Source organism: Pelophylax lessonae, assembly GCF_965119305.1.
Source record: "Pelophylax lessonae genome assembly, chromosome: 1".
Taxonomy (NCBI): domain Eukaryota; kingdom Metazoa; phylum Chordata; class Amphibia; order Anura; family Ranidae; genus Pelophylax; species Pelophylax lessonae.
The window spans coordinates 890,943,251-891,087,429 of NC_138768.1; the positions used below are offsets into that span (position 1 = coordinate 890,943,251).

The 144,179-nt window shown below is 45.9% G+C and overlaps 3 protein-coding genes across 3 annotated transcripts in view; 2 read left to right on the forward strand and 1 right to left on the reverse strand.

Moving 5' to 3' along the window:
* Positions 1 to 17,978: 17,978 nt before the first annotated feature.
* On the reverse strand, positions 17,979 to 87,931 carry LOC309566608 (E3 ubiquitin/ISG15 ligase TRIM25-like). Its single transcript, XM_082271817.1, has 2 exons — positions 86,436 to 87,931; positions 17,979 to 20,079 (listed from the first exon to the last, which is right to left on the reverse strand). Exons 1-2 carry the CDS (start codon positions 87,910 to 87,912, stop codon positions 18,329 to 18,331), a joined length of 3,228 nt encoding a protein of 1,075 aa, XP_082127943.1. The 5' UTR covers positions 87,913 to 87,931; the 3' UTR covers positions 17,979 to 18,328.
* On the forward strand, positions 21,878 to 23,114 carry LOC309566513 (endophilin-A1-like). Its single transcript, XM_082271687.1, has one exon. It carries the CDS (start codon positions 21,909 to 21,911, stop codon positions 22,968 to 22,970), a length of 1,062 nt encoding a protein of 353 aa, XP_082127813.1. The 5' UTR covers positions 21,878 to 21,908; the 3' UTR covers positions 22,971 to 23,114.
* A 54,502-nt stretch (positions 87,932 to 142,433) lies between the features above and the next one.
* The window catches only part of LOC309566618 (E3 ubiquitin/ISG15 ligase TRIM25-like), a 63,139-nt gene continuing 61,393 nt past the window's right edge, over positions 142,434 to 144,179 (forward strand). The window contains exons 1-2 of the mRNA XM_082271834.1: positions 142,434 to 143,481; positions 143,722 to 144,001. Coding sequence (XP_082127960.1) covers positions 142,450 to 143,481; positions 143,722 to 144,001 — 1,312 coding nt within the window. The 5' untranslated portion in view covers positions 142,434 to 142,449. The remainder of the gene's footprint in view (positions 143,482 to 143,721; positions 144,002 to 144,179) is intronic.

A 144,179-nucleotide genomic window follows, 5' to 3' on the forward strand; every position in this document is an offset into this window, starting at 1 on the left:
GATCAGATATTGCAGTCTGTCTCATTTATATATTGAAAAGAACACACAGGAATGTGATAGGAACTTTGCTTCCATATGGAGCTCACGTCAGACTAGACTGCAGAAAACATACAGGCCGGGGATGGGTACTCTATAACAAAGTAGTATACAGTATCTCACAAAAGTAAGTACTACCCTCACATTTTTGTGAATATTTTATTCTTTTCATGTGACAACACTGAAGAAATGACACTTTGCTACAATGTAAAGTAGTGAGTGTACAGCTTGTATAACAGTGTAAATGTACTGTCCCCTCAAAATAACTCAACACACAGCCATTAATGTCTAAACCGCTGGCAACAAAAGTCAGTACACCCCTAAGTGGAAATGTCCAAATTGGGCCCAAAGTGTCAATATTTTGTGTGGCCACCATTATTTTCCAGCACTGCCTTAACCCTCTTGGGCATGGAGTTCACCAGAGCTTCACAGGTTGCCACTGGAGTCCTCTTCCCCTCCCCCATGATGACATCACAGAGCTGGTGGATGTTAGAGACCTTGCGCTCCTCCGCCTTCTGTTTGAGGATCCCCACAGATGCTCAATAGGGTTTAGGTCTGGAGACGCTTGGCCAGTCCATCACCTTTACCCTCAGCTTCTTTAGCAAGGCAGTGGTTGTCTTGGAGGTGTTTGGGGTCGTTATGTTGGAATACTGCCCTGCGGCCCAGGGGACCATGCTCTGCTTCAGTATGTCACAGTACATGTTGGCATTCATGGTTCCCTCAATGATCTGTATCTCCCCAGTGCCGGCAGCACTCATGCAGCCCCAGACCATGACACTCCCACCACCATGCTTGACTGTAGGAAGACACACTTGTCTTTGTATTCCTCACCTGGTTGCCGCCACACACGCCTGACACCATCTGAACCAAATAAGTTTATCTTGGTCTCATCAGAGCACAGGAGACGGTTCCAGTAATCCATGTCCTTAGTCTTCTTGTCTTCAGCAAACTGTTTGCGGGCTTTCTTGTGCATCATCTTTAGAAGAGGCTTCCTTCTGGGACGACAGCCATGCAGACCAATTTGATGCAGTGTGCGGCGTATGGTCTGAGCACTGACATGTTGACCCCCCCCTTCCACCTTTGCAGCAATGCTGGCAGCACTCATACATCTATTTCCCAAAGACAACCTCTGGATATGACGCTGAGCACGTGCACTCAACTCCTTTGGTCGACCATGGCGAGGCCTGCTCTGAGTGGAACCTGTCCTGTTAAACCGCTGTATGGTTTTGGCCACTGTGCTGCAGCTCAGTTTCAGGGTCTTGGCAATCTTCTTATAGCCTAGGCCATCTTTATGTAGAGCAACAATTCTTTTTTTCACATCCTCAGAGAGTTCTTTGCCATGAGGTGCCATGTTGAACTTCCAGTGACCAGTATGAGAGAGTGAGAGTGATAACACCAAATATAACACACCTGCTCCCCATTCACACCTGAGACCTTGTAACACTAACGAGTCACATGACACCGGGGAGGGAAAATGGCTAATTGGGCCCAATTTGGACATTTCCACTTAGGGGTGTACTCACTTTTGTTGCCAGCGGTTTAGACATTAATGGCTGTGTGTTGAGTTATTTTGAGGGGACAGTAAATTTACACTGTTATACAAGCTGTACACTCACTACTTTACATTGTAGCAAAGTGTCATTTCTTCAGTGTTGTCACATGAAAAGATAGAATAAAATATTTACAAAGCGGTGAGGGGTATAATTACTTTTGTGAGATACTGTATGTATAACAAATTGTGTAAGGGACCGCAAAGAACATTAAGACAACAGATTGGTATTATGCTGCCATCTAGAACTCACATAAGGTAATGCAGAGAGTGTCAGGGACTGCAGAGGACACAGAGACAGAATATAGGAACTCCACTGCCATCTAGAGCTTAGATCAGGTATTGCAGTGTGTGTGTCAGGGACTGCAGAGAAAACAGAGGCATAGGATGGGTACTCTGCTGCCATCTTGAGCTTAGATCAGGTATTGCAGTGTGTGTCAGGGACTGCAGAGAGAACAGAGGCATAGGATGGGTACTCTGCTGCCATCTAGAGCTCAGATTATGTATTTCTGATTGTATTAGGGACTATAGAGAACACAAAGGCAAAGGCTGGGTACAATGCTGCCATCTAGAGCTCACATAGGTCATTGCAGAGTGTGTCATTCATCCCCCAATCGCGAGTCCACTTAGCGGAAAACGTGGACCCCCTAGGCTGTACAGATAGGGGCCACAAGGGCTTGGTATTGGTACTGCTGATAGAGACTGATATTGCAGATAGGGACCCCCTTTAATGGTGCACTTTCTTCTCGATAAGGGAAGACAGATAAGAAAGCCCAGGATAATGTAATTCGTTCCATAACACTTAATTGATAAATAACATCCAGATTTACACTCACAGTATGAGTAGAGAAGAAGGGCTCATCGTATAAAACCTCATAAACTTGTGGTTGTAAGTGCAGCAGTCCCAGCCTACCCCCCATGTAGTCCTGGCTATGAATAGTGGCGTGCGTTCCACCGCAACTTCCGCTTCACCTTCCAGAAGTGACGCATTACGTTGCTAATTGCACCGGAATTATGCCGGCGCCTTTCGCCCCCGCCCCGTGGGTGTTTTCAAAGACATAATAGACCGGTACTTTGGCACGCAATAAATACCAACTCTGGCGGTCGCATGACCCCATAGCCAGTTTCCTGTTGGGTGTCTCCTCGCTTGTCATACACCTTCACTTCCTGTTTCTTAAACGAATCTGGTTACCGCTCCGTACATAAATATAAGATAGAAAAAAAATATTTATAAACACATTATTCACATAACCATTAAAACAAATATATATGTGCAATATTCTCATACACAAATGGTGAAAAATGAAGCAGAGGATGCGATGATAGAATAATAATATTACTGCACATAGGCCAGGTCTGTATAACTTACTCTTACTTATATATGATGATAAAATGTTAAAACAATATAGAAAAATTATCAAAGTATATTAACCACTTAAGCCCCGAAGGATTTGGCTGCTCAAAGACCAGGCCCTATTTTGCGATTCGGCACTGCGTGACTTTAACGGACAATTGCGCGGTCGTGCGACGCTGTACCCAAATGAAATTGACGTCCTTTTTTTCCCCACAAACAGAGCTTTCTTTTGGTGGTATTTCATACCTGCCAACTGTCCCGTTTTTAAAGGGACAGTCCCGCCCAATAGGACCTAGTCCCAGCTATTTAGTCTGCCTGGGACTTGTCCCGGCCAGTGGGGGAGGCAGGTGCGGCCAGAGCCGGTACAAGGGGCTCAGTGTGGGAGGGGGCGTCAGGTTGTAAGCAGAAAAATCAGTCCAAAAATCTAGCTGTGACACTTTTATGCTCTGTTCCCTGCCCAAAAACAAAGAGGATGCACCCTTGCTGGCTGCAGCAGAAGATGCCCCCCCTTTCCAGGACAGAAACCTCGCTCTCTCCTAGAGCTCCTGTCAGTCTCCCCCCCCCTGGATCGGGGATGGTACAGTCCCAGTGACAGTACATGTGGGCAGAGCAGGAAGAGAATCTTACACTGCAGCATGGATTGGTTCCCACCCAGCACATAGCAGGGACCTCCTCCGAGGAGAGTGAGTGAAGAAAGCATGGATAACAGATTGAATCCTCTCCTAGCGGGGAGTCCCGACTTCTCTGCACCCCAAACTGTGATGTAACCTGCCCTGTACTTTTCACTGCAGGTTTATTGAAAGAGAAAGGAAAATTCTTGAATAGTTGAGGAATTAGTGGGACATTTCAGGTGCTCCATAGATGTATTCTACATAAACAATATATCTTATTAAAAAATCATTATTTTTTGTAAAATATAATCTGTATATAGAATACATCTATGGAGCACCGGAAATGTCCCAATAATTCCTAATCTGTCAGCCAGTGGGCTGAGCAAGAAAATAACTGCACATGGAGCAGCTTAAAGGCTAAATGAATGTTTCAGAAGATGTTAGACTTGTATTCAGTGTATAAAATCTTCTATAGGTCCCCCTCTCCTTCTCAGCATCCCCCCTTCCCAGTGTGATGGCAGGCAGAGGTTCTTCTCCCCGCACCCACTCTCAGTATATGATAACAGCATGGCGTTTCAGGGATTCACCCATAAAGCCGCATCATTCATTCAAAGGAATCTGTGAATGTAGAAATGACAGGGACAGTGAGTAGAATATAAACCCCAAACCTTTCCTCTTTACAGTGAAGAACAAATATCCCCGTTATTTCCTGTATACAATATATACCCAGGTCCTGCCCTGTATACAGTGAGTACAATATATACCCAGGTCCTGTCCTGTATACAGTGAGTACAATATATACCCAGGTCCTGTCCTGTATACAGTGAGTACAATATATACCCAGGTCCTGTGCTGTATACAGTGAGTACAATATACCCAGGTCCTGTCCTGTATACAGTGAGTACAATATATACCCAGGTCCTGTGCTGTATACAGTGAGTACAATATATACCCAGGTCCTGTCCTGTATACAGTGAGTACAATATATACCCAGGTCCTGTCCTGTATACAGTGAGTACAATATATACCCAGGTCCTGTCCTGTATACAGTGAGTACAATATATACCCAGGTCCTGTGCTGTATACAGTGAGTACAATATATACCCAGGTCCTGTCCTGTATACAGTGAGTACAATATATATCCAGGTCCTGTCCTGTATACAGTGAGTACAATATATACCCAGGTCCTGTCCTGTATACAGTGAGTACAATATATACCCAGGTCATGTCCTGTATACAGTGAGTACAATATATGCCCAGGTCCTGTCCTGTATACAGTGAGTACAATATATACCCAGGTCCTGTCCTGTATACAGTGAGTACAATATATACCCAGGTCCTGTCCTGTATACAGTGAGTACAATATATACCCAGGTCCTGTCCTGTATACAGTGAGTACAATATATACCCAGGTCCTGTGCTGTATACAGTGAGTACAATATATACCCAGGTCCTGTGCTGTATACAGTGAGTACAATATATACCCAGGTCCTGTCCTGTATACAGCGAGTACAATATATACCCAGGTCCTGTCCTGTATACAGTGAGTACAATATATACCCAGGTCCTGTATACAGTGAGTACAATATATACCCAGGTCCTGTGCTGTATACAGTGAGTACAATATATACCCAGGTCCTGTCCTGTATACAGTGAGTACAATATATATCCAGGTCCTGTGCTGTATACAGTGAGTACAATATATATCCAGGTCCTGTGCTGTATACAGTGAGTACAATATATACCCAGGTCCTGTCCTGTATACAGTGAGTACAATATATACCCAGGTCCTGTATACAGTGAGTACAATATATACCCAGGTCCTGTCCTGTATACAGTGAGTACAATATATACCCAGGTCCTGTGCTGTATACAGTGAGTACAATATATACCCAGGTCCTGTGCTGTATACAGTGAGTACAATATATACCCAGGTCCTGTGCTCTATACAGTGAGTACAATATATACCCAGGTCCTGTGCTGTATACAGTGAGTACAATATATACCCAGGGCCTGTCCTGTATACAGTGAGTACAATATATACCCAGGTCCTGTCCTGTATACAGTGAGTACAATATATACCCAGGTCCTGTCCTGTATACAGTGAGTACAATATATATCCAGGTCCTGTGCTGTATACAGTGAGTACAATATATACCCAGGTCCTGTCCTGTATACAGTGAGTACAATATATACCCAGGTCCTGTATACAGTGAGTACAATATATACCCAGGTCCTGTATACAGTGAGTACAATATATACCCAGGTCCTGTCCTGTATACAGTGAGTACAATATATACCCAGGTCCTGTGCTATATACAGTGAGTACAATATATACCCAGGTCCTGTGCTGTATACAGTGAGTACAATATATACCCGGGTCCTGTGCTGTATACAGTGAGTACAATATATACCCAGGTCCTGTCCTGTATACAGTGAGTACAATATATACCCAGGTCCTGTGCTGTATACAGTGAGTACAATATATACCCAGGTCCTGTCCTGTATACAGTGAGTACAATATATACCCAGGTCCTGTCCTGTACACAGTGAGTACAATATATACCCGGGTCCTGTCCTGTATACAGTGAGTACAATATATACCCGGGTCCTGTCCTGTATACAGTGAGTACAATATATACCCAGGTCCTGTCCTGTATACAGTGAGTACAATATATACCCAGGTCCTGTCCTGTATACAGTGAGTATCTCTATATGTACAGAATATATAAAGTGTACAGCATGAAGTGGGTGGCTCAGTATATACAGAACACTGGAGGTAGGTACTAGGTGTGACCATACAAAACATGGAATATGTAAATCTAAATAAAGTATTCGGTGTAAATAAGTACAATAAAACCTAATTATAGCAGATAATATAATCATACTTATTTACACCTTGCACTTTATTTATATTTCCATATTCCATGTTTTCTATGGTCACACCTGAGCACATTTCACACTTTAGAATTGCAGGGAATTGTGATGAGAATTTTATACTTTAGGCAGAAGTAGTGCAGCTGAATGGGAGAATTATTCCAACTCTGCTACTTTGGCCTTAAAGCGGAGTTCCACCCTGGGAATACATTTTTTAAAAAAATCCCCCGGGGACAGTCAGGGTTAGTACATTCCACAATGGATAGCCTCTGATCTGTCCCGGGTTGCACTTACCTGCAAGAAGAAATACTTACCTTGAAAATGTATTGTCCAGCGTTGCCATCTCAGGTGTGGGCAGCTTGAAGCCAGTGCAATCCTCTTCTGCGTCCTCTTCCTTCTTCTTCGGTCGCACGATGCACTGCACCGGCCCCGCCGTCACTTCCGGCGTGCGCGCATCATCCCTCCACAGCTTCTAGGCATGCCCAAAAGCTGTTTAGAAGGGAATGACGCGCGCGCCCCGGAACTGACGTCGGGGCCGGTGCAGGCGCAATGATTCCTGGGAGCGATGACGTTCAGCTCCCAGGAATCATTGCAAAGCCAGAAAGTGACGAATCGCCGTGGCCGCCAAGGGGAGGAAGAAGGAAGTAAGGTGAGTATATTTTCTCTACGAGGTAAGTAAAAAAAAAAAATTGTGATTATCCATTTGTTTTTCAGGTGACCCGGAGCAAGAAGATGGAGGTAAGTATAAATTTAGGGTGGAACTCCACTTTAAGTTTCAAATTCCCTTTTTAATTTCCTGTAATTCTCTCTTTATTGAGTAGACCCTATAATCTGATGATAAGTAGGCGGAGATTAATTATGCACAGTGGGCGGAGCTTCAGGAAAGTGGGTGTGGTAAGTAATTGATAGCTGTGCTGCAACTTGTCCCTGGAAATTTTTTTCAAATGCAGCAACTATTATGGCTGGAAGCCGGTGATGTTTGTAAATGGGGAGCAATGATAATGAGTGGAGAGACAATGACCTTCATCAACATTGCCTGGATGTTGGCTCTTAGATGGCGGCTTGTCTTCACCTTTAGAGGACTTCCTCCATCTTCAGGTCCTTACAGGGCTGTAGATATCGGCTCTCTTTTTCTCAATCTTCACTACTTACCTAATCCCTATACCTTAAAAGTAATGGGTGGTCTGACTGGGCAGCGTTCCCCATAGAAACAGAGCAAAGCAGCCGACTGAAATGAGAAGCAGCATGACACAGCGATCCCAGAGCAAGCATTGAGAAGGGGATAGGAAAAGCTCAGGTGAAAGGAAAAGCTCAGGTGAAAGGAAAAGCTCAGGTGAATGCCATAAAAAGGGGAAACATACCGGCAAACAATGACCACATAAACATCCAGCATGCATGAGTAGAGAGCTCCACCATGTGCTGCCCAAAAATCCCATAAAAACATTGAAAACGATCACATTTTCCCATTAGTGATGATATCAGTGCCTGAGAATGCTCAGATCGCCATCTTGGAAAAGGGCGAGACAGGAAACCGGCCAAAGGAGCCGCATCACTTCCTGCCTTTCATGCTCAGAGTATACTTGCACTGCTGCAGCCATCTTGGAAATGGGAAACGCCCACAAAAAAAGAGAAAAGAGGTGAAAAGCCAATGGAAAGCAAAGAGAAAACGCTGTGACTGATGTCAAACCTTGTTTAAATCTTTCTTTGTCAGGCCGGCTCCTCCAGAATGGGGCTCCAACCATAGAGCTCATGTAGAGGCTGCACAGGAAGGACTCCCACCCAGGAGAGGCTGAACCTGGCTGGGGTGACAACCGGTAAGGGATTCCTCGTGTCTCCGGTCCTGATCAGCTGAGGATAAAAAGGAGAATGCTGCGAGCCGGGTCTGCCTTTGATTTATAGTTACCCGGTCCTATCAGATTGTGGGGGCGGAGCCACAACACATTGTATGCTGCCATGATGCGCCAGGAAACATTACTATACAGAAATCTTATATATAAATCATATATCTGTAGCACCGCCCCCATGGGAGGTGCTTAGATTGGATTCCCCTGGGTTACCCATAGCAACAGACAATTGAACTTATAGCTTTAAGTCCTCGCCTCAGTCAATGAACAGTCCAGGGGATTTGGGTTTTTTGTATTTTATTTTGGAACTGGGATGGGGGAAGGGATGAGTGGGAAACTCCAACTAGAACTATGCCCAATATGAGGAGAACTATCTGTGTTTGCGCCAAGGCCGCTGCTTCACTTTCCACTGAGGTGAAGGTATTAAATGATGAACAGAACTTTAATCTTCTCTTCAGGGTCTATTTTGGCGCCCCCTTTCTGACCCACTGTGTGTGCTGGCGTTTGTCCCCTGACCTCCCTGGAGTGGTCCCCGTCCTGGGCAGACCCCTGGCAGACCCCTGGTACTCACAGAGACTGATTTCCACAGGAATCTCTGCCACTGCTCCACCGTCAGCTTCCACAGGACCTCACAGCATAGCCCCACACGCCTGATCCACGAGGCCGACCGCCTGTGACCGCTTCCTTTCTGACAGGAGAAGAGACAGCCGTCACCCTCCTCCTGGGACTCTGCTTCCCGCCAAAGACGCCCTGTCACATGGGCCCTTGGCTTTTATGTCCAATCCCAGGATGCATCACTGCAGTGCCCTCCCACTGGGACAGCCACAAAAGCCTGTGTGTCACTGGCTGGGTTTCCTCCACTGTCCAACAGGCTCCCCTATTGGATATAGTGGGGACACTCCCTCAGACCAAGTGAATCCCACCTGGACACATGTAACAAGCAGAACTAGAAATCCTGATCCCTGATAAGCAGAAGAACATGGAGATGCAACTCGGTGTACATTTTGTGATATGTATGCGTTCCTCGGACATGTGATCGAGGGCGAATACAAATGCGCAAAATGTAAGCACGTTGCTTCCCTGGAAGCTCAGGTCCTGAATCTAGGGAAGCAGCTGGCAACACTGAGACGAATGTCCATACCGGAGGAGAGCCAGGATCGTACCAGTCAGGTGCAGACAGGGGCCTGCACAGAGGTGGGCGGAGTATCGGAGGAGCAGGCATCAGAGCAGAGTAGAGGGGTGACAGTTAGGAGGGGTAGAAGGGGACAAGGCAAGGAGGCTTATCCTGGGCTGGAGCACCCCAATAAATTTGCCCCGTTGCGTGATGTTGGGGAAACCAGTCAGGGACCAGCATTGCTGGAGCAGAGCGACGCCCCTAGCTGCCAGGGGAAGAACTCCTCCAGTGAGGCCGGGAGAAAGGGAAAGGAAAGACAGGTGCTGGTGGTAGGGGACTCAATTATTAGAAGGACAGACAGTGTAATCTGTGACAAAGACTGTGTGTGCCGAACAGTCTGTTGTTTACCGGGCGCTCGGGTTCGGCACATCGCGGATCGGGTGGACATATTATTGGGTGGGGCTGGGGAAGACCCAGCTGTCATGGTACACGTGGGTACCAATGACATAGGCAGAGGAATACGGAGAGTCCTAAACGATTTCAGGGACTTAGGCGCTAAGTTGAGGACTAGGACCTCCAAGGTAGTATTTTCCGAAATACTACCTGTACCTCGAGCCACACCAGAGAGGCAGCGTGAGATTAGGGAAGTTAACGAGTGGCTGAGGAGCTGGTGTAGTAAGGAGGGTTTCGGGTTCCTGGAGAACTGGGCCAACTTCTCAGTCGGTCACCGGCTCTTTGGTAGGGACGGATTGCACCTAAATGGGGTGGGTGCAGCCGTACTGGGTGCGAGGATGGCCAAAGAGTTAGAGGGGCTTTTAAACTAGGGAATGGGGGGGAGGGTACAGATGTAGAATTAGCCAGTGGAAAACAAGTTTCAGAGGGCAGAAATGGGGGCATTAGCGGTAGGGTGTTTGGAGCTCCTATACCCAGGGTGGGTACGGGGAAAAATCAAGAGAGCAGCCTAAAAACATCAAATGAGGATAAATGTAACCGATCAAAATTACGAGGTTTGTATACCAATGCCAGAAGCCTGGCCAACAAGATGGGAGAGCTGGAGCTGCTGATGTTTGAGGAGGACTTAGATTTTGTGGGGATAACTGAGACTTGGTTTGACAGCTCTCATGACTGGATGGCGACCATTCAGGGGTATTCCCTTTATCGCAGAGATAGAGAAAGTAAAAAAGGGGGAGGGGTATGTTTGTATATTAAGAACAGTATACAGGTAAATATGAGGGATGATATTAATAATGGAGCTATGGACGAGGCAGAATCCCTATGGGTAGAGCTTCAAAGGGAAGGCACGGTGGGGAAGGTAATATTGGGCGTATGCTATAGGCCCCCCAACCAGAGGGAGGAGGGTGAGGCGGACCTCATGTCACAGATAGGATTGGCAGCAAGGATGGGAAATGTCATTATAATGGGGGACTTTAATTATCCAGATATAGACTGGGCAGAAGGAACCGCACACTCAGCCAAGGCTCGGCAGTTCCTAAATGTTTTGCAGGACAATTTCATGGGTCAGATGGTGAATGCACCGACAAGAAGCAATGCGGTACTTGACCTACTGATTACCAACAATACAGACCTGCTCACGGATATAGAAATACGGGACAACTTAGGGAACAGTGACCATAGGTCAATTGGTTTCAGTATTAATTACAGTAATAGGAAACACAAGGGTAATATAAGGACACTGAATTTCAAAAGAGCCAATTTCCCTAAACTGCGCTCGCTGCTAGAAAATATCAAATGGGATAGAACCCTGGGAACAAAGAACACGGAGGAAAAATGGGAGTGCTTCAAGAGCATACTTAACAAGGGGGCGGGCCAGTGCATTCCACAGGGAAATAAATTTAAAAGAGCAAAACTAAACCCTGGGTGGCTAAACTCCAACATAAAAATGCATATTAGTGCTAAAGAAAAGGCCTTCAAAAAATACAAGACTGAGGGGTCATTGGCAGCATTTAAGCATTACAAAGTGTGTAATAAGAAATGTAAAGACGAAATCAGGGCGGCTAAAATAGAACACGAGAGACATATATTGGAGGAGAGTAAAAAGAACCCCAAGAAGTTCTTTAAGTATATAAACAGTAGGAAAGCGAGGCCAGAGCACATTGGCCCCATAAAAGATGATAAAGGAAATATGGCCACAGAGGACAGAGAAAAGGCGGAAGTGTTAAATAATTTCTTTTCTTCAGTCTTCACAAAGGAATCGGGGGGCTACACGAACCCAGCTTGTAAGGCCGAACTAAATAATACACCTCAGGAAGTGCCGCCATGGCTAACAGAGGATAGACTTAGAGCCAAACTAGAGAAATTTAACATAAATAAATCCCCGGGACCGGATGGCTTGCACCCAAGGGTTCTTAATGAGCTCAGCCAGGTGATTGCCAGACCAATATTCTTGATCTTTAAGGATAGTTTACAGACGGGTATGGTGCCAGCTGATTGGAAAAAAGCCAACGTGGTACCAATATTTAAAAAGGGGCCGAGATATATCCCGGGTAACTATAGGCCGGTCAGCCTAACATCAGTAGTCTGCAAAATTTTGGAGGGGATGATAAGGGACCACATACAAGACTTTAGTAATGAAAACGGTATTATAAGTAGTAATCAGCATGGATTCATGAAAAATCGTTCGTGACAAACCAATCTGTTAACCTTCTACGATGAAGTGAGCTGCCACCTAGATAAAGGTAAGCCTGTGGATGTGGTGTATCTGGACTTTGCAAAGGCCTTTGACACAGTTCCCCACAAACGCTTACTGTACAAACTAAGGAAGGTAGGTATGGACCATAAGGTGAGTACCTGGATAGAGAACTGGCTCCAGGGGAGAATACAGAGGGTGGTGATTAATGGGGAGTACTCGGATTGGGCGGGTGTGGAAAGTGGGGTCCCCCAGGGTTCTGTCCTGGGACCAATCCTGTTTAATTTATTCATAAATGATCTAGAGGAGGGGATATCTAATACAATCTCAGTATTTGCAGATGATACTAAATTAGGCATGCCAATATCTTCTATGCAGGATGTCGAAATCTTGCAAGCAGACCTGAACAAAATAACGGGGTGGGCAACCACATGGCAGATGAGATTTAATGTAGAAAAATGTAAAGTAATGCACTTGGGGGCCAGAAACCAGAAAGCAAGCTACTCACTAGGGGGGGAACCTCTGGGTGAGTCTAGGATGGAAAGGGACCTGGGGGTACTGGTAGACAACAGGCTTGGCAGTGGCATGCAATGCCAAGCCGCCGCAAGCAAAGCCAACAGAATACTGGGATGTATAAAAAAGGGGATTCACTCCAGAAATAAAGAGATTATTCTTCCACTCTACAAGACTCTGGTCCGGCCACATCTGGAGTATGCTGTCCAGTTCTGGGCACCGGTCCTCAGGAAGGATGTGCTGGAACTGGAGAAAGTCCAGAGAAGGGCAACAAAAATAATTAGGGGAATGGAGGACATCAGCTATGAGGAAAGACTACAAGCACTGAACTTATTCTCTCTGGAGAAGAGACGATTGAGGGGGGATATGATATCAATGTACAAATACTGTACTGGCGACCCTAGCATAAGGAACAAACTATTCAGAGAAAGGAGATACAATAAGACACGTGGCCACTCACTAAAACTTGAGGAAAGGCGGTTTAACCTTAAAGTGCGTAAGGGGTTCTTCAGTGTAAGAGCGGTAAGGATGTGGAATTCTCTTCCACATGCAGTGGTATCAGCGGGGAGCATTGATAGTTTCAAAAAACTATTAGATGTACACCTTAAAGACCACAACATACAGGGGTATACAATGTACAACATACAGGGGTATACAATGTACAACATACAGGGGTATACAATGTACGGTTAAAAGCAAACACACACACACATCATAGGTTGAACTGGATGGACTTGTGTCTTTTTTCAACCTCACTAACTATGTAACTATGTAACAATTCAATGCTTTTACCCAGCACCTGACTAGGAGGGCGCTACAAATCCAAGTGTAACATGAACTATGGGGAATAATAAATAGACTTACAGACATTTGTGTATCTAGAGGAAAATGTGAAGATCTTCACTTGTCTGCATCAGAAGTAAAATGTCTTCTGTAACTGAGGGAAAATCTTTATGTTCTTCAATAAGAAAACTTTATTAACAAAAGACAAGACTTCCTGTTTCTTCCTGTGAGGAACTGAACTGCAATTGCAACAGGCAACCACCAGGTGTCCTCAGAATGAAAATCCTATAATAGAAAGCACACTTTTTTGTAAATTTGATCCTGAGCTATTCCTATCAGTGCTTTTAAAGAATGTTTTTGTAGGCAACCAAATGTCTACAAAAACATTCTTTAAAAGCACTGATAGGAATAGCTATATTCCAACAAATAGCAACCACCATCCCAAATGGCTAGCAGCGGTACCCAAAGGGCAATTGCTCAGGATCAAAAGAAATTGCAAGTCAGAGCAAGATTATTTAACACAATCAGAGGTATTAATACAAAGATTCCAAGATAAAGGGTATAATCCATCAACTTTGCAACATATCCAACAAAAAGTTTTGAAATTAGATAGAAAGGAACTTTTAAAACCAAGTAAAAAAACGAACAAACCTTACCAAATGTTTTTTTGTACAGAGTTCAGTAAACAGTATAAACAATTAGAAACATTTTTAAAACACACTGGCCCATTTTATTAAGAGATCCAACTTTTAATAAGATTTTACCCAAAAAACCACAGTTCATATACAGAAGACCCCCCATTTTAAAAGACAAACTGGCTAAAAATGTACCAGACCCTCCAAAAAAACTGAATACATTCCTTGATCTAAAAGGGTATTATAGGTGCGGCAATTGTGTTATATGCCGCACATGCAAAACAAATAATAAATCAAGAAAGGAAACAAAATTTCAATCCACAGCCACGGGACAACAATTTAAAATAGACAAGTTCATTACGTGTAGAACCACACATGTTACATACCTTTTAGAATGTGAGTGTGGTCTCCAGTACGTGGGACGCACGACAAGAGAACTCCGAATTAGGCTGAGAGAGCATGTTACAAATATTAAAAATGGGTTCAAAAAGCACAGTTTATCTAACCACTTCCGCATTTGCCATAACAAAGATCCAAGCAAGTTGAAATTCTGTGGGATAGATACCATTGTAAAACATTGGAGGGGCACGAACATGACAAGAGCTATCTCACAGAATGAGACTTGGTGGATACACAAACTAGGAAGTATGGTACCAAAGGGTTTGAACGTAGAAATTGACATTAATTGCCTCATCAATGATTTTTAATTTTAAATTTAATCCCATATGTTTTATCTATTTATAACTGCACATTTTTATTGATTTTATGTATAAAATATCCCTGTTGTAAGCATTATCTCAAAGTTTAATCACAAAACAATCAAATATATAAGGATAAGATTTGATAACAATTGGCATATGTATGGTCTCAGCATATGGCTATAAAATGGAAATAGTTCCCTAGTTAGACCAGCAGGGGTCTATAAAAACTTAGCATTCATTCATATTATTATCAATATCATTATTCAATATTATTGGCCTGATACAATTTATAAAATTTATAATCTATTAGATTCAATGGCAAATTGATACTGAAGATCTAGAGAGTGGTAATCTTAAGGTCTCATCTAAATTTATTATAACGATTCGTCGTGAGCAGTAACAAGTGTTTTCATTAACATAGATATTTTTCACAAACTCCACTAGGGGGCAACATTACACATCCAGAAGGTATAATATTAATTCTAATTTTATATGACTATTAATTTCAGCACGAAAATAAATTGAACATCCACAAGAGAAATCTCATTATTAATAGAAGGAATAAAGCAAACGATCACTATGATTATAATAGATGTAGCAAGTGCACCATAGTACTCAAAATACCGGAAGAAGTTCCCAGTGCAGCTTCATAACACTTGTGGCACCTCCAATAGCCAGCTACAGATGACGCTGTGTCCACAGCGAAACGCGTCTAGCCATTGGCCGAGAGGCAGCCACGTGACTTCCGGTCGGGGTAGCGAACGCTGAGGAGCAGCTCACCACCGCACCGAACATAGGAAATAGGATATAGGTGCATTATTGTTTTATGTTTGTGAGTATCCCTTTGTAATTTTTAATGGAATAAAATGCATTTTTAAACGGTCCTCACTATGTTGAGCATTTTATTTCCATGAGGACAATCGGGATTACTACACTCAGGAAAAGGATCGCTTCCAACCCACAGCATAACCAGCCCTACAGGAGCCATAGGAAGATCAGCTTATTTTGCTTCAACCCAACCACCTAGTGGTAAGTAGATACCCAAAGGGGGAGACCCCGAAGCAACAAGGATTAAGCATCCAGCTCCTGTGTTTTCACTAAAGGACTGATTTATGGACTGTTCATCTATGAGTTTTACATTGTAATATCTGCACAGTTATCATTGCTTATTTGCACAGAGCTCAGATCACATTAGCTCTTTATTATTCATTGATTAATTGAATTATTTCAGTTTTAATAACACTATATTTATTTCAGTATTTATATATTTATATTTATTAGCAGCGCTGCAATCACTGTCCCACATTCACAAAGCACTAGCACTTTTTCTTGCAGCAGGCAGCTAAATGTACACACTTTTAGGATATTTACACACTCCTTAAGCGCGAGGTCCACAGTCTTACCATATTTTACCACTGATTACTGTAGTGATGTCACTGGTCCCCCCAAAAGTGTCAAAGATGTCGGTTAGGGGGTCCGATCTGTCCGCCGCAATGTCGCAGTCCCGCAAAAAATCGCAGATGGCCGCCATTACTAATGAAAAAAAAAAACATTAAAAATGACATAAATCTTTCTCATAGTTTGTAGACGCGATAACTTTTGCGCAAACCAATCAAAATACGCTTATTGCGATTTTTTTTTAATCAAAAATATGTATCAGAAAACAAATGTTAAAAAAATTTTGATTTTTTAATTTTTTTTTTTTGAGAATGTCATAGAGCAGTATGTGAGAAATATTGTTTTTTTTCTTCAAAATTGTCGCTCTTTTTTCTGTTTATAGCGCAAAAAATAAAAAAATCGCACAGGTGATCAAATATCACCAAAAGAAATCTCTATTTGTGGGGGAAAGAGGACGTCAATGTTATTTGGGTACAGCGTCGCACGACCGCTCAATTGTCCGTTAAAATAACGCAGTGCCGAAATGCAAAATATGGCCTGGTCATTAAGGGGGAAAATCCTTCCGGTCCAGAATTGGTTAAATAAGGAATATCATCAAGGAGAGACGCCATCTTTCTTCTCATTACCATTACAAGGAATGTAAACATCTCTTGTAATAGAAATAAGCAGGACAGGACCTCTTTAATGTGAGATCTGGGGGGGTCACAAACACCTCACACCTCACATCTACACTAAAAAGCAAAAAAAAAACGTATGTATGACGTCGGTCCGGTCCGGTCCTCCAAGGCCATAGAGTGGAGGCGGGGCTATCTTGCCCTCACTCGACTTCCTGCCTGAGGGAAGAGAGGAGCGGATCATTTTCCCCACTACTGGTGGCTCTGGTAAGTGGCGAAAATTACCGGGAAGTGGTGGGAGGGGGAGGGGCACCTCTCCCGCCACCCAATAAAGCTGATCCTGCAGCAAATCCTCCGCTAGGACCACCCTTATGTTAAAGCGTACCGCCCACCGCTCAAAAAATACCGGGGTTATGGCTGCTCTCTGCTATCTGCTGCCATAACGCCGGTATTCAGCGTCAAAGTAGCGACTTAGAATGGCGGCGGACGGTCCGGAAGAGGTTAATAATTATTTCTCTTTATCAGATGAATAGGGAATAGAGGAAATGTAACAATCGCTCGGCTCCATAAGGATCATAGAGGTGCCGGGACTGAAGGGGTTAATGGTGATTGTAGTCATCTTCCAATCCCTCCCATCATTCTATCTATATCCAATCACTGATCAATATTCCCGTATACAGAGCCGAGGATTTCCACTTCCTGAGACTGTATACCCCCCGTCACCTGTCCACACTACCACACCCACACCACAATCCCCGCCCCCTCTACATCATAACCAATAGGAACAAGACTAGCACTGGCTGTATTCATAGTGACACTCATCACAGCCAATCACAGTGAGGGGGAGGAGCAATCACAGATCCATGGATTGGTCATGTAAAGGAACCTGTGAGGACAGAAATGTAGGAATTCTCATTGTGGATAATAAAGTGTGTGTCTAGACAAATTATATTGTTCTAGATATGGGGGAGTGAGGGAGGATTAGAACCCCTGTCAGGTTTTTACTGCTATCCGGGGCTCCATTAGAGAGATTTCCCCTCACTTCCTGTCCTGGTGACAACGTTTTATCAGACAGGAAATGAAGGAAAAACTACACCAGGGACACAGACAGAAATAAAGATCTGACAGGGGTTCTAATCCTTCCCTTACTCTACTAAAGAAAAGGATTTTTATTTATATCTGTGTTGCTGTTGGAGAGTTTCCCTCACTTCCTGTCTGGTGAAATGTTGTCACCAGGACAGGAAGTGAGGGGAAATCTCTAATGGAGCCCCAGATAGCAGAACAAAGTCTGTAAGTAATCCTCCCCCACACCATACTAAACAGAAAAAACAACATTTTCTTCTAGATAGACTGTGATGGTGGAGACCCCAGGGCCGTCATCCTGATCCTGGCTACACTATGTAGTGTGTCACTGACCCAGAACAAGCATGCAGCCAGTGAAGGCTGAAGAATCTGCCCTCCTGCATGCTTGTTCCTGGTCAGTGACACACTAGGTGGTGAAGTGAGGTTTAGGATGAAGATGACGGCCCCGGAACCTGCAGCTTTATACATAAATCAGTCATGTTTCCTGTCCACTGCTTCCTCCTATTGGATGAGTATTGCACCAATCACCAATCAGATAATCCCCCTTGTGATGTCTCTGGGCAGATCTCTCACTTCTCATTCCTCCCACATATCTTTATACAACCCCCTCCCCATACCCATACCCCAGCATGGAGGGGCTCAGTGAAGGTGGTGGTGAAGGTGTGGAGGAGTCGGATCGGGTCACACAGATCATAAAAGGAGATCCGCCCGGCCTCATAATCCAGATCTATCCTGACTCTCTTACTGGAGACACCGCCGGGTAATCGGATCTTCTTCCTGTCATGTATCACTGAGCACTGATTATCCCCCAACCTCTCCAAACCCCAGGACTTCTTATTATCTCCAATCACTGACTGATCTCCTCTCCTGTCTATACTGGGGTAACACATCCCGACCATCCAGTACTCTGCCCCCCCGACATCCACTTCCCAGTAATGTCTCCCTGAGGAGAATCTCTGACTGCTCATCACCTGAGGATAATAAAACCTCTCTGGTGTTTCTGGGTGATTCTGATGTGATGATGAGAAGGTCGCAGTTTTCCCGTCATCTGATATATGTAGATCATTACCAGCTGTCCTCACATCCAGTAATATGTCTGTAACCCCCAACACCCCCGATGTTTGCTGTACAGCCCCAATATTTGGTCCTCCAGCCTGGCGGTGTGAGTGTTGTATGGTGGGGGAGGGTAGGGGGCGTGGCCTGGATGGTTCAGCATCGATGTGACCTTTGCCCTTTGTAGTAGAATGTGGATAGACATGTGTGCCTGTACATTTCTCTACATTTACCCCAGACATGATATCAGATAAACCTGTGTGTAATGTGTGTGAGATCCCCCCCACATCCAGATCCCCTCCATCATGGAGGAGTTTATCATGTCTCTCTCTGTCCTCATCATCTCCATCCTCAGTATCACACAAGTCACCTGTGTCTGATTCCTGTAGGACAGTCAGTGGATCCGTCATGTTACACAGCTCCTCAATGTCCCCCATCTTCCTGGACAGCTCCTCCTTCTTTATTTCCAGATCCTGGACCAGATCATTGATTACCCCGGAGACCCGCTCTGCCTGCCCGGAGATATCACTCAGGACTCTCTTCTCCAGGTCTTCCAGACGTCTCCTGAGGTCTCTGAACAGGGCAGTGACTCTCTCTGTTTCATCATCTGCTTTTCCTTGTACTTTCCTCCTGCGTTCCTGCAGACTCTGCACTCTTTTCTCCATCTCCTCTCTCTCTGTCATCAGTTTCTGCAGAACATTCCTCAGTTTCTTCTTCTTCATCTCAGAGGCCTCATCCAGAGTCTCCACCTGGTGTCCCCGATGTTCTCCATCCAGCCTGCAGGACACACAGATACAGGAGGAGTCCTCAGTGCAGTAATACCTCAGTAGTTCCTTATGGACGGAGCATTTCCTGTTCTCCAGGGAAGTGGTGGGGTCACATAAGACGTGTTCTGGTGACTTGCTGTGGACTCTCAGGTGATTGTCACACAGAGAAGCTTCACACATCAGACAGGATTTCACAGCAGGTACAGGAGTGTGAATACAGTAAGTACAGAAGACTCCGGACTCCTCCTGATCTGGATGGGTGGACAGGAAATTCTCCACTATGTTACGCAGTGTTATGTTCCTGTGCAGTGCAGGCCGATCCTGGAACTCTTCTCTGCATTCAGGACAGGAATAACCTCCAGACCCCTCCTGTGTATCCAACACACAACCAATACAGTCCTGGCAGAAGTTGTGTCCACATCTCAGGGTTACAGGATCTGTATAAATGTTCAGACAGACGGAACATTCCAGCTCCTTCCTTAGATCAGCAGACGCCATCGCTGACAGCAGACGAGAGAAGTGAAAGTGAAAGTAACCAGTTCACACTAATACACAGGGCGAGGTGACCAGTTCTGTACACTCCTACACAGGGCGAGGTGACCAGTTCTGTACACTCCTACACAGGGTGAGGTGACCAGTTCTGTACACTCCTACACAGGGCGAGGTGACCAGTTCTGTACACTCCTACACAGGGCGAGGTGACCCATTCTGTACATTCCTACACAGGGCGAGGTGACCCGTTCTGTACACTCCTACACAGGGCGAGGTGACCCGTTCTGTACACTCCTACACAGGGCGAGGTGACCCGTTCTGTACATTCCTACACAGGGCGAGACTGAGACACGTAGTCATAGGAAATCTTATACAGAGGAACACAGATAATACATGGGAGGATTCCTGACAATAATCTCCCTATCTGGGGGAAAATAAAGAGCATTTAATAAGGTGAGGAAACTTTATGTCAGGAATATTTCTTCCTCCTTTGTAGTATTATTTGAACATTTAATAAACTGAGTTACCCAGAGGAAATGGATTTATCTGAAAGAATACAAGAAATCTGATGGGCTGAGTGTTGGTGCCAAAATGTGCAAATTCCCCGCCCAGCTTCTTCTACGATAGAATAACAACCCACCTGCTTGTAACCCTTTGCCTCTGCCATATTGTGCCCATCTCCTTGTCAGAGACCTTCCCACCACATTCCCGGTGTTCCATGAGAATTACCTACCCCGTGAGAAAAACCTACCCTCGTCACTTCCGGCCAGGAACAGCTGAGCAGCGCAGCAGTGCGCATGCTCATAGCTCCGGATACGTAATGGAGCAGCTGAGGAGCTGACTAGTGCACATGCGCACTACTATGAAATTGTCACGGTGTCCGTGAAAAAAACCTACCCACGCGGCGGTTACATTAAAACAACTGTGCTGCAATATGGGTCATCTCCGCTCTTGTCCCTGTCACTTCCCTGATCTGGGCTACTAAATATAAAAGCGGCTTTCGGCTCCGTGAATTGTTTTGTGCATACACCCGCCGCCGCTTTTATATTTAGTAGCCCAGATCAGGGAAGTGACAGGGATGGGAGTGGAGATGACTCATATTGCAGCCCAGCTGTTTTAATGTAACCGGCGCGTTACACACTGCCGTGATCATTTCATACCCACCGGAAGTGACGAGGGTAGGCATTTCTCACGGGGTAGGTTTTTCTCACGGAACACCGGCTGTTCTCCTTTATATACAAAAGAAAGGACCACCCAAAATTTATTTCTCTATTGTTCATTGACAGACGCAGCTCCATATCTTCTTAGACCATTGAGTAATGCTCCTCCAATCAGGAATAGTGATGAGCCAAACAACCCCCGGTTCGGTTCGCACCAGAACACAGCGAACGGAGGAAAGGTTCGTTAGAACATGTGAACTCCATTGAAGTCTATTGGACTCAAAGATGAAAAATCAAAAGTCCTCATTTTAAAGGCTTAAATGCAAGTTATTGCCCAAAAAAAGTGTATGGGGTCCGGGTCCTGACCTGGGTACGGGACATGCATCAATGCAAATTTTTTTTTTAAAAACAATCGTTTTTTACAGAAGCAGTGATTTTAATGAAGCTTAAAGTGAAACAATAAAAATGAAAAATTCCTTTAAATATCGTGCCTGGGGGGTCCCCTTAACCACTTATGGACCTGAAGGATTTGCCCCCTTAATGAACAGGCCATATTTTGCAAATCGGCACTGCGTTAATTTAATGGACAATTGTACGATCGTGCGACACTGTATCTAATTAAAATTGATGCCATTTTGGTACCGCGTCCAACACCATCTCTCTGCACACCAGCCAGCATGTCTGTAGCGGGGTTGAAGAAGCAGTTCCACAAAGCCACTCAGAAAGTGAATGAAAAGGTTGGAGGGGCCGAAGGCACCGAGCTTGATGAGGATTTTAAAGAAATGGAAAGAAAAGTTGATGTGACCAGTAGAGCAGTCCTTGAAATAATGACAAAGTCAATAGAATATCTCCAGCCTAATCCAGCTTCTCGGGCAAAACTCAGTATGATCAACACAATGTCAAAGATCCGTGGACAAGAGAAAGGGCCTGGATATCCTCAAGCTGAGGCCCTGTTAGCAGAAGCCATGTTCAAGTATGGCAGAGAAATTGGAGATGAATCAAACTTTGGCCCAGCTCTTGTCGACGTAGGAGAAGCTATGAGGGAGCTTTCTGATATCAAAGACTCCTTAGACATTGATGTTAAGCAGAATTTCATAGATCCACTGCAAAATCTGCATGACAAAGGTTTAAAGGAAATACAGCACCACTTAAAGAAGCTGGAGGGGAGGCGTCTGGACTTTGATTACAAGAAGAAACGACAAGGCAAGATTACAGATGATGAGATTCGTCAGGCTTTAGAGAAATTTGATGAGTCCAAAGACATTGCAGAATCCAGCATGTTTAACCTTTTGGAGATGGATATTGAACAAGTGAGCCAGCTTTCTGCTCTCATTCAAGCACAACTGGAATATCATAAGCAAGCAGTACAGATTTTACAGCAAGTCACTTCGAAACTGGAACAGAGAATCAGAGATGCTTCAAACCGACCAAGGAGAGAATATCAGCCTAAGCCTCGAATGAGTTTGGAACTTGCTTTGCCCGTTGACCTCACTCAACATAATGGAGGAATCTCCCTTGCTACTACTCCAAAACCATCTGGTGCTGCCATGGATCAGCCATGTTTTCGGGCCCTCTATGACTTTGACCCAGAAAACGAAGGAGAACTTGGCTTCAAAGCAGGTGACATCATTACTCTCACCAATCAAATTGATGAAAATTGGTATGAGGGGATGCTTCATGGCCAGTCGGGCTTCTTCCCCATTAACTATGTTGATATCCTTGTCCCACTACCCCACTAAGATGTCTGACATTAACCACAATTCAATTGTACCACTGCTTTTAAATGCTGCTTTCTCCAGATCATCGGTACAAGCGCAGTGGTTTAAACCCCATTACATTCCATGATCATTTCTATTTTTTCTTTATTCCTTTTTTTTTTTTTTTTTTGTTAATATGTGTCCCTTTTTCAGCTGTTGTATTTCTTTTTACCAGAGTCTTAGGGCTCTTTCACACGGGCGGTCCGATCAGATCCGCCTGTCAGTTTTTTAGGCGGATCTGATCGGATCCACCATGCAGCTCTATGGGGCAGCGGGTGTCAGCGGAGACACCTCCCCTGACACCCGCTGCCCTCCGTATCCGATCCTGTCCGTGAAATCCGGACGGATGGAAACCCTATTTTTCCATCCGTTCAGTAATCGGATCGGATCGGATCTGATGAGAGCGGACAAGCGGTCCGCTCTCTCCGATCCCCCATAGAGGGCAGCGGGGGCTGAGACACCTCCCTCTCCCCTCTGCAAGCGGAGACGGAGCTGTCATCCGCCCGGCTCAGCGGGGATCGCGGATCGATCCCCGCTGAGCAACACGGATCCGCCTACGGAGCGGACCGTGTGAAAGAGCCCTTAGAGTCCTTTATAATAAATGCAGGAATAACATGTACTTGTTGTGGCAACCTTCCTTCCACATGGATACAGTTCACAGTAGTCTTAACATGCCCAACTGTTATGGTGTTATTTTTTTTTATTATTTTTCTCTTACTGTGTGTTTCCAGAAATAAATGTTTACAATGAAAAAAGTGCTGGGACCACAAGGGAAACGTGTTTTTGCCTCAGTCTTGTAATTACAATGGAGTACATTCTGTGATGTTGTGGAAAAGAAACACTAGATTATTGTTGATTTCCTTTTAACTGTGCATAGAAGCTGGGCCAAATAAAATATTTCCTAGAAAAAAAAAAAAAAATTGATGCCATTTTTTTCCCCCACAAACAGAGCTTTCTTTTGGTGGTATTTGATCACCTGTGCGATTTTTATTTTTTTGCGCTATAAAAAAAAATGAGCGACTACGACATTGCGGCGGACAGATCGGACCCCTAACTGACATTTTTGACACTTTTTTTTGGGGGGGGGGGGGAACCAGTGACATTACTACAGTAATCAATGCTGTAAATATGCACTGTCACTGTAATAGTTACATTGGCAGGGAAGGGGTTATTACAGTGGGTGATAAGGGGTTAAATGTAAGCCTAGAGGAGTGATTCTATCTGTATGAGGCAGGGCTTGTGAAATGATCATAGAGACATGCGATCCTATATAGAAGGATTACAGGCGCTCTGTGATCATTCCAGGAAGAAGAACGGTCGGCTGTGTTTACATCAGCCGACCGTTCTACTCTCTCAGCGGGGAAAAATTGCGGGTGGCCGGCGGCAGTCGGAGCCGTCTGCCCTGTGCATCAGAGCCCCCGCTGCCGAGTGGGGCCGGGAGCGTGCCCTCAGTGGTGCACACTCGCCCCCTAGCTGCAGACCGATGTATACCTACAATCTCTCATATAATAATATAATATATATATATATAATTTTTATTTTTTTATTTTTTGGGAATGTCATATAGCAGAATGTGAATTTTTTTTTTTTTCGAAATTGTCGCTCTTTTTTTGTTTATAGCGCAAAAAATAAAAATCGCACAGGTGATCAAATACCACCAAAAGAAAGCTCTGTTTGAGGGGAAAAAAGGACGTCCATTTCATTTGGGTACAGCGTCGCACGACCGCACAATTGTCCTTTAAAGTCACACAGTGCCGAATCGTAAAATAGGGCCTGGTCATTAAGGGAGCAAATCCTTCCGGTCTTAAAGTGGATAATGTTTACTCCTCCATGTGTGATGGTGGGGATGGCGTTATTGGGGTCAACAATACCATTCCTCCTCCATTCCACCATTCCTCCTCCTCCAAACATGACGAGTTGAGTTGATGCCAAAGAGCTCGATTTTGGTCTCATCTGATCACAACACTTTCACCCAGTTCTCCTCTGAATCATTCAGATATTCATGAGCAAACATCAGATGTGATTTCCTGAGCAGAGGGACCTTGCCGGGGGTGCAGGATTTCAGTCCTTCATGGCGTAGTGTGTTACCAATTGTTTTCTTGGTGACTATGGTCCCAGCTGAGATCATTGACAAGATTCTCCCGTGTAGTTCTGGGCTGATTGCTCACCGTTCTCCATCTTCATTGAAACTCTATGAGGGGAGATCTTCCATGGAGCCCCAGACTGAGGGACACTGACAATTATTTTGTGTTTCTTCAATGTTTTTGAAAAATTGCACTAACTGTTGTCACCTCTCACCAAGCTGCTTGGCGATGGTCTTGTAGCCATTCCAGCCTTGTGTAGGTCTACAATCTTCTCCCTGACATCCTTGGACAGCTCTTTGGTCTTGGCCATGGTGGAGAGATTGGAATCTGATTGATTGATTGCTTCTGTGGACAGGTGTCTTTTATACAGGTAACAAGCTGAGATTAGGAGCACTCCCTATCAGAGAATCCTCCTAATCTCAGCTCGTTACCTGTATAGAAGACACCTGGGAGACAGAAATCTGGCTGATTGATCAGGGATCAAATACTTATTTCACTCATTAAAATGCAAATCAATTTATAACTTTTTTTGAAATGCGTTTTTCTGGATATTTTGGTTGTTGTTGTTTTCTGTCTCTCACTGGTAAAATAAACCGGCTATCAAAATTATAGACTGATCATTTCTTTGTCAGTGGGCAAATGTACAACATCAGCAGGGGATCAAATACTTTTTCCCTTGTACCTATACAGTACCTCACAAAAGTGAGTACATCCCTCATATTTTTGTAAATATTTTATTCTATCTTTTCATGTGACAACACTGAAGAAATGAGACTTTGCTACAATGTAAAGTAGTGAGTGTACAGCTTGTATAACAGTGTAAATTTACTGTCCCCTCAAAATAACTCAACACACAGCCATTAATGTCTAAACTGCTGGCAACAAAAGTGAGTACACCCCTAAGAGAAAATGTCCAAATTGGGCCCAATTAGCCATTTTCCCTCCCCGGTGTCATGTGACTCGTTAGTGTTACAAGGTCTCAGGTGTGAATGGGGAACAGGTGTGTAAATTTGGTGTTATCGCTCTCACTCTCTCATACTGGTCACTGGAAGTTCAACATGGCGCCTCATGGCAAAGAACTCTCTGAGGATCTGAGAAAAAGAATTGTTGCTCTACATAAAGAGGGCCTAGGCTATAAGAAGATTGCCAAGACCCTGAAACTGAGCTGCAGCACTGTGGCCAAGACCATACAGCGGTTTACCAGGACAGGTTCCACTCAGAACAGGCCTCACCATGGGCCACCAAAGATGTTGAGTGCACGTGCTCAGCATCTTATGCAGAGGTTGTCTTTGGGAAATAGACGTATGAGTGCTGCCAGCATTGCTGCAGAGGTTGAAGGGGTGGGGGAGGGGTCAGCCTGTCAGTGCTCAGACCATACGCTGCACACTGCATCAAATGGTCTGCATGGCTGTCGTCCCAGAAGGAAGCCTCTTCTAAAGATGATGCACAAGAAAGCCTGCAAACAGTTTGCTGAAGACAAGCAGACTAAGGACATGGATTACTGGAACCATCTCCTGTGGTCTGATGAGACCAAGATAAACTTATTTGGTGTCAGATGGTGTCAAGCGTGTGTGGGGGCAACCAGGTGAGGAGTACAAAGACAAGTGTGTCTTGCCTATAGTCAAGCATGGTGGTGGGGGTGTCATGGTCTGGGGCTGCATGAGTGCTGCCGGCACTGGGGAGTTACAGTTCATTGAGGGAACCATGAATGCCAACATGTACTGTGACATACTGAAGCAGAGCATGATCCCCTCCCTTCAGAGACTGGGCCGCAGGGCAGTATCCCAACATGATAACGACCCCAAACACCTCCAAGATGACCACTGCCTTGCTAAAGAAGCTGAGGGTAACGGTGATGGACTGGCCAAGCATGTCTCCAGACCTAAACCCTATTGAACATCTGTGGGGCATCCTCAAATGCAGTGGCGGCTGGTGCTCCATGGGCCGGGGGGGGGGGGGGGGGGCGACAGACGGACTACACCATACCCCCCCTGACCACACCAGCTCCAGCCTGCACTGTCCCCCCTGGTCACCAGTCCCCAGTCCCCCACAAGCTCCAGCCAACACTGTCCTCCACCAGCTGCAGTCCGCACTGTCCCCCCCCGGTCACCAGTCCCCCACAAGCTTCAGCCAACACTGTCCCCCACCAGCTGTAGTCCGCACTGTCTCCCGCCACCCAGGTCGCCGGCTCACTCACCCTGGCCAGGCAGCGGTGGTGGCTTCCCCCTCAGTCTCCTCCATCCTCCTCCTCTGCTCCTTGGCCAATAGCATGGCTTTTCCTTTTGGCCAATCGGGAAACAGGTCCCAGGACCCACTTCCTGATTGGCCAGGAGGAGAATTGGTGTGGCAATAGCGAATATTCATTAGCTATTGTCATACAACTCGGTGGGCTCAGGCGCAGTGCTGTGCGCCCCAAGCCCACCCTTTTTTGGAGCCTATTAAAAAAAAAACTCTAATTGGAATCCATGCGTCCGGCATTTTGATTAGGGGGCCAGATGCATGGATGGGGGGCGGCGCCCCTGCGCCCCCAATGCACCAGCCGCCACTGCTCAAATGGAAGGTGGAGGAGCGCAACGTCTCTAACATCCACCAGCTCTGTGATGTCATCATGGGGGAGGGGAAGAGGACTCCAGTGGCAACCTGTGAAGCTCTGGTGAACTCCATGCCCAAGAGGGTTAAAGCAGTGCTGGAAAATAATGGTGGCCACACAAAATATTGTCACTTTGGGCCCAATTTGAACATTGTCACTTAGGGGTGTACTGACTTTTGTTGCCAGCGGTTTAGACATTAATGGCTGTGTGTTGAGTTATTTTGAGGGGACAGTAAATTTACACTGTTATACAAGCTGTACACTCACTACTTTACATTGTAGCAAAGTCTCATTTCTTCAGTGTTGTCACATGAAAAGATAGAATAATGGGAGGGGTGTACTTACTTTTGTCAGATGCTGTGTGTATATATAAGCTTGAAATTTTTGTAGCCATAAAAAACCTGAGACCCTTCTGGGCCATTAGCCAGATCGGCACGATATATGTGTGTATACGGGACGTCTGTCTGATGTATGGCGCAGCTTTTATTATTGAACCATAACTCCCATATTACCCAGTCCTGGATTCCGGAACAAAGCATTGCAATCTCATCTACAAACCACAGCAAGACTTTTTCTTCTTACATTTTGTTATTGAAAACCTTTAACAGGCTGACACACGCTGGAGGCACGCAGGATGAAAGCAAGGCCTGGCCAATCCCCATGCAGGGAGCCGCAGACAACGGCCACACCCATGGAGGAAATAGAAATTGGCATTGTAACCTCCATCCAATCATAAGAGAATCTCCCAACAATTCAAACAAATAAGTAACAAGAGAAATATCACAAAGTGGTTGATGAGTGCCCCACCCCGGCCAAAGCTCAGGGCAGGGCGGGGGCAGATAGTCACCAGGAAAGGTCCAGGGTAAAAATAAAGCAGGATGGAGGTGCAGTTGGGGGGGCGGGGGCAGATAGTCACCAGGACAGATTCAGGGTAAAAATAAAGTAGGATGGAGGGGTGGTTGGGGGGGGGGGCAGATAGTCACCAGGAAAGATTCAGGGTAAAAATAAAGCAGGATGGAGGGGCGGTTGGGGGGGGGGGGGGGTTACCGTGGGTTCTCCAGGTCGGTGTCACAACTTTCAGATGTAAGATCTAAATAAAGTATTTTTTACAATTTTGCAGGAGAATCATAGACAAAAAAATAAAAAAAAAATAATAAAAACAAAAAAAAGAATTTACCCCCTTAAGTCCCGGAAGTTTTACCCCCCTTAATGACCAGGTCAGTCATTTAATGCGATTCGGCACTGCGTTACTTTAACTGACGATTGAGCGGTCATGTGACGCTGGAGTCCTTTTTCCCCCACATATAAAGATTTCTTTCGGGGGTATTTGATCCCCTCTGCGGTTTTTATTTTTTGCGCTAAAAACAAAAAAGTGCGACAATTTTGAAAAAATAAAATATTTTTTTTACTTTCTGCTATAAAACTTCCAATAAAAAAAAGTTATCGCGTCTACAAACTACGGGGAAATTTTTATGGAATTTGTACTTATTTTTTTTTATTTACTAGTAATGGCGGCGATCAGCGATTTATAGGGGGACTGTGACATTGCGGCGGACAGATTGGACCCCTAACTCAGTGTTTTTCAACCTTTTTTGGGCAAAGGCTCACTTGTTTCATGAAAAAAATCACGAGGCACACCACCATTAGATTTGGTCAGTAAGCAGTGGCGGCTGGTGCTCAAATTTTTTTTTTTTTTGGGGGGGGGGGGGGGCGCAAAAAGAAAAATGTAATAGGTATTGCTTCGCGGCAAAAAACGCTGTAAAAAATTGCGTGACTTTGAGGTCATGGTACAGGCATGGCACAGATGATGGAATAGGCATGGCACAGATGGTATAGGCATGGCACAGGTGATGGAATAGGCATGGCACAGATGGTATAGGCATGGCACAGGTGATGGAATAGGCATGGCACAGATGATGGAATAGGCATGGCACAGATGATGGTATAGGCATGGCACAGGTGATGGAATAGGCATGGCACAAGTGATGGAACAGGCATGGCACAGATGGTATAGGCATGGCACAGATGGTATAGGCATGGCACAGGTGATGGTATACGCATGGCACAGATGGTACAGGCATGGCACAGGTGATGGAATAGGCATGGCACAGATGGTATAGGCATGGCACAGGTGATGGAATAGGCATGGCACAGATGGTACAGGCATGGCACAGATGGTACAGGCATGGCACAGGTGATGGATTAGGCATGGCACAGGTGATGGAATAGGCATGAGGAGGACTGACAGGAGGACTCACTTACCGGGCTGCTGACCGACTGGTTCCAGATGACCTCCTCACGCTGCGCCTGCGACCTGGTCTGGATCCGGATGCGGTCTCTCTGCAGTGCCGACTCCCACCAAGTCCTGGTCTCCGTCTGCTCCGGTCCTCCTGGCAGGGGAGGGCTGGCAGCCTTAGGCCTAGGGGGCAAGTCCAGTCAAGTGGCCCATTGAACCATCGAATCAGCTCACCATTCATGCCCACCTGGTTTTATAATGGATATTGATGTTATGAAGCAAGACAAACATGATGCAATGTGGTAACATAATTAAATGTTAATAGCAACAAAGGAGGTTTACCAAAAAATATATGACATTACACCAGGGCCTAGGAAGCTCCTGTCAGGCAGAGATCACTATGCCTGACAGGGAAGGGACTGTTAGTATTGTGCTGACTGGGTGCAGGAGCGACTCTGCACATTCATACCGCTCCGCTGCAGCTCTGCAAATATAACATTGTGTAGCGGCGACCGGCAGCTGTACTCAGTGTCTGGCAAGGGGAGAGAGAGACCCAAAGCACCAATCTAAGTGTAGCAGTTTAAAACCTTTAATGTAGGATAAAAACAATATAACCCACAAGAGTGAAGGGGTAACAGGCATCAAGTTTAATGTGGAGGTCCTGGGCATTTCACATCCAGGGGGTCCCTTGGAGTCCTTAGCGGAGCCGGTCCTGGTGCAGGGGAGTGGCGGTCTCCTGTGGGGGACAGGAGACAGTCCTGGACCATAGCTGCAGTGGGTTGCTGTTCCGCGTGTGGATGGGCCTGAAAAAGGGGCGTATGCTCCGCAATGCGTCGCCGATTGTCCTAGGCTTTGCACACCAGGAAGTGACGTCACGGCCCCTCCACACGTGGAACAGCAACCCACTGCAGCTACGGACCAGGACTGTCTCCTGTCCCCCACAGGAGACAGCCGCTCCCCTGCACCAGGACCGGCTCCGCTAAGGACTCCAAGGGACCCCCTGGATGTGAAATGCCCAGGACCTCCACATATAACTTGATGCCTGTTACCCCTTCACTCTTGTGAGTTATATTGCTTTTATCCTACATTAAAGGTTTTAAACTGCTAAACTAAGATCAGCGCTTTGGGTCTCTCTCTCCACTTCTATTTCATACAGAGTTGCTTCTCTCTTTAACCGCCAGCAGCCATCCAAGTGGACCAGAACCTTTTGGACTCTCACTGGAATTATAAAAACCCCCCTTCCCCTCCTCCTCCCTGCCCAGCATAGACTGCCCTAGGATCACTGGCATTCTGCTTGCGCCAAATATCCCCCTTTTTTGCTATTTCTTACTCACCCCTACACTAATCCAGTCCTTAGTGCGGCCTTTTTACCCAGAATCAGAGCGGCCCGGGGGGCAATTGCCACCCTGCCCCCTTTCCCAGTCCTCCCCTGCCTCCTGGTGACTCGCAAAGTCTTCTTCTCTCCGCTGCTGCGCACACTGTGCTCGGGTGGGAAGGAAGTCGGAAGGCGGAAGATGATGTCCTACTGTGATTGGTCCAGGCTGGAGTCTGGACCAATCACAGCCCGGACATCAGAAAAGTGGGAGTGTCCTCCTGAAGAGCGCCAATCGGCCCCCTTGCTGGTTTTTGACCCCACCCCCCATACCCAGGACACAGTCCTGCGCCCACCAATGGGTGAAAGTTTTACATTTTTTTTTTTTTTAATCTTATGAATTCTCAATTGTTCCCACGGCAAACCAGGCAACGTCCCGCGGCACACTAGTCTGCCTCGGAACAGTGGTTGAAAAACATTGCCCTAACTGACAGCTTTGAAGTTTTTTTTTGGGACAGTGACACCAATACAGTGATCAGTGCTAAAAATATGCACTGTCACTGTACTAATGACACTGGCTGGGAAGGTGTAAACATGAGGGGCAATCAAAGGGTTAAGTGTGTGCTTAGGGAGTGCTTTCTAACTGCGGGGGAGGTGGATTAACTTGGGGGGGGGGGGGGAGACAGAGATCTGCCTTCCTGCTAAGCAGAAACACAAGATCTCCATCTTCCTCTTTGTAAAATTGCCGTTCTCCCTCTCCTGTGAACGATTGGCGGGTCCCGGTAGACATCAAGTCCGCCAGACCCGTTGCTTGGCTACCGCTGTGTCCAATCAGCTGTCAGAGCCCCCCTTACCGAGCTCTGCAGAGTTTGTCTTCAGCTCTCCGCCCCCATTTTCCTGCAATCTCAGACAATCCTTAAATATTCAGAACTTTGAATGGATGTAGAGAGGAGAAGACTGCAGATAAACAGGTACAACGTATGTAGGAGGATTTGTTTCATCTCTGTGTATCACCTGAGGACAGTCACTTCACCGGGGATATGGAATGATTTACAACCACTTTATGTGTTAAGGGTTAAAAAAATTGAAAATAGCAAAACAATTATCAGAAAACAATAGCTAAATGTAACGAGGAAGAAGTCATCAAATAGACGACGCGTTTCATTCACATTCACATTTATATTTCCTTATTTAGGAGATCATTTAATAAATGACAGATATTTGGATACATCTCCGCTCCGGAGAAAACAATGAACAATGGGCTGCATTGTGTATTAAACATCAACATCCTGGTATCTCACATATCTAAAACACGCATTGTATGTCCGTCTGTACTGATTCCATGTCCTCCTTCTGTTCTACATGGGGGGAGTGACAGTGACATATCAATGAGGGGGGGGGGAGTGACAGTAACATATCAATGAGGGGGGGGGGAGTGACAGTAACATATCAATGAGGGGGGGGGGAGTGAGAAAGGGTATAGGGGAGATATACACTATATCACCAAAAGTATTGGGACCCCTCTCTATATACACTATATCACCAAAAGTATTGGGACCCCTCTCTATATACACTATATCACCAAAAGTATTGGGACCCCTCTCTATATACACTATATCACCAAAAGTATTGGGACGCCTCTCTATATACACTATATTACCAAAAGTATTGGGACCCCCCTCTATATGCACTATATTACCAAAAGTATTGGGACCCCTCGCTATATACACTATATTACCAAAAGTATTGGGACGCCTCTCTATATACACTATATTACCAAAAGTATTGGGACCCCCCTCTATATACACTATATTACCAAAAGTATTGGGACCCCTCTCTTTATACACTATATTACCAAAAGTATTGGGACGCCTCTCTATATACACTATATTACCAAAAGTATTGGGACGCCTCTCTATATACACTATATTACCAAAAGTATTGGGACCCCTCTCTTTATACACTATATTACCAAAAGTATTGGGACGCCTCTCTATATACACTATATTACCAAAAGTATTGGGACCCCCCTCTATATACACTATATTACCAAAAGTATTGGGACCCCCCTCTATATACACTATATTACCAAAAGTATTGGGACGCCTCTCTATATACACTATATTACCAAAAGTATTGGGACCCCTCTCTATATACACTATATTACCAAAAGTATTGGGACCCCCCTCTATATACACTATATTACCAAAAGTATTGGGACCCCTCTCTATATACACTATATTACCAAAAGTATTGGGACGCCTCTCTATATACACTATATTACCAAAAGTATTGGGACCCCTCTCTTTATACACTATATTACCAAAAGTATTGGGACGCCTCTCTATATACACTATGTTACCAAAAGTATTGGGACCCCTCTCTATATACACTATATTACCAAAAGTATTGGGACGCCTCTCTATATACACTATGTTACCAAAAGTATTGGGACGCCTCTCTATATACACTATATCACCAAAAGTATTGGGACCCCTCTCTATATACACTATATCACCAAAAGTATTGGGACGCCTCTCTATATACACTATATTACCAAAAGTATTGGGACCCCCCTCTATATGCACTATATTACCAAAAGTATTGGGACCCCTCGCTATATACACTATATTACCAAAAGTATTGGGACGCCTCTCTATATACACTATATTACCAAAAGTATTGGGACCCCCCTCTATATACACTATATTACCAAAAGTATTGGGACCCCTCTCTTTATACACTATATTACCAAAAGTATTGGGACGCCTCTCTATATACACTATATTACCAAAAGTATTGGGACGCCTCTCTATATACACTATATTACCAAAAGTATTGGGACCCCTCTCTTTATACACTATATTACCAAAAGTATTGGGACGCCTCTCTATATACACTATATTACCAAAAGTATTGGGACCCCCCTCTATATACACTATATTACCAAAAGTATTGGGACCCCCTCTATATACACTATATTACCAAAAGTATTTGGACGCCTCTCTATATACACTATATTACCAAAAGTATTGGGACCCCTCTCTATATACACTATATTACCAAAAGTATTGGGACCCCCCTCTATATACACTATATTACCAAAAGTATTGGGACCCCTCTCTATATACACTATATTACCAAAAGTATTGGGACGCCTCTCTATATACACTATATTACCAAAAGTATTGGGACCCCTCTCTTTATACACTATATTACCAAAAGTATTGGGACGCCTCTCTATATACACTATGTTACCAAAAGTATTGGGACCCCTCTCTATATACACTATATTACCAAAAGTATTGGGACGCCTCTCTATATACACTATATTACCAAAAGTATTGGGACCCCTCTCTATATACACTATATTACCAAAAGTATTGGGACCCCTCTCTATATACACTATATTACCAAAAGTATTGGGACACCTCTCTATATACACTATATTACCAAAAGTATTGGGACGCCTCTCTATATACACTATGTTATCAAAAGTATTGGGACCCCTCTCTTTATACACTATATTACCAAAAGTATTGGGACGCCTCTCTATATACACTATGTTATCAAAAGTATTGGGACCCCTCTCTATATACACTATATTACCAAAAGTATTGGGACCCCTCTCTATATACACTATATTACCAAAAGTATTGGGACGCCTCTCTATATACACTATATTACCAAAAGTATTGGGACCCCTCTCTATATACACTATATTACCAAAAGTATTGGGACGCCTCTCTATATACACTATATTACCAAAAGTATTGGGACGCCTCTCTATATACACTATGTTATCAAAAGTATTGGGACGCCTCTCTATATACACTATATTACCAAAAGTATTGGGACCCCTCTCTATATACACTATATTACCAAAAGTATTGGGACCCCTCTCTATATACACTATGTTATCAAAAGTATTGGGACCCCTCTCTATATACACTATGTTATCAAAAGTACTGGGACGCCTCTCTATATACACTATGTTACCAAAAGTATTGGGACGCCTCTCTATATACACTAAATTACCAAAAGTATTGGGACGCCTCTCTATATACACTATATTACCAAAAGTATTGTGACGCCTCTCTATATACACTATATTACCAAAAGTATTGGGACGTCTGCCTTTACACATGAAGTTTAATGGCATCCCAGTCTTAGTCCGTAGGGTTCAATATTGAGTTGGCTCCGCCCTTTGCAGCTATAACAGCTTCAACTCTTCTGGGAAGGCTGTCCTCAAGATTTAGGAGAGTCTATGGGAATGTTTCACCATTCTTCCAGAAGTGCATTTGTGAGGTCAGGCACTGATGTTGGACGAGAAGGCCTGGCTCACAGTCTCCACTCTAATTCATCCCAAAGGTGTTCTATGGGGTTGAGGTCAGAACTCTGTGCAGGTCAGTCATGCTCCTCCACCCCAAACTCGCTCATCCATGTCTTTATGGACCTTGCTTTGTGCACTGGTCCAAATCATTTGGTGGAGGGGGGATTATGGTGTGGGGTCATTTTTCAGGGGTTGGGTTTGGCCCCTTGGTTCCAGTGAAGGGAACTCCTAAGGTGTCAGCATACCAAGACATTTTGGACAATTTCATGCTCTCAACTTTATGGGAACTGTGTGGGGATGGCCCCTCCCTGTCCCAACATGACTGCACACCAATGCACAAAGCAAGGTCCATAAAAACATGATTGAGCGAGTTTGGGGGGTTGGGGGGAGGTAAGGAGTCCTGACCTCAACCTGATAGAACACCTTTGGGATGAATTAGAGCGGAGACTGTGAGCCAGGCATTCTCTCCAACATCAATTCTTGATCTCACAAATGCACTTCTGGAAGAATGGTGAAACATTCCCATAGACACTCCTAAACCTTGTGGACAGCCTACCCAGAAGAGTTGAAGCTGTTATAGCTGCAAAGGGGGAGCCAACTCAATATTAAACCCTACGGACTAAGACTGGGATGCCATTAACGTTCATGTGTGTGTAAAGACAGGCGTCCCAATACTTTTGGTAATATAGTGTATATAGAGAGGTGTCCCAATACTTTTGGTAATATAGTGTATATAGGGAGGCGTCCCAATAATTTTGGTAATATAGTGTATATAGTGAGGGGTCCCAATACTTTTGGTAATATAGTGTATATAGAGAGGTGTCCCAATACTTTTGGTGATATAGTGTATATAGAGAGGCGTCCCAATACTTTTGGTGATATAGTGTATATAGGGAGGCGTCCCAATACTTTTGGTGATATAGTGTATATAGAGAGGCGTCCCAATACTTTTGGTAATATAGTGTATATAGAGAGGCGTCCCAATACTTTTGGTGATATAGTGTATATAGAGAGGCGTCCCAATACTTTTGGTAATATAGTGTATATAGAGAGGGGTCCCAATACTTTTGGTAATATAGTGTGTATAGGGAGGCGTCCCAATACTTTTGGTAATATAGTGTATATAGAGAGGGGTCCCAATACTTTTGGTAATATAGTGTATATAGAGGGGGGTCCCAATACTTTTGGTAATATAGTGTATATAGAGAGGCGTCCCAATACTTTTGGTAATATAGTGTATATAGAGAGGCGTCCCAATACTTTTGGTTATATAGTGTATATAGAGAGGGGTCCCAATACTTTTGGTAATATAGTGTATATAGAGGGGGGTCCCAATACTTTTGGTAATATAGTGTATATAGAGAGGCGTCCCAATACTTTTGGTAATATAGTGTATATAGAGAGGGGTCCCAATACTTTTGGTAATATAGTGTATATACAGAGGCGTCCCAATACTTTTGGTAATTCAGTGTAGAGGAAGATTAGAAAAATAAGGGAGGTGAGGATGTGAAGGGGGAGCATCCTGTTGGAGATGGGGTACAGATAAGGAGAGGAAGGGGGTATTAAGGGGTTATTTATTTGGAATAATGTAAGGGCCGGGGAAGTCGGTCTGGAAAGAAAGATCATGTTGGGGGCTCTCCAGGCATGAGACATAACCATAGCTGGTGTGAATGTGAAAGACTTTTATGGTCCACAGGATTCAGTGCCGGTGGTGGACAGCATGCAGAGGTATTGTGTCCAGTCATGGAAACCAGGGGTGCCTAAACTTCTCCTCCTTATAGAAGGACGTTTGATTCTTCAACCTCAAAATTTCATTGATAATGCCAATCCAGAGAGGCGGGGTTCAGGTTTTGGGCTGCTTCCATAGGTCAGTGATGGAGGCTTAGCTGCATTTAATAAGTGAATTATTAAGGATGATTTATAGCATTCACTGGGAACACATTCATGTTGAGTAGATAGCTATAAAGATTCCGTCTCAGGTTGACTGAAGTTATCTGAAGAATTATCTGAAGAAATTTAGAAAACTCTACAACATTCCATGGAATACATTGTGTATAAAGTATCAGAACATGACACGGTATAATACATAAAATGAACAGGAATATCGGTATTTCCCAACTACTTAGAACTTGGCTCCATTGGTGAAGATAGCAGCCAAAGTGACTCCTAGTAAGTGGGGAGTCTCCAACGCGTTTCGAGTACATACAAAAAACTTCTTCTTCAGGGATATCATAGCCACTATCTGTAACATAGAACAAACTCACTTTAAACACAGAAACCGATAAAAATATAAATTCCCTTCAAATTGTTTTCTGCAAAAAGTGCTGACCGCAGCTCGAGTACTCCTAGAGCTTTATAGAGTCACCGTATTCCCAATATTTCCCAGGCACAAGGATGTTCCCACCATACAGGACCGCTGGATATTGATCCAAACAAGGTTTCCCCCAACTATAAAAAAAAAGGGGGAAAGGAGAGTAACTAACTTGGGCAAAGGGTAACTATTTCAATCCAAGCTGCCCCTTGTAGAAAACCACAACTTGAAAGAGATACAGTATCTGACAAAAGTAAGTACACCCCTCACATTTTTGTAAATATTTTATTCTATCTTTTCATGTGACAACACTGAAGAAATGACACTTTGCTACAATGTAAAGTAGTGAGTGTACAGCTTGTATAACAGTGTAAATTTACTGTCCCCTCAAAATAACTCAACACACAGCCATTAATGTCTAAACCGCTGGCAACAAAAGTGAGTACACCCCTAAGTGAAAATGTCCAAATTGGGCCCAAAGTGTCAATTGTTTGTGTGGCCACCATTGTTTCCCAGAACTGCCTTAACCCTCTTGGGCATGGAGATCACCAGAGCTTCACAGGTTGCCACTGGAGTCCTCTTCCCCTCCTCCATGATGACATCACAGAGCTGATGGATGTTAAAGACCTTGCGCTATTCCTCCACCTTGAGGATGCTGCACAGATGCTCAATAGGGTTTAGGTCTGGAGACATGCTTGGCCAGTCCATCACCTTTATCCTCAGCTTCTTTAGCAAGGCAGTGGTCGTCTTGGAGGTGTTTGGGGGTGGTTATCATGTTGGAATAATGCCCTGCAGCCCAGTCTCTGAAGGGAGGGGCTCTGCTTCAGTATGTCACAGTATATATTGGCATTCATGGTTACCTCAATGAACTGTAGCTCCCCAGTGCCGGCAGCACTCATGCCGCCCCAGACCATGATACTCCCACCACCATTTTCTGCCATTGTGCAATGTGCTGGGTGTTCAGTGTGACCCTGCGCCTTTAAGAAAGGGTGGGCTTCCTGTAGTCACCTGTCCTCCATCTATCCATTAGAATGCATGTGCTCTCATTGTGGAGACTATTTAAATGGTAGAGTTAGGGTCTGCAGATATCAGGGTGCCTTGCCATGGCCTGCAGCTTATGCATGTATTTGCAAATGTGTGCAACTTAACCCCTGTTTTGAACACATACTGTTAGACAGTAGGGATGATCGAACGGTTCGGGTCGACCATCGGTTCGACCCGAACATTGACTGTTCGAGGTTCGGCCGAATTCCGAACTTTTTGCTGAAAAAGTTCGGAATTCGGTAACCAGAACCGACCAAAATGCAATGGGACAGGAAATGGGCTTTAAAAGCCCGTGATTGGACCAGAACCATTAGCAAAAGCCAATTGAGGGGGCAGGAGAATGCTAGGAATGTGATTGGAGTGACTAGGGGGTCCATAGGCCAATCATTAGTGAATACACCCCCCAGTATATAAGATAGCCCCCGCCAAATCTCTAGCATTGTAATACAGGGACGTGGAAGAGAGTGGAAGCGGTTCTGTTACTTCTGCTTCAAAAGTGTCATTTAGCATTTATTAGTGTGATGAAAGGGATATCTAGTGTAGTTAGGGTGCTATTTTCCACTATAGTTAGATTTAATAATCTAGTTTCTGTAGGGAAAGTGTTAAGTGTAAGGGGACCGTAATGTAGTGTAGGGTGAACTGACTCTGACTGCTATGGCAGGGTGACAAAACCCTTCCATAGCAGGGTGACCGCTATAGAGAAAAGATCATTTCTCTTAGGTCACTTGTAGAACAGCGATATGGCTTTGCCCCTGTCACCCTGCTTTTTGCTGCAGGCGTTTATAGGGCTTTTTTGAGGACATGTTTGGAGTCAGGCATGACAACTGAACTTCTGTGTAGGGGTATATATATATATACACACACACACATATATACTGTAGGTGTGAAAGTAGCAGAAACCTATGCTTGCGCTAATGAAATAATTAACACCCATATGGCTTCTCTGCTATAACACCTATATGTGTGTATAAATACATATAAGTGTGTGTGTATATATACCCCTATACAGAAGTTCAGATGTTTTGCCTGCCTCCAAAGACCCCAAAAAAATGCCCAAAAAAAACACCTGCTGCAAAAACACACCTGGGGGTTTTTGGCGCAGGCGTTTTTTTGGGCATTTTTTGGGGCGTCTTTGGAGGCAGGCATAACATCAGAACTTCTGTATAGGGGTATATACACACACACACATGTATGTATATATACACATACACACATATAGGTGTGAAAATAGCAGAAACCTAAGCTTGCGCTAATGAAATAATTAACACCCATATGGCTTCTCTGCTATAACACCTATATATGTGTATGTGTATATATACATATAAGTGTGTGTGTATATATACCCCTATACAGAAGTTCAGATGTTATGCCTGCCTCCAAAGACGCCCACAAAAAGGCCCAAAAAAACGCCAGCTACAAAAACGCCCAGGTGTGAAAATAGCGGAGCCATATCCCTGTTCTATCTTAATTCTAATACAAACAAACTTTTTTTTTCTGGTTCTGGACATGCTACTGTGCTGAAACTTCACAGGTACACTTTTTAGACCCCCCAGACACTAAATCCAAAAAAAATCTCATTTTTTTTTCAATATTTTTTTCAATAATTGGCTCTCTATCAAAAATGACAATTTTTAAGAACTTTTTTTTGTGTGATTAATAGTCCCTGGGGCATGACCCAGAACCCTAGGCACTTTTTAGGGGCATTTATTGGGTTTCAGGGCTTTAAAATGGTGTTTTTTGATTCCAGAAGTTCGGGTCCCATTGATTTAAATGGGGTTCTGGAATCCGAACCGAACTTTCAGGAAATTTGGGTGTTCTGGTCGAACCAAACTTTTCAAAAGTTCGATCATCCCTATTAGACAGGTCAATTCGGTTGGTCGCAGGCTGGTTGGTAAGTAGTGACTGGAAATCCCCTTGCTTTTTTGACACTCCCACCACCATGCTCGACTGTAGGAAGACACACTTGTCTTTGTACTCCTCACCTGGTTGCCGCCACACACGCTTCACACCATCTGAACCAAATACATTTATCTTGGTCTCATCAGAGCACAGGAGATGGTTCCAGTAATCCATGTCCTTAGTCTGCTTGTCTTCAGCAAACTGTTTGCGGGCTTTCTTGTGCATCATCTTTAGAAGAGGCTTCCTTCTGGGATGACAGCCATGCAGACCAATTTGATGCAGTGTACGGCGTATGGTCTGAGCACTGACAGGCTGACCACCCCACCCCTTCAACCTCTGCAGCAATGCTGGCAGCACTCATACCTCTATTTCCCAAAGACAACCTCTAGATATGATACTGAGCACGTGCACTCAACTTCTTTGGTTGACCATGGGGAGTGGAATCTGTCCTGTTAAACCACTGTATGGTCTTGGCCACCGTGCTGCAGCTCAGTTTCAGGAACTTAGCAATCTTCTTATAGCTTAGGCCATCTTTATGTAGAGCAACAATTCTTTTTTTCAGATCCTCAGAGAGTTCTTTGCCATGAGGTACCATGTTGAACTTCCAGTGACCAGTATGAGAGAGTGAGAGCGATAACACCAAATTTAACACACCTGCTCCCCATTCACACCTGAGACCTTGTAACACTAATGAGTCACATGACACCGGGGAGGGAAAATGGCTAATTTGGTCCAATTTGGACATTGTCACTTAGGGGTGTACTGACTTTTGTTGCCAGTGGTTTAGACATTAATGGCTGTGTGTTGAGTTATTTTGAGGGGACAGCAAATTTACACTGTTATACAAGCTGTACACTCACTACTTTACATTGTAGCAAAGTCTCATTTCTTCCGTGTTGTCACATGAAAAGATAGAATAAAATATTTACAAAGATGTGAGGGGTGTACTTACTTTTGTGAGATACTGTATAAGGATATACTCATTGCCCACCAATGGGGCAGGAAAAAAGGAATCTGTACCTCAAAGTTCCCGCAAGTATTACCAAGGAGAAGTATGTCTAACTTCACCCAACATGAAGAAAATTGCATCAAAGTCCCAACCATATAGCGCATGCGCGTCGTAGTGACGTCATGCGTACCGGTGGTGGAAAGGTGAGACTGTGTCACTTCTGGTTTCCCTGACAGGAGTATCCGGAGACCAAGAGCGCCATGTTGGAGACTAAATAACCGCCGACACAGAAAACCTCAAGTATCTGAGTTATGGGATAGATATCCAATATACCCAGTATTATACCGGAGTATTGTAGGCCTCCTCATATGCACTGAGAGGGCCTACCTGTGCCCGGTATGGTCAGGAACAATAATAATATTCCCTGGAGATAAAGGAGGCTCACCTCGATCATAGCTCACATTGCATTACAATTGTGATTCATATGACAAATGCAAGAAATATACACAAAATGTATACATAACCCAAATAGACACCAGGAATAGTCCTGGATGTCATACAACCCATTATATTGATGAGAAATAATCAGGGCCGGCGCTACCACTAGGCGAGTTAGGCAATCGCCTAGAGCGCACTGCCTGTGGGGCGCCTTGCCGCTGATTTCCCCCTCTTAGTATGTCCCTCTCCTCTCCATTCGGCTCTGCAGACTGATCAGGGTCTCCCCTCCGAGTCCCTGACAGTCTGCGATGTGCGAGAAGAACAGAGGTGGCCGGTGCCGCGCTTCTATGATCATCAGTGAGTGAGAGAGAGAGGTGACAGTCTGTCACTCTCTGTGTATCTCTCACTGGCTGCAGCGTGCCCTGGGCTTCACACATCTCTTCTCCCCCCTCTCTCTTCTCCACCCTCCCCCTCTCTACCTGTCACCCCTCTCCCCCCCCCTTCTCTCCCCCCCCCTCTCTCTTCTCCACCCTCCCCCTCTCTACCTGTCACCCCTCTCCCCCCCCCTTCTCTCCCCCCCCCTCTCTCTTCTCCACCCTCCCCCTCTCTACCTGTCACCCCTCTCCCCCCCCCTTCTCTCCCCCCCCCCTCTCTCTTCTCCACCCTCCCCCTCTCTACCTGTCACCCCTCTCCCCCCCCCTTCTCTCCCCCCCCTCTCTCTTCTCCACCCTCCCCCTCTCTACCTGTCACCCCTCTCCCCCCCCCTTCTCTCCCCCCCCCTCTCTCTTCTCCACCCTCCCCCTCTCTACCTGTCACCCCTCTCCCCCCCCCTTCTCTCCCCCCCCCTCTCTCTTCTCCACCCTCCCCCTCTCTACCTGTCACCCCTCTCCCCCCCCCTTCTCTCCCCCCCCCTCTCTCTTCTCCACCCTCCCCCTCTCTACCTGTCACCCCTCTCCCCCCCCCTTCTCTCCCCCCCCCTCTCTCTTCTCCACCCTCCCCCTCTCTACCTGTCACCCCTCTCCCCCCCCCTTCTCTCCCCCCCCCTCTCTCTTCTCCACCCTCCCCCTCTCTACCTGTCACCCCTCTCCCCCCCCCTTCTCTCCCCCCCCTCTCTCTTCTCCACCCTCCCCCTCTCTACCTGTCACCCCTCTCCCCCCCCCTTCTCTCCCCCCCCCTCTCTCTTCTCCACCCTCCCCCTCTCTACCTGTCACCCCTCTCCCCCCCCCTTCTCTCCCCCCCCCTCTCTCTTCTCCACCCTCCCCCTCTCTACCTGTCACCCCTCTCCCCCCCCCTTCTCTCCCCCCCCTCTCTCTTCTCCACCCTCCCCCTCTCTACCTGTCACCCCTCTCCCCCCCCCTTCTCTCCCCCCCCTCTCTCTTCTCCACCCTCCCCCTCTCTACCTGTCACCCCTCTCCCCCCCCCCTTCTCTCCCCCCCCTCTCTCTTCTCCACCCTCCCCCTCTCTACCTGTCACCCCTCTCCCCCCCCCTTCTCTCCCCCCCCCTCTCTCTTCTCCACCCTCCCCCTCTCTACCTGTCACCCCTCTCCCCCCCCCTTCTCTCCCCCCCCCCTCTCTCTTCTCCACCCTCCCCCTCTCTACCTGTCACCCCTCTCCCCCCCCCTTCTCTCCCCCCCCCTCTCTCTTCTCCACCCTCCCCCTCTCTACCTGTCACCCCTCTCCCCCCCCCTTCTCTCCCCCCCCCTCTCTCTTCTCCACCCTCCCCCTCTCTACCTGTCACCCCTCTCCCCCCCCCTTCTCTCCCCCCCCCTCTCTCTTCTCCACCCTCCCCCTCTCTACCTGTCACCCCTCTCCCCCCCCCTTCTCTCCCCCCCCCCTCTCTCTTCTCCACCCTCCCCCTCTCTACCTGTCACCCCTCTCCCCCCCCCCCTTCTCTCTCTGTCTTTGCCAGTACTGGAAATCCCTTTACCCCTTTCTGTTAATGTTAATAAACTCCTTCCCATCATCTCCCTATGTATAAGCCCTGGTTCACATTTGTGCGGATGCGCTGATCGCATGTAATTCGGAGCGCACTGCTCCTTCATTACATGCGATCTGATGTGCGGATGCGAATTCAGCCATGCACTTTGTATACACTTTGTATGGCTGAATTTGCAGCGGATCCGCAGCAAACTCGCACAGGAGGCATTTTTTGAGATGCCTCAGGATCGGATCGCACAGTGGTTCGCAGTTGTGCGATCTGATCCTGTGTGAACTGTCAGATCGCACTGCAATATGCGATCAAACTGGGGGTGTCGTTAACATTTAATTGACACCCCCTGCGTATCGCATATGGCAGTGTGAACTGCTAGAGGTGCAGATGCGATGCGGGAACAGACTGCATATTCACAGCGTTCCCGCATCGCACAAATGTGAACCAGACCTTAGTCCCGATTCACACTGGTACAATGCAGGAAACCCTGCGATTCAGTGCCGGTTCCCACATCGCACCAGAATTGCACACTGGTTCACACTGAGATCTGTGAATCGCTGGGGATGTCAATGTAAGGTTAATGACACCCCCCAGATTGGTTCAAAGATCGCAGTGCAAACTGTGAAATGGTGCAGGAATCAGATCGCATAGGTGTGAACATCCATGCGATCCAATTCCAGTGTGGACCAAAAATTGAGACTTGCACCATTTTGGTGCAAATGTGATGCGATTTCAGCCTTACAGTTTATATGGCTGAAATCACATCACACAGACATCGCATGTGACCTGGGCAGCAATGTGGTGTGAATCGCATGCGATGTCTGACATCACACAAGTGTGAACCAGCACTTAAAGTGATATTAACCACTTCTGGACCAGAAGGATTTGCCCCCTTAATGACCAGGCCATATTTTGCGATTTGGCACTGCATTATTTTAACTGACAATTGCGCAGTCATGCGACACTGTACCCAAATAAAATGAATGTCCTTTGTTTCCCACAAACAGAGCTTTCTTTTGGTGGTATTTGATCACCTGTGCGATTTTTTTTTTTTGTGCTATAAACAAAGAGCGACAATTCTGAAAAAAAAAACAATATTTTTCACATTCTGCTATATAACATTCCCAAAAAAAATGTAAAAATCTAAATTTTTGATCCTTTTAGGCCAATTTGTTTTCTGCTACATATTGTTGGTAAAAGAAAATCGCAATAAGCGAATTCTGATTGGTTTACGCAAAAGTTATCGCGTCTACAAACTAGGGGAAAGATTTATGTCATTTTTATTTATATATTTTTTACTAGCAATGGCGGCGATCTGCGATTTTTAGCGGGACTGCGACATTGCGGCGGACAGATCGGACCCCTAACTGACATTTTTGACACTTTTGGGGGTACCAGTGACATTACTGCAGTAATCAGTGCTAAAAATATGCACTGTTACTGTAATAATTAGACTGGCAGGGAAGAGGTTAACCCAGGGTGATCAAAGGGTTAAATGTAAGCCTAGGGAAGTGATTCTAACTGTATGGGGGGTGGCTTCTGAAATTACCATAGAGACCTGTGATCCTATATAGAAGGATCACAGGGGCTCTGTGATCATTCCAGAGAGAAGAACGGTCAGATGTGTTTACAACAGCCAACCGTTCTTCTCTCTCAGTGGGGAACAATTGTGGGTGCCCATCTGCATTCACGACCGCCTGTCCCGTGGATTGGCATCCATGCTGCCTAGTAGGGGAGTGCACCAACGGCAGCATGTGCTTGCCCCCAGCACCACACGCACGATTGACATAGAGCTATGTTGTTTTGCGCAGCCTAGCCAGCCTGTCGCAGTAAAACTGCGGCGGGTGGTCGGCAAGTGGTAAAGTAAAGCAAAATATTTATTGTACTGCAGCTTACTAGTTCTTAGATGGGTGCCTGCATTAGTTTTCTTTCTTGCTTTTAGGTTTTCTCGCTTTTGTTTTCACATACCGATCCTACTAGTAAGTCAATCGTTTTTTAAAAGAACAAGCTGTCTTGCAGATGTAGCAGTTAGAGGGTTAAATAAAACCATTTAACACTGACAAAGGGGTGGAGTCAGGGGCGGAGCCAATGGGGGCGGCAAAATTAAGTTTCGCCTAGGGTGTCAAAAATCCTTGCACCGGCCCTGCATCAGTCCCAGTGTCCCTGATCCCCATCACACCAGTCCCAGTGTCGCTGATCACCATCACACCAGTCCCAGTGTCCCTGATCACCATCACACCAGTCCCAGTGTCCCTGATCACCATCACACCAGTCCCAGTGTCCCTGATCCCCATCACACCAGTCCCATTGTCTCTGATCACCATCACATCAGTCCCAGTGTCCCTGATCCCCATCACACCAGTCCCATTGTCTCTGATCACCATCACACCAGTCCCAGTGTCCCTGATCCCCATCACACCAGTCCCAGTGTCCTTGATCCCCATCACACCAGTCCCAGTGTCCCTGATCCCCATCACACCAGTCCCAGTGTCTCTGATCCCCATCACACCAGTCCCAGTGTCCCTGATCCCCATCACACCAGTCCCAGTGTCCCTAATCACCATCACACCAGTCCCAGTGTCCCCGATCCCCATCACACCAGTCCCAGTGTCCCTGATCCCCATCACACCAGTCCCATTGTCCCTGATCACCATCACACCAGTCCCAGTGTCCCTGATCACCATCACACCAATCCCAGTGTCCCCGATCCCCATCACACCAGTCCCAGTGTCCCTAATCACCATCACACCAGTCCCAGTGTCCCTAATCACCATCACACCAGTCCCAGTGTCCCTAATCACCATCACACCAGTCCCAGTGTCTCTGATCACCATCACACCAGTCCCAGTGTCCCTAATCACCATCACACCAGTCCCAGTGTCCCTAATCACCATCACACCAGTCCCAGTGTCTCTGATCACCATCACACCAGTCCCAGTGTCCCTAATCACCATCACACCAGTCCCAGTGTCCCTAATCACCATCACACCAGTCCCAGTGCCTCTGATCCCCATCACACCAGTCCCAGTGTCCCTGATCACCATCACACCAGTCCCAGTGTCCCTGATCACCATCACACCAGTCCCAGTGTCCCTAATCACCATCACACCAGTCCCAGTGTCCCTAATCACCATCACACCAGTCCCAGTGTCCCTAATCACCATCACACCAGTCCCAGTGTCCCTAATCACCATCACACCAGTCCCAGTGTCTCTGATCACCATCACACCAGTCCCAGTGTCTCTGATCCCCATCACACCAGTCCCAGTGTCCCTGATCCCCATCACACCAGTCCCAGTGTCCCTAATCACCATCACACCAGTCCCAGTGTCCCTGATCCCCATCACACCAGTCCCAGTGTCTCTGATCCCCATAACACCAGTCTCAGTGTCCCCGATCCCCATCACACCAGTCCCAGTGTCCCTGATCCCCATCACACCAGTCCCAGTGTCGCTGATCACCATCACACCAGTCCCAGTGTCCCTGATCACCATCACACCAGTCCCAGTGTCCCTGATCACCATCACACCAGTCCCAGTGTCCCTGATCCCCATCACACCAGTCCCATTGTCTCTGATCACCATCACATCAGTCCCAGTGTCCCTGATCCCCATCACACCAGTCCCATTGTCTCTGATCACCATCACACCAGTCCCAGTGTCCCTGATCCCCATCACACCAGTCCCAGTGTCCTTGATCCCCATCACACCAGTCCCAGTGTCCCTGATCCCCATCACACCAGTCCCAGTGTCTCTGATCCCCATCACACCAGTCCCAGTGTCTCTGATCCCCATCACACCAGTCCCAGTGTCTCTGATCCCCATCACACCAGTCCCAGTGTCCCTGATCCCCATCACACCAGTCCCAGTGTCCCTAATCACCATCACACCAGTCCCAGTGTCTCTGATCCCCATCACACCAGTCCCAGTGTCTCTGATCCCCATCACACCAGTCCCAGTGTCTCTGATCCCCATCACACCAGTCCCAGTGTCCCTGATCCCCATCACACCAGTCCCAGTGTCCCTAATCACCATCACACCAGTCCCAGTGTCTCTGATCCCCATCACACCAGTCCCAGTGTCCCTGATCACCATCACACCAGTCCCAGTGTCCCTGATCCCCATCACACCAATCCCAGTGTCCCTGATCCCCATCACACCAGTCCCAGTGTCCCTAATCACCATCACACCAGTCCCAGTGTCCCCGATCCCCATCACACCAGTCCCAGTGTCCCTGATCCCCATCACACCAGTCCCATTGTCCCTGATCACCATCACACCAGTCCCAGTGTCCCTGATCACCATCACACCAATCCCAGTGTCCCCGATCCCCATCACACCAGTCCCAGTGTCCCTAATCACCATCACACCAGTCCCAGTGTCCCTAATCACCATCACACCAGTCCCAGTGTCCCTAATCACCATCACACCAGTCCCAGTGTCTCTGATCACCATCACACCAGTCCCAGTGTCCCTAATCACCATCACACCAGTCCCAGTGTCCCTAATCACCATCACACCAGTCCCAGTGTCTCTGATCACCATCACACCAGTCCCAGTGTCCCTAATCACCATCACACCAGTCCCAGTGTCCCTAATCACCATCACACCAGTCCCAGTGCCTCTGATCCCCATCACACCAGTCCCAGTGTCCCTGATCACCATCACACCAGTCCCAGTGTCCCTGATCACCATCACACCAGTCCCAGTGTCCCTAATCACCATCACACCAGTCCCAGTGTCCCTAATCACCATCACACCAGTCCCAGTGTCCCTAATCACCATCACACCAGTCCCAGTGTCCCTAATCACCATCACACCAGTCCCAGTGTCTCTGATCACCATCACACCAGTCCCAGTGTCTCTGATCCCCATCACACCAGTCCCAGTGTCCCTGATCCCCATCACACCAGTCCCAGTGTCCCTAATCACCATCACACCAGTCCCAGTGTCCCTGATCCCCATCACACCAGTCCCAGTGTCTCTGATCCCCATAACACCAGTCTCAGTGTCCCCGATCCCCATCACACCAGTCCCAGTGTCCCTGATCCCCATCACACCAGTCCCAGTGTCTGTGATCCCCATCACACCAGTCCCAGTGTCCCTGATCCCCATCACACCAGTCCCAGTGTCCCTGATCCCCATCACACCAGTCCCAGTGTCCCTAATCACCATCACACCAGTCCCAGTGTCTCTGATCCCCATCACACCAGTCCCAGTGTCCCTGATCACCATCACACCAGTCCCAGTGTCCCTGATCCCCATCACACCAATCCCAGTGTCCCTGATCCCCATCACACCAGTCCCAGTGTCCCTAATCACCATCACACCAGTCCCAGTGTCTCTGATCACCATCACACCAGTCCCAGTGTCCCTGATCCCCATCACACCAATCCCAGTGTCCCTGATCCCCATCACACCAGTCCCAGTGTCCCTAATCACCATCACACCAGTCCCAGTGTCCCTGATCCCCATCACACCAGTCCCAGTGTCCCTGATCACCATCACACCAGTCCCAGTGTCCCCGATCCCCATCACACCAGTCCCAGTGTCCCCAATCACCATGACACCAGTCCCAGTGTCCCTGATCCCCATCACACCAGTCCTATTGTCCCTGATCACCATCACACCAGTCCCAGTGTCCCCGATCCCCATCACACCAGTCCCAGTGTCCCCAATCACCATGACACCAGTCCCAGTGTCCCTGATCCCCATCACACCAGTCCCATTGTCCCTGATCACCATCACACCAGTCCCAGTGTCCCTAATCACCATCACACCAGTCCCAGTGTCCCCGATCCCCATCACACCAGTCCCAGTGTCCCCAATCACCATGACACCAGTCCCAGTGTCCCTGATCCCCATCACACCAGTCCCATTGTCCCTGATCACCATCACACCAGTCCCAGTGTCTCTGATCCCCATAACACCAATCTCAGTGTCCCCGATCCCCATCACACCAGTCCCAGTGTCTCTGATCACCATCACACCAGTCCCAGTGTCCCTAATCACCATCACACCAGTCCCAGTGTCCCTGATCACCATCACACCAGTCCCAGTGTCCCTAATCACCATCACACCAGTCCCAGTGTCCCTAATCACCATCACACCAGTCCCAGTGTCTCTGATCACCATCACACCAGTCCCAGTGTCCCTGATCCCCATCACACCAGTCCCAGTGTCCCTGATCCCCATCACACCAGTCCCAGTGTCTGTGATCCCCATCACACCAGTCCCAGTGTCCCTGATCCCCATCACACCAGTCCCAGTGTCCCTGATCCCCATCACACCAGTCCCAGTGTCCCTAATCACCATCACACCAGTCCCAGTGTCCCTGATCCCCATCACACCAATCCCAGTGTCCCTAATCACCATCACACCAGTCCCAGTGTCCCTGATCCCCATCACACCAGTCCCAGTGTCCCTGATCACCATCACACCAGTCCCAGTGTCCCTGATCACCATCACACCAGTCCCAGTGTCCCTGATCCCCATCACACCAGTCCCAGTGTCTCTGATCCCCATCACACCAGTCCCAGTGTCTCTGATCACCATCACACCAGTCCCAGTGTCCCTAATCACCATCACACCAGTCCCAGTGTCCCTAATCACCATCACACCAGTCCCAGTGTCTCTGATCCCCATCACACCAGTCCCAGTGTCCCTGATCACCATCACAACAGTCCCAGTGTCTCTGATCCCCATCACACCAGTCCCAGTGTCCCTGATCACCATCACACCAGTCCCAGTGTCCCTGATCACCATCACACCAGTCCCAGTGTCCCTGATCCCCATCACACCAGTCCCAGTGTCCCTAATCACCATCACACCAGTCCCAGTGTCCCTAATCACCATCACACCAGTCCCAGTGTCTCTGATCCCCATCACACCAGTCCCAGTGTCCCTGATCACCATCACACCAGTCCCAGTGTCTCTGATCCCCATCACACCAGTCCCAGTGTCCCTGATCCCCATCACACCAGTCCCATTGTCTCTGATCACCATCACACCAGTCCCAGTGTCCCTGATCCCCATCACACCAGTCCCAGTGTCCCTAATCACCATCACACCAGTCCCAGTGTCCCCGATCCCCATCACACCAGTCCCAGTGTCCCCAATCACCATGACACCAGTCCCAGTGTCCCTGATCCCCATCACACCAGTCCCATTGTCCCTGATCACCATCACACCAGTCCCAGTGTCTCTGATCCCCATAACACCAATCTCAGTGTCCCCGATCCCCATCACACCAGTCCCAGTGTCCCTAATCACCATCACACCAGTCCCAGTGTCCCTAATCACCATCACACCAGTCCCAGTGTCCCTAATCACCATCACACCAATCCCAGTGTCCCTAATCACCATCACACCAGTCCCAGTGTCCCTGATCCCCATCACACCAGTCCCATTGTCCCTGATCACCATCACACCAGTCCCAGTGTCCCTGATCACCATCACACCAGTCCCAGTGTCCCTGATCCCCATCACACCAGTCCCAGTGTCCCTAATCACCATCACACCAGTCCCAGTGTCTCTGATCACCATCACACCAGTCCCAGTGTCCCTGATCCCCATCACACCAGTCCCAGTGTCTCTGATCCCCATAACACCAGTCTCAGTGTCCCCGATCCCCATCACACCAGTCCCAGTGTCCCTGATCCCCATCACACCAGTCCCAGTGTCTGTGATCCCCATCACACCAGTCCCAGTGTCCCTGATCCCCATCACACCAGTCCCAGTGTCCCTGATCCCCATCACACCAGTCCCAGTGTCCCTAATCACCATCACACCAGTCCCATTGTCTCTGATCACCATCACACCAGTCCCAGTGTCCCTGATCACCATCACACCAGTCCCAGTGTCCCTGATCCCCATCACACCAGTCCCAGTGTCTCTGATCACCATCACACCAGTCCCAGTGTCTCTGATCCCCATCACACCAGTCCCAGTGTCTCTGATCCCCATCACACCAGTCCCAGTGTCCCTGATCCCCATCACACCAGTCCCAGTGTCTCTGATCCCCATCACACCAGTCCCAGTGTCCCCGATCCCCATCACACCAGTCCCAGTGTCTCCGATCCCCATCACACCAGTCCCAGTGTCCCCGATCACCATCACACCAGTCCCAGTGTCCCTAATCACCATCACACCAGTCCCAGGGTCTCTGATCCCCATCACACCAGTCCCAGTGTCCCTGATCACCATCACACCAGTCCCAGTGTCCCTGATCCCCATCACACCAGTCCCAGTGTCTCTGATCCCCATCACACCAGTCCCAGTGTCCCTGATCCCCATCACACCAGTCCCAGTGTCCCTGATCACCATCACACCAGTCCCAGTGTCCCTAATCACCATCACACCAGTCCCAGTGTCCCTGATCACCATCACACCAGTCCCAGTGTCCCTGATCACCATCACACCAGTCCCAGTGTCCCTGATCCCCATCACACCAGTCCCAGTGTCCCCGATCCCCATCACACCAGTCCCAGTGTCCCTGATCACCATCACACCAGTCCCATTGTCCCTAATCACCATCACACCAGTCCCAGTGTCTCTGATCCCCATCACACCAGTCCCAGTGTCCCTGATCCCCATCACACCAGTCCCAGTGTCCCTAATCACCATCACACCAGTCCCATTGTCTCTGATCCCCATCACACCAGTCCCAGTGTCTCTGATCCCCATCACACCAGTCCCATTGTCTCTGATCACCATCACACCAGTCCCAGTGTCCCCGATCCCCATCACACCAGTCCCAGTGTCCCTGATCCCCATCACACCAGTCCCAGTGTCCCTAATCACCATCACACCAGTCCCAGTGTCCCTGATCCCCATCACACCAGTCCCAGTGTCTCTGATCCCCATCACACCAGTCCCAGTGTCTCTGATCCCCATCACACCAGTCCCAGTGTCTCTGATCCCCATCACACCAGTCCCAGTGTCCCTGATCCCCATCACACCAGTCCCAGTGTCCCTAATCACCATCACACCAGTCCCAGTGTCTCTGATCCCCATCACACCAGTCCCAGTGTCTCTGATCCCCATCACACCAGTCCCAGTGTCTCTGATCCCCATCACACCAGTCCCAGTGTCCCTGATCCCCATCACACCAGTCCCAGTGTCCCTAATCACCATCACACCAGTCCCAGTGTCTCTGATCCCCATCACACCAGTCCCAGTGTCCCTGATCACCATCACACCAGTCCCAGTGTCCCTGATCCCCATCACACCAATCCCAGTGTCCCTGATCCCCATCACACCAGTCCCAGTGTCCCTAATCACCATCACACCAGTCCCAGTGTCCCCGATCCCCATCACACCAGTCCCAGTGTCCCTGATCCCCATCACACCAGTCCCATTGTCCCTGATCACCATCACACCAGTCCCAGTGTCCCTGATCACCATCACACCAATCCCAGTGTCCCCGATCCCCATCACACCAGTCCCAGTGTCCCTAATCACCATCACACCAGTCCCAGTGTCCCTAATCACCATCACACCAGTCCCAGTGTCCCTAATCACCATCACACCAGTCCCAGTGTCTCTGATCACCATCACACCAGTCCCAGTGTCCCTAATCACCATCACACCAGTCCCAGTGTCCCTAATCACCATCACACCAGTCCCAGTGTCTCTGATCACCATCACACCAGTCCCAGTGTCCCTAATCACCATCACACCAGTCCCAGTGTCCCTAATCACCATCACACCAGTCCCAGTGCCTCTGATCCCCATCACACCAGTCCCAGTGTCCCTGATCACCATCACACCAGTCCCAGTGTCCCTGATCACCATCACACCAGTCCCAGTGTCCCTAATCACCATCACACCAGTCCCAGTGTCCCTAATCACCATCACACCAGTCCCAGTGTCCCTAATCACCATCACACCAGTCCCAGTGTCCCTAATCACCATCACACCAGTCCCAGTGTCTCTGATCACCATCACACCAGTCCCAGTGTCTCTGATCCCCATCACACCAGTCCCAGTGTCCCTGATCCCCATCACACCAGTCCCAGTGTCCCTAATCACCATCACACCAGTCCCAGTGTCCCTGATCCCCATCACACCAGTCCCAGTGTCTCTGATCCCCATAACACCAGTCTCAGTGTCCCCGATCCCCATCACACCAGTCCCAGTGTCCCTGATCCCCATCACACCAGTCCCAGTGTCTGTGATCCCCATCACACCAGTCCCAGTGTCCCTGATCCCCATCACACCAGTCCCAGTGTCCCTGATCCCCATCACACCAGTCCCAGTGTCCCTAATCACCATCACACCAGTCCCAGTGTCTCTGATCCCCATCACACCAGTCCCAGTGTCCCTGATCACCATCACACCAGTCCCAGTGTCCCTGATCCCCATCACACCAATCCCAGTGTCCCTGATCCCCATCACACCAGTCCCAGTGTCCCTAATCACCATCACACCAGTCCCAGTGTCTCTGATCACCATCACACCAGTCCCAGTGTCCCTGATCCCCATCACACCAATCCCAGTGTCCCTGATCCCCATCACACCAGTCCCAGTGTCCCTAATCACCATCACACCAGTCCCAGTGTCCCTGATCCCCATCACACCAGTCCCAGTGTCCCTGATCACCATCACACCAGTCCCAGTGTCCCCGATCCCCATCACACCAGTCCCAGTGTCCCCAATCACCATGACACCAGTCCCAGTGTCCCTGATCCCCATCACACCAGTCCTATTGTCCCTGATCACCATCACACCAGTCCCAGTGTCCCCGATCCCCATCACACCAGTCCCAGTGTCCCCAATCACCATGACACCAGTCCCAGTGTCCCTGATCCCCATCACACCAGTCCCATTGTCCCTGATCACCATCACACCAGTCCCAGTGTCCCTAATCACCATCACACCAGTCCCAGTGTCCCCGATCCCCATCACACCAGTCCCAGTGTCCCCAATCACCATGACACCAGTCCCAGTGTCCCTGATCCCCATCACACCAGTCCCATTGTCCCTGATCACCATCACACCAGTCCCAGTGTCTCTGATCCCCATAACACCAATCTCAGTGTCCCCGATCCCCATCACACCAGTCCCAGTGTCTCTGATCACCATCACACCAGTCCCAGTGTCCCTAATCACCATCACACCAGTCCCAGTGTCCCTGATCACCATCACACCAGTCCCAGTGTCCCTAATCACCATCACACCAGTCCCAGTGTCCCTAATCACCATCACACCAGTCCCAGTGTCTCTGATCACCATCACACCAGTCCCAGTGTCCCTGATCCCCATCACACCAGTCCCAGTGTCCCTGATCCCCATCACACCAGTCCCAGTGTCTGTGATCCCCATCACACCAGTCCCAGTGTCCCTGATCCCCATCACACCAGTCCCAGTGTCCCTGATCCCCATCACACCAGTCCCAGTGTCCCTAATCACCATCACACCAGTCCCAGTGTCCCTGATCCCCATCACACCAATCCCAGTGTCCCTAATCACCATCACACCAGTCCCAGTGTCCCTGATCCCCATCACACCAGTCCCAGTGTCCCTGATCACCATCACACCAGTCCCAGTGTCCCTGATCACCATCACACCAGTCCCAGTGTCCCTGATCCCCATCACACCAGTCCCAGTGTCTCTGATCCCCATCACACCAGTCCCAGTGTCTCTGATCACCATCACACCAGTCCCAGTGTCCCTAATCACCATCACACCAGTCCCAGTGTCCCTAATCACCATCACACCAGTCCCAGTGTCTCTGATCCCCATCACACCAGTCCCAGTGTCCCTGATCACCATCACAACAGTCCCAGTGTCTCTGATCCCCATCACACCAGTCCCAGTGTCCCTGATCACCATCACACCAGTCCCAGTGTCCCTGATCACCATCACACCAGTCCCAGTGTCCCTGATCCCCATCACACCAGTCCCAGTGTCCCTAATCACCATCACACCAGTCCCAGTGTCCCTAATCACCATCACACCAGTCCCAGTGTCTCTGATCCCCATCACACCAGTCCCAGTGTCCCTGATCACCATCACACCAGTCCCAGTGTCTCTGATCCCCATCACACCAGTCCCAGTGTCCCTGATCCCCATCACACCAGTCCCATTGTCTCTGATCACCATCACACCAGTCCCAGTGTCCCTGATCCCCATCACACCAGTCCCAGTGTCCCTAATCACCATCACACCAGTCCCAGTGTCCCCGATCCCCATCACACCAGTCCCAGTGTCCCCAATCACCATGACACCAGTCCCAGTGTCCCTGATCCCCATCACACCAGTCCCATTGTCCCTGATCACCATCACACCAGTCCCAGTGTCTCTGATCCCCATAACACCAATCTCAGTGTCCCCGATCCCCATCACACCAGTCCCAGTGTCCCTAATCACCATCACACCAGTCCCAGTGTCCCTAATCACCATCACACCAGTCCCAGTGTCCCTAATCACCATCACACCAATCCCAGTGTCCCTAATCACCATCACACCAGTCCCAGTGTCCCTGATCCCCATCACACCAGTCCCATTGTCCCTGATCACCATCACACCAGTCCCAGTGTCCCTGATCACCATCACACCAGTCCCAGTGTCCCTGATCCCCATCACACCAGTCCCAGTGTCCCTAATCACCATCACACCAGTCCCAGTGTCTCTGATCACCATCACACCAGTCCCAGTGTCCCTGATCCCCATCACACCAGTCCCAGTGTCTCTGATCCCCATAACACCAGTCTCAGTGTCCCCGATCCCCATCACACCAGTCCCAGTGTCCCTGATCCCCATCACACCAGTCCCAGTGTCTGTGATCCCCATCACACCAGTCCCAGTGTCCCTGATCCCCATCACACCAGTCCCAGTGTCCCTGATCCCCATCACACCAGTCCCAGTGTCCCTAATCACCATCACACCAGTCCCATTGTCTCTGATCACCATCACACCAGTCCCAGTGTCCCTGATCACCATCACACCAGTCCCAGTGTCCCTGATCCCCATCACACCAGTCCCAGTGTCTCTGATCACCATCACACCAGTCCCAGTGTCTCTGATCCCCATCACACCAGTCCCAGTGTCTCTGATCCCCATCACACCAGTCCCAGTGTCCCTGATCCCCATCACACCAGTCCCAGTGTCTCTGATCCCCATCACACCAGTCCCAGTGTCCCCGATCCCCATCACACCAGTCCCAGTGTCTCCGATCCCCATCACACCAGTCCCAGTGTCCCCGATCACCATCACACCAGTCCCAGTGTCCCTAATCACCATCACACCAGTCCCAGGGTCTCTGATCCCCATCACACCAGTCCCAGTGTCCCTGATCACCATCACACCAGTCCCAGTGTCCCTGATCCCCATCACACCAGTCCCAGTGTCTCTGATCCCCATCACACCAGTCCCAGTGTCCCTGATCCCCATCACACCAGTCCCAGTGTCCCTGATCACCATCACACCAGTCCCAGTGTCCCTAATCACCATCACACCAGTCCCAGTGTCCCTGATCACCATCACACCAGTCCCAGTGTCCCTGATCACCATCACACCAGTCCCAGTGTCCCTGATCCCCATCACACCAGTCCCAGTGTCCCCGATCCCCATCACACCAGTCCCAGTGTCCCTGATCACCATCACACCAGTCCCATTGTCCCTAATCACCATCACACCAGTCCCAGTGTCTCTGATCCCCATCACACCAGTCCCAGTGTCCCTGATCCCCATCACACCAGTCCCAGTGTCCCTAATCACCATCACACCAGTCCCATTGTCTCTGATCCCCATCACACCAGTCCCAGTGTCTCTGATCCCCATCACACCAGTCCCATTGTCTCTGATCACCATCACACCAGTCCCAGTGTCCCCGATCCCCATCACACCAGTCCCAGTGTCCCTGATCCCCATCACACCAGTCCCAGTGTCTCTGATCACCATCACACCAATCCCAGTGTCCCTGATCCCCATCACACCAGTCCCAGTGTCCCTGATCACCATTACACCAGTCCCAGTGTCCCTGATCCCCATCACACCAGTCCCAGTGTCCCTGATCACCATCACACCAGTCCCAGTGTCCCTAATCACCATCACACCAGTCCCAGTGTCCCTAATCACCATCACACCAGTCCCATTGTCTCTGATCACCATCACACCAGTCCCATTGTCTCTGATCCCCATCACACCAGTCCCAGTGTCTCTGATCCCCATCACACCAGTCCCATTGTCTCTGATCACCATCACACCAGTCCCAGTGTCCCCGATCCCCATCACACCAGTCCCAGTGTCCCTGATCCCCATCACACCAGTCCCAGTGTCTCTGATCACCATCACACCAGTCCCAGTGTCCCTAATCACCATCACACCAGTCCCAGTGTCCCTAATCACCATCACACCAGTCCCAGTGTCTCTGATCCCCATCACACCAGTCCCAGTGTCCCTGATCACCATCACACCAGTCCCAGTGTCCCTGATCCCCATCACACCAGTCCCAGTGTCTCTGATCACCATCACACCAGTCCCAGTGTCCCTGATCACCATCACACCAGTCCCAGTGTCTCTGATCACCATCACACCAGTCCCAGTGTCCCTAATCACCATCACACCAGTCCCAGTGTCCCTAATCACCATCACACCAGTCCCAGTGTCTCTGATCCCCATCACACCAGTCCCAGTGTCCCTGATCACCATCACACCAGTCCCAGTGTCCCTGATCCCCATCACACCAGTCCCAGTGTCTCTGATCCCCATCACACCAGTCCCAGTGTCTCTGATCCCCATCACACCAGTCCCAGTGTCTCTGATCACCATCACACCAGTCCCAGTGTCCCTGATCCCCATCACACCAGTCCCAGTGTCCCTGATCCCCATCACACCAGTCCCAGTGTCCCTGATCCCCATCACACCAGTCCCAGTGTCTCTGATCCCCATCACACCAGTCCCAGTGTCCCTGATCACCATCACACCAGTCCCATTGTCCCTGATCCCCATCACACCAGTCCCAGTGTCTCTGATCCCCATCACAACAGTCCCAGTGTCCCTGATCCCCATCACACCAGTCCCAGTGTCTGTGATCCCCATCACACCAGTCCCAGTGTCTCTGATCCCCATCCCACCAGTCCCAGTGTCTGTGATCCCCATCACACCAGTCCCAGTGTCCCTGATCCCCATCACACCAGTCCCAGTGTCCCTAATCACCATCACACCAGTCCCATTGTCTCTGATCACCATCACACCAGTCCCAGTGTCCCTGATCCCCATCACACCAGTCCCAGTGTCCCTAATCACCATCACACCAGTCTCAGTGTCCCTGATCACCATCACACCAGTCCCAGTGTCCCTGATCACCATCACACCAATCCCAGTGTCCCTAATCACCATCACACCAGTCCCAGTGTCCCTGATCACCATCACACCAGTTCCAGGGTCCCTGATCACCATCACACCAGTCCCAGTGTCCCTGATCACCATCACACCAGTCCCAGTGTCCCTGATCACCATCACACCAGTCCCAGTGTCCCTGATCACCATCACACCAGTCCCAGTGTCCCTGATCACCATCACACCAGTCCCAGTGTCCCTGATCACCATCACACCAGTCCCAGTGTCCCTGATCACCATCACACCAGTCCCAGTGTCCCTGATCACCATCACACCAGTCCCAGTGTCCCTGATCACCATCACACCAGTCCCAGTGTCCCTGATCGCCATCACACCAGTCCTAGTGTCCCTGATCCCCATCACACCAGTCCCAGTGTCCCCGATCCCCATCACACCAGTCCCAGTGTCCCTAATCCCCATCACACCAGTCCCAGGGTCCCTGATCACCATCAGACCAGTCCCAGTGTCCCTGATCCCCATCACACCATTCCCAGGGTCCCTGACCACCATCACACCAGTCCCAGTGTCCCTGATCACCATCACACCAGTCCCAGTGTCCCTAATCCCCATCACACCAGTCCCAGTGTCCCTAATCCCCATCACACCAGTCCCCGTGTCCCTGATCACCATCACACCAGTCCCAGTGTCTCTGATCCCCATCACACCAGTCCCAGTGTCCCCGATCAGCATCACACCAGTCCCAGTGTCCCTAATCACCATCACACCAGTCCCAGTGTCCCTAATCAACATCACACCAGTCCCAGTGTCTCTGATCCCCATCACACCAGTCCCAGTGTCCCCGATCACCATCACACCAGTCCCAGTGTCCCTGATCACCATCACACCAGTCCCAGTGTCCCTGATCCCCATCACACCAGTCCCAGTGTCCCTGATCCCCCATCACACCAGTCCCAGTGTCACTGATCCCCATCACACCAGTCCCAGTGTCCCCGATCCCCATCACACCAGTCCCAGTGTCCCTGATCCCCATCACACCAGTCCCAGTGTCTCTGATCACCATCACACCAGAGCTTTGATAATGCCCAAGTGGGAGGGTGAAACGCGTCAATGTACTTCCGGTGCGTCACCTTCTGACGTCACTTCCTGGTCATTTCCTGGTTCTCCGGCTGCGGCGTTCCCGGAACCATCTTTGATACATTTTATCCGCCTCCTACAATTATTATTTTATGTCAGTGTATTTCTTTGTGGCGATAAATAAAGTTTATAAACGGCTTCACTATTTTGTATTCTTTAATGTTTTGGAGCTGCCTGGGGCCACTCCATTGAAAGGATCCTGTGCAGCACATTGCCCCCTCCCCCGAGAAGAGGATCTGACATGCTATGATTTCCAATCTCCTAGGGAAGGAGGATCCCTCTGAGTACAAGCGTTTATCACCCCTGACGAGGGTCCATCCTCTCTGGTGAGTGGGGTCTCTGAAGGGGATGAAGGTCCATCCTCTCTGGTGAGTGGGGTCTCTGAAGGGGATCAAGGTCCATCCTCTCTGGTGAGTGGGGTTTCTGAAGGGGATCAAGGTCCATCCTGTCTGGTGAGTGGGGTTTCTGACGGGGATGAAGGTCCATCCTCTCTGGTGAGTGGGGTCTCTGAAGGGGATCAAGGTCCATCCTCTCTGGTGAGTGGGGTTTCTGAAGGGGATGAAGGTCCATCCTGTCTGGTGAGTGAGGTTTGTGAAGGGGATGAAGGTCCATCCTCTCTGGTGAGTGGGGTCTCTGAAGGGGATGAAGGTCCATCCTCTCTGGTGAGTGGGGTCTCTGAAGGGGATCAAGGTCCATCCTCTCTGGTGAGTGGGGTTTCTGAAGGGGATGAAGGTCCATCCTCTCTGGTGAGTGGGACTTCTGAAGGGGATGAAGGTCCATCCTCTCTGGTGAGTGGGGCTTCTGAAGGGGATCAAGGTCCATCCTCTCTGGTGGGTGGGGCTTCTGAAGGGGATGAAGGTCCATCCTCTCTGGTGAGTGGGGCTTCTGAAGGGGATCAAGGTCCATCCTCTCTGGTGGGTGGGGCTTCTGAAGGGGATCACGGTCCATCCTCTCTTGTGAGTGGGGTTTCTGAAGGGGATCAATGTCCATCCTCTCTGGTGAGTGGGGTTTCTGAAGGGGATGAAGGTCCATCCTCTCTGGTGAGTGGGACTTCTGAAGGGGATGAAGGTCCATCCTCTCTGGTGAGTGGGGCTTCTGAAGGGGATCAAGGTCCATCCTCTCTGGTGGATGGGGCTTCTGAAGGGGATGAAGGTCCATCCTCTCTGGTGAGTGGGGCTTCTGAAGGGGATCAAGGTCCATCCTCTCTGGTGGGTGGGGCTTCTGAAGGGGATCAAGGTCCATCCTCTCTGGTGGGTGGGGCTTCTGAAGGGGATGAAGGTCCATCCTCTCTGGTGAGTGGGGCTTCTGAAGGGGATCAAGGTCCATCCTCTCTGGTGGGTGGGGCTTCTGAAGGGGATGAAGGTCCATCCTCTCTGGTGGGTGGGGCTTCTGAAGGGGATCAAGGTCCATCCTCTCTGGTGGGTGGGGCTTCTGAAGGGGATGAAGGTCCATCCTCTCTGGTGAGTGGGGCTTCTGAAGGGGATCAAGGTCCATCCTCTCTGGTGGGTGGGGCTTCTGAAGGGGATGAAGGTCCATCCTCTCTGGTGAGTGGGGCTTCTGAAGGGGATCAAGGTCCATCCTCTCTGGTGAGTGGGGTTTCTGAAGGGGATGAAGTCACCCGGCACCAGTGATTATCCTAGGAGCCCCCTCAGCACTCACACAGGAGCCCCTTATTATTGCATTTCCACAACTTCTTAGCACTGCCAGCACTTTATTTATATTTCTGGTTACACTTTGCACTTTTCTGCACACGAATTTTGAACTTTTATATTTTCTGTGGACTTTCCTATGAATTTTAGTTATTTCAGGCACTTTATATTTTTGATAGCAGCCCTTCCATTTATATTTATGGTCACACCTCGCACTTTGTGCTCTGGAAATTTCTATTCCTAATTTTGTGGATTCGAATTATTTCGGTCATTTATATTTTCTGTGTTCTTTCTGTTTTATCATTTTCTCTAAGTTTTTACTTGGTGAAGAGCGGCTGCACCGCACCTATTTATTCACACTTAATATTCCGTATGTACTTACTTTAGCGCGGGTTTAATCATCAAATCGTATTTCTCCTTCGCCTGTAACTAGAAGACAATTTCCCGTCTTTCTTGGTTAGTGAGAGAACCTCATGCCTCGGATGTTGATGTAACTCTGATGGCTGATTGGCAGCTTCCTTTTCATTCAGGAAAGCTGAAATCTGTGATTGGTTCCGGTGTTGTAAAATTTTGTCGGACCCGTGAAAAAATCGGACCTCGTCACTTCCGGGGACAGAGCATCACAAAAACAGCTGATGGAGTCGTCCATGCGCATGAGCAGAAGACATTTTTTGAGGTTTGGCAAAATTATAACACAGAGCGGACAGCTGACTGAGAGGAGGCGGGGCTGAGGTGGGACGGAAGACACCGCCGCGTCATCTGCAGAGCTGAATAGAGGAGGCGGGACGGAGGTGCGGCCGTGTAGTAAATGCAGGGCTTAAGCGACTCCTTCTGTTTTATTATTTTTAGTAATTATCGTATTATTTATCCTTAGGATTTCATTGCATTTAGTATTTCTTATTTTGTATCATAGAAATACTAAATGTAATGAAATCCTAAGGATAAATAATACGATAATTACTAAAGATAATAAAACAGGAGTCGCTTAAGCCCTGCATTTACTACACGGCCGCACCTCCGTCCCGCCTCCTCTATTCAGCTCTGCAGATGACGCGGCGGTGTCTTCCGTCCCACCTCAGCCCCGCCTCCTCTCAGGCAACTGCCCGCTATGTGTTATAATTTTACCAAACCAAGATAATGTCTTGTGCGCATGCGCACTTGGGATGCCCATCAGCTGTTTCATGACGTAGGGCCACCGGAAGTGACGAGGTCCGATTTTTTCACAGGTCCGACCAAATTTTAGAACGCCGGCATGGTATAAGGCAGGGCAGTCAGCACCAACATGGAGAGTCACCTCCTAGATGACCATTCAAAGAGCCTCCTCTTCACAAGACATTCCTGTCCCAGAGGACTTAGGAGGACATTCATCTAGGACAGTGCCAGCTCTGTGGACAGAGCAGTGCCGAGCGTCTCCTGAGGATGTTTGCAAGTCAGTAATATGGTCCTCCTAGGACTCCTTCATTACACTTTATTAGGTGAAACCGGCTCACGAAAATGCAGACTTACACTGCTGACCATTACAACATTTTTCTTGCACCCTCCCGTATGGTGAGTTGGTTCCCATTGTACGCTGCCATGATACGCCAGGAAAACGGAAAATTGTATCCTCACCTTTCCATAATTTTCCTTTCCTGGTTGATCTTCATGGCAGCTCACAGATTCCCACCCAAATGGTGAGAGTTACAGAGAATGCTGCGAGCCGGGTCTGTTGATTTATAGTTAACCAGTCCAATCAGGTTGTGGGGCGGAGCCACAACCCCCCATTGTATGCTGCCATGAAGATGCACCAGGAAAGGAAAATTACAGAAAGGTGAGTATACAATTCTCCATTTTACAGCAATGATCACCAATATCTTCTATAAATAATATTTACAGCAATAATCACCAATATCTTCTATAAATAATATTTACAGCAATGATTATTGATTACTTCTAGAAATATTTACAGCAATGATCACCAATATCTTCTATAAATATCCTGCTCAGGCCAATTTTCAGCTTTCAGCGCTGTCACACTTTGAATGACAATTACTCAGTCATGTAACACTGTACCCATATGAAATTTTTATCATTTTTTCACACAAATCGAGATTTCTTTTGGTGGTATTTATTCACCACTGGGGGTTTTTATTTTTTACTAAACAAACAGAAAAGACCAAAAATTTTTTGGGGAAAAAAAAAGTTTGTCATATTTTGTTATAAAATTTTGCAAACAGGTAATTTTTCTTCTTCACTGATGAGCATTAATAGGTGGCACTGATGGGCACAGCACAGAGAGGTGGCACTAATAGGCAGCACTGATGGGCACTGATAGGTGGCACTGATGGGCACTGATAATGAGGCACTGATTGGCCACACTGGTGGGCACTGATAGTTGGCACCGGTGGGCACTGATAATGAGGCACTGATAGGTGGCACTGATGGGCACTGATAGGCGGCACTGCTGGGCACTAATAATGAGGCACTGATTGGCAGCACTGGTGGGCACTTAGGTGGTGGATGCCCCTCTAACAGAAGCTGGTTAACAGCCTTCTTCTTTTCTTCACGCTAACAGCTTCTGTTTACTTCTGTGATCAGCTGTGACTGGCCCTTTACCCTGCTCTGTGATCAGCTGTGATTGGCCCTTTACCCTGCTCTGTGATCAGCTGTGATTGGCCCTTTACCCTGCTCTGTGATCAGCTGTGATTGGCCCTTTACCCTGCTCTGTGATCAGCTGTGATTGGCCCTTTACCCTGCTCTGTGATCAGCTGTGATTGGCCCTTTACCCTGCTCTGTGATCAGCTGTGATTGGTCCTTTACCCTGCTCTGTGATCAGCCGAGTCTCTTTTTTTGAGATACGATTTTTTTGTCACAATTTTCTGGAAAATTAAGAAAAAATATTCACACTCATTTTTTACATCCTTTCCCCAGAACAGTCCAGCGCCATCATAGGACCGGTGTGATTTTACTGGAATTTTTATATTTTTTCTTACAATTTTTTATTTTATATTATTTTTTTTTAAATACACTGTGACCAGCACAGTACAGTATTACCATGGAAACGCTGTACTACTTTGGGGAGATGACCAGGATCCCCCCCCCCATGATTACTTATAACAGTGATAATAACTGTTATAAGCAACCCCTTTTTATGAATGGCATCCATTCATCCAGTGTGTACTATTGTGAAGCTGTGATTGGCCACAGCTATCATATGGTACTGTACCATGCGATCACTTTGCTTGGCTATGAATGGGCGCCATTCATTGTGTATAATTGCCATCTTATCTGTTGTGAATGGTCACAGCTATCACATGGTATTGGCAGCAGACCGGTACACTTAATTGTCATCCACTGGACACAGCCGGTGACAGCGGGTGGCACCCCATGGGTCACGCTTCAGCACAATACAGGAATGACATCATACGATGTCCACCCCAGGGTGGCAGCGCTCCCGCTCGGCCATCATTCTATTATAGGCCAGACAGGAAGCCATTAATCAAACATCAGTCTGCTCTGTGACGGGGGTGGGGTGGCTTTGTGTGACACCATTGTGACAATAAAACCAAACAAACAATGAGGAGGACATTACCTGGGAGGACGGTCACCCTCACGGCGTGCATGTTGTCAAACCCTTGTCGTTCGATCCCGCAGTAGTACGTGTCGGAATCTTCTGGTCTCAGTTGTCTTCTGGTGATGATGAGTGATGGCCGATCGTCCTTTATGGAATATCCGTGTTTGGGCTTTTCATCATTTGATTTGATGATGATGTCACAGGTCTTCCAGTAGGCTCCTCTACACCAATACTTCACATAAGACTGAAAGCCGTCATCATAATGACATGTCACAGATAACTCCTCTCCGTGATGGACAGTGACCTCACTAGGGCCCCTGAGGGCCCCGGCTCCTATTGTGAAAGAAGAGAACATCACCCTTAGCGTCCCTGTGATGTCACATTGTGTGATTCTCTTCCAGCAGATCAGACAATGAATGATACAAAATGTCCCCAACATACAAAAATCTAACTGAACAATTTCATCTTCTCAGGTTATATCCCAGACCTGCCGGTGTATGGTACAAATACAGCCGGATATCATGGAGACATTCACTCCAACCTGCACATGGGGGGTTCCAGGCTTCTTGGCCTCCATCAGTGCAGTGTATGGAAACCATGACTTCTATGGAGGGAGGATTGGGAGCCAACAAGACGATATAACCATCCAGATTACAGAGTCTCATGGGGCCCCAAGACCCCCTCCATGGAAGCACTGACTGTGTACTCTACTGGCCCTAATAATGCTGGAGCCCCTCATCCTGAATATTGCTAAAGAGAAGGGGCCCGAGATCACTTCTGAGCCCTTCATCCCAGACACTAATGAAGAGAGGACCCCCAAATCACAACTGGGCCACACACTCCAATCACTGATGAAGAGGGGGACCCCCAGATCACAGAGGAGCCCCTCATCCTGGACACTGATGAAGAGAGGGACCCCAGATCACAGAGAAAGCCCTCATTCCAGACTCTCAATTAGAGAGGACCCCAGATCAAAGAGGAGCCCTTCATACCAAACTCTGATGAAGAGAGAGACTACAGATCACAGCGGAGCCCCTCATCCTATACTCTGATGAAGAGAGGACCCCAGATCAAAGAGGAGCCCCTCATACCTGACTCTGATGAAGAGAGGGACCCCATATCACAGAGGAGCCCCTTAACTCCTGACATTGATGAAGAGAGGGACCCAGATCAAAGAGGAGCCTCTCATACCTGACTCTGATGCAGAGAGAGGACCCCAAATCACAGTGGAGCCCCTCATCCCAGACACTGTATAAGAAAGGGGCCTCAGGTCACAGAGGAGACCCTCATCCCAGACACTGACAAACAATTTGTGGGGGATCCCCTCATCCTATATGTATTGATGAATATTCCTGAACTTACCAATAAGGCAGAGGCACCCCCAGATCACAGAGGAGACCCTCATCCTGGACAATGGCACACAGAGGGACCCCAGGAGACGGCGGTGCCCCTCTGACACTGATGAACGGTCCGTGTGCTGATGGGAAATGAGAACAGAAAGGAGAACATCAGGTCTCGGTGTCAGGAACACGATTATCTGAGACGTAAATAGCTCAATGCTGACTTCCTGTCTATTGGTCACATTATAAGATGTTCAGTGGTGGCCAAATACAGGTACTCTGCTATGACGCAGCAGAGTAAGTGAGACTACAGTGTGTTTTGCTCATAGTGCCACCACAGTGATTAAGGGGGGGGGGGGGTGAGGTGAGAGGCACAATGAGAGAAAGGCAGAAATAAAAAATGTTTAGCTGGAGTAGGGCTTTAACAAAACAATCTGCAACCTGCTGCCATCTAGAGATCAGATCAGGTATTGCAATGTGTCTGGGACTGCAGAGAAGTCACAGGCCAAGGATGAGTACTTTGCTGCCATCTACAGCTCAGACCAAATATTGCAGAATGTATCAGGTTTTACAGATAGGACACAGGCCACTTTTGGGAATTCTGCTTCCCTCTGGAGCTCAGATCAGGTATTTCTGTGTGTCAGGGATTGCAGGGAAGACAATGGACAGATCCGGTATTGCATTGTGTATCAGATACTGAAAAGAACATTGAGGCAGATGACGGGTACTCTAATGCCATCTAAAGCGCAAATAAAGTATTGCAGATTGTATTAGGGACTTCAGAGAAAACACAGGAAAAGAATGGGAACTCTGCTCCCATCTGGAGCTCAGATAGGGTATTGCAGTGTGTGCGGGTTACTGCATAGCGTACACAGACAGATGATGGGAACTCTGCTGCCATCTGGAGCTCAGATAGGGTATTGCAGTGTGTGCAAGTGACTGCATAGCGTACACAGACAGATGATGGGAACTCTGTTGCCATCTGGAGCTCAGATCCAGTATTGCCGTGTGTGTCGGGGATTGCAGAGAAAAGGCAGAAGAATTCAATCTTAAAAAAAACTATAAAAAATGTTTAGCTGGAGTAGGGCTTTAACACAACAATCTGTAACCTGCTGCCATCTAGAGATCAGATCCGGTATTGCAATGTGTCTGGGACTGCACAAGAGAAGACACAGGCCAAGGATGAGTACTTTGCTGACATCTAGAGCTCACACCAAATATTGCAGAATGTGTCAGGTTTTACAGAGAAGACATAGGCCAGTTTTGGGAACTCTGTTTCCATCTGGAGCTCAGATCAGGTATTGCAGTGTGTGTGTCGGGGATTGCAGAGAACACACAGTTGTTGAGGATGGGAATTATGTTGCTGTCCAGAGCACAGGTTTGGTATTGTAGTGTATGTCACGGGGTGCAGAGAACATACAGGCAAAGGATGGGAATTCTGCTGGGAATTCTTCAGATTGGGTATTCTTGTGTGTGTCAGGCATTGCTGGGAAAATAAAGGACAAGTATGGTTACTCTGCTGTCATCTAGTGCTCAGATCAGGTATTGCAGATTGTATTAGGGACTACAGTGAACACTCAGGCAGAATATGTGACCTCTTCTGCCATCTAAAGCTCAAATCAAGTATTGCAGATTGTATTAGGGACTTCAAAGAACACACAGAAAAAGGATCTGTGCTATGCTGCCATCTAGCGCTTAACTAGTGCATTGCAGAGTGTGGCAGGGACTGCAGAGGATGCACAGGTAGAAGATGGAAACTCTTCTGCCATCTAAAGCTTACATAGGGCATTGCAAATTGTGTTAGTAAATGCACAGAAGAGACAGAGGATGTGTACTTTTCTGCCATCTAAAGCTCAGATCAGAGATTGCAGGGTGTGTCAGTGACCGCATAGAGCACACAGGCAGAGGATGGGAATTCTGCTGCCATCTGGAGCTCAGAATGGATATTATAGTGTGTGCCAGAGGGTGCAAAAAAACATATGGGAAGAGGATGGGTACTCTGCTGCCACCTGGAGTTCAGATTATATATTGTAGTGTGTGTCAGAGACTGCAGATACGAGACATGCTGAGGATGGGAACTTTGCTGCCATTTAGGAGCTCAGGTCGGGTATTTGTGTGTGTGTGTGTGCCAGGGATTACAGGGAAGACTAAGGTCACGTACAGGAACTCTGCTGCCATCTAGAGCTCAGATTGGGTATTTTTGTGTGAGTCAGGGACTGCAGGAAAGACTAAGGTCACGTACAGGAACGGTTTTACAGAGCGTATCAAGGACTGCAGAGGAAGCATAGCACACGTTTGGGAACTCTGCTGCCATCTAGAAATCAGATCAGATATTGCAGTCTGTCTCATTTATATATTGAAAAGAACACACAGGAATGTGATAGGAACTTTGCTTCCATATGGAGCTCACGTCAGACTAGACTGCAGAAAACATACAGGCCGGGGATGGGTACTCTATAACAAAGTAGTATACAGTATCTCACAAAAGTAAGTACACCCCTCACATTTTTGTGAATATTTTATTCTTTTCATGTGACAACACTGAAGAAATGACACTTTGCTACAATGTAAAGTAGTGAGTGTACAGCTTGTATAACAGTGTAAATTTACTGTCCCCTCAAAATAACTCAACACACAGCCATTAATGTCTAAACCGCTGGCAACAAAAGTCAGTACACCCCTAAGTGGAAATGTCCAAATTGGGCCCAAAGTGTCAATATTTTGTGTGGCCGCCATTATTTTCCAGCACTGCCTTAACCCTCTTGGGCATGGAGTTCACCAGAGCTTCACAGGTTGCCACTGGTGTCCTCTTCCCCTCCCCCATGATGACATCACAGAGCTGGTGGATGTTAGAGACCTTGCGCTCCTCCGCCTTCTGTTTGAGGATCCCCACAGATGCTCAATAGGGTTTAGGTCTGGAGACATGCTTGGCCAGTCCATCACCTTTACCCTCAGCTTCTTTAGCAAGGCAGTGGTTGTCTTGGAGGTGTTTGGGGTCGTTATGTTGGAATATTGCCCTGCGGCCCAGGGGACCATGCTCTGCTTCAGTATGTCACAGTACATGTTGGCATTCATGGTTCCCTCAATGATCTGTATCTCCCCAGTGCCGGCAGCACTCATGCAGCCCCAGACCATGACACTCCCACCACCACCATGCTTGACTGTAGGAAGACACACTTGTCTTTGTATTCCTCACCTGGTTGCCGCCACACACGCCTGACACCATCTGAACCAAATAAGTTTATCTTGGTCTCATCAGAGCACAGGAGACGGTTCCAGTAATCCATGTCCTTAGTCTTCTTGTCTTCAGCAAACTGTTTGCGGGCTTTCTTGTGCATCATCTTTAGAAGAGGCTTCCTTCTGGGACGACAGCCATGCAGACCAATTTGATGCAGTGTGCGGCGTATGGTCTGAGCACTGACATGTTGACCCCCCCCTTCCACCTTTGCAGCAATGCTGGCAGCACTCATACATCTATTTCCCAAAGACAACCTCTGGATATGACGCTGAGCACGTGCACTCAACTCCTTTGGTCGACCATGGCGAGGCCTGCTCTGAGTGGAACCTGTCCTGTTAAACCGCTGTATGGTTTTGGCCACTGTGCTGCAGCTCAGTTTCAGGGTCTTGGCAATCTTCTTATAGCCTAGGCCATCTTTATGTAGAGCAACAATTCTTTTTTTCACATCCTCAGAGAGTTCTTTGCCATGAGGTGCCATGTTGAACTTCCAGTGACCAGTATGAGAGAGTGAGAGTGATAACACCAAATATAACACACCTGTTCCCCATTCACACCTGAGACCTTGTAACACTAACGAGTCACATGACACCGGGGAGGGAAAATGGCTAATTGGGCCCAATTTGGACATTTCCACTTAGGGGTGTACTCACTTTTGTTGCCAGCGGTTTAGACATTAATGGCTGTGTGTTGAGTTATTTTGAGGGGACAGTAAATTTACACTGTTATACAAGCTGTACACTCACTACTTTACATTGTAGCAAAGTGTCATTTCTTCAGTGTTGTCACATGAAAAGATAGAATAAAATATTTACAAAGCGGTGAGGGGTATAATTACTTTTGTGAGATACTGTATGTATAACAAATTGTGTAAGGGACCGCAAAGAACATTAAGACAACAGATTGGTATTATGCTGCCATCTAGAACTCACATAAGGTAATGCAGAGAGTGTCAGGGACTGCAGAGGACACAGAGACAGAATATAGGAACTCCACTGCCATCTAGAGCTTAGATCAGGTATTGCAGTGTGTGTGTCAGGGACTGCAGAGAAAACAGAGGCATAGGATGGGTACTCTGCTGCCATCTTGAGCTTAGATCAGGTATTGCAGTGTGTGTCAGGGACTGCAGAGAGAACAGAGGCATAGGATGGGTACTCTGCTGCCATCTAGAGCTCAGATTATGTATTTCTGATTGTATTAGGGACTATAGAGAACACAAAGGCAAAGGCTGGGTACAATGCTGCCATCTAGAGCTCACATAGGTCATTGCAGAGTGTGTCATTCATCCCCCAATCGCGAGTCCACTTAGCGGAAAACGTGGACCCCCTAGGCTGTACAGATAGGGGCCACAAGGGCTTGGTATTGGTACTGCTGATAGAGACTGATATTGCAGATAGGGACCCCCTTTAATGGTGCACTTTCTTCTCGATAAGGGAAGACAGATAAGAAAGCCCAGGATAATGTAATTCGTTCCATAACACTTAATTGATAAATAACATCCAGATTTACACTCACAGTATGAGTAGAGAAGAAGGGCTCATCGTATAAAACCTCATAAACTTGTGGTTGTAAGTGCAGCAGTCCCAGCCTACCCCCCATGTAGTCCTGGCTATGAATAGTGGCGTGCGTTCCACCACAACTTCCGCTTCACCTTCCAGAAGTGACGCATTACGTTGCTAATTGCACCGGAATTATGCCGGCACCTTTAGTCCCCGCCCCGTGGGTGTTTTCAAAGACATAATAGACCGGTACTTTGGCACGCAATAAATACCAACTCTGGCGGTCGCATGACCCCATAGCCAGTTTCCTGTTGGGTGTCTCCTCGCTTGTCATACACCTTCACTTCCTGTTTCTTAAACGAATCTGGTTACCGCTCCGTACATAAATATAAGATAGAAATAAATATGTATAAACACATTATTCACATAACCATTAAAACAAATATATATGTGCAATATTCTCATACACAAATGGTGAAAAATTAAGCAGAGGATGCGATGATAGAATAATAATATTACTGCACATAGGCCAGGTCTGTATAACTTATTCTTACTTAATATATGATGATAAAATGTTAAAACAATATAGAAAAATTATCAAAGTATATTAACCACTTAAGCCCCGAAGGATTTGGCTGCTCAAAGACCAGGCCCTATTTTGCGATTCGGCACTGCGTGACTTTAACGGACAATTGCGCGGTCGTGCGACGCTGTACCCAAATGAAATTGACGTCCTTTTTTTTCCCACAAACAGAGCTTTCTTTTGGTGGTATTTCATACCTGCCAACTGTCCCGTTTTTAAAGGGACAGTCCCGCCCAATAGGACCTAGTCCCAGCTATTTAGTCTGCCTGGGACTTGTCCCGGCCAGTGGGGGAGGCAGGTGCGGCCAGAGCCGTTACAAGGGGCTCAGTGTGGGAGGGGGCGTCAGGTTGTAAGCAGAAAAATCAGTCCAAAAATCTAGCTGTGACACTTTTATGCTCTGTTCCCTGCCCAAAAACAAAGAGGATGCACCCTCGCTGGCTGCAGCAGAAGATGCCCCCCTTTCCAGGACAGAAACCTCGCTCTCTCCTAGAGCTCCTGTCAGTCTCCCCCCCCCTGGATCGGGGATGGAACAGTCCCAGTGACAGTACATGTGGGCAGAGCAGGAAGAGAATCTTACACTGCAGCATGGATTGGTTCCCACCCAGCACATAGCAGGGACCTCCTCCGAGGAGAGTGAGTGAAGAAAGCATGGATAACAGATTGAATCCTCTCCTAGCGGGGAGTCCCGACTTCTCTGCACCCCATACTGTGATGTAACCTGCCCTGTACTTTTCACTGCAGGTTTATTGAAAGAGAAAGGAAAATTCTTGAATAGTTGAGGAATTAGTGGGACATTTCAGGTGCTCCATAGATGTATTCTACATAAACAATATATCTTATTAAAAAATCATTATTTTTTGTAAAATATAATGTGTATATAGAATACATCTATGGAGCACCGGAAATGTCCCAATAATTCCTAATCTGTCAGCCAGTGGGCTGAGCAAGAAAATAACTGCACATGGAGCAGCTTAAAGGCTAAATGAATGTTTCAGAAGATGTTAGACTTGTATTCAGTGTATAAAATCTTCTATAGGTCCCCCTCTCCTTCTCAGCATCCCCCCTTCCCAGTGTGATGGCAGGCAGAGGTTCTTCTCCCCGCACCCACTCTCAGTATTTGACAACAGCATGGCGTTTCAGGGATTCACCCATAAAGCCGCATCATTCATTCAAAGGAATCTGTGAATGTAGAAATGACAGGGACAGTGAGTAGAATATAAACCCCAATCCTTTCCTCTTTACAGTGAAGAACAAATACCCCGGTTATTTCCTGTATACAATATATACCCAGGTCCTGCCCTGTATACAGTGAGTACAATATATACCCAGGTCCTGTCCTGTATACAGTGAGTACAATATATACCCAGGTCCTGTCCTGTATACAGTGAGTACAATATATACCCAGGTCCTGTGCTGTATACAGTGAGTACAATATACCCAGGTCCTGTCCTGTATACAGTGAGTACAATATATACCCAGGTCCTGTATACAGTGAGTACAATATATACCCAGGTCCTGTCCTGTATACAGTGAGTACAATATATACCCAGGTCCTGTATACAGTGAGTACAATATATACCCGGGTCCTGTGCTGTATACAGTGAGTACAATATATACCCGGGTCCTGTGCTGTATACAGTGAGTACAATATATACCCAGGTCCTGTCCTGTATACAGTGAGTACAATATATACCCAGGTCCTGTCCTGTATACAGTGAGTACAATATATACCCAGGTCCTGTCCTGTATACAGTGAGTACAATATATACCCAGGTCCAGTGCTGTATACAGTGAGTACAATATATACCCAGGTCCTGTCCTGTATACAGTGAGTACAATATATACCCAGGTCCTGTCCTGTATACAGTGAGTACAATATATACCCAGGTCCTGTCCTGTATACAGTGAGTACAATATATACCTAGGTCCTGTCCTGTATACAGTGAGTACAATATATACCCAGGTCCTGTCCTGTATACAGTGAGTACAATATATACCCAGGTCCTGTCCTGTATACAGTGAGTATCTCTATATGTACAGAATATATAAAGTGTACAGCATGAAGTGGGTGGCTCAGTATATACAGAACACTGGAGGTAGGTACTAGGTGTGACCATACAAAACATGGAATATGTAAATCTAAATAAAGTATTCGGTGTAAATAAGTACAATAAAACCTAATTATAGCAGATAATATAATCATACTTATTTACACCTTGCACTTTATTTATATTTCCATATTCCATGTTTTCTATGGTCACACCTGAGCACATTTCACACTTTAGAATTGCAGGGAATTGTGATGAGAATTTTATACTTTAGGCAGAAGTAGTGCAGCTGAATGGGAGAATTATTCCAACTCTGCTACTTTGGCCTTAAAGTGGAGTTCCACCCTGGGAATACATTTTTTAAAAAAATCCCCCGGGGACAGTCAGGGTTAGTACATTCCATAATGGATAGCCTCTGATCTGTCCTGGATTGCACTTACCTGCAAGAAGAAATACTTACCTTGAAAATGTATTGTCCAGCGTTGCCATCTCAGGTGTGGGCAGCTTGAAGCCAGCGCGATCCTCTTCTGCGTCCTCTTCCTTCTTCTTCGGTCGCACGATGCACTGCACCGGCCCCGCCGTCACTTCCGGCGTGCGCGCATCATCCCTCCACAGCTTCTAGGCATGCCCAAAAGCTGTTTAGAAGGGAATGACGCGCTCGCCCCGGAACTGACGTCGGGGCCGGTGCAGGCGCAATGATTCCTGGGAGCGATGACGTTCAGCTCCCAGGAATCATTGCAAAGCCAGGAAGTGACGAATCGCCGTGGCCGCCAAGGGGAGGAAGAAGGAAGTAAGGTGAGTATATTTTCTCTACAAGGTAAGTAAAAAAAAAAAATTGTGATTATCCATTTGTTTTTCAGGTGACCCGGAGCGAGAAGATGGAGGTAAGTATACATTTAGGGTGGAACTCCACTTTAAGTTTCAAATTCCCTTTTTAATTTCCTGTAATTCTCTCTTTATTGAGTAGACCCTATAATCTGATGATAAGTAGGCGGAGATTAATTATGCACAGTGGGCGGAGCTTCAGGAAAGTGGGTGTGGTAAGTAATTGATAGCTGTGCTGCAACGTGTCCCTGGAAATTTTTTTCAAATGCAGCAACTATTAGGGCTGGAAGCCGGTGATGTTTGTAAATGGGGAGCAATGATAATGAGTGGAGAGACGATGACCTTCATCAACATTGCCTGGATGTCGGCTCTTAGATGGCGGCTTGTCTTCACCTTTAGAGGACTTCCTCCATCTTCAGGTCCTTACAGGGCTGTAGATATCGGCTCTCTTTTTCTCAATCTTCACTACTTACCTAATCCCTATACCTTAAAAGTAATGGGTGGTCTGACTGGGCAGCGTTCCCCATAGAAACAGAGCAAAGCAGCCGACTGAAATGAGAAGCAGCATGACACAGCGATCCCAGAGCAAGCATTGAGAAGGGGATAGGAAGAGCCAAGGTGAAATCCCATAAACAGCACAGCGATCCCAGAGCAACACTGAGAAGGAGATAGGAAAAGCTCAGGTGAAAGGAAAAGCTCAGGTGAAAGGAAAAGCTCAGGTGAAAGGAAAAGCTCAGGTGAATGCCATAAAAAGGAGAAACATACCGGCAAACAATGACCACATAAACATCCAGGAGAGGCTGAACCTGGCTGGGGTGACAACCGGTAAGGGATTCCTCGTGTCTCCGGTCCTGATCAGCTGAGGATAAAAAGGAGAATGCTGCGAGCCGGGTCTGCCTTTGATTTATAGTTACCCGGTCCTATCAGATTGTGGGGGCGGAGCCACAACACATTGTATGCTGCCATGATGCGCCAGGAAACATTACTATACAGAAATCTTATATATAAATCATATATCTGTAGCACCGCCCCCATGGGAGGTGCTTAGATTGGATTCCCCTGGGTTACCCATAGCAACAGACAATTGAACTTATAGCTTTAAGTCCTCGCCTCAGTCAATGAACAGTCCAGGGGATTTGGGTTTTTTGTATTTTATTTTGGAACTGGGATGGGGGAAGGGATGAGTGGGAAACTCCAACTAGAACTATGCCCAATATGAGGAGAACTATCTTTGGTGTGCGCCAAGGCCGCTGCTTCACTTTCCACTGAGGTGAAGGTATTAAATGATGAACAGAACTTTAATCTTCTCTTCAGGGTCTATTTTGGCGCCCCCTTTCTGACCCACTGTGTGTGCTGGCGTTTGTCTCCTGACCTCCCTGGAGTGGTCCCCGTCCTGGGCAGACCCCCGGTACTCACAGAGACTGATTTCCACAGGAATCTCTGCCACTGCTCCACCGTCAGCTTCCACAGGACCTCACAGCTCAGCCCCACACGCCTGATCCACGAGGCCGACCGCCTGTGACCGCTTCCTTTCTGACAGGAGAAGAGACAGCCGTCACCCTCCTCCTGGGACTCTGCTTCCCGCCAAAGACGCCCTGTCACATGGGCCCTTGGCTTTTATGTCCAATCCCAGGATGCATCACTGCAGTGCCCTCCCACTGGGACAGCCACAAAAGCCTGTGTGTCACTGGCTGGGTTTCCTCCACTGTCCAACAGGCTCCCCTATTGGATATAGTGGGGACACTCCCTCAGACCAAGTGAATCCCACCTGGACACATGTAACAGGCAGAACTAGAAATCCTGATCCCTGATAAGCAGAAGAACATGGAGATGCGACTCGGTGTACATTTTGTGATATGTATGCGTTCCTCGGACATGTGATCGAGGGCGAATACAAATGCGCAAAATGTAAGCACGTTGCTTCCCTGGAAGCTCAGGTCCTGAATCTAGGGAAGCAGCTGGCAACACTGAGACGAATGTCCATACCGGAGGAGAGCCAGGATTGTACCAGTCAGGTGCAGGCAGGGGTCTGCACAGAGGTGGGCGGAGTATCGGAGGAGCAGGCATCAGAGCAGTGTAGAGGGGTGACAGTTAGGAGGGGTAGAAGGGGACAAGGCAAGGAGGCTGATCCTGGGCTGGAGCACCCCAATAAATTTGCCCCGTTGCGTGATGTTGGGGAAACCAGTCAGGGACCAGCATTGCTGGAGCAGAGCGACGCCCCTAGCTGCCAGGGGAAGAACTCCTCCAGTGAGGCCGGGAGAAAGGGAAAGGAAAGACAGGTGCTGGTGGTAGGGGACTCAATTATTAGAAGGGCAGACAGTGTAATCTGTGACAAAGACTGTGTGTGCCGAACAGTCTGTTGTTTGCCGGGCGCTCGGGTTCGGCACATCGCGGATCGGGTGGACATATTATTGGGTGGGGCTGGGGAAGACCCAGCTGTCATGGTACACGTGGGTACCAATGACATAGGCAGAGGAATACGGAGAGTCCTAAACGATTTCAGGGACTTAGGCGCTAAGTTGAGGACTAGGACCTCCAAGGTAGTATTTTCCGAAATACTACCTGTACCTCGAGCCACACCAGAGAGGCAGCGTGAGATTAGGGAAGTTAACGAGTGGCTGAGGAGCTGGTGTAGTAAGGAGGGTTTCGGGTTCCTGGAGAACTGGGCCGACTTCTCAGTCGGTCACCGGCTCTTTGGTAGGGACGGATTGCACCTAAATGGGGTGGGTGCAGCCGTACTGGGTGCGAGGATGGCCAAAGAGTTAGAGGGGCTTTTAAACTAGGGAATGGGGGGGAGGGTACAGATGTAGAATTAGCCAGTGGAAAACAAGTTTCAGAGGGCAGAAATGGGGGCATTAGCGGTAGGGTGTTTGGAGCTCCTATACCCAGGGTGGGTACGGGGAAAAATCAAGAGAGCAGCCTAAAAACATCAAATGAGGATAAATGTAACCGATCAAAATTACGAGGCTTATATACCAATGCCAGAAGCCTGGCCAACAAGATGGCAGAGCTGGAGCTGCTGATGTTTGAGGAGGACTTAGATTTTGTGGGGATAACTGAGACTTGGTTTGACAGCTCTCATGACTGGATGGCGACCATTCAGGGGTATTCCCTTTATCGCAGAGATAGAGAAAGTAAAAAAGGGGGAGGGGTATGTTTGTATATTAAGAACAGCATACAGGTAAATATGAGGGATGATATTAATAATGGAGCTATGGACGAGGCAGAATCCCTATGGGTAGAGCTTCAAAGGGAAGGCACGGTGGGGAAGGTAATATTGGGCGTATGCTATAGGCCCCCCAACCAGAGGGAGGAGGGTGAGGTGGACCTCATGTCACAGATAGGATTGGCAGCAAGGATGGGAAATGTCATTATAATGGGGGACTTTAATTATCCAGATATAGACTGGGCAGAAGGAACCGCACACTCAGCCAAGGCTCGGCAGTTCCTAAATGTTTTGCAGGACAATTTCATGGGTCAGATGGTGAATGCACCGACAAGAAACAATGCGGTACTTGACCTACTGATTACCAACAATACAGACCTGCTCACGGATATAGAAATACGGGACAACTTAGGGAACAGTGACCATAGGTCAATTGGTTTCAGTATTAATTACAGTAATAGGAAACACAAGGGTAATATAAGGGCACTGAATTTCAAAAGAGCCAATTTCCCTAAACTGCGCTCGCTGCTAGAAAATATCAAATGGGATAGAACCCTGGGAACAAAGAAGACGGAGGAAAAATGGGAGTGCTTCAAGAGCATACTTAACAAGGGGGTGGGCCAGTGCATTCCACAGGGAAATAAATTTAAAAGAGCAAAACTAAACCCTGGGTGGCTAAACTCCAACATAAAAATGCATATTAGTGCTAAAGAAAAGGCCTTCAAAAAATACAAGACTGAGGGGTCATTGGCAGCATTTAAGCATTACAAAGAGTGTAATAAGAAATGTAAAGACGAAATCAGGGCGGCTAAAATAGAACACGAGAGACATATATTGGAGGAGAGTAAAAAGAACCCCAAGAAGTTCTTTAAGTATATAAACAGTAGGAAAGCGAGGCCAGAGCACATTGGCCCCATAAAAGATGATAAAGGAAATATGGCCACTGAGGACAGAGAAAAGGCGGAAGTGTTAAATAATTTATTTTCTTCAGTCTTCACAAAGGAATCGGGGGGCTACACGAACCCAGCTTGTAAGGCCGAACTAAATAATACACCTCAGGAAGTGCCGCCATGGCTAACAGAGGATAGACTTAGAGCCAAACTAGAGAAACTTAACATAAATAAATCCCCGGGACCGGATGGCTTGCACCCAAGGGTTCTTAATGAGCTCAGCCAGGTGATTGCCAGACCAATATTCTTGATCTTTAAGGATAGTTTACAGACGGGTATGGTGCCAGCTGATTGGAAAAAAGCCAACGTGGTACCAATATTTAAAAAGGGGCCGAGATATATCCCGGGTAACTATAGGCCGGTCAGCCTAACATCAGTAGTCTGCAAAATTTTGGAGGGGATGATAAGGGACCACATACAAGACTTTAGTAATGAAAACGGTATTATAAGTAGTAATCAGCATGGATTCATGAAAAATCGTTCGTGACAAACCAATCTGTTAACCTTCTACGATGAAGTGAGCTGCCACCTAGATAAAGGTAAGCCTGTGGATGTGGTGTATCTGGACTTTGCAAAGGCCTTTGACACTGTTCCCCACAAACGCTTACTGTACAAACTAAGGAAGGTAGGTATGGACCATAAGGTGAGTACCTGGATAGAGAACTGGCTCCAGGGGAGAGTCCAGAGGGTGGTGATTAATGGTGAGTACTCGGATTGGGCGGGTGTGGAAAGTGGGGTCCCCCAGGGTTCTGTCCTGGGACCAATCCTGTTTAATTTATTCATAAATGATCTAGAGGAGGGGATATCTAGTACAATCTCAGTATTTGCAGATGATACTAAATTAGGCATGCCAATATCTTCTATGCAGGATGTCGAAATCTTGCAAGCAGACCTGAACAAAATAACGGGGTGGGCAACCACATGGCAGATGAGATTTAATGTAGAAAAATGTAAAGTAATGCACTTGGGGGCCAGAAACCAGAAAGCAAGCTATTCACTAGGGGGGGGAACCACTGGGTGAGTCTAGGATGGAAGGGGACCTGGGGGTACTGGTAGACAACAGGCTTGGCAGTGGCATGCAATGCCAAGCCGCCGCAAGCAAAGCCAACAGAATACTGGGATGTATAAAAAAGGGGATTCACTCCAGAAATAAAGAGATTATTCTTCCACTCTACAAGACTCTGGTCCGGCCACATCTGGAGTATGCTGTCCAGTTCTGGGCACCGGTCCTCAGGAAGGATGTGCTGGAATTGGAGAAAGTCCAGAGAAGGGCAACAAAAATAATTAGGGGAATGGAGGACATCAGCTATGAGGAAAGACTACAAGCACTGAACTTATTCTCTCTGGAGAAGAGACGATTGAGGGGGGATATGATATCAATGAACAAATACTGTACTGGCGACCCTAGCATAAGGAACAAACTATTCAGAGAAAGGAGATACAATAAGACACGTGGCCACTCACTAAAACTTGAGGAAAGGCGGTTTAACCTTAAAGTGCGTAAGGGGTTCTTCACTGTAAGAGCGGTAAGGATGTGGAATTCTCTTCCACATGCAGTGGTATCAGCGGGGAGCATTGATAGTTTCAAAAAACTATTAGATGTACACCTTAAAGACCACAACATACAGGGGTATACAATGTACAACATACAGGGGTATACAATGTACAACATACAGGAGTATACAATGTACGGTTAAAAGCAAACACACACATCATAGGTTGAACTGGATGGACTTGTGTCTTTTTTCAACCTCACTAACTATGTAACTATGTAACAATTCAATGCTTTTACCCAGCACCTGACTAGGAGGGCGCTACAAATCCAAGTGTAACATGAACTATGGGGAATAATAAATAGACTTACAGACATTTGTGTATCTAGAGGAAAATGTGAAGATCTTCACTTGTCTGCATCAGAAGTAAAATGTCTTCTGTAACTGAGGGAAAATCTTTATGTTCTTCAATAAGAAAACTTTATTAACAAAAGACAAGACTTCCTGTTTCTTCCTGTGAGGAACTGAACTGCAATTGCAACAGGCAACCACCAGGTGTCCTCAGAATGAAAATCCTATAATAGACAGCACACTTTTTTGTAAATTTGATCCTGAGCTATTCCTATCAGTGCTTTTAGAGAATGTTTTTGTAGGCAACCAAATGTCTACAAAAACATTCTTTAAAAGCACTGATAGGAATATTCCAACAAATAGCAACCACCATCCCAAATGGCTAGCAGCGGTACCCAAAGGGCAATTGCTCAGGATCAAAAGAAATTGCAAGTCAGAGCAAGATTATTTAACACAATCAGAGGTATTAATACAAAGATTCCAAGATAAAGGGTATAATCCATCAACTTTGCAACATATCCAACAAAAAGTTTTGAAATTAGATAGAAAGGAACTTTTAAAACCAAGTAAAAAAATGAACAAACCTTACCAAATGGTTTTTTGTACAGAGTTCAGTAAACAGTATAAACAATTAGAAAAATTTTTTAAAACACACTGGCCCATTTTATTAAGAGATCCAACTTTTAATAAGATTTTACCCAAAAAACCACAGTTCATATACAGAAGACCCCCCATTTTAAAAGACAAACTGGCTAAAAACGTACCAGACCCTCCAAAAAAACTGAATACATTCCTTGATCTAAAAGGGTATTATAGGTGCGGCAATTGTGTTATATGCCGCACATGCAAAACAAATAATAAATCAAGAAAGGAAACAAAATTTCAATCCACAGCCACGGGACAACAATTTAAAATAGACAAGTTCATTACGTGTAGAACCACACATGTTACATACCTTTTAGAATGTGAGTGTGGTCTCCAGTACGTGGGACGCACGACAAGAGAACTCCGAATTAGGCTGAGAGAGCATGTTACAAATATTAAAAATGGGTTCAAAAAGCACAGTTTATCTAACCACTTCCGCATTTGCCATAACAAAGATCCAAGCAAGTTGAAATTCTGTGGGATAGATACCATTGTAAAACATTGGAGGGGCACGAACATGACAAGAGCTATCTCACAGAATGAGACTTGGTGGATACACAAACTAGGAAGTATGGTACCAAAGGGTTTGAACGTAGAAATTGACATTAATTGCCTCATCAATGATTTTTAATTTTAAATTTAATCCCATATGTTTTATCTATTTATAACTGCACATTTTTATTGATTTTATGTATAAAATATCCCTGTTGTAAGCATTATCTCAAAGTTTAATCACAAAACAATCAAATATATAAGGATAAGATTTGATAACAATTGGCATATGTATGGTCTCAGCATATGGCTATAAAATGGAAATAGTTCCCTAGTTAGACCAGCAGGGGTCTATAAAAACTTAGCATTCATTCATATTATTATCAATATCATTATTCAATATTATTGGCCTGATACAATTTATAAAATTTATAATCTATTAGATTCAATGGCAAATTGATACTGAAGATCTAGAGAGTGGTAATCTTAAGGTCTCATCTAAATTTATTATAACGATTCGTCGTGAGCAGTAACAAGTGTTTTCATTAACATAGATATTTTTCACAAACTCCACTAGGGGGCAACATTACACATCCAGAAGGTATAATATTAATTCTAATTTTATATGACTATTAATTTCAGCACGAAAATAAATTGAACATCCACAAGAGAAATCTCATTATTAATAGAAGGAATAAAGCAAACGATCACTATGATTATAATAGATGTAGCAAGTGCACCATAGTACTCAAAATACCGGAAGAAGTTCCCAGTGCAGCTTCATAACACTTGTGGCACCTCCAATAGCCAGCTACAGATGACGCTGTGTCCACAGCGAAACGCGTCTAGCCATTGGCCGAGAGGCAGCCACGTGACTTCCGGTCGGGGTAGCGAACGCTGAGGAGCAGCTCACCACCGCACCGAACATAGGAAATAGGATATAGGCGCATTATTGTTTTATGTTTGTGAGTATCCCTTTGTAATTTTTAATGGAATAAAATGCATTTTTAAACGGTCCTCACTATGTTGAGCATTTTATTTCCATGAGGACAATCGGGATTACTACACTCAGGAAAAGGATCGCTTCCAACCCACAGCATAACCAGCCCTACAGGAGCCATAGGAAGATCAGCTTATTTTGCTTCAACCCAACCACCTAGTGGTAAGTAGATACCCAAAGGGGGAGACCCCGAAGCAACAAGGAATAAGCATCAAGCTCCTGTGTTTTCACTAAAGGACTGATTTATGGACTGTTCATCTATGAGTTTTACATTGTAATATCTGCACAGTTATCATTGCTTATTTGCACAGAGCTCAGATCACATTAGCACTTTATTATTCATTGATTAATTGAATTATTTCAGTTTTAAGAACACTATATTTATTTCAGTATTTATATATTTATATTTATTAGCAGCGCTGCAATCACTGTCCCACATTCACAAAGCACTAGCACTTTTTCTTGCAGCAGGCAGCTAAATGTACACACTTTTAGGATATTTACACACTCCTTAAGCGCGAGGTCCACAGTCTTACCATATTTTACCACTGATTACTGTAGTGATGTCACTGGTCCCCCCAAAAGTGTCAAAGATGTCGGTTAGGGGGTCCGATCTGTCCGCCGCAATGTCGCAGTCCCGCAAAAAATCGCAGATGGCCGCCATTACTAATGAAAAAAAAAAACATTAAAAATGACATAAATCTTTCTCGTAGTTTGTAGACGCGATAACTTTTGCGCAAACCAATCAAAATACGCTTATTGCAATTTTTTTGTATCAGAAAACAAATGTTAAAAAAATTTTGATTTTTTAATTTTTTTTTTTTGAGAATGTCATAGAGCAGTATGTGAGAAATATTGTTTTTTTTCTTCAAAATTGTCGCTCTTTTTTCTGTTTATAGCGCAAAAAATAAAAAAATCGCACAGGTGATCAAATATCACCAAAAGAAATCTCTATTTGTGGGGGAAAGAGGACGTCAATGTTATTTGGGTACAGCGTCGCACGACCGCTCAATTGTCCGTTAAAGTAACGCAGTGCCGAAATGCAAAATACCCCCTGGTCATTAAGGGGGAAAATCCTTCCGGTCCAGAATTGGTTAAATAAGGAATATCATCAAGGAGAGACGCCATCTTTCTTCTCATTACCATTACAAGGAATGTAAACATCTCTTGTAATAGAAATAAGCAGGACAGGACCTCTTTATTGTGAGATCTGGGGGGGTCACAAACACCTCACACCTCACATCTACACTAAAAAGCAAAAAAAAAACGTATGTATGACGTCGGTCCGGTCCGGTCCTCCAAGGCCATAGAGTGGAGGCGGGGCTATCTTGCCCTCACTCGACTTCCTGCCTGAGGGAAGAGAGGAGCGGATCGTTTCCCCACTACTGGTGGCTCTGGTAAGTGGTGAAAATTACCGGGAAGTGGTGGGAGGGGGAGGGGCACCTCTCCCGCCACCCAATAAAGCTGATCCTGCAGCAAATCCTCCGCTAGGACCACCCTTATGTTAAAGCGTACCGCCCACCGCTCAAAAAATACCGGGGTTATGGCTGCTCTCTGCTATCTGCTGCCATAACGCCGGTATTCAGCGTCAAAGTAGCGACTTAGAATGGCGGCGGACGGTCCGGAAGAGGTTAATAATTATTTCTCTTTATCAGATGAATAGGGAATAGAGGAAATGTAACAATCGCTCGGCTCCATAAGGATCATAGAGGTGCCGGGACTGAAGGGGTTAATGGTGATTGTAGTCATCGTCCAATCCCTCCCATCATTCTATCTATATCCAATCACTGATCAATATTCCCGTATACAGAGCCGAGGATTTCCACTTCCTGAGACTTTATACCCCCCCGTCACCTGTCCACACTACCACACCCACACCACAATCCCCACCCCCTCTACATAATAACCAATAGGAACAAGACTAGCACTGGCTGTATTCATAGTGACACTCATCACAGCCAATCACAGTGAGGGGGAGGAGCAATCACAGATCCATGGATTGGTCATGTAAAGGAACCTGTGAGGACAGAAATGTAGGAATTCTCATTGTGGATAATAAAGTGTGTGTCTAGACAAATCCTATTGTTCTAGATATGGGGGAGTGAGGGAGGACTAGAACCCCTGTCAGGTTTTTACTGCTATCCGGGGCTCCATTAGAGAGATTTCCCCTCACTTCCTGTCCTGGTGACAACGTTTTATCAGACAGGAAATGAAGGAAAATCTACACCAGGGACACAGACAGAAATAAAGATCTGACAGGGGTTCTAATCCTTCCCTTACTCTATTAAAGAAAATGATTTTTATTTCTATCTGTGTTGCTGTTGGAGAGTTTCCCTCACTTCCTGAAATGTTGTCATCAGGACAGGAAGTGAGGGAAGATCTCTAATGGAGCCCCGGATAGCAGTAAAAACTGGACAGAGGTTCTAATCCTCCCCCACTACATACAAAACCCGAAAAAAAATCTCTTATAGATAGACTGTGATGGTGGAGACCCCAGGGCCGTCATCCTGATCCTGGCTATACTATGTAGTGTGTCACTGACCCAGAACAAGCATGCAGCCAGTGAAGGCTGAAGAATCTGCCCTCCTGCATGCTTGTTCCTGGTCAGTGACACACTAGGTGGTGAAGTGAGGTTTAGGATGAAGATGACGGCCCCGGAACCTGCAGCTTTATACATAAATCAGTCATGTTTCCTGCCCACTGCTTCCTCCTATTGGATGAGTATTGCACCAATCACCAATCAGATAATCCCCCTTGTGATGTCTCTGGGCAGATCTCTCACTTCTCATTCCCCCCACATATCTTTATACAATCTCCCCCTCCCCCTACCCATACCCCAGCATGGAGGGGCTCAGTGAAGGTGGTGGTGAAGGTGTGGAGGTGTCGGATCGGGTCACACAGATCATAAAAGGAGATCCGCCCGGCCTCATAATCCAGATCTATCCTGACTCTCTTACTGGAGACACCGCCGGGTAATCGGATCTTCTTACTGTCATGTATCACTGAGTACTGATTACCCCCCCACCTCTCCAAACCCCAGGACTTCTTATTATCTCCAATCCATGACTGACCTCCTCTCCTGTCTATACTGGGGTAACACATCCCGACTCTCCAGTACCCTGCCCCCCCGACATCCACTTCCCAGTAATGTCTCCCTGAGGAGAATCTCTGACTGCTCATCACCTGAGAATCCTGAAACCTCTCTGGTGTTTCTGGGCGATTCTGATGTGATGATGATTTGGACGCAGTTTTCCTGTCATCTGATATATGTAGATCATTACCAGCTGTCCTCACATCCAGTAATATGTCTGTAACCCCCGACACCCCCGATCTTTGCTGTACAGCCCCAATATTTGGTCCTCCAGCCTGGCGGTGTGAGTGTTGTATGGTGGGGGAGGGTTGGGGGCGTGGCCTGGATGGTTCAGCATTGATGTGACCTTTGCCCTTTGTAGTAGAATGTGGACAGACATGTGTGCCTGTACATTTCTCTACATTTACCCCAGACATGATATCAGATAAACCTGTGTGTAATGTGTGTGAGATCCCCCCCACATCCAGATCCCCTCCATCATGGAGGAGTTTATCATGTCTCTCTCTGTCCTCATCATCTCCATCCTCAGTATCACACAAGTCACCTGTGTCTGATTCCTGTAGGACAGTCAGTGGATCCGTCATGTTACACAGCTCCTCAATGTCCTCCATCTTCCTGGACAGCTCCTCCTTCTTTATTTCCAGATCCTGGACCAGATCATTGATTACCCCGGAGACCCGCTCTGCCTGCCCGGAGATATCCCTCAGGACTCTCTTCTCCAGGTCTTCCAGACGTCTCCTGAGGTCTCTGAACAGGGCAGTGACTCTCTCTGTTTCATCATCTGCTTTTCCTTGTACTTTCCTCCTGCGTTCCTGCAGACTCTGCACTCTTTTCTCCATCTCCTCTCTCTCTGTCATCAGTTTCTGCAGAACATTCCTCAGTTTCTTCTTCCTCTTCTCAGAGGCCTCACCCAATGATTCCTTCTTATGGCTGATGTGATCTCCAATCATACAACAGGACACACAGATACAGGAGGAGTCCTCAGTGCAGTAATATTCCAGGATCTTCTTATGGACGGAGCATTTCCTGCTCTCCAGGGAAGTGGTGGGGTCACATAAGACGTGTTCTGGTGACTTGCTGTGGACTCTCAGGTGATTGTCACACAGAGAAGCTTCACAATGCAGACAGGATTGCACAGCAGGTACAGGAGTGTGAATACAGTAAGTACAGAAGACCCCGGACTCCTCCGGACCTGGGTGGGTGGACCGGAAATTCTCCACTATGTTACGTAGTTTCAAATTTCTCTGAAGGACGGGACGTTTCTTGGAGCTTTGTTTACATTCAGGACAGGAATAACCTCCAGACCTCTCCTGTGTATCCAACACACGACCAATACAGTCCCGGCAGAAGTTGTGTCCACATGTCAGGGTTACAGGATCTGTATAAAAGTCCAGACAGACGGAACATTCCAGCTCCTTCCTCAGATTAGCAGACGCCATCGCTGAGAGCAGAAGAGAGAAATGACAAATAGAATGGTAGTGGAATGATGAAAGTCTCTGAAGATCATTAACCAATGTCACCAGTTCTATACATTCCTACACAGGGTGAGGCTGAGACACGTAGTCATAGGAAGTCTTATACAGAGGAACACAGATAATACATGGGAGGATTCCTGACTATAGATGGACGAACATCGGCCAGGGCGGTTCGCGAACAGCAGCCGCAAATTTTCTCAAAAGTCTGCGAACCGCAAGTTTGCGGCGTGCCCCATTGACTTTAATGGGAGGCAAACTTTAAAAACCTTTAGGTCATATTTGCAGCCAAAAAAGACTTACTAGCTGTGCACAAATAGTCCCACCACATGGACAATGTCATAGCAGAAGTATTGCAATTGAAAAAGTTGCCCTAAATTTTTTTTTACAGCAAAAAATTATTTTCTTTTTCATAAATCAGCCAGAACTGACAGCAGCCAGTAAATACATTGTCTAATACATATAGGGTCCATTCACACATCTGTAAAATGGGTCCGCATCCATTCCACAATACAGACCCATTGTTTTTCATTTCCAGTCTGAAAAATTAGGCATTCACAGGATAAAGAAGTAAGTGTCGGCCATTCCAGGCCCCAAAAATTAGCCCAGAAAACAAGAAAGGGCGCACCGACCTAGCTCATTATCCTCAATAAAAGGCTTTATTTATGTAACATTAAAAATGGCTACTCAGACGTAGATATAAGTATATCGTATCAAGCTAGATTGCTCAACTGTCCGGATTTAGTCCATATAATCGTCCATGACCGATGAGATGACTGACGCGTTCTCGAGTGGCTCTGAGGAAGAGGCTAGGCCTCCAAAACGCGTCAGTCATCTCATCGGTTATGGACGATTATATGGACTAAATCCGGACAGTTGAGCAATCTAGCTTGATACGATATACTTATATCTACGTCTGTGAGTAGCCATTTTTAATGTTACATAAATAAAGCCTTTTATTGAGGATAATGCGCTAGGTCGGTGCGCCCTTTCTTGTTTTCTTTGCTTTTAGTACGGGTGGACTACCCCAGTCCGATATGGGCAGCAAGACCTTAGCCATCTGAGAAGCCAGTTGTCAGTCCCGTGAGGAGTGTGGTCGAGGGGCTTGGATACCAAGCGCAGGAGAAGGGTGGTTACACCTTATTGTTTTTTGGAGCTCTCCCAAAAATTAGCCAGCATGGGTTTACCTGACAGCTAAGTACGTAGTATTCTGTGGCTGACGGTACATTAGGCATTCACAGGATACAGAAGTAAGTGTCGGCCAGTATTGCCCCCAAAAATTAGCCCACATGGGTTTACCTGACAGCTAAGAACGTAATATTCTGTGGCTGAAGGTACATTAGGCATTCACAGGATACAGAAGTAAGTGTCAGCCAGTATTGGCCCCAAAAATTAGCTCACATGGGTTTAACTGACAGCAAAAAATGTATTGTATTAGATGGCTAGAGGTACATTAGGCATTCACAGGTTACAGAAGTAAGTGTCGGCCTGTATAGGCCCCAAAAATTAGCTCACATGGGTTTAACTGACAGAAAAGAACGTAGTGTATTTGATGGCTAGAGGTACATTAGGCATTCACACAGTATACAGAATTAAGTGTCAGCCTGTATAGGCCCCAAAAATTAGCTCACATGGGTTTAACTGACAGAAAAGAACGTAGTGTATTTGATGCCTAGAGGTACATTAGGCATTCACACAGTATACAGAAGTAAGTGTCGGCCTGTATAGGCTCCAAAAATTAGCTCACATGGGTTTAACTGACAGCAAAGAACGTAGTGTATTTGATGGCTAGAGATACATTAGGCACAGTGTACAGAAGTAAGTGTCGGCTGGTATAGGCCCCAAAAATTAGCCATTCAATGGACATGAAATGCCTTTTATTCCGCTGTATTTAGCAAAGCCAAGGACCAAGAATTGCTGTGGGTGGATGGCGGTCTGGCAGATATTTGTGGCCTGTCATGAGGAATTTCAATGAAACATGGTCTACTGGTCACATGTGTTGAATTCCTCAGAGATCCATGCCTCATTCATTTTTATAAATGTGAGGTAGTCTACACTGTCATGAGCTAGGCGAGTGCGCTTATTGGTCACGACCCCCCCTGCTGCGCTGAACGTCCTTTTGGACAGGACACTGGATGGGGGGCAAGCCAACAGTTCCATTGCAAATTGTGCAAGCTCTGGCCAGAGGTCAAGCCTGCCCACCCAGTAGTCCAGGGGATATCACTCCTTCGAGCGTCCACATCGGCCGTTAACCCGATGTATTAGGACACCTGTCGGACACTTTTTTTAGGCTCCGACATTTGAGCCACAGAAATGTACAAGAAAAATTGCGCTAGGACATAAAAATATCAAACGTATTAAAAGGAAGTGCAAAAAAGGTCCATAAAGAACAAATGAGCAGCAGACACAATGTCCTCTTGGTAAAGGATGATCAGAAATTCAAAATAAGTTAGCCGCGCTCAAAGGAGATGCAAAGTTCTAAAAACGATCCCCCAGTGAAGATAAATCAAAAAACGTGCTGTCGGTATAGCCACCACCAGGAAGGTATAAACATGCAGCCTCTTACCAGATGGACTAAAGGAAACAGCATTCAATCAGGCTCAATCAAATTGAAGCGGACTTCTGTCGCAGACCAACAGACAGCTCCAGTCAGATAGCATAAATATATCACACAGAGGTGTATGTCCAAGGGAATGGACCCAACATAATAAGTAGTTCCTCGTAATAAAAGTGAAATGAGAATATCATTGCGCAGACATCCTTATGAAGGCTTTATTAAATATGATAAAACTCTGCACACAGGGTACTCACATTAAATCCAAAGATAAAAACATGTAGTAAAAACGTATAACTGTTTCTCATCCAAAAACATGGCCGACCTCCAGCAGCATAACAGCATCATGTGGTTAGGCTCCTCCCAACATGTTTCGTCACACTTGACATCATCACGGGGGGGGGGGCCACATGATACCAATCAAATGTTTTATATAGGGGTTGTGCCGGAAATGAGTGGAGGTCAAAGGTCATGAAGTGAATAGTTATAAAATAATACATGGGAAATATACAAATTAATAATACCCCCATAGTACACAATGGAAAGAATGAATAAATAAACCAGATAAGATGGTAATCTGGCGAGAGTAAAGCCAAAACTAGCTGCTCTGCCCCGGTGTAACGTGAGAATTACCTACCCCGTGAGAATTACCTACCCCTCGTCACTTCCGGCCAGAAACAGCTGAGCAGCGCAGCAGTGCGCATGCTCAGAGCCCCGGATACCTAAAGGAAGAACAGAGGAGCTTACTAGTGCGCATGCGCACTAGTATGAAGAGATCATGGTGTACCGTGAAAAAAACCTACCGACGCGGCGCTTACATAAAACAGCTGTGCAGAAATATGAGTCATCTCCGCTCCTGTCCCGGTCACTTCCCTGCTCTCGGCAAGTAAATATAAAAGCGGCTTTCGGCTCCGTGATTTATGTTTTCATACAGCCGCCGCCGCTTTTATATTTACTATCCGAGAGCAGGGAAGTGACCGGGACAGGAGCGGAGATGACTCCTATTTCAGCACAGCTGTTTTAATGTACCCGCTGCATTACATACAGTGCCGAGTACCGGAAGTGACGTGGGGTAGGTTTTTCTCACGGGTAGGTAATTCTCACGGAACACCGGAAATGGTACCGGAAATGACGTTCCGCCATACCGGAGTTCCTCTCTGATTTGCCCATTAAGAATGATGAAAATCCTTAATAGTGCCCCATTATTATGTTGCCAAATACGAGGTGGCGCACGGGCAAGAGCGGAACAAAGAAAAGACCGCTCTGCCCGGAGATAGTAGCCGGAAGTGACGCTCCGCCGTACTGGAAGTAACGTTCCGCCGTACCGGAAGTCGTCACTACTTCACAAGTATCCGGAAAAACAACAAGCAGAGCCGTAGAGCGAGACATGGAAGGACACAGTCCTTCACAGGAAGTGTCCAGTCGGTCTGCCCATAACTCTCTGTCCCCATATACTACATATAGGAGCACTTCCAGGCGGGGTGACATCATTGGGCAACATTAAATGATAATGATCAAAAATTATATTGGTATATAAATACCCAAAAGTAAGTATGTGTAAAACACGGGCAGTGTTGCTGGATGAACCCAAAACTTGACTCTCTTAAAGATCATAAATTATATAAAAGAACTAGACTCCCCTCTAGTTCTTTTATATAATTTATGATCTTTAAGAGTCAAGTTTTGGGTTCATCCAGCAACACTGCCCGTGTTTTACACATTATACTTACTTTTGGGTATTTATATACCAATATAATTTTTGATCATTATCATTTAATGTTGCCCAATGATGTCACCCCGCCTGGAAGTGCTCCTATATGTAGTATATGGGGACAGAGAGTTATGGGCAGACCGACTGGACACTTCATGTGAAGGACTGTGTCCTTCCATGTCTCGCTCTACGGCTCTGCTTGTTGTTTTTCCGGATACTTGTGAAGTAGTGACGACTTCCGGTACGGCGGAACGTCACTTCCGGTACGGCGGAGCGTCACTTCCGGCTACTATCTCCGGGCAGAGCGGTCTTTTCTTTGTTCCGCTCTTGCCCGTGCGCCACCTCGTATTTGGCAACATAATAATGGGGCACTATTAAGGATTTTCATCATTCTTAATGGGCAAATCAGAGAGGAACTCCGGTATGGCGGAACGTCATTTCCGGTACCATTTCCGGGGCAGAGCAGCTAGTTTTGGTTTTACTCTCGCCAGATTACCATCTTATTTGGTTTATTTATTCATTCTTTCCATTGTGTACTATGGGGGTATTATTCATTTGTATATTTCCCATGTATTATTTTATAACTATTCACTTCATGACCTTTGACCTCCACTCATTTCCGGCACAACCCCTATATAAAACATTTGATTGGTATCATGTGGCCACGCCCCCTGATGATGTCAAGTGTGACGAAACATGTTGGGAGGAGCCTAACCACATGATGCTGTTATGCTGCTGGAGGTCGGCCATGTTTTTGGATGAGAAACAGTTATACGTTTTTACTACATGTTTTTATCTTTGGATTTAATGTGAGTACCCTGTGTGCAGAGTTTTATCATATTTAATAAAGCCTTCATAAGGATGTCTGCGCAATGATATTCTCATTTCACTTTTATTGCAAAAAACTACTTATTATGTTGGGTCCATTCCCTTGGACATACACCTCTGTGTGATATATTTATGCTATCTGACTGGAGCTGTCTGTTGGTCTGCGACAGAAGTCCGCTTCAATTTGATTGAGCCTGATTGAATGCGATTTGAGCCACAGAGCCTGCCTTTTTCCAGAACAACGTGACGACAGTTTCATGGAAGGTGGAGTGTAGGACAACTGTGAGGAGACAGGAGAAGGAGAAGAGGCTGGACGGTGAGAGCCTGGAATGTGGCTTTGTGGGTTCTGACGGTGTTGCTCCCACTGGGCTTGGTGATGGGATTTCAGGTGCCTTCTTAAGGCGGTTGTCCCTAGGTGAGTGTTGGGCTTACCGTGGCTTATGCGTTGACTACAAAAGCTGCAGATGGCAACACTGTTGTCCGCAACGGACACATTAAAAAAAGCCCACACTGCGCAGCCATGTGACAGTGTCCTGGGAGCGCCAGATGTGACTGTACATGGTTGATGGCTCGCTCCTGATACATTTTCAGTCTGCTTTGTACCTCTTGTGCAATGCAAGTTCTGCCTGCCTCTCCTCCCTATCTGCTGGTCCATCAGTCTGCCAGTTCTACAAATAATTGGCCAGTAACTGTTGTCACTGTGTGTAGCACAGTTAACACAGCAAAAGAGGCCAAATTTTTGCAGGACTAAAATACAATCTTAGAAAAGTATACTGTTAAATAACACCCCACTTCAATATGTGGTATTGGGGGGCCACAGGTTTATCACACCAGTTCTACAAATAATTGGCCAGTAACTGTTGTCACTGTGTGTAGCACAGTTAACACAGCAAAAGAGGCCAAATGTTTGCAGGACTAAAATACAATCTTAGAAAATGGTACTGTTAAATAACACCCCACTTCAATATGTGGTATTGGGGGGCCACTGGTCTATCACAGAAGTTCCAAAAAAATGGCCAGTGAGTTTGGCACTGTGTATCAGACTTAACTCAGCAAAAGAGGCAATATTGTTGCAGGACACAAATACACTTGTAAAAGTATACTCAGATAACACTCCACTTCAATATGTGGTATTGGGGGGGGGCATTGGTCTATCACACCAGTTATAATACATTATAAGTGCTTTTGTCACTGTGTGTAGTATTGCTGCAGCAACGCTCAGTCACCACACCTGTCACAATGCTGCACAGTGCACAATAATACTACTAATACACTATAATATGCTTTCTACAAAGTATATTATACTGTGGATTACCCCCCCCCCTGCCCTTTTTAGTGCACAGCAATACCAAAAAATTTGCAGCCCTTTAAATTACTTTTGTGGACATTAACAGAGCTATTTGTGAGACTGCTGCCGATCTCTAACTGCCCCTAAAGCACAGACTGGATACCTGCCCCTAACCTGAAAAGATACTAGTAGACCTATACAGAAATACCAGCCCTGAAAAGGACTTTTGTGGATCTTCACAGAGCTATTTGTGTCTGGCAATCTCTCCCTCATGAGCACAGCCAACCTCTCCCTACACTGGCAAAAAGCGGAATGTGAAATGGTCGACAGCTCAGGTCTATAAGGGTAGGGGGCATGTCCATGTGCTGAAATGTTTCAATTGGCTGTCCCGTTCCACCTGACAGCTGTGTCATGGGTCAAAGTTCTCCCCAATGTAAACTAATATGGCTGCCGCAAACAACGCCATGTGTTCGCAAAATTGGTGGGTCTCGAACAAGCAAAGTTCGCCGTGAACCGACCGCCGGGCGAACCGCAAGGCCATCTCTATTCCTGACAATAATCTCCCTATCTGGGGGAAAATAAAGGACATGTAATAAGGTGAGGAAACGTTGTGTCAGGAATTCTCCTTCATATCATTAGCACATTTCACAGACAAAGGAACACAAAGTTGATGTATTTGGCTACAATAACACAAGTCATACGGATAGAGCCGGATTACCCAGAAGGTGACCCAGGCAGGTGCCTAGGGACTGGCAGCTTTCCACGGGCCATCTATATCTTCATTTCCCCCCTTCACTGTCACTCTCAGATAGTATGAGTGTAAAATATTTTGGGCTCCATTCCCACATTCTCCGGCTGCGGTTCCCAGCATGGAGTCCGGTGCTTCCCTGTTCACCAATTCAGATGCCAATCAGGTCCGAATCTTTGCTTGATATCGCACCTGCATTGGACCAGAAGACACACAGAAACCTGGCTTCATTGAGAACTGGTCATACTCTCATTTCATGCAAATTGGATGCAGGAAAACACACATCCAATTCACATATGTGTGAATGGAGCCTTAGACCTCAATCAGCGATTGCAACAGATGACTTCAACTCAATCAATAGAGCTGCAGTCCTGGCTTGAATATCCTGACCAATAGTTGTCTTCCTCCTCAGTTGTCTGCCCCATCTCCTCCAACCAGGTCCAAATGTCTTTAGTCATAGAGCTAATGTGCTGAAAGTTGCAGGACATGGTGATGAGGACATGGAGCTGGGATTGTGGTCGGGTGATTGTTTGAGTGGCCACTATGTAAGTGAGTTGCACTGATCAGCCATAACATTCTGACCACTGACAAGTAAGTCTTGTCACTTTCAGATGCCTGTTTACAATGGCATCAGAAAGCACCACACTGGTACAGGTGAGCGAGGGTCTCTTTCATCCACAGTGATAGAAATGGCAGCATGATCCGACCATGTTATATCAGAGATGGATGAAGAGGACACCCTTTGGAGTGTTTGTCTACCAGAAATAGGTCAATTCAGGAATATGTGTTATATCTAACTGAGCGGAATATAAAGTCTTTCTCATTGCCGTGATGACATCACCAAGCGACGTATTACTCCTCTTTGTGCAATAGTTCCCCAAAAGAGGGGCCGCAAGTCCTTGCCATAGAGGATGAATCAAGCCCTGGGTGGGGAACTGTGTTGAAGCCTCCACACATAATAGGATTTCCGTACAATACCTTTGAGATTTTCCTTAGCAATTTGTGTATGAATCTCAGTTGATGTGTGTTTGGTGCATATACAGATACCAGAGTGTATGCAGTAGAGTTAATGTCACACAACAAGGTTATATACCTGCCATTAGGGTCTGAGAGAACATAGGCTAGAAGCGCTAGTAGAGGCTAGAAACGTGTGTGGGAAGTCTCGGTGTGAACACTTTGGAACATGGTCTTTATGAAGTGGGTTTCTTGAACCACAAGAACATCTGCTTTATGGTGCGTAGCTTCTTTCCATAGGGAATATCTTTTAGCCAGATTGGTGAGACTATTAGCATTGATTGAAAGACATTTAAGACTAATTTCCAATGGACTTCAAAAGGATGATGTACCAAGTAGAACAAAGGATGAAGATTGTGGAATGGCTGTAAGTCCTGTTGATGCATAAAAGGAAACAAGTTCTGGAAGTTTCTTTTCTCATGAACAGTAGATATTCGAGGAGAAGAGTATGGGGTTCTGACTCCGTAGGGACTTGGGTTTGGTATAGAAAAGGTGGGGTGCAAACATGCCCTAATAAGGACTAGGTATGGTAAAATGAAAAGAAAAAAAGCAGAAGGGCACTCAAAAAAGAAAGATCCTTTGTGGATCTAGAGCAGTTGGAACTGCAAAAGCTCAGGGGTGTCAAAGTACACTGGTTTGTACTTCCGCAGCCTCCAGGAAATTTTAAGTCAGTGTGACAGGAGCATTAAGTACCAGTTGTATCATGCTGTCGTTTGGGTTTGCGCTGCGTCATGCAACATTCTGGATCTATGAAGGCTTTCATCGGTGGTGTTGTAGGTTGCAAGGAAGATGGGTCTGAAAGGATGTGGATATGTCTCAAGTAGTGGAGGCCTTCTTCCAAAGAGAACAGCCTTGTAGTGGTGCCTTGACGGGTTATCAAAAGTGTAGCGGGATATCTCCATTGAGAGGGCTTTGGTCACTGATTGTAGGTTACATCTTAGTTGAAGCGTATACTTGGTGAAGTCGGGCATTTTCTGGAGCTGCACCACCTTTTCAGGCAGTTGATCAGTTTTACGGAACACTGCAAGCAGTTGCTCCTTGGCCTGAAAAAAATTTGTTGAGATACTGTATGCGCTGGTTTTGGTATTCTATGAATACAATCAATAGTGGGGTCAGCAGAGGACAAGGTAGGAAGGACTGTTAAGAAGGCATCTCACACGTAGTGAGGCAATTGAGAGGAGGTATTAGATTCAGGTATACCACAAATTTTGAACTTTTCCTCCTTGATCTAATCTCTAAGTCTGCCACTTTGGCTTTCAACCAGGCAATATCCTCAGTAAACAAATCTATCAGTGTGTTAAAGGAGGTAGCAAACTCAGTCATTTTGTTCTCAATGTTGCCCAGCTCACACACCTCTAATTCATGCTGCTGTAGACTGGACAGGATGTCTGACTGGATGGAGGCCCACAAGGATATCAGCATTTCTTTTAGTGTAATATCAGCTATGGGCTGGCCGGTAGTTGGAAAAGCGGCAGTTGGGTCAGGCGTTATTTGTCGCCAGGATCACCTCAACTGAATGGTTTGCTGTCTCCCTGGTGCTAGGTTTCGGCATGTGGTGGATCGGGTTGATAAATTACTTTAAGGGGCTTGGCATGACCCAGCTCTCTTGGTCCACATTGGAACCAATGACAGAATATATGGAAGGTGGAGGCTCCTTAACCTCCCTAGCGGTATTCCCGAGTGTGGCTCGGGGTTAAATTTCAGTGCCAAAAGCGGTAACCCCGAGCCACACTCGTGGTACCGCTAGGCAGATCGCTGGATCCTGTAAGAGAGGGTACTCCCCTTGTCCCCGGGATCCAGCGATGTATCCCGGCAGTGGGCGGTCGGATCTTCCTCTCGATGCTCTGTTCCCCGTCTTTCCGTCTCCTGCGACGTGAGGGGAGTGGAACTGGCAGCAAATTCAAACAGTAAAACATACCAAACATACTGATACATTACAAAATAAAATAAATTCACATTAGTTTGCCCCCCCCCCCCAGTAGTTTTACTGTACTTTTTATATATATACATACACACCTATCTATCTATCTATCTATCTATCTATCTATCTATCTATCTATCTATCTATCTATCTATCTATCTATCTATCTATCTATCTATCTATCTATCTATCTATCTATCTATCTATCTATCTATCTATCTATCTATCTATCTATCTATCTACATACATATGTGTGTGTGTGTGTATACTTGGACAGAGGGGTGACTGTGGACGTGGTATACTTGGACAGAGGGTTGGCTGTGGATGTAGTATACTTGGACAGAGGGGTGACTGTGGAATAGAATGATCACAGCAGGGAACCAGGCATAAGGGAGAAGGATCCTATGTGCCAAAAGCAGACCGGACCAGCCGGTAAGGTGGCGTTGCTTCCTCCCACCCGATTCTGCTTACCGGCTGGTCCGGTCTGCTTTTGGCCCATAAGATCCTTCTCCCTTATGCCTGGTTCCCTGCTGTGATCATCTACACAGTTCCGGCTCACCCAGCGGCTCGGTCATCCTGTGACCCCCCAGCAACGCCACAGATCTGGTTTGGAATACATTCTATTATGTTTTAATCATCACTATATATCATTTTTATAAATAAACTTTTCAAGGTTTTCCATCTAGCCTGCCTGAGTTAGATTGTAGACTATGTACCGTGGGATAGCGCTGCTGCCCCTCCCCCCCATTCACTGACTTATGCTGAATCAGCATTAATTAGCAGCAGCACCACACGGTAATTTGACTTTATTCATTCCTGAGAGTGAGAGATATCAGTTAGCGCTGGAAGTCCCTTTGTTGTTAATGATTCTTACTCTGAATGGTCTAAGGTTATCAGATTGGTTAATGCTCTGCTCAAAAAAAATTAAAGAAACACTTTTTAATCAGGGTGCAGCATCAAGTCAATTAAAGCGGAGTTCCGGGCACAAAATCGGTATTTTTTTTTTGTGCCCCTCCGCTAGCTACACATAACCTGAAAAGGAATTGGATAGTTATTTTTTTTTTTTTGTACACTCACCTTGTAATCGAAGATCGTAAATACTCACCTCAGGGTACTTCCTCCTCCAGCGCCGCGGCTCACCCCGTCACTTCCTGCCTCGCGATGATTCCTGGGAGCTGAACGTCATCGCTCCCAGGAATCAATGCGACGGCACCGGCCCCGCACGTCACTTCCGGGCGACGCCGCATTCCCCTGCTAAACAGCTTCTGGGCATGCCCAGAAGCTGTTTAGGAATGCGGCGCCGCACCGGAAGTGACGAGAGGGGCCGGTGCGGCGCATTCTGGGAGAAGAAGATGCGGAAGAAGACACCGAAGAGGACCGCGCCGGCTTCAGCTGCCCACAAGAGAGATGGAAATGCTGTGGAAGAAATTTTCAAAGTAAGTATTTCTTCTTGCAGGTAAGTGCGAACCGGGACAGATCAGAGGCTAGCCATTGTGGAATGTGCTAGCCCTGACTGTCCCGGGGGTATGTTCAGCAAAAAATGAGATCTGTGCCCGGAACTCCGCTTTAAACTCCTGGGATATTGATCTGGTCAGTTAAGTAGCAGAGGGGGCTGTTAATACATTTCAGCTGCTTTGGTGTTAATGAAATGAACGGGTGCACTAGATTGGCAACAATGAAACAACCTCCAAAACAGGAATCGTTTTACAGGTGGAGGCCACTAACTTTTTCCCTACTCATCTTTTCTGGCTTTTTTTCACTAGTTTCACATTTGGCTAGGGTCAGTGTCACTACTGGTAGCATGAGGCCATACCTGGACCCTATAGAGGGGGTCAGTTTCACTACTGGTAGCATGAAGCGATACCTGGACCCTATAGAAGCCATACTTGGACCCTATAGAGGGGGGGTCGGTGTCACTACTGGAGGCGATACCTGGACCCTATAAAGGTTGCACAGGCAGTCCAACTCCTCCAAGATGGCACATCAATACGTGCCATTGCCAGAAGCTTTTCTGTGTCTCCCAGCACAGTCTCAGGAGCATGGAGGAGATTCTAGGAGACAGACAGTTACTTTAGGAGAGCTGGACAGGGCCGTAGAAGGTCCTTAACCCATCAGCAGGACCAGTATCCTTTGGCAGTACATAAATTTATTCGGAAGGTTAATGTTCAAAGATACATCATGTCAAATCCACGGTCTACTCCTGCCCGCGAATACATTTCAGAGATTAGACATTCAGGGTTGTCTAACCCCTCCTTGTTTAATTCTCCTGGACCAGTCGCCCCTGCAGTGACCGTCTTTAAGGATTTAGTCCTTAAAGATTTGGCCAATTTGCCCATTAAAAAACCATATATAGATCCTCAACTTAAAGTTGGTTTAAAAACTTTGTGTGAACAAAAACAACTTGTGATCCGCCCTACCGACAAGGAGGACGGTATCGTTATTCTAGATAAAAGTGATTACTATCAAGAGATGGGTAAGATCCTGAGTGATCAAGATACATACATCCAACTCCCCAATAATCCCATTCCCCATTATAAAAAGGAATTGGTAACATTGATGGAAAAAGGGTTTAAGGATTCTATCCTTAACAAGAAGGAAAAGGCATTCTTGATTCCTACAGCACCTAGAATACCGGTATTATACTACTTACCACAAGGAGCCTGTACACCCGCCCGGTCGCCTGATCGTCAGCAGGATAGATTCTATACTTCCCGTATAGGGAAGTATATAGATCACTATTTACACTATCTTGTGTGTAAGGTTCCTTCATTTATCAAGGATACTAAAGATACCATTAATATTCTAAATAGTATCACTTTAGAGGAGGAGTGTTTGTTAGTGACAGCGGATATCACTTCTTTATATACGTGCATCCCTCACACTTTGGGTTTTGAGGCAGTGGACCATTTTCTATCAATAGAATCTTCCATCTCCACGCCCCAACGTGAGTTTATTTTGGAGCTTTTGATATTTGCAACAGGACGGAACTATTTTTGGTTCAATGGCCAATTCTACTTACAGCAAAAAGGTGTAGGTGTAGCTATGGGGACCAAATTCGCCCCCAGTTTAGCGAACCTTTTTATGGCCAAATGGGAGGAGGATGTCGTCTATCCCTCACAACAGCTTGAATTAGTGTTGTGGGCACGTTACATAGATGACATCCTCCTCCTATGGAAAGGTGACCTTCCATCCTTGGATACCTTCATGTCTTTTTTAAATTCAAATGATAGAGGTATACAACTTTCTTATGAACATAGTGCCAACAGTGTTCATTTTCTAGACCTTGAGATCACTCGAGTAGAGAATAGGCTTATTACTGACCCCCTTTTTTAAAACAACTGATCGCAATTCCTATCTACCCAGTGACAGTTGCCATTATAAGCCATGGCTTAGTGGCGTGCCTAAAAGTCAGTTCCTCCACCTTAGGAGGAACTGTAGCCTCGATAGTGATTATTTCAAACAATCACAAGTCCTCAAAGAAAGGTTTTATAGCTAAGGGCTATGAATCCAATATCTTGGAAAATGAAATTAGGGAAGTTGCCTGCAAGGACAGAGCCCAATTGCTACAAAACTCCACCCATCATAATCACGATAATCCAAACTTTACCAAATGGTCACTATTTACTGAATACTCTGTTCAGCACAAACAAATTAAAACAATGTTTTCCAGACATTGGGACATCTTAAAAAATGACCGCATTTTAGGTCCTGTTCTTCCAAACAGACCTTTGGTCACCTTTAGAGGTGCATCCTCTCTCAAAAATAGGGTAGCCCCGAATGTATTGGACCCACCTACTAAACCCCAATTTTTTACCAACTTAATTGGATTTTTTCCTTGTCGGAAATGTAGAGTGTGTCAGTTGAATTGTGACAAAAGAAGAAAGTTCACTTCCTTTCAGTCTACTCTCACAAATTCTGTATACCAATTAAATTTTTTTTCCACGTATGCTACCACATATGTATGTTGGCCGCACCATTAGACCATTCTACATCAGGGTCAATGAGCACATTATCAGCATTATCACTGGAAAAAGTAATCACAATGTGCCTAAGCATTATTTACATCACCATCACAAGGATCCCACAGGGACCATATTCCAGATCATAGATCACTTTACTGTTCCGTGGAGGGGTGGATCCGGTATACGGGGAGTTTCGCGTTGCAAAACATATTGGATCTACACCCTCCAATCCTATTATCCGTTTGGTTTAAACATTAAATGGATATTAATTAATTTATCAATACATCTTAAATTGATGTTTTGGTATTACTTGATGTCCCATTTAGTGTACCATTAGTTTATTATATTTTGCTCATTTCCTCTTTTTTCTGCTATTTTAATCCTTTTATTTTATGTATTTTAACATACATTTTTATGCTTTTTATTATGCAATGACATATTATCTTCTTTTGGTAGAGGCTATATGTTTTGTATTACTGCTTCCACCTGTAGATTTATATCGCCATGTCTGCTGCCTATTTTCCTTATGTGTGAGACACGCTGGATGCCTGTCTCCCGGGGGGGAGGTGTTTGTTCACATGCCGAGCCTCTGTCTGGAGCTGGTTAGATATGTGCTCCACCAGTGTTATATAACACTCCCGGGTGTGATGCTCATCTACCGCACTTCCTGTGTAGACCGGAATTGATGTTACGCCCTGTTGGTCAGTTCCAAAGAGAGGCTTGACACAGACGCTGCCTCCTCCTATCCAGATTATGATGCTTGGCAACTTAATACAGGTGGGATCCATTTTTTCACTAATTATCAATTATGGAGCCTTTATAAGTGTATGGATTCCTCAATAGCTTGCTGGTCAAATCCTTTGAGAATGTCCTGTGGGACGAAATGCATCAGGATCGTGCCTGTTTAGCCAGACTTGCATTTGTTTCTGCCTTTACTATTGGAAATTTTGTGAGTGTTATTCCCCTTTTTTAATAAACTTTTTATTTGGGTTTTACACTATGTCTGTTTCCTTTGGTTTATTTCCACATGGGTCTGGATTTCTGTGAGTGATCCTTTCCACCTACCCTGCTGGATATACACCTGGGAGACATCCGTGGTTGCAGATCGTTTCAGGAATACTATACCATCCTAACAGCCTTTTTGACCCTCATGCTATATGGTATTCAGGGTCAACAGCATCTGGGGAGCGCAATTTTATTTTAGTGTTGGTGATGGGATATCAGTATAAAGATTCACCTCTCTGTTTTGGATTACTCCACGTGCACTTACTATTGTGAACTCTATTTGGACTTTTTTGATTGTATTGAGGTACAGATTTTCACATTTATTTATCACATATGTCATTTTATTTGTTTGTATTGAGAACTGTTGCAGTTTCTCACTCATTAGCGCTGCACTTTTATTTTATTTTCCTTTGCAGTGGAATAACTTCCTTACAGGATGTCTCCAACTTACAAGCTGACCTCAATGCACTGTTTCATTGGGCAACTATGTGGCAAATGAGGTTTAATGTTGATAAATGTAAAGTTATGCACTTGGGTGCTAAGAATATGCATGCATCATACATACTAGGGGGAGTAGAACTGGGGGAATCCATAGCAGAGAAGGATCTGGGGGAATCCATAGCAGAGAAGGATCTGGGGGAATCCATAGCAGAGAAGGCTCTGGGGGAATCCATAGCGGAGAAGGATCTGGAGGAATCCATAGCGGAGAAGGATCTGGGGGAATCCATAGCGGAGAAAGATCTGGGGGAATCCATAGCGGAGAAGGATCTGGGGGAATCCATAGCAGAGAAGGATCTGGGGGAATCCATAGCAGTGAAGGATCTGGGGGAATCCATAGCAGAGAAGGATCTGGGGGAATCCATAGCAGAGAAGGATCTGGGGAAATCCATAGTGGAGAAGGATCTGGGGAATCCATAGCGGAGAAGGATCTGGGTGTTTTGGTAGATCATAAGCTAAATAATAGCATGCAATGCCAAGCTGTGGTTTTCATAGCAAGCAAAGTCCTTTTTTGTATAACAGAGGCATGGACTCCAGAGAGAGAGAGATATCATCTGTACAAATCATTAGTAAGACCTCATCTGGAATATGCAGTTCAGTTTTGGGCTCCAGTTCTTAAAAAGGATATCGGGGAACTGGAGAAAGTGCAGAGAAGGGCAACCAAACTGATAAGAGGCATGGAGGAGCTCAGCTATGAGGAGAGATTAGAGGAACTGAATTTATTCTCTTGAGAAGAGGAGATTAAGGGGGGATATGATCACCATGTATAAATACATAAGGGGGGTATGATCAACATGTATAAATACATAAGGGGGATATGATCACCATGTATAAATACATAAGGGGAGATATGATCTCCATGTATAAATACATAAGGGGGGATATGATCTCCATGTATAAATACATAAGGGGGGTTATGATCTCCATGTATAAATACATAAGGGGGATTATGATCTCCATGTATAAATACATAAGGGGGGATATGATCTCCATGTATAAATACATAAGAAATACGGGACAACTTAGGAAACAGTGACCATAGGTCAATAAGTTTCAGTATTAATTACAGTAATAGGAAACACAAGGGAAATATAAGGACACTGAATTTCAAAAGAGCCAATTTCCCAAAACTGCGCTCGCTGCTAGAAAATATCAATTGGGATAGAACCCTGGGAACAAAGAACACGGAGGAAAAATGGGAGTGCTTCAAGAGCATACTTAACAAGGGGATTGACCAGTGCATTCCAAAGGGAAATAAATTTAAAAGAGCAAAATTAAACCCTGGGTGGCTAAACTCCAACATAAAAATGCATATTAGTGCTAAAGAAAAGGCCTTCAAAAAATACAAGACTGAGGGGTCATTGGCAGCATTTAAGCATTACAAGGAGTGTAATAAGAAATGTAAAGACGAAATCAGGGCGGCTAAAATAGAACACGAGAGACATATAGCGGAGGAGAGTAAAAAGAACCCCAAGAAGTTCTTTAAGTATATAAACAGTAAGAAAGCGAGGCCAGAACACATTGGCCCCATAAAAGATGACAAAGGAAATATGGCCACTGAGGACAGAGAAAAGGCGGAAGTGTTAAATAATTTCTTCTCTTCAGTCTTCACAAAAGAATCGGAGGGCTACACGAACCTAGCTTGTAAGGCCAAACTAAATAATACACCTCAGGAAATGCCGCCATGGCTAACAGAAGATAGACTTAGAACTAAACTAGAGAAACTTAACATAAATAAATCACCGGGACCGGATGGCTTGCACCCGAGGGTTCTTAAAGAGCTCAGCCAGGTGATTGCCAGACCATTATTCTTGATCTTTAAGGATAGTTTACAGACGGGTATGGTGCCAGCTGATTGGAAAAAAGCCAACGTGGTACCAATATTTAAAAAGGGGCCAAGGTATATCCGGGGGAACTATAGGCCGGTCAGCCTAACATCTGTAGTCTGCAAGATTTTGGAGGGGATGTTAAGGGACCACATACAAGACTTTAGTAATGAAAACTGTATTATTAGTTGCAATCAGCATGGATTTATGAAAAATCGTTCTTGCCAAACCAATCTATTAACCTTCTACGATGAAGTGAGCTGCCACCTAGATAAAGGAAAGCCTGTGGATGTGGTGTATCTGGACTTTGCAAAGTCCTTTGACACCGTTCCCCACAAACGCTTACTGTACAAACTAAGGAAGGTAGGTATGGACCATAAGGTGAGTACCTGGATAGAGAACTGGCTCCAGGGGAGAGTCCAGAGGGTGGTGATTAATGGGGAGTACTCGGATTGGGCGGGTGTGGAAAGTGGGGTCCCCCAGGGTTCTGTCCTGGGACCAATCCTGTTTAATTTATTCATAAATGATCTAGAGGAGGGGATATCGAGTACAATCTCAGTATTTGCGGATGATACTAAACTAAGCATGCCAATATCTTCTATACAGGATGTGGAAACCTTGCAAGCGGACCTGAACAAAATAAAGGGGTGGGCAACTACATGGCAGATGAGGTTTAATGTTGAAAAATGTAAAGTAATGCACTTGGGGGCCAGAAACCAGAAAACAAGCTACTCACTAGGGGGGGAACCTCTGGGTGAGTCTAGGATGGAAAAAGACTTGGGGGTACTGGTAGACAACAGGCTTGGCAGTGGCATGCAATGCCAATCCGCTGCAAGCAAAGCCAACAGAATACTGGGATGTATAAAAAAGGGGATTCATTCCAGAAATAAAGACATTATTCTCCCGCTCTACAAGACTCTGGTCCGGCCACATCTGGAGTATGCTGTCCAGTTCTGGGCACCGGTCCTCAGGAAGGATGTGCTGGAACTGGAAAGAGTCCAGAGAAGGGCAACAAAAATAATAAGGGGAATGGAGGACATCAGCTATGAGGAAAGACTACAAGCACTGAACCTATTATCTCTGGAGAAGAGACGATTGAGAGGGGATATGATATCAATGTACAAATACTGTACTGGCGACCCTAGCATAAGGAACAAACTATTCAGAGAAAGGAGATACAATAAGACACGTGGCCACTCACTAAAACTAGAGGAAAGGCGGTTTAACCTTAAAATGCGTAAGGGGTTCTTCACTGTAAGAGCGGTAAGGATGTGGAATTCTCTTCCACAAGCAGTGGTATCAGCAGGGAGCATTGATATTGTAAAAGGTAACTGATGCTAAAAAACGTCAACCACCCGCCCGGTGCTAAAATATATATATAAATCAGTGAAAGGTATAAAGAAATAAATATATCTACTCAAATCATGAATAAATAGTAAATAAAATCATGTAGATAAAATCATGTAAAACATGTCACTCTGTGCATCCTTTTAATGGGAGCATTGATAGTTTCAAAAAACTGTTAGATGGGCACCTTAGAGACCACAACATACAGGGGTATACAATGTACAACATACAGGGGTATACAATGTACAACATACAGGGGTATACAATGTACAACATACAGGGGGTATACAATGTACAACATACAGGGGGTATACAATGTATAACATACAGGGGTATACAATGTACAACATACAGAGGTATACAATGTACAACATACAGGGGTATACAATGTACAACATACAGGGGTATACAATGTACAGTTAAAAGCAAATCACCATGCATAAATACATAAGGGGGGATATGATCTCCATGTATAAATACATAAGGGGGGATATGATCACCATGTATAAATACATAAGGGGGGGATATGATCTCCATGTATAAATACATAAAGGGGATATGATCACCATGTATAAATACATAAGGGGGGATATGATCTCCATGTATAAATACATAAGGGGGGATATGATCACCATGTATAAATACATAAGGGGGGGATATGATCTCCATGTATAAATACATAAAGGGGATATGATCACCATGTATAAATACATAAGGGGGGGTATGATCATCATGTATAAATACATAAGGGGTCCATATAGTGAACTTGGTGTTGAGTTGTTCACTTTAAGGTCAATACAGAGGACAAGGGGGCACTCTTTACGTCTAGAGGAAAACAGATTTGTTCTCCAAATATGGAAAGGTTTCTTCACCGTAAGAGCTGTGATAATGTGGAATAGACTCCCTCCAGAGGTGGTTCTGGCCAGCTCACTAGATTGCTTTTTTTTTTTTTTAATTCCAACATTTTATTATTTTTTTTCACAATGATACAGAATATAAACATACAGTACAAACCAAAAACAAATTATCAACACATATTTCATACATATTGTGACAGGAAGTCAGGTAAATCTGGGAATGTAGTCACTGAGAGGAGACACATTCCCACCTGCTTTGAAAAGTTCACTAATTATTATAGGGTGTCGGCTGCCAAAGGCAGCAGGAAGGTGTAAAGAAGTTGAAAGGCCTTCAGCTGTTCAGAATGAGGAGATCAAGGCCTCTATAATTTGTCCAGAGAAAATCTATTGAGTGCTGCCTCCTGTCGCCGTGTGGGCTGGGAGAGGAAGGCAGACAAACGGCTGCATCCTGACGCCATGTGGGTAGAGGACAGTCCTGTGTGCCCCCTGAAAGCTGAGTGAGCATGGGGAAGACCTCCTGAAGCGGTGTGCGCTCAGGAGGGTAAAAACGAGTGAAGACGTCTCAAAGGTGAGAAGACGAAGTGTTTCTGTGTGAAAGAAAACAAAGGGACATGTTCAATGGACAATGTTTGTGCTGTGTGAAAAGCAAACAAATGGACATTTGAGTGTCTGCTGTAGGATCAGCAGTGTCGGCCCAACAGTAGGTTGGGAAGACTTCTTAGGTAGGTTCCAGCTGTGAGAAGGTAGACGCCCACAGCGGCCAGGATTTATTTTGTTTTATTTTATTTTGATGTTTTGCTGCATGCACTTGTTTGAAGAAATTGGAAGAATAAACCATAAACTATTGTTTTCAACCACTCCTCGGCTATCTCCCTGTGTGCCGACCCCCCCAAAGGGGTCCCCCATACGCCTACCACCGAGCTAATCCCTTACATATGGTGGAGGTATGCAGTGGGCAGAAGCGAAGATCCCTGCAAGGAAGTGCAAATGTTTGATGAACTTTGTCTGGTGCATGAGATTGCACAATCTATGTGTGCAGGAGAGAAGATCCTGACAGAAAAAAAAAAAAAAAACGTGTTTTAAAGAGACAGGGGTCTCAAAATTTTTTGATGAACTTTGTTGTGTCTGGTGCAAGTGACTGCACAAACTGTGTGCGCAGGAAAAGAGATCTTGCAAGAGAGAGAACAACTACATGTGTTAAAGAGACAGTGGTCTGAAAATTTTTTGCTGGACTGTGAAAAATTTGTTTGTGGAGTTATTGAAGATGGGGCGATCCAAACGCCTGAAAAATGCAAAGATAGATGAAATGAGAGACCGGATTCTATGGATGGAGGGGATGCTACCATTTGAACCAGCCCCATCCATGCCTAAAGAGAGTCTACTAAAGAGGAAGGTTGTTGTCCCTAGCAACACTGATGAAACTGCTATGGAGACGCAGTGTGCTCAGATGAAAAGTAAGCTCAAAATGGAGGAGATGTTGAAACAACTGATTATATCAAATACAGCTCAACAGCAGGCAAATGCAGCTCAACAGCAGGCAAATGCGGATTTTCAGCGGAGCTTTGCAGCTCAACAAAAGGCTCATCAAGAGAGCATGGCAGGCTGGAAACAGAGACGCCAGCAGCCAATGGAGGCCATCGGTTTGGAGGAAACCGAGTATGTGTGCAGGGCTGAGTTGGATGCCTTGCAACGGAAAATGGAAGAAAAGGAACAAGCCTTGGAATTGCTTAAAATGGAGCATAGAAACTTGCAGGAAACGAATGAACTACTCAAGTCTCATGTGTCACAGTGGGAAGAATCCACTGCTCTTCTTTTGGTCGAGTTGCAAAAACGCAGAGAGACTATAATGGAGAAAGATACCATCCTCATGGAAAAGGAAAGTGAAATTCAGACTTTGCAGAAGCAAAGTATGGCTGATATGTTGGAGTTGCGTAATCAGCTGGAAAAAAGTCTTCAGTCTTTGGGAGCTACAAAAATAGACCTGCAGGAGTCGCAGGAACAGAATGTTGCTCTGAAAGCGACATTGTCTCTCAGCGACAAAGAGAAAAGTGAAAGAGAGGCTAAATTACTGAGTACTGTGTATGAGCTCACTACTTTGAGCAATGTGGTAGATGAATGGCGTGCGGACTGTGAAAGTTGGAAAGGGGAAGCCCAACGTGTCCAGCAGCAGTTAAAGGAGAAAGAAGCCTGTGTGGCAGAATTACATTCTTATTCCCAGATGCTAGCCAATGAGGTGAAGGCTCTTATGCAGGGAAAAGGAGATTGTGAACATAAGAGGGAAAAAGTAGAGGCACAGCTTCTGGAATCGCAAGTCAAGGTGTCAGAAGGTGACCGATTGTGTGCTAAGCTGTCAGAGAAGGCAAACCGACTGCAGGTTGAGTTGGACAATGTTACAAATCAGCTTTCTCAAGCAGACAGAAAATCTAGAGAAATTGCGGAAGATTTTTCTATCTTGGAATCGCAGCTGCAAGACACGCAGGAACTCTTACAGGAAGAGAGGTGTCAAAGGCTAAGTTTTAGCACAAAGCTCAAACAAATGGAAGATGAGAAAAATGGCTTCCTGGAACAATTAAAAGAGGAGGCGGAAGCAAAGAAAAACCTATCAGAGCAAGTCGCAACATTGCAAGCTCAGATAGCGGATATGAAAAAACGCATGGAAGAAAGCGTTGGTTCATTACAGTGTGTTGAAGATGTGAAAAAGAAGTTTGATCAGATGCTTGGTGAAGAGAAGACTGTGTCTGCAAAATATGCAGAAGAACGCGCCCGTGCAGAAACGGAGGTGCGTGATAACGAGAGCAAAGCCCTGTTCTTGGCTCGCTCTTTGGAGGAAGCTCTAGAGTGTAAGGCTGAACTAGAAAGTGTTGACAAACAGCTGCGTACAGAAATTGAAGAATTGGTCAGCTCCAAGGATGATGTTGTGAAAAGAGTTCAGGAGCTAGAAAAGTCTAAGCGAGCCTTAGAACAGCAAGTAGAAGAGATGAAGATTCCGTTGCAGGAACTGGAAGAGGAATTCCAGGCAACAGAGGATCTGTCCCAAAGAGGGGATAGTGTGCCTGATGCAGTTTTTAAAAGGATCAGAGTTTTGGGGTCTGTCCTGAGTGAGCCTCAGAAATGTGATGACATGTGGCTTGAATCACCCCTGTGGAATAAACCGTTCCTTCAAAAACTTCAGCAAACAAAGGAGCTGAGTAAGAAATGTGATGATTTCTCAGTTCAGGCTGAAAACCTAGTGGGGAAAACTAAGGCTGTTGGTGAAAACGTGAAGCAAATGAATAAGTGCCTTTCAGGGAGTGTTTCCAAAATGGAACTGGTGAAAGACGGGTGGCAGAAGTTTGATCGTGATCTTGAGATGCATTCCATGTGGAATTCAGATAGAGAAAAAGAACTAGGTGACCTTGAGCGGTCAAATAGTTCAGCAGAAAGTGCATTGAAGAAACCTGTAAAAGAATGTGTTGCAGTTCCATGCTTCTTCACTGATGCAGAGAGGAGGTCTATAATGGATACCACCCAGATCGCTGGGTTCAACTGTGTTGTTGCCTTTAACCCCTATGTTGGTGGAAGGAAAGTTGATGATGTTCTGGTTGGCTACTTCTGTGAAGAGTTTGGCAAGAAATATAAACTGAATATCAAATCAAATAGTAGGCCTTTACTGCGACTCGCTCAGGAGGGCGAAAAGTTTAAGAAGTTGATGAGTGCAAATGCTTCAGATCTGCCTATGAATATGAAATGTTTGAATGATATTGATATCTCTGGGAAAAGGAACAGGGGTCACTTTGAAGAAATGTGTGACAGCCTGTTGTCTCAATTGGAAAATCCTCTGCACAGCATCTTAGAGCAAGCAAAGCTCAAGAAGGAAGATCATTCCCTTTTACAACAAAAAGTCAATGATTGTGTACAGCTGTATGGAGAGGCAACTCAAGTCACAGAGGGATGTCAAGAGTCCCTACTTGGAACAAAGCTTAGTGAAGCAAAGGTTCTCAAAGTTTTGTGGAAAACATTTATGGATTGCAGAGAGAGGCGTCTTAAGAATGTTGAAGACATTAAGACTAGCCCAATTGAGTTGCCTATGGATCACGGTCCTCCATGGTGGATTGGACAGACGGTTATGAGGGACAAGCTGTCTGACATTTATGAGAAAGCTGTCAATGAAGATGACAGAAACGAGAAGGAGCAAAATGATGCCAAAAATGCAGTTGAAGAATGTGTATATGAGATGAGAGACAAACTGTGTGGCATTTATGAGAAATCTGTCAATGAAGATGACAAAACAGTTTCATCCGGAAGCTTGAGGATAATAGGAGGCTTATCAGTGAGTCAGCAGTGCCTGACACATGCGTGCCTGGAAATATGTGTCCCAACCCTAGGGTTGAAACAAGAGGGGGGGGTATGTGACAGGAAGTCAGGTAAATCTGGGAATGTAGTCACTGAGAGGAGACACATTCCCACCTGCTTTGAAAAGTTCACTAATTATTATAGGGTGTCGGCTGCCAAAGGCAGCAGGAAGGTGTAAAGAAGTTGAAAGGCCTTCAGCTGTTCAGAATGAGGAGATCAAGGCCTCTATAATTTGTCCAGAGAAAATCTATTGAGTGCTGCCTCCTGTCGCCGTGTGGGCTGGGAGAGGAAGGCAGACAAACGGCTGCATCCTGACGCCATGTGGGTAGAGGACAGTCCTGTGTGCCCCCTGAAAGCTGAGTGAGCATGGGGAAGACCTCCTGAAGCGGTGTGCGCTCAGGAGGGTAAAAACGAGTGAAGACGTCTCAAAGGTGAGAAGACGAAGTGTTTCTGTGTGAAAGAAAACAAAGGGACATGTTCAATGGACAATGTTTGTGCTGTGTGAAAAGCAAACAAATGGACATTTGAGTGTCTGCTGTAGGATCAGCAGTGTCGGCCCAACAGTAGGTTGGGAAGACTTCTTAGGTAGGTTCCAGCTGTGAGAAGGTAGACGCCCACAGCGGCCAGGATTTATTTTGTTTTATTTTATTTTGATGTTTTGCTGCATGCACTTGTTTGAAGAAATTGGAAGAATAAACCATAAACTATTGTTTTCAACCACTCCTCGGCTATCTCCCTGTGTGCCGACCCCCCCAAAGGGGTCCCCCATACGCCTACCACCGAGCTAATCCCTTACAATATCCATTTAACATAAAAGTGCCCTTTCAGAGATTCATCCAGGTATCCACAAATCCCCCCTAAAAGACAAAAGAGAAAAAAAAAAAAAAAGACACACCAGTTAACCCTGGTGCTACCCATTCCACCTCTTTGTGTATATATTTCCAAAATATTCATAGTACTAGCCGTGCACCAAAAATAACATATTGTACCACAAAAAAAAAAAAAAGGACCAATTAACCCCGGTCCTTCCATTCCACCTCTTGTGTGTATATTTCAAATATATTTCACAGCACTACCCGTGCACCACAAATACCATGAAAAAAAAAAGAAAAAAAAAATACAAAAAGGTCTCAGAGTCTACAGTCTTGTAGACTATATAAGTGTAATATAGACGGTGCTTTAATTGTGATAAGTTCGATACCATTCCTATTAATTAAATTCTGAGTGTATCTCTCCCTCTCCCTACCCCTCCCCCCACTCGCACTCAGATTATAATACCTAAATGGAGTGAGAAGATCGTGCTCCAACATTTGGTTTTTCCATAATTGGTAAGAAAAAAAAAAGATATCTCAAAACCTACAGGCATAATATGCTTATAACTTCAATAGATCATGTTTACCCAGTAGTGTATCGCAACCCATTCAGTGAATTTCCTTTCTCTTATCCCCACTCTTCCCACCAGCCTTATCTCCCCCAAAACTCCCAAACTTGTAAAATTTATAAAAAAAAAAAAAAAAGGGAGGGTTTGGTATCCCCCTGGACCCCAGAAACCTCTGTACCTACTATTCCACTACCATGCACTGATCTATCCCCTCACTAATAAAGAGGGAGGGAGAGAAGAAAAAAAAAAAAAAAACAATTAACACTACCCGTGCATCCAGAAAAACAGATTACACGGAGAAAAAAAAAAAAAAATTGAACGAGCTGTCTCCTATTCTCCACCTCCCCGCACCCTCAGATAATCTTCCAAGGTCGTGTAGGTGGACCAGGGTTGCCAGCAGTTACGGATCCCCTCCTCCCTACCCTTACGTGCTGCTATCAGTATTTCCATTCGGTGGATCTCTTTCACCTTAGAAAACCATGTTTGTAAGGCTGGGGGACTATTTTGTCTCCATACAACAGGAATACTCGCTTTAGCAGCGTTAAGTAAATGAATCAAAAGGGAGTTTCTATATTTCCTAATTGACAGCTTTGTCAAATGTAGAAGGCATAGAGCGGGATCCCCTCCCACCTCGACTGCAGTGAGATTTTTTATCACTTTCGCGACCTCTGACCAAAAGCCCCTTATCCGGGGGCACGACCAGAAGATGTGAAACATTGTTCCGCCTTTCTCTCCGCATCTCCAACAATTGTCAGGGTTTTTTTTGTCTATCTTATGTAAAATCGCTGGAACTCTGTACCACCTTACCAAAATTTTGTAACTAATCTCCTGGTATTTATTTGCTATTGAGGCCTTATGTGCAATCGCTAATATGTTTTTTATTTGTTGGGGGTTGAAGGCGAATCCCATCTCTCGTTCCCATTTTTTAATGAATGTCAATGATTGTTCTTCCTGCCCCTTAGATAAAAGGAAATAAAAGAACGATAGTGCATGTGGGATTGGTCTTACTCCTCTGCACAAAGATTCAAATGATGTTAAAGGATGGGGAGAATATCCTCGTTTTTGTAGATCAAGAAGATGTCTAATTTGAAAAGCAGAAAACACATCCAAGGTCTCTTCCGACCAGGATACGATCTCCATCAGAGTGGGGGGGGGGGGGGGGTTCTCCTGACTCCATATGTCTACTAAGCGAATTTTACCACTCCGGGCAAGATTTCTTATCTTCCCCTTTGAGTTTCCTGGGGGGAATTCTGTGTTTCCCACTAACGGCAACATTGGAGAGATTGGAGGTGCAATCTCTGCTATTTTTTGTAGATTCCTACATACCTTAATTGTAGTTCCTATCGTCGGATGGGAATATAAAGGGTCATCTAACGAAGCTGGGACCCAGGGAGCCAAAGGGACTGGTCGATCTGTCATCTCATTTTCTAAATTCACCCATTGTTTAGTTATAGAGTTACAATGCCAATCTAGCACCCGCATAAGATGTATTGCCCTGTGATAACGCTTTAAGTCCGGTAGTCCTATCCCCCCTTTACATTTAGGAAGGGAAAGGATGTTTATCCCTATCCTTGGGGATTTATTGGCCCACACGAATGTTCTCAATAGAGTTTTCATTTGCGTAAAAAAGCATTCTGGTATTTCTATTGGTAGTGCCTGTAAGAGGTATAGCACTCGTGGAAGTACATTCATCTTCCAGGCACTACATCTTCCAAACCACGTTAATGTAAGGGTCTGCCATCTCACAATGTCTCTCTTAAGGGTCTTTAGCAGAGGGGGAAAATTTGCCTCAAACAGATCTCTTCTTCTTTTGGTGTAATATGCACACCCAAGTATACTAATGAGTCTCTTGCCCATTGAAAAGCAAAAGATGGTTGTAATTCCCTCCATTCGTCACCAGGGATTGAGATGTTCAATGCAACTGATTTTGCTAAATTTACTTTAAAATAGGAAAATTTTCCATATTCCTGTATTGCCCCCAAGATTAGTGGTAACATTTGCGCCGGATTTGTTACAAAGAAAATTAAATCATCAGCATAAGCTGCTAATTTATGATGCATCCCCTCCACCTGCAGACCCTTAATCTCTATATCTTTCCGAATTTTACATAATAATGGCTCCAGTGTCAAAATAAAAATTAATGGAGATAACGGGCAACCTTGGCGTGTGCCATTTTTAATCTGAAAAAAGTTTGACCTCCAACCGTTTATTTTTACTGCTGCTGTAGGTCCCGAATATAAAGCCATGATGCATGTTCTCATCCACTCTCCCAATCCAATATGTGACAGGGTGGCCTCGATAAAATCCCAGGCCACCCTGTCAAAAGCCTTTTTGGCATCGATAGAGAGAAGCATCATTGGTTTTTGTAAGCTCTGGGCATGAAATATAAGGTCAATTACTCTGGTCGTGTTATCCCTTGCTTTTCTAGAGGGAACAAATCCCACCTGATCATAATGAATCAATTGAGGGATGAATGTTATGATTCTATTCGCAATGATCTTAGCAAATAGTTTCAGATCCAGGTTCAATAAAGCTATGGGGCGATAGTTGCCACATGATGAGGGGTCTTTACCCTCCTTGTGTATAAGGGAAATATAAGCCCGCAAACTGTCTAAGGGTAATGAGCCCCCCTTACCAATACTATTAAAATGAGCTAATAAGGGAGTTTTTAACTGTATCCAAAATTGTTTATAGTACGGCAAAGTTAGTCCATCGGGGCCCGGAGCTTTATGTGGTTTATTTTGGTTTAGCACATATTCTAATTCCTCTTCTAAGATATTTCCTTCCAAAGCCTCTGCCTGTTCCTTCTTTAATGAAGGCATCCCAGATGTTTCGATATACTCCCGGACTTCTGAGGGCAGAGATCTGGACTTCTTATCCGCATCTCCCCCTGTTGCTATATTATAGAGGGATTGGTAAAAGTTTCCAAATTCCTCCACTATCTTTCCTGTCTCTGTAATTTTTCCATCTTTATTCGATTGTATATGTGCGATTACCATCTTTTTTGGGGCCCCCGAAGCGCCCTGGCCAACATGGCCCCCGGTTTATTAGAGAATTCATCAGGGGCGTACCAAGGGGTTGGCGAGACCGGCGCCCGCCAGGGGCGCAGGCCGAGGGGGGGCGCAAAAATCTTTTGGCAGTGTTAGTGATTTTTGCGCCCTCCGCTCAGCCTGCGCCCCCGGCACCCCCAGGCAGCATGCGGCTCCATCCCGGGCTGAAACAGTGAGAGCGGCTGAGCGGGCAGCCCAGGAGACAGATGGTGGGGAAGGAGAGCAGGGAGGGCGGGGCAAGCAGCGATAGGCGGCCGGTGGAAGAGGATCTCCGAAGATGCGGGCACAGCACCCCTGCTACCAGCCAGAGCCTGGAGCCCTTGAACTCCCTCAACCTCCTCTCCACTCCAGTACCAGGCTGACTGGGGGGCCAGAGAATAAGGGTGGGAAGCACAAGCAGCCAGAGATCGCTCCACCACACAGACCTGCTGAAAGGACCAGAGCACCTCCATGACCAAGAGAACGGCTCCTGCCTGCTATGGTCATCCTGCTGAAAGGTACTATACAGGGACCGTGTACATGGGGTCCTCTTGGTTTCACTGCCTCTCACAGCATCCCCAGCCCTCCTTCACTATTACACACAATGCTGCAGCCCCAGCACTCCTCTGCTCTGCCAATATTTCCCCTCTTACTCTCAACAAGCAGCTCCTGCAGATCCAACCTCGGATCTCCAGGGATCCACTTGCTGCAAAAAGGCTAGATAGATACCCCTTTATGGGGAAGGAATTGCGGTGAGTGCAATACCATAAGGGGAGCAGAGCACTGTATTGAGCACCAAGCACCTTGATATATCTTCTAACAGCACCAAATATCACCACTATAATATCAGACTTTATCCATTGAGGGCATTTTTCCCTTGCACACAGCACTTTATATAACATATTGGTTATTTGTAGCACTAACACATCACCGTCTTTATTTTGGATTATATTTATTGATGGCAATTTTTCCTTGTACACAGTACATTGTGTAACACATTGTAATTATTTATAATTATTTAATTTATTTATTTGCACGTAAGGGCTCTTTCACACAGTCCGCTCCATAGGCGAATCCGTGTTGCTCAGCGGGGATCGATCCGCGATCCCCGCTGAGCCGGCAGGTGACAGCTCCGTTTCCGCTTGCAGTGCGGAGAGGGAGGTGTCTCAGCACCCGCTGCCCTCTATGGGGGATCGGATGAGAGCGGACCGCTTGTCCGCTCTCATCAGATCCGATCCGATCCGATCCGATTACTGAACGGATGGAAAAATAGGGTTTCCATCCGTCCAGATTTCACGGACAGGATCGGATGTGGATGGCAGCGGGTGTCAGCGGAGATGTCTCTGCTGACACCCGCTGCCTCATAGAGCTGCATGGAGGATACGATCAGATCCGCCTAAAAAACTGACAGGCGGATCTGATCGGATCGCCCGTGTGAAAGAGCCCTAACACTTTTTTTGCAGGCACAATTGTTTGTATTTTACCTGTTTTTTTGCACTATAGTTCATGGGTGTATGTATTGCCTATTTTCTTATATTTTTTCATATGTGCACTTAGACACTTTATAGTTGACACAAGTCTTTGATTTGATTTAATATTGGATTTATTATATATTTTCATATGCCTAAAAATTGATTGTTGGATATATATATATATATATGTATATATATCATTTATTGTGCACAAACAAGGGTATACACGTATATTTCCATTCCAATACTACGTCATTGGGATTGGACACCATGAATACATCTTCTCCTTCATCCTTATTATCACATAGTAGAGTAGCGCCATAGCCCTCTTATACCTTTATCACATGGGGGCCTCTCTCTCTCTGTCACCCCCATCTCTCTCTGTCACCCCCATCTCTCTCTGTCACCCCCATCTCTCTCTGTCACCCGCCTCTCTCTCTCTCTGCAACCCCCCTCTCCCCCAATCTCTCTCTCTCTCTCTCTCTGTCACCCCCCCTCTCTCTCTCAACCTCTCTCAACCTCTCTCTCTCACTCTCTCTCTCTGTAAAACCCTCTCTCTCAAACCCCCCCCTCTCTCTCTGTCACCCCTCTCTTTGTTGCTGTTCACGCCTGACACAATGTTTGCCCACTAGAGAGCTCTACACTGGGCCAACAAGGGACACCTTAGAAACCTTAAATTCTCTTTTATACATTTTTTTTAGTTACATTTTTTACTTTTTCATGGGGGGGCGCCGATACAGCTCCTCGCCAAGGGCGCTGGAGACCCTAGGTACGCCTCTGGAATTCATATAATTGTCTCCTCATGAGCGTCAGGCTCTTTACTGTTCTTTGATAGAGAAGATTATTCAGCTCTTCCCTAGTCTTAATAAGGGATTGTAAATGTTCCAGAGCCATCGACTTTTTATGTGAGGCACTTAACTCTCCTATGCGTGTCATCAATTCCGTTACGCTTTTTTCATATTCCCTTTTGCGGCGAGATCCCAGCTTCATCAATGTCCCCCTAATAACACATTTATGTGCTTCCCATACTGTGGACAGGGAAACCTGCGGTTCAGTGTTCTCTTTAAAATAATTTACCAGGGCTATTTCTATTTCTGATCTCGTCTCAGGAGATTGCAGTAAAGCTTCATTTAGTCTCCATGTGGGTGGTTTCGGTAGTACAGAGTCCAGGTCAATCACAATATGTACCGGCGCATGATCTGACATAGTAGCCGTATCAATAGCGGTAGCTTTGACCCTCCCTAATTCACCCTGAGGAATCAGGAATCTGTCTATCCTTGAGTATGTGTTGTGAGATGCGGAGAAATAAGAATAGTCTTTCTCCCCTGCGTGCATAATCCTCCACGGGTCAATTAAGTCGAGGAGGGAGAGTTCCTTCCTAAGCCCATTAAGTTTTGCATATGATAAATGAGAGGACCCACGTGACGTATCTAACAAGGGTTCTGCCACGTAATTCCAATCTCTACCCATTATCAAGAGACCCTCCCGGAAGTCCAAGATCAATGGCAATAGCTGCTGTAAAAATGTTAAATGATTAATGTTTGGGAAATATACGTTAACCATTGTCACTACCCTTTGTCCTATTGTACCCTTTATCATGAGAAATCTTCCTTGTGGGTCTACCCTTGATTCCTGATGAGTCCACTCTACTTCCTTTGCTATAATGACACTAACCCCTTTCGACTTCGGGATTGGAGAGGGGGCATGATACGCCCATGGAAAATTTCTATTGCAGAGTTTAGGTACATTTTTGTGTTTAAAGTATGTTTCCTGAAAGAAAGCAACCTGTGTATGGCCTCTTCTCATATCATTCAGTACTCGCATACGTTTTTCTGGGGTGGACAACCCCCTCACATTCAAAGAGGTCAATTTAAGCCCCGTTCTGATAACCCTGGCCATCCTACCCACCTTTCCTCTACCTATATCCCTATAGGCGAGGCACCTACACAATCCGGGGGGGGGGGTGGAGAGAAGAAAAAAAAAAAAAAAAGGGGGGAAATTTCCCCCACAAATAACACTCCCTCGGGGGGGGGGATATATCAGTGCACCGATCCTCCCTGTCTACTTCCCCTTACTTCCCTACTTGTCAATCCTTGACCTAAGCGCAAAAAAGCGCTTATCTATTTCAGGGGCGTGTGGGAGGGTCGCTCCATGAGACTTATGTTATATTAAAAGAGAAAGGAAGAGAAAATACACATACCAGAAGAAAAAAGGAGAGAAAAAAAAAAACAATAACTTCCTCGCTTAATCTGCGAGCGCGGCTCCGTAGAACCCGGCGAGACCGCTCTGACATTATTTCATAAGGAGCGAAACTGCATGATAGGCCCGCCTTATTTTAAGGGAATAATTTTAACCCTTGCATATATTTATACCTCTGCCGAGGCATTCTATCTATATGTACAGTTTAAATTTTTATATAAAAATTTAGATTCCTTTCTTCCCTTATTTATTCAATTAAACCTTTTTACCCTATGGCCCCCTCATGCAGCCCTCGCTCCTCCACATATCTACTGTATTACCCTGCTATATAAACTCATAATCTACAATTCCCTTCGGTCTTCATCAAAAAATCATAACCCCCCTATGGGCAGTCTATAATCCCCAGGTGTGTACTCTGCTTCCACAACCTAAGGTAGACCCTTTTCCCATCTGGGGGTTTCCCTTATGTTGTCCTCTTGGTGATTACTTCCTGGCTACCAGGGACCCCAGGGAATTTTTATCTCCCCGTAGACCCAGCCAGTCAGGCACCACCACAGGAGGGACCTTTAAGAATACAAATAGTCCTGGTAGCTGATCAGGCCATCTTAGAATATATGAACCAGCATCTTTTACCGCAATTAAGTGGAAGGGGTGACCCCACTGGTATTTGGCTCCAGTGTTCTGTATAACTTCTAGTAACGGCTTTAATATAGCTCTCATCCTGAGGGTATGTCTTGAAAGATCTGGCAATAGCTGTATGGTTGAACCTTCAAAGTCAAATGGACCCTTATTCCATGCATATTTCATTATTTTTTCCTTAATAGAATAAAAGTGAATCCTTATCAGGACGTCCTGGGGAAAATCTGCTCCCATGCTTCTAGGAGCCCGTACCCGATGCACCCGGTCTATTTCTATATCTTCTGTTTGAGACGTTTCCAAAAGCATATTTAATATGGCCACCACTTTAGATTTTAAATCAGAGCCTTGAATTTTATCTGATAAGGCCCGGAGGCGTATATTGTTCCTTCTACTTCGATTCTCCCCATCGTCTTCTTGGAGTTTTGATGCCACTAATTGTCTGACAAATACTTTATGGGTATCTTTCATGTTATCTACTCTGGCGCTCAAAGCACTGGTTCCCGTCTCCACCACCTCTATTTTTTTGGACATTACATCCATTTGACCTTTAAGGGAATTAATTTCTTGTGTAAGCGCATTTACAATTGAAGATGCCATTTCTGACATATCCTGTTTTGTAGGGATTAAGGCTAAGAACTCCTGCCAATCCGGATTTTGTTTGTCCTGAATTTGGGGCCCCTGGGAAATAAGAGAGTCTGTTCCATGTACTGTGAAACTTCTATCTGGTCCTTGCTGTTGCTGACTCACCAGTAGAACTTCAGCGGTTTCCCGCTTATTACTGCCGGCCTTTTTGGAAGTGTTTGCATTGGCCGACCCTGAGCGTGTCTGTGCCATTTTGGAATAAACAACCCTTTTTTCATGTGTGGGGAGGCTTCGGATAAAATACTCTGAGATATCTGAATGTCTTACCGGCGTTGTAGAAGCCGCTCGCTCCCCTCCACCACTCATAGGCCAGGTAAGGGCTTTTATCCTGTTTCAGCCGATATACTGCTTCCTCCTGTTGCCTCAAGGGTCGGTTCCCAGCGCTCTCTCATGGGTCAAGTAAGAGCAGTATTGCCTCTGGGTCTGCCATCTCACTCCCGCCGTACAGCCAGGTTCGATCGTTCGATCGTTCTCCCTCCGCTCTGCCTGAACAGTCACCTTGGCGTCTAGCAGGGAGCGCTGATTACTCAGAGCGGTGAATCGCCAACGGTCCCGGAGCTCAGCTGCACGCTGTCTCACGGCGCCATTTCCACAACCACGCCCCTTGCAGGGAGGATCCTCTGCTGGCCACTAAATTGCTTTAAAAAAAAAAAGGCCTGGATTCTTTCCTAGGTATACATAATATAAATGGGTACTAAAAATTTTTTAGGGAAAGTTGATCCTGGGACTATCCGATTGCCTCTCAGGGGATCAGGAAGGAATTTTTTCCCCTGCTGTAGTAAATTGGATCATGCTTTGCCGGGGCTTTTTCGCCTTCCTCTGGATCAACTGTGGGTATAGGATTGTGTATATGGGATTGTATGGTTGGGGAGGGTATAGGATTGTGTATATGGGATTGTATGGTTGGGGTGGGTATAGGATTGTGTATATAGGAGTGTATGGTTGGGGTGGGTATAGGATTGTGTATATGGGATTGTATGGTTGGGGAGGGTACAGAATTATGTATAGGAGATTGTATGGTTGGGGCGGGTATAGGATTGTGTATATGGGATTGTATGGTTGGGGCGGGTATAGGATTGTGTATAAAGGATTGTATGGTTGGGGAAGGTATAGGATTGTGTATATGGGATTGTATGGTTGGGGAGGGTATAGGATTGTGTATATGGGATTGTATGGTTGGGGTTGGTATAGGATTGTGTATATGGGAATGTATGGTTAAGGTGGGTATAGGATTGTGTATATGGGAGTGTATGGTTGGGGTGGGTATAGGATTGTGTATATGGGATTGTATGGTTGGGGCGGGTAAAGGATTGTGTATATGGGATTGTATGGTTGGGGAGGGTATAGGATTGTGTATATGGGATTGTATGGTTGGGGCGGGTATAGGATTGTGTATATGGGATTGTATGGTTGGGGCGGGTATAGAATTGTGTATATGGGATTGTATGGTTGGGGCGGGTATAGGATTGTGTTTATGGGATTGTATGCTTGGGGGGGGGGTATAGGATTGTGTATATGTGATTGTATGGTTGGGGAGGGTATAGGATTGTGTATATGGGATTTTATGGTTGGGGAGGGTAAAGGATTGTGTATATGGGATTGTATGGTTGGGTCGGGTATAGGATTGTGTATATGGGATTGTATGGTTGGGTCGGGTATAGGATTGTGTATATGGGATTGTATGGTTGGGTCGGGTATAGGATTGTGTATATGGGATTGTATGCTTGAGGAGGGTATAGGATTGTGTATATGTGATTGTATTGTTGGGGCGGGTATAGGATTGTGTATATGGGATTGTATGGTTGGGGTGGGTATAGGATTGTGTATATGGGAATGTATGGTTAAGGTGGGTATAGGATTGTGTATATGGGAGTGTATGGTTGGGGTGGGTATAGGATTGTGTATATGGGATTGTATGGTTGGGGCGGGTATAGGATTGTGTATTTGGGATTGTGTATATGGGATTGTATGGTTGGGGAGGGTATAGGATTGTGTATATGGGATTGTATGGTTGGGGCGGGTATAGGATTGTGTATATGGGATTGTATGGTTGGGGCGGGTATAGAATTGTGTATATGGGATTGTATGGTTGGGGCGGGTATAGGATTGTGTTTATGGGATTGTATGCTTGGGGGGGGGTATAGGATTGTGTATATGTGATTGTATGGTTGGGGAGGGTATAGGATTGTGTATATGGGATTTTATGGTTGGGGAGGGTAAAGGATTGTGTATATGGGATTGTATGGTTGGGTCGGGTATAGGATTGTGTATATGGGATTGTATGGTTGGGGAGGGTATAGGATTGTGTATATGGGATTGTATGGTTGGGTCGGGTATAGGATTGTGTATATGGGATTGTATGGTTGGGGAGGGTATAGGATTGTGTATATGTGATTGTATTGTTGGGGCGGGTATAGGATTGTGTATATGGGATTGTATGGTTGGGGAGGGTATAGAATTGTGTATATGGGATTGTATGGTTGGGGAGGGTATAGGATTGTGTATATGGGATTGTATGGTTGGGGAGGGTATAGGATTGTGTATATGGGATTGTATGGTTAAGGAGGGTATAGGATCGTGTATATGGGATTGTATGGTTGGGACGGGTATAGGATTGTGTATATGGGATTGTATGTTTGGGGCGGGTATAGGATCGTGTATATGGGATTATATGGTTGTGGAGGGTATAGGATTGTGTATATGGGATTGTATGGTTGGAGTGGGTATAGGATTGTGTATATGGGATTGTATGGTTGGGGCGGGTATAGGATTGTGTATATGGGATTGTATGGTTGGGGTGGGTATATGATTGTGTATATGGGAGTGTATGGTTGGGATGGGTATAGGATGGTGTATATGGGATTGTATGGTTGGGGAGGGTATAGGATTGTGTATATGGGATTTTATGATTGGGGAGGGTATAGGATTGTGTATATGGGATTTTATGGTTGGGTCGGGTATAGGATTGTGTATATGGGATTGTATGGTTGGGGCGGGTATAGGATTGTGTATATGGGATTGTATGGTTGGGGAGGGTATAGGATTGTGTATATGGGATTGTATGGTTGTGGCGGGTATAGGATTGTGTATATGGGATTGTATGTTTTTGGGCGGGTATATGATTGTGTATATGGGAGTGTATGGTTGGGATGGGTATAGGATGGTGTATATGGGATTGTATGGTTGGGGAGGGTATAGGATTGTGTATATGGGATTTTATGATTGGGGAGGGTATAGGATTGTGTATATGGGATTGTATGGTTGGGTCGGGTATAGGATTGTGTATATGGGATTGTATGGTTGGGGCGGGTATAGGATTGTGTATATGGGATTGTATGGTTGGGGAGGGTATAGGATTGTGTATATGGGATTGTATGGTTGTGGCGGGTATAGGATTGTGTATATGGGATTGTATGTTTGGGGCGGGTATAGGATTGTGTATATGGGATTGTATGGTTGGGGCGGGTATAGGATTGTGTATATGGGATTGTATGGTTGGGGCGGGTATAGGATTGTGTATATGGATTGTATGGTTGGGGCGGGTATAGAATTGTGTATATGGGATTGTATGGTTGGGGAAGGTATAGGATTGTGTATATGGGATTGTATGCTTGAGGAGGGTATAGGATTGTGTATATGGGATTGTATGGTTGGGGATGGTATAGGATTGTGTATATGGGATTGTATGGTTGGGGTGGGTATAGGATTGTGTATATGGGATTGTATGGTTGGGGAGGGTATAGGATTGTGTATATGGGATTGTATGGTTGGGGCGGGTATAGGATTGTGTATATGGGATTGTATGGTTGGGGCGGGTATAGGATTGTGTATATGGGATTGTATGTTTGGGGCGGGTATAGGATTGTGTATATGGGATTGTATGGTTGGGGCGGGTATAGGATTGTGTATATGGGATTGTATGGTTGGGGTGGGTATAGGATGGTGTATATGGGATTGTATGTTTGGGTAGGGTATAGGATTGTGTATATGGGATTGTATGGTTGGGGCGGGTATAGGATTGTGTATATGGGATTGTATGGTTGGGGCGGGTATAGGATTGTGTATATGGATTGTATGGTTGGGGTGGGTATAGAATTGTGTATATGGGATTGTATGGTTGGGGAAGGTATAGGATTGTGTATATGGGATTGTATGGTTGGGGAGGGTATAGGATTGTGTATATGGGATTGTATGGTTGGGGAGGGTATAGGATTGTGTATATGGGATTGTATGGTTGGGGCGGGTATAGAATTGTGTATATGGGATTGTATGGTTGGGGAGGGTATAGGATTGTGTATATGGGATTGTATGGTTGGGGAGGGTATAGGATTGTGTATATGGGATTGTATGGTTGGGGAGGGTATAGGATTGTGTATATGGGATTGTATGGTTAAGGAGGGTATAGGATCGTGTATATGGGATTGTATGGTTGGGACGGGTATAGGATCGTGTATATGGGATTGTATGTTTGGGGCGGGTATAGGATCGTGTATATGGGATTATATGGTTGTGGAGGGTATAGGATTGTGTATATGGGATTGTATGGTTGGAGTGTGTATAGGATTGTGTATATGGGATTGTATGGTTGGGGCGGGTATAGGATTGTGTATATGGGATTGTATGGTTGGGGTGGGTATATGATTGTGTATATGGGAGTGTATGGTTGGGATGGGTATAGGATGGTGTATATGGGATTGTATGGTTGGGGAGGGTATAGGATTGTGTATATGGGATTTTATGGTTGGGTCGGGTATAGGATTGTGTATATGGGATTTTATGGTTGGGTCGGGTATAGGATTGTGTATATGGGATTGTATGGTTGGGGCGGGTATAGGATTGTGTATATGGGATTGTATGGTTGGGGAGGGTATAGGATTGTGTATATGGGATTGTATGGTTGTGGCGGGTATAGGATTGTGTATATGGGATTGTATGTTTTTGGGCGGGTATATGATTGTGTATATGGGAGTGTATGGTTGGGATGGGTATAGGATGGTGTATATGGGATTGTATGGTTGGGTCGGGTATAGGATTGTGTATATGGGATTGTATGGTTGGGGCGGGTATAGGATTGTGTATATGGGATTGTATGGTTGGGGAGGGTATAGGATTGTGTACATGGGATTGTATGTTTGGGGCGGGTATAGGATTGTGTATATGGGATTGTATGGTTGGGGCGGGTATAGGATTGTGTATATGGGATTGTATGGTTGGGGCGGGTATAGGATTGTGTATATGGATTGTATGGTTGGGGCGGGTATAGAATTGTGTATATGGGATTGTATGGTTGGGGAAGGTATAGGATTGTGTATATGGGATTGTATGCTTGAGGAGGGTATAGGATTGTGTATATGGGATTGTATGTTTGGGTAGGGTATAGGATTGTGTATATGGGATTGTATGGTTGGGGCGGGTATAGGATTGTGTATATGGATTGTATGGTTGGGGTGGGTATAGAATTGTGTATATGGGATTGTATGGCTGGGGAAGGTATAGGATTGTGTATATGGGATTGTATGGTTGGGGAGGGTATAGGATTGTGTATATGGGATTGTATGGTTGGGGAGGGTATAGGATTGTGTATATGGGGTTGTATGATTGGGTTTTCAATACTGTTTTTTTTTTTTGGTTGTACCAGATGGACTTTTGTCTTTTTTCAACCTAACTATGTAACTATGTTATGGTATGTATTTGTGACTCTTCTATCATTGCACTCACCCCATCCATATTTCTTTCCTCGGCCGGTACATTTGAGTCCTTCCTCAGTCTGGATTTTAATGGGCTGTGGAACTCAGTTAATGCTGTGCCTGAGCTGACAGGTGACTGCAGTGGATATCTGCAATGGCTATGCTTATTGTTGCTTCCTGTGTGATAGAAGGCTCAGGCTGGACCTGGGGACCTGCCACCATCTTGGTGGAGCCTCTGCCTCGTGGCCGGGTAAAACTCATTAACTTTGAGATGATGAAGCTGGTCCTTGCAGCGTCTGGGTATACCGCCAGTAGGAGTGGGTGTTCGGGAATCCCGAGGTGGCAATGAAAGTGTTGTAGGCTCCCTGTAGATGTGTGTGTCCTGAATTCCTGAATGGAGCTCACTCACACGGCGGCCATATCAGTCGGCAGTCGCTCCGCCCCCTCCACCAATAAATGTCTTTGATAGCTGTCATTGCCACCTTGTTTGTTTTAAAAAAGCACACAAACCCCTTCAAAGGTCTGCTACTGTATGTATTTTGGGGTACCTTGGTGGGATCTGTGTGCTGTTTTTGTTAAAAGAAAAAAAAAGAAGCTGCCAATGAATGTCATTTGTCCGCAATTTATGCTGTATGACTTTTTTTATTTATTCATTTATTAATGTCTTTTTGTGTTGTAGCACATCCTACAGTAGATTGAAAAAGTGCAGTCCTCAACCCAACAACTCTTTGAGTCTGGTACAGATTTTAAAGGGGGTTCCTCACACAGAAAAAAAAAAAAAAATGACTGAGGTCCCCATAAAAATCCATATCAAACACATAATCTAAGCCTGCAGCCTGGCTAGCAAGGAAAGAGGGATATGAGCATTCATCCCTTCCTGAACCATACTGGGCCACATGCTCTCAACATGGGGGGACTGCCTTGCCGGGAAAGACCTAGGCATGGGGGGGTTATCAGTATCTGGAACCCCCCTTTAATAATAAGCTTCCCCCAGATCCCCCCCCTACATGAATGAGTATGGGGTACTCTTTCACAAAAAAAGAATTGTAACCTGGAAATAAAGACACCCAAAGGTTTGACAAGTCATTTATAAAAAAAATCCCCAAAACGTCCCTGGTTGTAATTCTAAAATTTTCAGAAAAAACCTAACTACCCGTTGCACACAACTGATCCCAACAGTTCACACAGTCCATTGCAGCTCCCTGAGCTGTCATCAGCTATACAATGGAAGGGTTGGGGATGGTAGTGACATCATTGAGCAACTATGGACCTCAAGCAAAGGTGTGGGGATTCCCAGAGATGTTAGTTGTCCCTAGGAGACTATGGGTGAAAGGACCCACAACTTCCTTAGGGACCAGTAACAGTGGGAAGCTCTCAAATATAATCAAAACACTTCCAAGTATTCACAGGTGCAGGTCCAGCTCTCCAAGGTTTCTATCTTTCAGAGTGTAGGGAGGGATTGGTCAATGCTGAGGAGGAGAGCAGACTCCACCTCAGAGTATACTGCCAGAGTATACTGTCCTGGGTGAGCAGTATACTCACTGAGGGTGTAAAGGACAGCTGGATAGAGATGGGCCGAATGACCCCCTGTTCTGTTTGCAGCAGAACTCCCAAACAGGGAAAATGTTCTAACCCAAACGGCGAACCCCATTGAAGTCTATGGGAGCCAAACAGGAAAAATCAAAAGTGCCCATTCTGAAGGCTTATATGCAAGTAATTGGCCAAAAAAGGGGTACGGGGGTCCAGGTACTGCCCTGGGGGACATGTATCAATGCAATGCAATGTTTTTCCTGGAGGAGTGATTTTAATATAGCTTAAAGTGCAACAATAAAAATGAAATATTCCTTTAAATATAGTGCCTGGGGGGTCCCGTTAGTCTGCCTGTAAAGTGGTGCATCTGTACAGTGTATAGAACCTGCTGCAGAAAAAAATAACATTTCTAAAAATAGACAAACCAAGTCAAATCACATTTAAATTGACTCGCAGGTGCAATTGCCGGGACCCGGCTATTACAAAATTAAACAAAAAAAAATGACATGGGGTCCCCTCCAGACCCTTATCTGAGCATGCAGCCTGGCAGGTCAGGAAAAGGGGGGGCCCTCTGCCCCCCCACCCCACAGCACCTGGTCCCCATGTTGATGGGGCCAAAATATATTCTGCTAAATGTCTTTGATAAATAAAGTAATCCCAATAAGTGTACATTGATTGGTTTTCTGCAAATGTTATAAAGTCTACAAACTATGGGATATATACTGGAATTTACACAGCTATAGACACTATACTGGTAATGGCAGTGATCAGCAACCTATAGTGTGACTGTGATAGTGTGGCGGACAATCTGGCACTAACAGACACTGTCTGGGAAGGTCACTAACTGTCGCTGTGTCATTAATACAGTGATAATACTGTACACTGTACTAATGACTCTGGCTGGAAGGGGTTAACATCTTGTGGCAATCAAGGGGTTAAATGTGTGCCTAACGATGTGTAATGTGCGCTGCTTTTACTTTCCTATCTTTGCAGGGAGAAGAAACAGCCAGATCACTGTTCACAATACACAGAGTGTGTAAGTAATTAGCCACAGCTGATCAGCTGACTTCAGCTAAAATCATTGACTGAAATCAGCTGCCAAACTCGTGCTGTGTCCAATCACAGTGCAGGTAGGCAAGGGGCACACACCAAACCTGGAAGAAAGGCCACAGTACAGGTACAGCAATTGGCCCGGAGCTGCCCCCCCTTGCAGTACAACTACAGTGGCTGATGAGCCAGGCTGGCACCTATGGGAGACGGTATGGAGTGATCAGCAGTGACCTGGAGCTGTGCAAGTTCTTTATTAAAAGAGGCACCAGAAACTCAATAAAGTCAGGAGCAAAGATGGCGGCACGGGACCCGGACTCTGGCAGCGGTGCAGAGGATCACAGCAGGACAACACTGGATCTGATTGGAGGAGAGAGGTAAGATTGGAGGGGAAACATGGATGGGGGGAGGGGGGGCAGCATGGATTGGGGGGATGAGGGAAATTCCTTGTTCTGTTATCTGATGAGGAAAAGAACAACCTCTGATCCTGGTGAAGGTTTTGGAAGTTTATTCAGAGAAGAGATACAAAGTAAAAGTGAAGAGTAGAAAGTAGAGAGATGAACGCAGCCATGTGGAGGTCAGACCAGTGCTGGGACAAGATCATCCAGTGCCCAGGACAAAGATGCCAAATTGTGCCCCCACCTTATTATGTGTGAGTCTATGAGGAGGAGGGGGAGAGGGAGAGAGAGCACAGCCTGCACCCCCTCCCGCCTCTCTCCTCTCCTTGTGGCTTCCAGTGCTGGGCTTACAGAAGTATTGATGCTGTTACTTCTCCTGTCAGCCTTATAGTAGAAGGAACTTGTGGCACCCCCTTACCTACAATACACGCTGCGCCCAGGGCAGCTGACCCTTCTGCCCACCCCTTGTCCCCACCCTGGGTCAGACATAGTAATGTGCCACGATTTTTAGGTTCGGTTGCAACATACGACCTCCCAAAATGTATAATTTACCATATTAATTGATTCATTGAAGAGTTTGCACAAGTAACTGTAAGGGTCTGATACTGTTCAATCGAAGGTTCTATCTATTTAAGCATTTAGGCCGGGGCCCAATTATCACCGTGTCCACATTCCCTACAGGTGCACCCGGGAAAAGCACAGAACAGACACTAGTCAGTGTGTCGCTCTTCAGAGATTTATTTCAGTCATGGCCGGTTATATACTGTGCTCAGCTGTAAGCAGGGAATTTCCATGACTTCATCGTAGATACAAGAACTTCCATAAACAGGATCTTATCTATGTTCTAAGTCTATTCCATACAGCAATCATTTCTATTCTAAGCATTAACAATCCTCACTAAGCTGATCAATGTCCATCACATATCGCTAGCTGATCAATGTCCATCACATATCGCTAGCTGATCAATGTCCATCACATATCGCTAGCTGATCAAAGTTCTAAGGTGTGACTGCAACTAACTTCATGCTCATAATTTACAACAAGACAGGTAAAATAAGAGACAAAATGGAGGTTTTGGGTCACAGACGGAGGTTTGCTGTACATTCCCTATCTAACACTCTCTTATTCCATTCTATGGAAGTCATCTCAGTCTCTATTTAGCCACACCTCTCTAAGCCATGCCCAATATTCAGCACAATTAGAAACATGCTCAATTTTTTTTTTGCAGTACATAAAATGAGCCACTGCCCCCACCTATAACTGGCATTTGCAGCATGGAGCAATGGAGGGCAATGGAGGCCAAAAAAAGGCCAAAGAAAAAATCCAATGAAAATACCAAGCTCTACCTACTGACCAACCTGCGACCAATCAAATCGTCCTGTCTAATGCCCCGTACACACGTTCCGATTATCGTACGTCAAAACTCGTTTTCGACAGCCGATCACGACAGTTGGTCCAACAAAATCCGAAGGGACAAACAGGAAAACTTCTGTCGTACGACATCTTCTCGAACGATAACCGTTTCGTCAGTACAGTATGCGTACGCTAAAAGTCGATCGACAAATACCACGCATGACTGGGAACAGTCAAATAATCTGGAAGGAGATGGGAGAAAGTAAACAATACCCAGCGAACATTCCCCCCCGAAAATTGTGTGTATGCTATCCCAATGTATCTCAACGTGTCAACGGGTCTGTGGTAGTGAGCCCTTATAGATCCCCAGCTCAGGATTCCCCAGGGCGCGGAGTCTAAGCCCCAGCCTGCTTCTTCACCAGGGCCCCTGATGGTGGGGATGGACTTGAAGCAGACTGGAACCAGGTCGCGGCCCCTAGGTAGGCCCAGCTGAGGATGTGGAGACCGCTGGCGTGTGCAGGGTAAACAGGAGACTATAAGGAGATCCAAGAGACAAGCCGAGGTCAGGACAGGCAGCAGACAAACATAGACGGAGAAACAAAGCCGGGTCGGTACACAGGAGATCAGATACAATAGCCAAGGGGTACACGGATGGGAGCTCAGAGAACAGCGAAGTTGCTCAAGCAAGGAACAGTGCACTGAGCATGTGTATATATAGGGAAACAAACAGGGAGGTGACCCAGAAGTAATTGACAGGATATAACCCACAGTGGAGCAGGCGACGCCCATAGGAAACAGAGAAGCCCAAACACCACATGTGAAGGGAGGCAAAGCAGAAGCACTGCAGCAAGGAGGTAAGAATATACAGACAAAACTATAGGCTAACTTGTGACACAACGTTTGATCGTTACTTATAATAAAATCAATAAATGTAAAGCCTGGCTGCTATTGTTCGTGCTTTGCACTATAATTAGTCACTGTGCAGGTTAATTTTTGTGGTAATGTATATTGCTTGCAAAACATGGGTCGAATGCGTTTCGTAAACACCGACCGAATGCAAAATCGTTCGAACATGTAATGTGTATTTTAACTTTATTTCCTAAACTTGTTTTTAAACTAAGCGCAAAAAGTGGCAACCTAGACGAACGTTCCGTTGCATGGAACGTGTGTTCGTACAATAATCTTGTACACCTACTATGATATATGGCCTGCCCCTTTTCCCTCCTGGTGTGGGCAGAATGAAGATGGCGGAGATGGATGAGGACACACATGTGTCATGCGGCACAGACAGGGAGGAAAGGCAGTCTTCCAGGCCTAGGAGCAAAAAAAAGGCATCAAACATGGTGGAGATGGTGGACATCCTGATCTGCAAAGATTATGATGGGAGAATAGGATCGTACTCGAGGCCTAATGCCAGGAAAGATAAAATACTGGAGAAAGTGGTCCATGTTCTGCATAAGAAATTTGGGGTGAAGGAGGACAAAGGACCAACTCCGCAAACGTTGGTCGGATCTCAAATTGAGAGAGGAGGATCAGTTTTCTAAGATAAAAAAACGTCTAAAGAAAAGTGAGTATATATTAATTTGTGTTTATATCCATATTTTTCTGCACCATGTGCTATGTTGTATTTGATGAGAAGAATGTTCGTTCGTAACAAATAATCGTACGAGTATAGTGTGTGTAAAGTGTAATCTGTGTTTAATGTGTGGGCCTATTTTTACAGTACACAGGGTAGTTGCACAGAAGGTGGGAGATAGGAGAGCCAATGCAGGAACGCACTTTAATGCATCCACTTAGCATAGAGATACTTTACATACCCTGCTTTGATGACACAACTGGTGACACCCAGCAGAGCAGCCAGACACAGAATCCTGAAGACCAGGAGGTGGTTTTTGATATGTTAACTGTTACGGTAAGCTGATAATACCACAAATGTTCGTTGATTTATGCATGCCACAGATACCATCCCTAGCATCCTTTTAAATGTATTTATTATGTTTTAGAAGGAGAAATGTCGATCGATGCCGAAGAGCATTTCACAGGTTCCAGTGCACGGCTGTTGATCAACGCCTGCAAGGCAGAGATTGGGGAAATTGCTGAATGATGCCAAGATGGGATGACCAAAATAAATACCGTGATAGACATGTTGGGCAAAGTTTAACTGTGTTTGAGTGGTGGATTTTGTACAGACAAGCACCTGTTGTGCTTACCACAAAAAAAAATATATATATATTTTTTTTCAAATAAACCCCTTTAAAATATACCAAAAAAAAATTAAAAAATAAATAAATAAAAAAAATTAACACTGCTGGTTCCAATGTTCTGTCTTTTATAAATAAAAGTTTTAGAATTTTCATTTATGTGTGTGTTTGAATTTTTTTAATAGAGGTATAGCTAGTTACGAATTTTTCTTGTATTTTCCAGTGGAAGTTGCACTGATGAGGAACCACTGACAGGCATTATGGGCAATCACAGATATCCCTGTTGTTTCTAGTGGCCATCCCCAATGGATCTGCACTGACAATCAATGTGCTGATTATCAGTGAAGACACCCCCCCCCTCTCAGTAGAACGGGCAATCTGCTCTCCTAATGTCCTCTGTTGTTTCCTCTTCCTGTGTGTTTGTCTGTTAAATGAAAAATGATTTTTAGTTTATTTGACAAATGCAGTTCATATTCACATTAAACCCCAAGCATCAATGTTACCTGCAAACAGCATGCATGGATTATTTGTTAGAACTACAATGAAAGCACACATAATTATTCATAAGGTACCTGTGTCTGGAGTATGTCCTCAAACAGCATTTCAGGAGACATAGCGTTATCAACAGATGCTGAGGTGGATGGTAGAGAATGGGGGTTAGACAGGGTACAAATTGATGTTCTGGCATCCACCTGTTCCATGAGGAATCGCAGGCTCTCAAAATACCAGAGTCTAGGAACATATATGTCATCAGTTCCTGCTCCAGATTTTTGGGTATCATTTATTTTATTCAGTTCACGTTTGAAAACTGTACGCAGGTTAGCTATTTTATTCCTGACATAGCTAATGTCTGCAGACCCACTAATGGTTTTGCATAGTTGCACAAGTTTAGTGAGGGCCTCGTGCCTTTTATTTCTGTCTGAATATTCTTTAGATTTAATCTTCCATAAACATGGCATCTGCCTATACATCTCAATAAATTTGGGGAGGAATTCCGGCAACGTAAATTTGTCCGTCATGATTCCTAAAAAAAAAAAAAAAATAACAAGTTCAGCATTTAAGTCTGATATAGAGGTACTCTCTAACGAATATTATATACATTTTGTGTCAGCTGAGTAAACACAAGGTCTGTTGCAAACATACCCAACTTGCAAACAGCGAACAATGACATGACATTTTTTAAATTTTTGGGGTGAAAAAGTTCCTTTAGGTCAAGTTAATTTACCTTCTTTAGGTGACACAGGTCCGACAGGAATCCGAACGCTCTGTGAGAGACAACACGAGATGAAGATGTGTGTGACGCACAAGAACGTTCGTTGCGTTGCTTGTTACTTTATAGACTAGGCATGCGTCCATCGGCCCCGCCCCACCTCTCATGCAACTGTGTATAAATAGACGTATCTCACATAACACCGTCTTCCTGCAGCCTGTGTCCCCCACCGTCATGTCGTCGGTCTCCCCCATCATGCACTATGCATCATGCCTGTCTCACCCATCAAATAATTATATATACAGTATATGTATTCCTAAGTTTATTTTGTGGGTTTGGAAATACTTTCTTTTGATATATACAGTGGGTACGGAAAGTATTCAGACCCCTTAAATTTTTCACTCTTTGTTATATTGCAGCCATTTGCTCTTCTTCCTCATGAATGTACACATAGCACCCCATACTGACAGAAAAACACAGAATTGTTGACATTGTTGCAGATTTATTAAAAAAGAAAAACTGAAATATCACATGGTCCTAAGTATTCAGACCCTTTGCTCAGTATTTAGTAGAAGCCCCCTTTTGATCTAATACAGCCAGGAGTCTTTTTGGGAAAGATGCAACAAGTCTTTCACACCTGGATTTGGGGATCCTCTGCCATTCCTCCTTGCAGATCCTCTCCAGTTCTGTCAGGTTGGATGGTAAACGTTGGTGGACAGCCATTTTTAGGTCTCTCCAGAGATGCTCAATTGGGTTTAAGTCAGGGCTCTGGCTGGGCCATTCAAGAACAGTCACGGAGTTGTTGTGAAGCCACTCCTTCGTTATTTTAGCTGTGTGCTTAGGGTCATTGTCTTGTTGGAAGGTAAACCTTCGGCCCAGTCTGAGGTCCAGAGCACTCTGGAGAAGGTTTTTGTCCAGGATATCCCTGTACTTGGCCGCATTCATCTTTCCCTCGATTGCAACCAGTCGTCCTGTCCCTGCAGCTGAAAAACACCCCCACAGCATGATGCTGCCACCACCATGCTTCACTGTTGGGACTGTATTGGACAGGTGATGAGCAGTGCCTGGTTTTCTCCACACATACCGCTTAGAATTAAGGCCAAAAAGTTCTATTTTGGTCTCATCAGACCAGAGAATCTTATTTCTCACCATCTTGGAGTCCTTCAGGTGTTTTTTAGCAAACTCCATGCAGGCTTTCATGTGTCTTACACTGAGGAGAGGCTTCCGTCGGGCCACTCTGCCATAAAGCCCCGACTGGTGGAGGGCTGCAGTGATGGTTGACTTTCTACAACTTTCTCCCATCTCCTGACTGCATCTCTGGAACTCAGCCACAGTGATCTTTGGGTTCTTCTTTACCTCTCTCACCAAGGTTCTTCTCCCCCGATAGCTCAGTTTGGCCGGACGGCCAGCTCTAGGAAGGGTTCTGGTCGTCCCAAACGTCTTCCATTTGAGGATTATGGAGGCCACTGTGCTCTTAGGAACCTTAAGTGCAGCAGAAATATTTTTGTAACCTTGGCCAGATCTGTGCCTTGCCACAATTCTGTCTCTGAGCTCTTCAGGCAGTTCCTTTGACCTCATGATTCTCATTTGCTCTGACATGCATTGTGATCTGGAAGGTCTTATATAGACAGGTGTGTGGCTTTCCTAATCAAGTCCAATCAGTATAATCAAACACAGCTGGACTCAAATGAAGGTGTAGAACCATCTCAAGGATGATCAGAAGAAATGGAAAGCCCCTGAGTTAAATATATGAGTGTCACAGCAAAGGGTCTGAATACTTAGGACCATGTGATATTTCAGTTTTTCTTTTTAATAAATCTGCAACAATGTCAACAATTCTGTGTTTTTCTGTCAGTATGGGGTGCTATGTGTACATTCATGAGGAAGAAGAATGAACTTAAATGATTTTAGCAAATGGCTGCAATATAACAAAGAGTGAAAAATTTAAGGGGGTCTGAATACTTTCCGTACCCACTGTATATATATATATATATATATATATATATATATATATGTAGTTTACAAATGTCAAAAAATAGTTTGTATATATATATATATATATACACACATTTTTTTTATAAAAGCACCTTAACACGTTAGCAGCTGTGAGCCAATTACAGATGATAACATGATGTAAACAGAGCGAGTAATGGGCTTATTTTATACAGCCAATTGTTGGATTATGTCAAAGGGACATCGGTCACAATGAGAACGGCAGCTGTCACAGCAGTAACACCTGAGTGTCATCCCCAGTGCCACCTATCAGTACCCACCAGTGCCACCTATCAGTAGTGATGTCGCGAACATAAAATTCGCCGTTCACGGACGGCGAATGCGAACATCGGCGAATGTTCGCGAACCAGCGAACATTGCGAACCGCCATAGACTTTAATAGGCAGGCAAATTTTGAAACCCACAGGGACTCTTTCTGGCCACAATAGTAATGGAAAAGTTGTTTCAAGGGGACAAACACCTGGACTGTGGCATGCCGGAGGGGGATCCATGGCAAAACTCCCATGGAAAATTACGTAGTTGACGCAGAGTCGGGTTTTATTCCATAAAGGGCATAAATCACCTAACATTCCTAAATTGTTTGGAATAACGTGCTTTAAAACATCCAGTGTGTGTATACGATCAGGTATGATGTTGTATCGATCAGGTAGTGTAAGGGTTACGCCCGCTTCATAGTGACAGACCAAACTCCCCGTTTAACGCACCGCAAACAACCGCAAACAGACCAGAACCGACCAAAATGGGACAGGAACTGGGCTTTAAGGGTTAGAGTTAGGTTTAGTGTTAGGGGCTAGGGTTAGGGTTACGGTGAGATACTTAGGGTTAGAGTTAGTAACCCTACCCCTACGCCTCTAACCCTAACCCAAACCGTCTAACCCTAAGCACTAAAAATAACCCTAACCCTAGCCCTAACCCTAATTCTAATTTTTTTTCTGGTTCTGGACATGCTACAGAGCTGAAACTTCACAGGTACACTTTTTAGACCCCCAGACACTGAATCACACAAAAAAAAGTTCTTAAAAATTGTAATTTTTTGATAGAGAGCCAATTATTGGAAAAATTAAAAAAACAAAAAAAAATTTCTTTGGATTTAGCGTCTGGGGGTCTAAAAAGTGTACCTGTGAAGTTTCAGCTCTGTAGCATGTCCGGAACCAGAAAAAATTACGAATTAGGGTTAGGGCTAGGGTTAGGGTTAGGTTTAGGGTAAGGGTTATTTTTATGGCTAGGCTTAGAGGGTTAGGGTTAAGGTTAGAGGGTTAGGGTTATGGTTAGAGGGTTAGGGTTAGGTTTAGTGTTAGGGGATAGGGTTAGGGTTACAGTGAGATACTTAGGGTTAGAGTTAGTAGCCCTACCCCTACCCCTCTAACTCTAACCCTCTAACCCTAAGCACTAAAAATAACCCTAACCTTAGCCCTGACCCTAACCCTAACCCTAACCCTAATTCTATTTTATTTCTGGTTCTGGACATGCTACAGAGCTGAAACTTCACAGGTACACTTTTTAGACCACCCACACAATGAATCCAAAGAATTTTTTTTTTTTTCTTAAGTTTTTTTTTTTTTTAATTTTTCCAATAATTGGCTCTCTATCAAAAATGACAAATTTTAACAACTTTTTTGTGTGATTTAGTGTCTAGGGGGTCTAAAAAGTGTACCTGTGAAGTTTCAGCTCTGTAGCATGTCCAGAATCCGGAAAAAAATATAATTTTTTAGTAGAGCAGGGATGGTGGGAACCCCTTTTACACCTATATGATCTTTTTTTTCTGGTTCTGGACATGCTACAGAGCTGAAACTTCACAGGTACGCTTTTTAGACCCCCCCCCGACACTAATCCAAAAAAAGTCATGCCTGCCACCATATATATCAGTGGTGGGTGGGCAGTGGCACTGCAGTGGGCACAGTACACTCACTGACAGTCACTGGCAGCCCAGGCAACTGCAATAATAAAAAATATTTTTTTTTTCAATTTGCAACAAGATGCTGTGCCACCGTATGTATATCAGTGGTGGTAGGGCACGCAGTGGCACTGCAGTGGGCACAGTACACTCTGTGGACCTGACAGTCACTGGCAGCCCAGGCAACTGCAATAATAAAAAATATTTTTTTTTTCAATTTGCAACAAGATGCTGTGCCACCGTATGTATATCAGTGGTGGGTGGGCACGCAGTGGCACTGCAGTGGGCACAGTACACTCTGTGGACCTGACAGTCACTGGCAGCCCAGGCAACTGCAATAATAAAAAATATATTTTTTTCAATATGCAACAAGATGCTGTGCCACCGTATATATATCAGTGGTGGGCAGTGCACTGCAGTGGGTACAGTACACTCTGTGGACCTGACACAGCAATTATTTTTTTAAATGCAAGGTACTGTGCCTGTGCCACCCGAAATGAGTGTGGTGTGCACACAGTACAGTCTGTGGTGGGTCTGTGGCCTCTCACACACAGCGGGCAGGTAACTGCAGTGCACAATAGATATATATATATAAAAATACTCAAATACCAGCCCTCAAAAGGGCTTTTTGGGGACAATAGATAGATATATATATCCAAAAAAACCTCAAATACCAACCCTAGGAAGGGCTTTTTGGGGTGCTGTCCTTACAGCAGGAGTGTACCAAGAACACTGGCTAACAAGACCGGGAACACTGACTAACTGTCCCTAGCTATAACAGCAGCAGCAGCACTTTCCCTGCTCTCAGTAACACAGAAATGATCTAAGATGGATGCTGCCCTTGCTTATTTATAGGAGGTGGGAGGGTGTGGGAGGGAGGTATGCTGATTGGCCTGGAATGTGTCTGCTGACTGTGAGATTCAGGGTCAAAGTTTGCCTCAATGATGATGTATAGGAGGCGGACCGAACATCGCATTTGTTCGCCCGCAGCGGCGAACGCGAACATGCGAAGTTCGGGACATCTCTACCTATCAGTGCACCATCATCAATGCCCCATTATCTGTGCCATCTATCTAGCCAGACGAATGAGGTAATCAGGGCTAACCAGAACTTTTCATGTTGTTTTTGATACTAAATTTTGAACACACTCATGTAGCTAATATGGCTATTACTGTATATGTTATGTGTATATAATCTGACTAGATTGGATATTGGTTAAAATAATCATTAAAAATAAAACGTCTGAGACATTTAGTCAACACAAAAACTCAAATTTATTTATGTACAATATACAGTAAGATGGGTGTTTGAAAATTTTGGGATATTAGTGGCATAGTGGCCTTCAGATGTCATCCTGCCAGGAAACTGATCCTCTGCCAACAAAATAATCCTTATAATCAAGACGACATTGACGCGCAGTTTGGGTAGGAAGTCTTGGATGTCCACTGTTGAGGGGGGTGAGTACTTCCATGTATTCATGAAGGTCACCATGAATACTGCTACCTGGCATTGTTGTTGACTTATCTGAGTCTCTTTCAAAGGGGCAAAGATGCCATGTATCCCTGCAAATTTCTACGAAGAAAATTGTGAAGGACACAACAACATAAAACAAGTGAATCTATTTTGAATAATGCAAGATTAATTGATGTTAGGAAAATACGGAATCGATTGGCAAGGATGCCAAATGCATTCTCCACAACCCTTCGTGCCCGGGACAAACGATAATTAAAGATCCTCTGCTGTTTGGAGAGATTTCGCATGGGGAAAGGTTTCATAATGTGTTCACTGAGGGCAAATGCGTCATCTGCCACAAATACAAAGTTAAGCCCTTCAAAGGTTTCATTGCAGGATGGTAAGTTTAGTGTCCCTTCCAAAAGATGTTTATAGAACTCCGTTTGATTTAGGATACTTTCATCAGAGTTACGCCCATTTTTCCCAATATCTAGGTACATAAACTTATAATTGCCATTAACTATGGCAAGCATAACTATACTAAAAAAAAAACATTTATAATTATAAAAGAAAGACCCAGAATTTGCAGGTGGTACAATTAGGACATGTTTCCCATCAATGGCTCCACCACAATTTGGAAAATTCCACTGCTCTTGAAACACATGGGCAACTTCTTTCCACTGCTGCGGATTGGTGGGGAACTGTAAGAAAATAAATACACTATTACAAAAAAGAATTAATAAAAAACAGAAACATAAAGCTGGAGACGGAGGACAATGGCATTGTACCTTAGTATACTCTTGCTGTAAAGTGGCAATAATAGCCTTGCAGGTCTCAGGGATTATTTGACCCAGTGCTTGGGGAGAGATACCTGTTGAAAATTTTAAGTCCTGCGGACTTCTCCTTGTCGCCAAGTAGCATAACGTAGCTATTAGCCGTTGTTCAGGGCTAATAGCTTCCCGCATTGGTGTGTCCTTTTTTTGAATGCATGGTGTGACAACTTGCAGCAATTTCTTGAAACACTCATCATTCATCCTGAGAAAGTTCCTATAATCATCAGGATTATTCTCTTTCAACTCTTTTAGAAGACTCATGTGAGAATACTTTTCTCGGTCACGTAGCCATTGTTTGGACCATGTCCTCCTTTTTTATTTCTTCTTTTGAAGCAAATTCTGGATAGCAACTATCCTCAAGATGGCAATTGGAAGTGCCTGGTCCTTCATTATTTGTGTAACGTTATACACTAGCACTCGAACGACCGAATGAACACGACAAATCTTGGCTTGTAGAGCTCTACACGAAGGCATATACCATACGATCGGAAATAGTCAAATGACGTTGCACGACGCAGGGGTCAAACGTATATACATCACTTCCGATACGTAGCTACGAAAAATACACTTGGTCAGTGAATCGTGCGAAGAAAATCGGATTGCTTTCGTGCAACAATTACGAAACTTTAGTCGTTCGATTATCAGAACGTGTTTACGGGGCATTACTTGTCAGTGGTCAGAATGTTATGGCTGATCAGTGCAACTCAGTTACATAGTGGCCACTCAAACAATCACCTGAACACAATCCCAGCCCCATGTCCTCATCAGCATGTCCTGCAACTTTCAGCACATTAGCTCTATGAATAAAGACATTTGGACCTGGTTGGAGGATATGGGGCAGACAACTGAGGAGGAAGACAACTATTGGTCAGGATATTCAAGCCAGGACTGCAGCTCTATTGATTGAGTTTAAGTTATCTGCTGTAATCCCTGATTGAGGTCTAAGGCTCCATTCACACATATGCAAATTGGATGTGCGTTTTCCTGCATCCAATTCGCATGACATGAGAGTGTGACCGGTTCTCAATGAAGCCAGTTCACACAGCTCTGGGGCAGCCACGGTCCGCATTGAAAAAGGGTCCTGCGTGTCTTCCGGTCCAATTCAGGTGCAAATTCAGGCAAAAATGTGTACCTAATTCCCATCTGAATCGGTGAACAGGGAAGCACTGGACTCCATGCTGTGAACCGCAGCCGGAGAACGTGTGAATGGAGCCTAAAATGTTTTACACTCATAGAAGATATAGACGGCCCCTGGAATGCCACCAGTCCCTAGGCATCTGCCTGGGTCACCTTGTGGGTAATCCAGCTCTATCCGTATGACTTGTTATTGTAGACAAATACATCAACTTTGTGTTCCCTTGTAAAACGTGCTAATGATATGAAGGAGAATTCCTGACACAATGTTTCCTCACCTTATTACATGTCCTTTATTTTCCCCCAGATAGGGAGATTATTGTCAGGAATCCTCCCATGTATTATCTGTGTTCCTCTGTATAAGAGTCCCTATGGCTATGTGTCTCAGCCTCGCCCTGTGTAGAAATGTACAGACCTGGTGACATTGGTTAATGAGTGTCAGAGACTTTCACCATTCCACTACCATTCTATTTGTCATTTCTCTCTTCTGCTCTCAGCGATGGCGTCTGCTGATCTAAGGAAGGAGCTGGAATGTTCCGTCTGTCTGAACATTTATACAGATCCTGTAACCCTGACATGTGGACACAACTTCTGCCGGGACTGTATTGGTCGTGTGTTGGATACACAGGAGGGGTCTGGAGGTTATTCCTGTCCTGAATGCAGAGGAGAGTTCCAGGATCGGCCTGCACTGCACAGGAACATAACACTGCGTAACATAGTGGAGAATTTCCTGTCCACCCATCCAGATCAGGAGGAGTCCGGGGTCTTCTGTACTTACTGTATTCACACTCCTGTACCTGCTGTAAAATCCTGTCTGATGTGTGAAGCTTCTCTGTGTGACAATCACCTGAGAGTCCACAGCAAGTCACCAGAACACGTCTTATGTGACCCCACCACTTCCCTGGAGAACAGGAAATGCTCCGTCCATAAGAAGATCCTGGAGTATTACTGCACTGAGGACTCCTCCTGTATCTGTGTGTCCTGCAGGCTGGATGGAGAACATCGGGGACACCAGGTGGAGACTCTGGATGAGGCTTCTGAGATGAAGAAGAAGAAACTGAGGAATGTTCTGCAGAAACTGATGACAGAGAGAGAGGAGATGGAGAAAAGAGTGCAGAGTCTGCAGGAACGCAGGAGGAAAGTACAAGGAAAAGCAGATGATGAAACAGAGAGAGTCACTGCCCTGTTCAGAGACCTCAGGAGACGTCTGGAAGACCTGGAGAAGAGAGTCCTGAGGGATATCTCCGGGCAGGCAGAGCGAATCTCCGGGGTAATCAATGATCTGGTCCAGCATCTGGAAATAAAGAAGGAGGAGCTGTCCAGGAAGATGGGGGACATTGAGGAGCTGTGTAACATGACGGATCCACTGACTGTCCTACAGGAATCAGACACAGGTGACTTGTGTGATACTGAGGATGGAGATGATGAGGACAGAGAGAGACATGATAAACTCCTCCATGATGGAGGGGATCTGGATGTGGGGGGGATCTCACACACATTACACACAGGTTTATCTGATATCATGTCTGGGGTAAATGTAGAGAAATGTACAGGCACACATGTCTATCCACATTCTACTACAAAGGGCAAAGGTCACATCAATGCTGAACCATCCAGGCCATGCCCCCAACCCTCCCCCACCATACAACCATCCAGGCCACGCCCCCAACCCTCACCCACCATACAAAAATCCAGGCCACGCCCCCAACCCTCCCCCACCATACAACACTCACACCACCAGGCTGGGGGGCCAAATATTGGGGCTGTACAGCAAACATCGGGGGTGTCGGGGGTTACAGACATATTACTGGATATGAGGACAGCTGCTAATAATCTACATATATCAGATGACAGGAAAACTGCGTCCGTCTCATCACATCAGAATCGCCCAGAAACACCAGAGAGGTTTCATTATTATCAGGTGATGAGCAGTCAGAGATTCTCCTCAGGGAGACATTACTGGGAAGTGGATGTCGGGGCGTCAGAATACTGGATAGTCGGGATGTGTTACCCCAGTATAGACAGGAGAGGAGGTCAGTCAGTGATTGGCTGTAATAAGAAGTCCTGGGGTTTGGAGAGGTGGGGGGGTAATCAGTGCTCAGTGATACATGACAGGAAGAAGATCCGATTACCCGGCGGGGTCTCCAGTAAGAGAGTCAGGATAGATCTGGATTATGAGGCCGGGCGGATCTCCTTTTATGATCTGTGTGACCGGATCCGACACCTCCA

What these genes read in the sequence shown, in the direction of transcription:
- LOC309566608 (XM_082271817.1), bottom strand. Translation starts at nt 87,912, where the DNA reads ATGGCGTCTGCTAATCTGAGGAAGGAGCTGGAATGTTCCGTCTGTCTG. An exon ending in AGGTCAGTCATGGATTGGAG is followed by an intron (nt 20,080 to 86,435) that starts ATAATAAGAAGT and finishes GTCTGCTGTCAG; the next exon opens with CGATGGCGTCTGCTGATCTA.
- LOC309566513 (XM_082271687.1), top strand. Translation starts at nt 21,909, where the DNA reads ATGTCTGTAGCGGGGTTGAAGAAGCAGTTCCACAAAGCCACTCAGAAA.